This window comes from Maylandia zebra, linkage group LG2 (assembly GCF_041146795.1).
Source record: "Maylandia zebra isolate NMK-2024a linkage group LG2, Mzebra_GT3a, whole genome shotgun sequence".
Taxonomy (NCBI): domain Eukaryota; kingdom Metazoa; phylum Chordata; class Actinopteri; order Cichliformes; family Cichlidae; genus Maylandia; species Maylandia zebra.
The window spans coordinates 35,313,907-35,458,085 of record NC_135168.1 but is presented as its reverse complement, the minus strand read 5'-3'; the positions used below and the strand labels follow the sequence as shown (position 1 = coordinate 35,458,085).

At 39.6% G+C, this 144,179-nt stretch overlaps 2 protein-coding genes across 2 annotated transcripts; one reads left to right on the top strand and one right to left on the bottom strand.

The window, feature by feature from the left end:
• Positions 1-34,052: 34,052 nt before the first annotated feature.
• ctnna1 (catenin (cadherin-associated protein), alpha 1) lies at positions 34,053-112,435 on the top strand. Its single transcript, XM_004541077.5, has 18 exons — positions 34,053-34,396; positions 35,893-36,010; positions 36,250-36,445; positions 47,950-48,116; positions 48,479-48,598; positions 50,696-50,965; positions 56,932-57,135; positions 74,426-74,506; positions 74,796-74,948; positions 80,661-80,753; positions 81,257-81,413; positions 82,282-82,482; positions 85,690-85,841; positions 89,122-89,232; positions 93,081-93,262; positions 98,212-98,317; positions 109,426-109,560; positions 110,622-112,435. Exons 2-18 carry the CDS (start codon positions 35,906-35,908, stop codon positions 110,910-110,912), a joined length of 2,724 nt encoding a protein of 907 aa, XP_004541134.1. The 5' UTR covers positions 34,053-34,396; positions 35,893-35,905; the 3' UTR covers positions 110,913-112,435.
• On the bottom strand, positions 66,807-71,109 carry lrrtm2 (leucine rich repeat transmembrane neuronal 2). The gene is made up of 2 exons (XM_004541076.6): positions 70,430-71,109; positions 66,807-69,726 (listed from the first exon to the last, which is right to left on the bottom strand). The coding sequence occupies exons 1-2, from the start codon at positions 70,431-70,433 to the stop codon at positions 68,090-68,092; spliced, it is 1,641 nt and encodes a 546-aa protein (XP_004541133.1). The 5' UTR covers positions 70,434-71,109; the 3' UTR covers positions 66,807-68,089.
• Positions 112,436-144,179: the final 31,744 nt, after the last annotated feature.

The following is a 144,179-nucleotide window of genomic DNA, read 5'->3' as shown; positions in this document are numbered from 1 at the left end:
ACCCTCTTGAGAAACTTTGCATCAAGGCATTCATGCAGAACACCCACATGAACATTGTCTTAGATCAAGAATCCCACCAATATATCCAAACTTGCCACATCCCAATCCATGCAAGCCTCTGGTCTTGCATGGATTGTCAGTTCATTTATAGGATGAACTGACACAAACTGTTGAATGTTTTTTTTTTTTTTTGGTGACAGCATGAATTGGAAACTCACTCACATGTATCATGCCTGCCCCACAGACTAACAGTGAGCAAAAAAAGAAGTGAACAAAACAAAAATATTGTCTTTAGTGTGACTCAGTCTGTAGTATATTAGGTAATGATCATGTGACCTATGCCACCAGTGTCCTCAAAGGCTTCATTATGGTCTCATGTTGTTGTCTACTTCTCCAGCCTGGATTACGGGAATTGAGCCAATGTGAATGCTTTGGAGGTTCACTCGGGTGCAGTCTTTGAGCACGCAAACAGCAGGTCTCCTCTGGCCAGTGACACTTTGCACACTTTGCAGACAATGCCCAGACGCCATAGGTCAGGTAGGCTGCCTTGAAGTGGAAATAGAACAGCAACAGCAGAGTCTAGTGACAACAGGAGGGAAAACAAACAAAGAATCAAGAACAAAGAGTCAGAGATGAGAAGCGGCTTCAGCGGACAGCTTTAATCATTTTTATGTTGGGTTTCATTCCTTTACAAAGAAGTTCTTTGTACACGGCTTCTGTCGGGGACAAACAGAAGCAACACATTCAGAAACAGAACGTTCTGATATTGATCTACACACGGACATTATTTTTTAACCTGATAAAAGCAAATTACCATTTGCCTGTCAATCGCAATTTCCCTTTTTGCTCTTCAATGAATTAGTAAAATAAAGTAATCCAAATGCCATCCATGTGACAAACACCATTTACAGCATTCAGTGAAATTACCCATGCTTCTTAGAAAGTTCCTCAATGCAAACACAGAAGTGGTTTCAAGTCTTCTCCAGACAGTTTAAAGACATTACATATTAGATGCTACCCTGTCCTATTTTTTGACATTTCATGCCCTCCAGAATTTTCTCACATCAGTACAGATGAGCACTCATTATGGTGAAGTGTATAATTGCTGTGACATTGAATCGTTTCAAAAGAGCATCGGGGAGCTGGCACTGAGCTGCGCACAGCAGGTTTTTACCTGTGTTTTCATGGTATCGCAGTCAGTATCAAATGCGCATGTAAAACACATGCAGGTTGATTTATATCCATGCAGATAGGCACTAGATTATCGCCTGACATCATAAGTGTGTCAAAAGTGTGGCCGCAACCGCACTGCAGCAAAATACACAGATTGAGCATAAATCTGTATTAGTAGAGTGCATCTACAGAGATTTATACTAAGAAACATTTCGACAAGCATGCACTGTAAACCTGTTTTGACATCCCATTCCTCCTTTCACTTGGATTATTTTACAAAATCCAAAAACAGACAGTAAAACCAATCAATACCTTTCCACAGCAAACCATGCTCCATCACATCAAAGGACACAAACCTGAGTACATCCTGTGCTCTGTGCCCGTGGTACACTCTGTGGACATGGAACTGAAAGCAGTGAGTGGCAAGTGTAGCAAAACATAATGTAGTGTCTGAGTAACTTATCTAGGAACATCTTTTATGCAATATAGTGCTATGCCTTAGGCCGATAATTAAATTCTGAAAATGTGAAACGCCACAGAGAAACTGCCACTGTATCTATACGTCAAGCTGAATGCATAGTATAGAAGGAGACTTCAAATTAAATTAATTTCGAAGGATCATGTTTCATTTCCTGCACATTCTGAGCAGGCTGCAATTTACTGAGCAGATACAGTAACGTATGGGCTGTACGTATAATGTGCTCAACGCTAAACTAAACCAGGGTAGAAGTGTCTGTTTGCAATTCAATTGCAAAACATGAACCAAAGAAAATGAAACTCCAGCCTGTCCACTGTGCAGTTAACAGTATCACATGCCTGAGAGGTCGCATGATACTCTGCAATGAAAAGATGCATAAATGCATATATATATATACTATCATGATCATCATGATCATCATCATTATTATCAGCAGTAGTAGCATAAGTAAAAGTAATTACTTAAGAATAAAGACAAGACAGAACATGGTTGACTTGGCAAGGTTAAGGCAAAAGGGCAAAATGTGCATTGATTATTTAAAGTTGCCAACAAAGTTGAAGCTGGAGTGGGTGTGCTGGGTTTATTTATTGGTGTGTAAATGTAGAGAAGCAGCCAAGAGTGTGTTTAGGAAAAAAATACATCAAATGGTTTTAAAAGTACAGGCACAGATTTGTTGGTACCCGAAGCAGCTTACATTGTGAGGTTTTTTTAATATGATTTTAAATATGATTTTTAGTCTTATCCTGTATTTTTGAATTGCAGCTAGTTTACCGCAAAGCCATGATGCAATCTTTTACTTTAACGTATTACAGTGGAGTTATCTGTTTATTTGTTTGCCTTAACAGAGTTTGCATGTTTTCCCTGTGCCTATGTGGTTTTCCTGCGGGCAAAACACCAGAATGGTGTTTTGTAGTATAAAATGATCATTAGCAAATATATGACGATCAGTCCTACAGTGGTTTTTCTCCGAGTGTGGTTGCCATGCCGCGGCAGAGCTGTAAGACTGTTGGATGCAATCAAATGTCAGATACTGTACTGTCTGTCCTTTTCATTACTTTCAAATGCAGTAAAAGTCCCTGGAAACTAAATTTAGTCCCCTCTACAGTTCAAACCCTCACTTTCTACAGCCATGGCTGGCTTTCATTCTACTTCCAAAACATATAGAATTGAAATACATCCAACTACTGGTTCTACTGAATTTTCATTGGCCGCAAGTAATAAAAAGAAACTTGTGAGCTGTGAAAAAAACCCAAAAAAAACCCCCAAACGCTGACAGGCAGAGCTAAGAGGTAAGTACTCCACATTGCTACCACCATAATTAAATGTGGCAGTAGGGTATGACTGAAGCTTATAATGATTTTATTGCCCCTTGTGACATTTCTGATAACAGATCTTTGCCAGCTTTCGAAGGCAAAACTTCAGCTTAGTACAAATTTCCCTCTGATAGTCCTTCCTTAATAGTGGATGTTTACTCAGAGTTCTCACAGATGGATGCTATATCTTACTAAAGGCAAAATCCCCTCATTATGGAAGACTACCCAGCTTCACAAAGGTTGTGACTTTTGTGACAGAAGAAACTGTGGATCTACAGTTTCTCAAAGCTGCCCAGTCTGTTTTTGACTTCCTCGATGATCAAAGCTTCCTTCAGTGACAGCATTCATACTTTAGACCTTAAACCAGCAAGAACTCAGCTCATAAAAAGTAATACTGTGCTGCAATCCTTGTAGATTTGTCCAAAGTTACAATATCATTACGTTTTGTTAAATAATCTGCTTTCAGCGGGCATTGAAGCCGCTCGTTATTCCAGATTAGATATACGAAACACACAAGATAAAGTAACATTCAAACATCCCTCAGATGAAAATGAGCCCCTTGTTATACTGTGGTCACTGGGTTAAAAGGCATCCACCACAGCCCCCTGACCTTATTTATAGAGCTGCCTCTCCTATTGATCAAATGCTATGAAAATTCCTAGAATTGGACCTTTAGTAACAATTTGCCCTCACAGTTGAGACTAGATGCTGGAACAGATAAAAGCTATTCACAAACCATCTTTTCCATTAAGAGCTGATAAAGGGAAGGAGTGTAAGGAGCGGTGTAGGGAAGAGGATTTATAAGAGATTATTCAGTCCTCTAGTGCAGCACTGTGGCCATGCATCACAGTCTGATCAGGATGACAGCAATATTTCAAATAGTGATGGAAAAAGGACTCGGTCTGCATTTGATTATGGCATTAGTGTGTAAATAGATGCAAGAGGACTACCAGCCAAAGGTAGTTTCAGGTCACAGTTTGAACAGTCCCTAAGAGTTTTTGTTGTGGTTCACGGGGAGCTGGAACAAACACATGGGAAACACTTGACCCGCTTGGCCACATTCAGACTCATTAAGCTTAATAAGAGAAGTATTTATCTCATTAAGCTTGAATTTGGAGGCGGCTAGTTTGTACATTCTTGACTGCGGTGTGTAAAAGCTAACCTCATTTTAGACCCGTGTGTGATTTCCTCTGAGCCACAAATCCCATGATTCAAGGAAATGTGCCTTTTATATTTTCAGCTTCTTTGTTTTATGTTTATTAAATGAAATTGTAGTTTGCGGTGTAGCTACCCTGCCATGGATTACCACAGACTCATGGAATTTTGATACCATTTTGTGACTGATAACAATCAGTTAATACCTACCTACCTAAAAGCTACATTTCTAGGTCTAGGATTTCTGCATTGTTACATATTTGGTTGTCTTTGTGGGAAACCAGATTTAAATTGAGATGATTAATAATTCAATCTTTCATATGGAAGTGGTTCAGGGTCAACACTGGATGAAAGTGCGCTGCATGGCAGGCAGACTATGCTGGATTTGGATGAGAGAGTGAAGTACTGAGGTATCAGCTAATGCTTGCAGCCTCTGGCTCACATCTGCCAATTAGTAATTAGTAATATTAAAAAAGCCACTTTTGCAAAACAAAATCTGAGAATTCTGTTAGTAAAATTAACAGTAGAGGATAGTAAAATAAAATAAAAAACTTATAATTTTATTAAAACACCAAGACCATCTTGCATCTGAACCTAATCATTGTAGCCTTACAGCATGTGACAGATTTGCTAAAGTATTTGGAAATTCAATGCAAATCTACAGGTGCTACAAGGTTTTGTTTACTGAGGCTGTCAATATCTATTCAGCTGGACTTTAGATCCACCGGCGTGGCTCACATCAAGAAATCTATGGTTTCAGGGTTTTTAAAAAAAACTTTATTACATGCCTGTCCACGTCTGTATGTTTTTTATGGGACAGTGATGGCCGAGTTTGCACAGGTTTCTACGGAGACAAGCACCCATGAGTCTTAAAACTGGTCGTAAAAAAGTAAAATCCTTTTATGGTACATATAGATTATTCTTTTTTCAGTGAGGACAGTGTTTAATGTCTGCAATGGTTATCTATATATTGTAAATCTCAGCAACTTGAGAATTTTCTTGCTACTTTGACTTTCCGTTAAATATATTTAAATCATCATGGCTGTTTTCATGCTTCGGGGAAAGCAGGATGTGCAGGAAATGTTGTAGAAATGTAAAAGTACACTTTCGCTGCTCTCTGAAACATAAATTAAGGCTTAATCATTCATGTATTAATGTCAGGTTGGCTATTTATACATTCTAAATACATCTGTAGTTCGAAACTTGGCACAGAGATTTATTATGAGGGAGTTCTTGGCCGTCTAATGTGAGGGCATGAAATATGAACAGTATGCACGGTTTGAGGTTGACTAAGGAACCGTGAACACATTTATAATGTGTTGGATATGAAAGCAATGTTTATCAAAGCTGTTCTGTCTAAATGGAGAAATACTGCGTGACTGTATAACGAGAGTGCACAAAACTTTTTTTCAGTGTTTTTTTTTATTTTAGCACAAAAAATGAAGAAATTATACATAAAAGCAAGAGGTCAATCTGACCTTGGTAGGATTCATATCATGCATCCCCACATGTTTTTATCTCTTATTATTTTGGGGGATTCCCAGTGGTGCACCACCTCACATACATGTCTCCTCTGGCTATTCAGTATGAATTTGTGTTTCTTCCTTATGTGCTGTTTTCAGCTGTGTAACACTGCTGGCCACAAGGAAGCTTTTTGTTCGGCTTCTTCTTCTCCAACTAAGCCTGATGAAATATTCATGGAAATTTCACCCAGAACAAAGAAAAGATCTGAATGTAAATTACATGTTATTCCGCGACTATTACAAAGCATGAATCCAGAACAATACTGTGGCTTTAGGGTTTTTTCTCTTTACATATAGCAACGACGCTCCCTGTATGTTTCGTCCCACGCGAGTTGTCATTTTAATGTGCCATTCATTCGGATTAGTCAATGACTCACTCCAGGCAAGAAGAACGAACGATAGGTCAGCGCATGTCAGCACAAACTTATCAGTCTGTGTCTGTGTTTGGATCACAGAATGAATGACGCGCATGTCTTTTAAGAAACTCCGATTGTACGACTTGTCCTTCCATGCTTGTTTTGTTCTTCTCTGGTTGTTGGATGACACAGATCTTGTGAAGGTTCTTTAGACCATCATATGATCTCCTCCAGGGGAATGAGCAAGATGAATTCACATACTGTATGCAGGGAAAGCATCCACTTATAAAATACCCACACATCTATTCTGGTGTTACAAATAACTCACTTTACTAGCATCTCATTTTCCAAGAATTAACAATCAAAACATTGTATTTTCCTACGAACTCGGGACAAAGTTTAGATTTGTGGACATTTTAAATAGGCTGCCATTTAAGTTATATATGCTGGTAATTCGGGTAATAACGACCAGAAGAAAAGTGGCATGAAAATTTTATTTTCTTAAGATACAGCAAGTGAAGTGAAAACATGCAGACAGGTGCTGAGCTCCAGGAAAATGTCACCACTTTCCAAGAACAGTTTTAATGCACATTGGCATTTACTGTGGAAGTGTGCTAATAAATAAAAAAAACCAGCAGTTTTTTCAGTATGCCTGACTGGAGCAAAACCAATTGCTCCCGGAAGTTAGCGACATACGGTTGCTGAGTACTATAGAAAGCAGCACTGATGTTTGAGGTCATTTTTAAAAGGTAAGATGTTTTTTTGTTTGTTGAATGAGCAAGCCTGCATGTTATCAGCACATAAATCAAATTAATCTGTGTATTGAAACACAAAACTGTGGCTTACCTAGCAACAAATTACTACACTGTGGACATATTAGGCTAGCAAACTCGTAAAAGCAATGAGGAACGACACATTCATTTATCAATTAACCAAATATTTTATCCTAATGTTATTTCATTCATTGACATCATGACATGTTTAAAAAAAGACTTTGAGTTTTTGCTGGGTTGCTGGATTGAAATATTAGCTAAATATAACATTAATAAAACATTATGTCCTACGGCTGTCTGCTCTGTTTATCCTCAAATAATGTTTTCAATGTTTTCAAGCTTTGTCGTCCTGTTTACCGTTACTGTCTGTATTACAGCTGAGCTGACTGCTGAAGGAGAGCCAGTGAGACTGAAAACACAAGGTAAGTTTATAATATGCTACCAGGTCTGAAACAAATACTCAAGACTAAATAGATGAATTAGACTAAATACGTAAAACTTATATAACTCTAATCCTGTATTACAGTATTAGTATTTATTGAATATGTATTGAATTACACAAATTCATAATAAGTGAATTTGTGTAATTCAATACACAACTCGTCACAAAGTTCTATCATTAGAGTTTTCCAATGAAAACCATACTCACCTCCTGATGCATTTACCTGTCCAGGTAACGTGTTTATGTGATGCCATCACCGACAGTCTCTTTCTGTCCCACCTGCAAGTCTTGGAGATTACTTTCACTCTGAGATGTGAATCATGAAGATTACTGAAAACACAATGAAGAAAAAGTGGTAGGTAGACAATAATTCATTGTGAAATATTAATTTTATTGCATAAAAATATAACAATTAGTTATATCACAGTTAATTGTTATTGATTAGCAATATATTAACAATAAAAATGACCACCAGCAGCGTGCTGCAACATATGCTTCACTGTGAGGTAACAATTATTATAGATTGATTAATTTATTGACTATTAATTGCCATTACTATTACGCTCTTCCACAGTGTCTTGTCTGTCTGCCTTCTGCCTGTGCCTGGTTCTTCCTGTTAAATGGGAGTTTTAGTTTCCCGCTGTTGCCAAGTGCTTGCTCACTTGATTGTTGGGGGTTTCTCTGCCTTATAATATAAAGCTTGAGTCAACTGCTGTTGTGATTTGAGGGTCTATAAATATAATTGAATCTTATAAATTGAATATTCCAGCTGCCTGTTAAGCACTTCCAGGAACTATCTGAATCACACGATGACCCCACATTCACCATTCGAGGGCTCTGACTGAAGCCAAACCATGTCTGCAAATTTCCTCTTGCAGCATAACAGTGCCACTAGATCTTGGGATCAAGAGTTTTTGACACATGTTGGAGGAGGACTTATCTGGTTTTATCACTTTCTCCCATCTCTGCAGACCAGTGCTATGGTTTCTCTCAAATGTGTATTCATCCGGGATATGCTCTGCTCTGCCACCAGTGTCATCCAGAGCTTCCTACCTTATTTACTTATTTATTTATAACGTTTTAGTCACCCTACTCATCTCGGCGACCGATGCTCCATCCACGACAGCAGTGACCCTCCCCCACCCCCAAATCACAATACTGAATCAGACTCCGCTGGGCCTCCTCAGCGCTTTCATACACCACAGAGCACAGCTGGATGTTAACTGCTTAATTGTACCACGCAGTGCAGCTGTGTGGTACCGTTTGCGTTCGTAGCGTTTCTCCCTTCATTTAATTTGCCATTTTTCCTTTAATTTGTCACCCATCTGCAGTTATGTCGTGCGCCTCTGTTTACCCTCAAACTGCGGGGTTTTGACAGCAGTCTGATGCGGTTCCTGTTTGATTCGTAATGCCTTTCAAAACAGTGGTTTAGAAAGCACAGAGTTCTCTTTCTGCAGCTTATCTGATTATAGATTTGATGTAAAACAAGAATCAGCCACACTTGCCAAGTTATGATTTCTTTTAAAAAAAGCTCCTTCCTTTCCTTCCTCCGTTCCTTACTTCCTCCTGGCAGTTCTCAGGAGTCTCTCAGCAGCATCTTTCCTTTTCTTTCTTTGTTTGTTTGGAAATACAAATATTTTCATATTCCTGATGTCTTCTTATGGCAGCGGGGTGTAGGTTGAAGAAATTACAAAGAAAAATAAAGGACAATAACCCAGCTTGATAACATTTAGCATCAGCTTAAGGAACTGTTTATATAATCACATCTACTGTTGAATGCCAGTATTTAATGGAAGTGTTTTCCATGAACCTTGATGTGACATGTAACTCATCACAGCTCCCCGATGCCACCCTGATGCTTTATTTGATTTCATATTCTAAGATAAAAGAAGACGAAGGAGAGGTAATAGTTCTTTGTTCATAATGAAGGCTTCAAGCAATCCTGAGAATGTTTAATTACTAATAGCAGACATTAATCCCGCATCACAAATGCAGTGCCAAAAAACAGACTACAAAATGCCGATAAAACGTTTCTAAAATGATAACTAAATAAAACGCAGCATAAGTGGTTTTAGTTTCAGTGACGGAGGCTGAGGACGCCGGCAGCTGCAGGCATGCCTTTCATTTAAAGTGGTAACTTTAAGCCATAACAAAGCCCTGATGGGTTAGTTATAAAGGCTTCTTTTTTTAAAAATTTGATTAAAAACAAACAACCAGGCTGTAAACATGTTATTTTCATGGTTGAATTTGGGCATTTTAAAACGAGTCTATGGGGACTGACTCGCTTCGAGTGGCCTCGAGGGAAACAACAATTTTTCCTGCTTTTTTTTTTTAACCCTAAAACAGCTCTGAGTGAAGCACCAGAAGCCGGCATGATCTTTTCACAATACACCGTTTTCGTGAAGACATTTTACCAAACCACATACTCTGGGAAGAGCACAGAGGTCATTCTTTAGATCCTCACTTAGCTCTGTGTGTTACCTCCAAACTTCCGTTCTCAGCCAGCGTTTTAAAGAAACTAGCGTGCATGCAACTGTTAACTATTAGGAAATATTGCAGATTGTAATTTGTTTTTCCACAGATTGCACTCCACAGGGGCAGCTCTCCCTTGTTGTCACTAATTGCATTACTGGATGGCTCGAGCTGTAACTGGAGTGGGTTTTTTTATGTCTCGTTTTGTCTCTGAATATTCTGCATTTGCACAAATGATTTTTTTTTTTTTTTGTTATTTGTGTGCTCATTATACAACGAACCGCAAGAGCCGATTCTCGGTTCATACTGAGAGCAGGCTCAGTGACTCTAACCCTTGCTCATAGGAGGTCGCTCTATTAGTGTGGGGTCTTTACCTAGCATTGTTAAGTGTCTGTCCCATTTAAATCAGATAAAATGAACGAATTTGCTCCTCTGTTCATTGTGTTTACTGCTTATCCGGTTTAAGGTCACAGGGGAGCCTCCACCAGCAGACACCAGTTACAAGGCAGGGTACGCTCTGGTCAACACAAACCATAACCCCTCCCCTTGTGCTGCCCCCTGCAGGCAAAATGTTTAATTAAATTATATTTAACTAGATATTTTAAAAAAAAGGGAGCTTGGTACTTTCCCATTCTTCTGCATGTCTTCTCTATCAACCCATATGGAAAAGAAATAGTAAAAACTTGCATAAGATGTGGCCTACTTCATATAGTGAATCATATAAGGCTTATATGATTTACTCATGAAAGCGGCCACTTTCTCATTACTTTCATATATTGTTTTAGTTAGTATCCAAAACATCCAAGTTTCATTTATATAATTTTTCAAGGGATCTTATATCTGTTTTCACTCTTGTATGCTTTTCATACAAGTTTCGCACAAGACAGATGCAAACTTTATAAGATTTATATATATCTTTTCCATATGGGAATACTTGAGCTTTAATCCAGTTTAGATTGTCTTCACGGGTAAAGCTATTGGTTTAAAAGGGGTCAAATGTGATCGAAATACATCACCAGCACCGTCAGCAAACACGTGTTAGACATTTCTAAGTTGACGGAGACTTGCGGCAGTCTCCGAGCAAACACGAAGGGATTACACCTCTGTGCGATTCAAGAACGGCTGTGGGATGCGACTGGACAGTGGGGACAAAAAGAAAGCATTCACACGCACATATGAAGTGGCACATTTCCATGATGGCAGTATTTGATTTACCCAAAATTGTGTATTGATTTATTTGATTACTTGCCTCACAGACTCACAGAAAACCATGGCAAATAGTGAGTCATACCCGACCAATTTCATGTGCAGACAAGCATAATGTTTTGTGTGGTCTTATGGTGGGTGCTCAAGATTTAATCAAGGATCCACACTGGATCTTGCTTGCATAATCACAGCTTTGATATCGTGAGTCACTCAAAAATAGGAACTGCAGAGGAGAAGAAAATCCTCCATTGTCACATGGCTGCATGGGGAGGATGGATGCCTGACCACATTGTGGTAGCATAGGAGAGCAGTGACACCCAATGAAGGCTTTATTCAGTCATGGGCACAATTCTTCCCTCGCTTTCTTTAAACCAAGACAATAAAGGTACCCTAGCTGTAATTTTAAAGTTTAATTTAAAAAATGAACTGAGGTATTTCTGTGCCTGAAACTTGACAAGTCTAAACTGTAGCATTTCTGTTTCATAAAACAGATGAAGCTTTAATATTTTGGGAGAAAGCAGGGATTGTGTGCTGCAACAGTGTCCTCTTAGATTTATTTGCACTGTTATCAACACCACAAGAGGGCAAGATGTTATTTTGGGATATTGACGTTGCTTTTGTGCGGATTTGAAATGCAAATAAGAGTTTAGCGTGTAGTATCACAGCTCTTTTTAAGCATTAGAAAAATTATTTCGCCACTATTCTCACCTCAAAGTGCAGCAGCACAATAAAAACATAGTGCATCTTGCAAACTATACTTGCCAGATGCCACTAGACTAACAATGACACTGCAGTCATTTCAGGTCTTCTCCTCCTACTTCAGTGCACAGAGAGAGGAAAAAAGGAAAACAATAGCTCACTGTGAAAACATCATTTTTATTTATTTATTTTTTGCTTCATGCGCAATCATCAAATCTCTGGAATAGTTTTTGCCCATTTATGACCTGTCACAGCCACAACAAACATTGCCTCTCATAATTGGATTTTAAATAAGAGGATGAAAACTGAGCCACAAAGATGCCTTGTTTTGTGAGGGGACATCTGTATGCCAGTCTGTGTCAGAGCTCCCTCTGGAAATGGAGTCATTCCAGTAAAAGGGACGAATTAAGTAAGGTTCGGATTAGAGATTTGACGTTTTTTAGGAGCAAAGCCAGAACGAAAATGTTTGCTAAAGAAAAGTTATTGTATCAAACAACGTCTCAAAGGACCATTTTTCATGACAACTGTGTCAACAAGGCCACTGGTGGAGAACTTGAGATTGCTTTTTCCTCAATGACCGGTTCCCCTGTTCCCATCCTGGTTCCTGAACACCCACTGATAGCACAGAGAGTGAGCGATATAAAAAAAAAACAAACAGATTTCTACTAAAAATGTCTGCCAAAATTTGTTGGATGTGGATAATCGGTTATGCTGCAGAGTACACGTGCGCAACACTTGGTTACACATTTTTCTTGCAAACTGCAATCAAAGTATGAAACTGCAGTTTGTCTTCCTGCCATCCCCTTTCCCGCTTCCCCATGCTGAGCGCCAAACTGCGCCGCTGGAGTTAAGAACTTCCTTTTTGATGTGATTTTAAGTTTCTAATGGCATAATTAGTCTTTTCTCCAGGCTTAAGGGAGGGCATTTATGTTGTGTTTTCTTTCTTTTTCTCGACAGTCATGAAAGTGGCTTTATTCGAGGGTGTAAAATGCCTGTGCGCAGTTGCTCGTTTGATGACTGTTTGAAAAGAGAAGAGGCGCGTCACTCGGCTTTACGCAAACAAAAAAAAGTCTAAAAGGCTCAAAATAGTTTCGGGGGTGGCGGGAGAGAACAAAAACAATAAAAAGAGACAAACACCGTATTGATCCTTCATCGCCCTCGGGGGCTTTTTGAATTAGAGCTCGCCATCTCCGCAAAGAGTTGTCTCACCTCTCTGTAGCATCTTAGCATTCACACGGTGTCTGTGGGGTTCCAGCACTATCAGTATGCGGCACACATCGCCTGCAGGTCTGCAAATAACTCTGTGGCATGCCCCCCACCTACCCACCCCGCCCCTTTGTTGATCTATACTTTATTGCTATATTTATGAGTAATACACAGGCACCAACGCAGTTGTTCCAATCAACTGGGGGCTGCACAGATTTTTTTTTCCCTTCTAGCTGTAAAACTTAATGAATAATTTGAATAGGTGCTGACGCAGATAGAGAGCATTGTCAAGTTTATTTCGTTAGATTTTACATATACCGCTCTAAAGTTACACGCTAGCCCTCAAATCCTGCGAACGTCCTCTAGAAAAGCATTGATCCGAACATTCCCGTTCCTGCGTGTCAGCCCGTGGATCAAAGATGAACATATCAAACACAGTGTCATTCCAGATAACATCTCATCCCTACCTGTCTTTATAGAAGCAGAGACTGCCTTAGTGCACACGGGACTTGCAGTCACCGCTTTATACATAATCCTCTGTGGAGTTCAGTGATTTCACTGTGGAGATACGGACAAGCGCTAAGCCTGCAAAGAAGAAGGAATCAATAAAAAAAAAATTTTTTTTAACACCAGAGAGACCGGGTTTATACCCGACACGTAACTGTCTTTGTCGCCAGCCCATGATAGCAAAGCTGGCATCATTTTCACCCTGTGACTCTGTAAGGCAGGACCTGCCAACCAAAAAGGTTTTTTTTTCTTGAAGCTCATTGGCAGTTGTTTATATTCCTGCCTGTGGACAGCTTTAGATGATGTAATAATGTCAAGATACAGACGCTAAAGTTTACAGGTGTGTAAAGATCGAAGTGAAGGCCAAGTTCAAAGATGGATGAGGTCATGGGTGGCCTATGAGTGCTCAGTGAAAGATTTTGTGTGTATTTTTAACTCCCATTTAGAGTTTATGAATACGGACTATTTTCCAGGATGGGTAACTCATTGGCATTACTGCTGAAGGATGGGATCACACATGGTCCATCCATTCATGCCTTCAACCAATGATCCATTTTCTTGTCCCCTTATCCAACAAAGATCGCGGTGGAGCTGGATTCCATCCTAGTTGGCACCGGGTTCAGCTAGCGTTCAGCCGCCATAAAATACGACTCAGGACAGATTTCCTCTTCTCTGACACCCATTTTACCAGCTTAAAGATGTACACACAGGGTTCCGTGGAAGAGCATTATCCACCAGAGGAAGATGGCACTGCAGCAAAACCTCTTGGCACTCACTCAGTCACTTAATATGCATGCATTTCCACCTACTGGTCAAGGGATAACACTGCACATCATGATCTCCCCGCCACCCCCATTTTTTTTCTTCTTATTTGTCAGTCTGTGATACAAATCTAAATTACTGCTGCAAAATAGAGATTCGGGCAGATAGTAGACATGCATGTAAAATTTGAGCATATTTATGTAATAGATTGCAGCCAGTGGAGCATATCACAGGCTGCCTCAGGGGTTTATAGAGGTTGTAAAAGCGGGCTGGTTCAGGCCTGAGTTGATTTGTGTCTCTGCTCTCAGGTGTTCCTGCATGTAATTTGTCCAGAACACCCCCACACCCCCTTTTTTTTTGATATCCAAGCTGCAAATTTTCTCTCAAACAGGATGACACAGTGCGTGAGCCATTATTGCAGTGCATTTTAAATTAAGCTTGTCACCCAGACCTGCTCTGACTGTTCGGCTATTGGGAATAAAAACAGGTGGTGCCTCCCCCTCTTGTGGTTTGATGCATTATTACATTGGTTTGTGCAGTTACTGCTTTAAGCTGTGCCCAGTCATTAGCGCTTTTTTCTTTTTTCTTTTTGATAACCGCACCGAGGCTGCGTCTGAGCCGGGGCAGTGCGTAAGAATCTGCATTTCATGAGATAAATGTGCGTGCAAGGGTGGCACCGATGTTTGATCTCAGCAAAACATCCCAGACGCTCTCCTTTATGAGCGTAATGTGGAGTTATGCGACTGGCTGTGATCATGAAGACAATGTTTGAGAGAGAAGAGAAAGAAATCCATGTCAGAATTGAAGTAGATCTCTTATTTCCTTTGGAGTGCAGTGTATTGCTGATTGAGCGTTCAGACCTATTCAAAACCAAGATTGCCTCTCCTCTTTATAGACAGCTTCAGCTTGGATTGACTCTCAGTCTCATGATGCTGGTAAAAATAGCCCTGTTCTCAACAGGCTAGATTTAATTTAGCAGTCTCTACATCGGCAGTCGATGAGAAAAAGTCGGAGTAGAACCAGGTTTAGAAAACTGAGTTCTGTGTGACTTTCATGAAAAAAAACAACAACAATAACAACAGTGACAACCAGAGTGATTACTGTGGAGCTTTGCATTGTTTGCATTTGTGTACCTATGATCACTTTCCTCTACCTTCACATCTGTCTGCGTGCATGTGGGGTTTTATTTTTTTTGTGACAGCGAAGACAAGTGTTCAGCATGGCAAATGTTTCCCCATGCGTTCAGAATTTTCTTCTTTAATCTCCTCCGAGAAAGCTTCGGGGCTTGGCTGCAAAGCATGGGTGCCTGGATGAGTTATGGCATGCCAGCGCCTCAGAAGGGTTTAGAAGAACGGGTGAAAGAGGAGGTTTCACCCAAGAACATGCTAATAGTGAAAACTTACCACATAACCGTGCAGAGATCACAGATCCCTATCAGTTATTAAAAAGCTATAATATGAGACAGACGGTATTGTGTCCTGGAGAACAGGGTTCCTGCAGGTGAGGGTGAAATGCCGCACACGAAGTGGTGATGAAACTGCAAGTATAGATTCTTGGATTCATTCTGAAAGCATCAAATTTAAGTGTTTCTTTTTCTCTTTTGTGCACACATGATTGTGCATACAATACTCGTGTGTGTTTGTGCACAGGAGGCTGTTGGTGCATCAGGGGGTTCAAGTTATGTGGATTGAAATTCATCAAAATCAGCAGAGCGTTATGATGAAGGTTTTGTGAGGGAAATTCAGCCACGACTATAGCCAGGCTCCATGCAAAGTTGTTCGTTTTCTGTTGCCTTTTTAATGAAAATTCTCCCCAGCTATATTGGTCCTCAGTATAGCTTTAACCTCTGCTGTTTTTACTATCCGCTGAATTGGCTGGTGCCATCCACTGGGCGGGCTGTGTGAATTAAAATCATCCAGGAGTTGTTTAGCGCGCTGAGAGTCTGGCCACGCGTCTATCTATCGCCTGAGTCCCTGGAGACAGATTCCCCATATTAAATTTGTGTTTGTTCCATCCAGTTTCCATTTGGAAACTGATTGACTCAGTGCATCCCCATCCGCCATAATCACCAAATAATTTACCTTGTTGTTATCAAGAGGCAGATAATGGGAAAGAAAATAAATCTCCAATCTCAGCTTTGTTAGGCCAGAACATTACAATAAAATGCTCGAGTTGTTTGTGAGGCACCAAGAAATGAAAACGGAAGAAAAGCCTCCTAATGTTTTACTTGTTTGCATGATTGCTTTAGCGGTTCCTCACCTGTGTTGTGTCTTCTTAAGATCAAATGGGTTCACGTATCTATGGCCAGTCGTTCACTTCCTATAACCCAGCACATTAGTGTGAATGGCACGACTGAAGCTGCCATCATGTCCTCAACTACTTACAGGATGATCACAGCCCATTGCATATGCATTTACAACCTCCAAGTAGGAGGCATGAAGTACAGTTGACATTAGCTCGCTCTCAGTGCACCATCATAAACAAATTCAGTGGCCTTGTACAATAACCTTGCCCAAATCATGATGGATGATTCGCCATCAAGATGATTTTTGGTGAGATCTTCGCTCTAGCAGTTTTTATGATGCAGTGTTTGGAGGTAAATAAAAAAAATATGCAACAGTATTGCACCATGACCTGTTGTGCATTAGCTGGCAAAACTTCCATCTATCATTGGCAGTCAGAGGTAGGAAATATTTAAGTAAGTACAAATACTAGAATTTTCAGGTATCTGTACTTTTTGAGTATTTTTTGTCAACTTTTTACTTTTATTCCCTACATTTTTAAGCAAATATCTGTACTTCTACTAAAGTAGAGTAGAGATGAATTTGAAGCTAAGCTGATGATGATTGTGTAGTGTATAATATAAAGACGGGATAGGCATTGAACTGTCAGTGTAGAGGATGGAATTCAGCCAGGACAACTGATAAAAACATCTGCTTACACTTCGTTGAATTAAAAAAAGTCTACTGATGCTTTCAATAGACAAACATTGTGAGTTGTGATTCCTTTATTAGAATTAAAAATTAGACTGAAATTAAGTTTATAGTCCTATCTACTAATAATATTTTATTATTACATTAATATAGCCCAAGGTTCGGTTAGCGTTGCATAAAATTAGGTTGTTGAAATGTTCTTCAAGGAACTACATTTACTTGTGCTGACAGTGCAGCATTGGGATGCTGTTTACAATGTAAATACGATTAGGATGCAATGATGTGAAAATCACAAAAAACCACAAAATCTTCGCAATAGAACATCAAAACCATCTCAAATGTTTAAAGTCAGAAAATCATTTTGGTAGAAAAATAATATCATGTCAAATATAATGGCAGCAACATGGGCAACAAAAGGCTGGGAAAGTAAGTGGTACTAAAAATAAAAAGCTAAAGGAACATTGTGCAACTGGTTATGTTATTTGGCATAATTGGGCATAAAAAGAGCAACTTAGAGAGGCACAGAGAGTTACTCAGAAGTAAAGATGAGCAGAGGTTCACCGATCTGCAAAACATTGTGTCTACAATTTGTGAAGTAATTTCAAAATAAAATAATTCAACATAATTATCATCTACAGTACACAATATCTTTAAATGATTACAAAAATCTGGAGAAATCTATGTGCACATGGTAGAAGTTTAAAAGTCAATGATGATCATGATCTTTGGGTCCTTGCTGCAATAAAAACAGTAAGGATTCTTTCATGGAAACCACTGTATGGGCGAGGACACAAAGCCATTGACAAATGTAGGTTAATTTTTTTTTCGGGGGGGGGGGTGTCATTGATGCAGATATACGAAGAGTATCTGCCTTGTTATCAGCATTCAATGATATATGGAGGTGCATTTGTGCCTATAGAATTGTCTGCGTGCACATATGGAAAGTGAATTAATACTTTTGGCTATATAGTGTACTGTATGTATATATGCTTTAGAGTAACATTTGCTTCAATCCAAACAACATCTTTCTCAGGGAAAGCCGTGGATATTTCATTAAGAAACTGCTAACCCGCACACTGTGATTTGCAGTAGAAGCGAGGTTGATTGACAATGATTGGGAATTTTTAGCTGAGAAAAGTTTTAATATAACTTTAAATTACTCTCAGAATCAGGAGTCACAATAGCAGACGTGGTATTACTTGGTGTCCAACTACGTGTGAGACAGGAAAGCTTCTTCTGTTACTCTCCACACGTACAGCAACACACACAGGAGGAGAGAGTAAAGGGAAAAAGTAGCAGTTTCTTTTCACATTCATTGCTTTCATATAGCACATTCATGCCGGGCTCCTGACAGATTTCACAACAGACCATGTTGTGTTGATTGAAAATCCACTGATATATTATCACCTTTACATAAGCCGTGTGGTTTTCACTGTAAAAAAAAAAAGTATTTTCTTTGTTGACAATAGAAAATCCACACCTCTCATACCAATCACCTAATACTTTAATCACACTCGTTTGTCCCACACTTGTGAATGTAACTGATTAGCTGAATCCACCGGCAGATCAACACGTTGTTTCAACACTGTTAGCACAAGTGCTGACAATGATATTGCTTTCTCCCACTGATACCTCTGGCTATCATATCTGCATTTGAACTCTTGGTCTTCTGCTGCTCAACATTCCTATCCACTCTGCCTTTAACAAATTTGCATCTTAGTGCAGTGCAGAGAGGAAGGTCAGAGGAAGAACACTGTGTAAGCCTATCAATGAGCAAACCTGTGTCAACGATTTGGCCCAGTCTTGTTTTCAAAATTAGTGTTGAGCATCTAAAAATATAATCTGAAATGAGAGAATGTAAAATAGATTGGTGTGTATGTAAAAAAATAAAATGTTTTTAGAAGGAAGGGGTTTTGTACTGTGAAAGTACATACATAAGGCTTAAAGGTTTATTAAAAGCCCAAAACCTCAGTTTACTCAATGGCTACTCATTTATTATTAAGTCAGAATTGTTTATCCATGGTTAATAGCACTGCACCATAATTAATACATGAATGGTTTGTGGGCAGCCACACATAGAGAAGGTGCATTTAGCTTCATTTGCACAGACATGATTAAATTGAAGTCCAGAGAAACACAACCAGAAAAGGGAAAATCAATTCCAATCAGCAAGAGCCTGACCTAATGTTAACTATGAGGCCCTGAGACACTTGTGCTAACTGCGTACTCTGACCACACTACAGTGAAAGTAAACAGCATTTCCAGCCTGGGTGTAAAGTCGATCTCAACGGAAAGAGAATGAGAATGAACATCATGAGGATCCCGGCAGCGCTGATTGATAGCAATCGCCTTCCCGTATCAGAATAGAGCTCAGCGGACTCTAATTATGAGATGATGTTAAAGTAACATGTCACATCTGCACCTTGGAATCACTCCCCAGCATGAATTCAACATGACAGGTCTGTGTGCTGTGAGAGGAAATCAAATTATATTGTGACAAACCGCTCCAACGATGATACAAACTGCACAGAAAGAATTAAGCCTGGAAACCTGTCTGACAACTTTATTCTCAAAGCTGGGGAGCGGACCATTTATGAACATCAAGCATCAGATTCAGGAGCAGCAAAGAGGCCACCGAGTGTCATAAGTGTAAAATAGTTAGTTAGCGCATTTGGTTTCTGAAAGCATCAGGCAGAGAGGTTAATTGTACTTTAAGGTCATACTCAAGAACTCCAGTGCGCGCCTGCCCAGCGTTCCTCTAACTGTTCAACTCTGTGATGCTGCAAGTAGATTATTATGTCTCTTATGTTCAATGGCCCCTTGACCCTCCCACTTCAGCTTCCCTTTACTCCATACTTATAGATTACACCCTACCATCTTCATTTTGGTCTGAACTGCATTGCTGTAACATTTCTTGTCTGCATCCTGCGTGATTGCAATGCTCATGTCCTACAGTATGTTTCTCCAGAAGTGTGTTTTGCCACGATGACGCACACTGACAGACTCACAGGGTGGAAACAATACTAATGATGCTATACGTGCTGGTCATAAAACTTGGATTTGCAGCAGCTGAGGCTGATCTTGAATCACCACCCACTGATAATGTCTCTCCCTGAGAAGATAAAACTGATGTCATACTTTGAGTTTTCGAAACTATCCCAATATTTTGTTAAGTTTGAAAGTTTATACAGCATGAAAGGACAAATTTGCTGAAATAATTAAATTACTTAAGAAACTGTAGTCATTAAGGTATTAAGAAATGGCTCATTTATCTATACAGAACGACATCTGCTGACGAGCAAAGGACATTTATTATTGAAAATGCAATGAGTCAGACTATCAGCCTTCACAGCACTCCGTGCAAACTTGCACAAACATATATTAAAGGTGCTACCATCAGAGCCGTTAAAAGTAATTGATACAATGGCAGTGTGCTTTACAAATATGAATGAATGTTAATGGAATGCAAAACACAAATTAGGCTGAAAGGACATCAAAGCCATCAATCAATTTAACAAGCATACATGATGATTTTCAGGCAGGCAGCAGAAGCATAAAAACAAGATGCTGTTTTTCTCAGTTTCTCAGTCTTTGAAAGTGGACGCGAAACACTACATGTATTAGGGCTAATTTACATCATGGAGCCGTCATAGATTTAACACTTTCTATGAAGCTGGATTTAAGCATGTGTGTAGCTTTGTCGACAGTACAAACCGGACACCTTGGATTACTAATCCAAGCGTCCTTTTCCATCTTCCACATCATTCTGTGTGTTTTGTCTTTTCATCGCCATGCCGCAACATATCCCTGCTCGTCTTCTGCTGACATGCTGACCCTGTGAAATGTTTATTTTCTCCATGTTCACAAATAGTTGCAACTTCCTTTCGCTCGAGTTCTTTACAGACAGTTTACAGCGCTCATACTTGTGACTTAGGTTGGAAAGTGAAGTGTTGCAGAAGAGTTGTAGAGCTGAGGTCTTTAAATCGTTATGGGGATGGGGGGGCGACTCCTCCTCCTCCTCCTCCTCCTCCTCCAAAATGACTTCTGGTTGTATAGAGGTTTATGTGGGGAAAACACCCTAGGCCCTTTTGTTGTGTGATGGCGTAATTGGGTTCAGTCTCTCATTGAAAGAGAACATTACGTCCATTTTGCAATTTATGGTCATTCTAAGAGTCAGAAAGGAGGATTACCAAGCTCACTGGCTAATGATTTGTCAGTCACAAGTTGTTCACCAATGAGTCAGTCACATCCACCTATCACTGCTCAAATCAAGTTCAAATCACCAAACTGGCAGAGGTGAAAACACTCATGCTGAGGCTGATCCTTGATTAGATGAACTATTCTGCATGTTTTGACTCACGACACAGTGAAACTATTTAAACAGGACTAAAACTATTCAGCTGACTTAAATAGATACACAACCAATATTTGTTTAATTTGTAGATACTTGGTAGTGTGGAGGTTAGTGCCATCGCCACACAGCAAGCAGGCTCTGGGTTCTAATCCATCAGCTGGATGGGACCTTTCTGTGGTAGCAATGTGATATTTTGGTGATCTGTCTGGACTGTACCCCGCCTCTGCCCTATCACAGCTACGATAGGCTCCAGCCAAGCTATGACCCTGAAGTAGATGAGCAGAAGAAGATGGATGGATGGACTTTAGATAATTGTACTCAATCCTATTTGCCTCCATTTCCTAAAACATGTATAACACAAAGCGCTCAGAGAAAGCAAACCTTCACGAAGCCTGGTCACTCTCTCAGCAATATTTACTTTAGAGAGAACAGTCTTGTATTTCTTTTGCATAGATTCATTTTGTTTTCTTTGTTCGTTGTAAACAGTGCAGTAAAAAATAACACACTCTGAGATCAACATAGAAGAAAAACTGTAGACAAGCATCACTTCTCTGAAAAATAAAATGCATTTAATGAAAGTTTGACCTTATTTGATTTTAAAAAAAGAGGTCAGAGGTCTAAATTAGCATTATTTATGTAATCCCCAATATCATTCCCTATATGCCTATATGTCATCAATACAAACAATGGAAGTAAGAAACATAGTTTTAAATAGATCAATATAGCATTTTTATTACTTTAACCTTGAGATCATTCTATTGACCTTGAAGGAGAGGTCGGAGGTCAGGTGTGATATTTAAAATCTTTATGTGTGGTACTTTCTATATGTTAACAAAACACACCACACTTGTAGGATTCATAATTTTTAAGTTATAAGGCTTTTGGTCCATTGCTGACCAATAAAAACTAAGCTGACTATGAAGACCTTGGTCATGTTAACATGACCCCACTCTATACACCTACAAAATTTAATCAAAACACATTCAAGGCTTTTTGAGCTGTCGTGTTTGCAGACAGAATGACATGCATGCAAAAACCATAACCATAACCTTCTAGGTGCCACTTTAGCTCAGTGGGTGAGCAGGCGATCACATGTTAGATGGCTGGGGGGCAGTGAGCTGGGTTTGAGTCTGACCTGCAGCCCCTTGTTGTGTGTCTAGTTTCCTATTTTCACTGCTAAACAGTGAAAGGCAAAAATGCTACAAAAAAGGATCTTTTAAAAAAAACACAACCTCCTTGGTGGAGGTTATGTTTTTTTTAAAATAATGAGCAACGAGAAATGCTTTTTCTGACGCGCACCATTACGAACAGCTTTGAAAAAGTCAACTGTCATCACCCGACAATTGAACCAAATCAACCGAGAAAAACAGACATGCAAGAAGGTACAAACCGAGGAGGCACGGTTAAGTAGTGGTCTTGATTTGGTGCAACAAATATTCCTCTTAGTTTAGTTCTGTTTATAAGCTTCATCAAGCCCTGAGAAAAATATCTGTTTCTAACTGCCCGCTGCTCAATTTTCCTCACAAGCAGAACATTTTCTTCATTCCAAACGCTATTTAAAATTGCATGTATGCATAATTCCACTCCAGTGAATGTTTTGCATACACACTGCAACACAATAAAGGGACTCAATTATATTGATGTTAATGGCTCGTTCCCAGCCGTAATTTAGTTTTTTGTCAGAGTCAGCGTATTGTTCCAATACGACCAGGTGCAAGGCAGCTTTTGATGCACTTGAGCACAGATAGCTTTACACTCAATTCTGTTGCCTGGTGAATTACATAGCAGGGGGAAGCCAGAAGTGCACATCTGTCGGGATAAATTTTTTATAAGGAAGTCCTACTTGTGGCCATATTCCCTTCAATAATGTGTGAAACATTTACCACAATCTGTGAAAATAAGTCGAGAAATCACCGAGAAATTGGTTGAAGGTGCTAACTGTAGCAGGACGCAGCTCTCTGACATACATGCAATGTGGTTTCCTGATCCTGCAACACCGACACTGGACGAGGACTTCTTCCATATTCCTGTGCTTTGATCATTGCTTCTTCTTAACCAGGTCCATTCCCCTCCTTTCTATTTACCTTTTATTCTGCTCCTCCAAACCCATTCCTCACTCTCGGATTCTTTATAAAACACAGCTGGGTCATTCTTCCCGTTGCACTTGTTATTCTCATCTCTTCATGCTTCATGCCTAATGGTTTCATTATACTTAAGAGATGACACATTTTTTGGATAGGCTGCATTATATTTGTCACAGGCTTGTTGTATTTTTTTTTCAGGCTTGTCTGCTGTCACTAGATAACCTTGGTATGTTAAATGGAGCAGCTACAGTTCTTCCCCAGATGAAACTGCAATGTGACGCCTTTCATTATCGCTTTGTCTTGTCTTTGTCTTTCTTCAAAGACGCGTCAGTGCAATAGTCAACAGTGGTTTAACCCTCGGATTAGTTTTCTCCGCCATGGGCTTTATCTCGCTGTTGATGTGCCGCTACAGAGTGCATTTCAGCTGTGTCACTCAAACTGACAGGGTGGGATCCTTTTCTGGACATAAGTCATTCTCTTTCTCTTAGGTTCTTACATGTACATATTAAAGTGTAATTAGAAGAATTTTCAATGAAAGCTCCATTACTGAAACATCAAGAAAAATAATAACTGTGTTAGGAATGGTGTTTAAAGTTGAACACGTAGCATAGATTTGAAATACCACAGATGCTAGCACACGAATTAAGCTGTTCAATCTGATTGTTTCCGATCCAGTCAGAAGGCAAGGACATAGCAATAATGCTTTTGAATGTATTTGTGCTATTTTCATAGCAATGTGATCCATGGGTCCCAGTGCAACAGAGAAGTGAAGCCACTGCAAGCAAAGCACAGTTTGTGCTAATTTTTTCTTTGTGGCTTTATGTGACATTGGACAACAATACATTTTGAAAAAAGGAGAATTTTTCTTCTAACTTGTTTTCACAGCCAAGTAAACAGATATTTAAACATAAGCTAAAGGCGCACACATTAGTTCTCAAGGCTTTGGGGGTGGGGGAGTGACACTGTCTGCCATGGCATTCCAGATACACCAAGTTCTGCCAAATATCTGCTAATATCGCCAAGAAGTGGACAAACTGACCCAAAAAATAACCCAGTAAAGAAATAACCCAGAGTAAATATGTTAATTTCAAGCTGACACAATCACACACTGAGCTGCTTAAAATAATTATTAAATAATTAGATGAAGACTCATCCTATCCACAAGACATTTTCGTAATGCACTCTTGAAGGAAGTGTGTTTTGTGTAATGTATGTATATTCTTTTATCAGAATAATAATGAAAGTGTTTATTTCCCTTAGATTTGAGTTACTAAAATATGGATGGGACTATTATGTCACCGCATTAAAGAAATATTGAATCACATTATACTGCAATGTGCACTTTTGTATCACAAAATCAATCAGATCACTTGAACACATTCATCCAGTCACACAGCGCTTTTATCTGTGACTAAGTGCTTTTTAGCATTCTGGGGGAGTCAGGGATCGAGCCACCAACCTTCTGATTGGTGGATGACTTGCTTTACCTCTTGAGCCCAGATAGATAGATAGATAGATAGATAGATAGATAGATAGATAGATAGATAGATAGATAGATAGATAGATAGATAGATAGATAGATAGATAGATAGATAGATAGATAGATAGATAGATAGATAGATAGCGAACACTTAAACTGTAGCACCAGCAAACTAATGAGATGCTGAGGTGAGTGCTGGGCCATAAAGTTAATTGTGGGTGTGGACAAGCGAGACAGCAATTACTGATGGCCCTGTGATAATGATGTCACTTTTCAGACAGCCAATTAGGGGTTCAACCCCCTGTCTGCATAAACCGTCTCTTATTAGCTACTGAAATAGCACAGACCCAAACTGAAAGTATCTGATTTAAGCACACAGCTCTGTAAAGTAATCTAATATAAGACAGCGCGTTGATTAATCCTAAGAGGGTGTAACACATCAGCCTTTTTTATTTTCAGTGCAGACATTATAATGTATACAGTGCATGCCCAAGACGTTGGACCAGGACATACTGCACCTCTCGCTATATGAGAGCTGGGACAGTCCAGCCACCCTCCTGTGACATTACGTTTGATAAGAAGTTGTGGAAATGGATGGATAGGTGGATGTGTACTCTCTTGGCTCCTCTGATTAAAAAAAAAAAAGAAAGAAATCTCTAAATGTCATGTCTATAGATAACCAATGTAAAATTTTTATTCTTTGACTGCTTAAAAAAAAAAACACGGTACAAATAAGCACAAAATAAAACAGATCCTCAACAATTTTAAGATCACATAAAATATAGGAATGCCTCACCAAGTGTCTGACTACCTCAGTTGCTGTTTGTAGTCTTCTTAATTGGACACACCAGGGCTTCTGCATATTTCTTAAATATTTTATTTATACTACTTTTCATCTTTATCAAGCGAATGTTAATAATTTAGATCTGCAACTCTTCTTTGTGCTTGTTTTGAGGTTATCAAGCAGTTGCTTTTCACTAGTTGTTTTTTTTCTTTCATGGATCAGTATGATTTCTGAACTTCTCCTGACTCCAGCATCTGACACAAACTGCTACAGTATGCACCCTCTATAAGGAATAAAAAGTAACAAACGTTTCTTTTGCTTATGTGATGCACAGTCCATGTTCCAAATCAGTCAATTAATACGTTCCTTCTAAGAAATTTGCACTCTGATTTCTGCTACTCCAGAATTTATTTCCTCATATATTACAGAATTTTGATAATGGACGTGCGGGATTCCCGCTTGGCAACACTGACGCGTCAAAATAGAAATCCATAAACCTCTCTTGACAGCGCATTAAATTGGACACATCCTGGTGATTGATTAGACATCCAGCTGACAGATACCCGGCGATTGTTTACTGTGGTGGACCCTGGATACGACTGGGTGTTTATTGCTGTCTGGTCCTGCAGTATTTCAACATTGTATCTCACTATTTAGAGCTATCAGCAAGCAGCTACACAGCAACCACACGCTTCCAAGTACCAGTTTGTTTCCAAACCGCAGCACATCCCTGCCGTGTTTACCTGTGCTATCACCTCTTCACACTGATGTTTTCACCTGCAGGTATTGCTTTTACAGACCGGGTAAAAAAAACTGTCATTTTGGATAATTTATGGGTAATTATCCATACGCGTTCTGACATTCAACACGTCTGCTGAATTCCCTTCAGGTTTGTAAGTACTCTTGGAGGAATGAAAACTGCTGTTTGCCATGTTAGTTTTGGCAAAACGGCAGAAATGTCAACACTAAATGCATAACCATTTCCGTTGCAGTTGTAGTTTGTGTGCTTTTTCTCTTCGTAAAAGGTTTTTGCATATCAGTAGATCAGCTCTTCAATCTTCTATTCATTATTCAAAAAACAAACAAACAAACAAACACTATCAGGTGCTTCTGAAAACTTTATCCATCATCCATTCAAACAGCATAGTGCCATATCAAGTGAAAGTGACTGACTACACATAAACGACGATTCTGGTGACAACCTCCTCCACCAGAAGTCCTCACATCGGAAAGAATCAACGTCAGAACGGCGGCGGTTCGCTTTCCTTCGCTGCTCTTTCTGCAATGTGCGAGAATTTTATGCTTTCAGTGACCCGTGCTTTGCAGCACAGCAAAAACAAGTCATGGCCGACTACACAGAAAGAGCATTACTTCCCCTCTTTTCCATTGTTTCACTGCCTTAGGAAGACTTCTGTAAATCTGTGACGGTTATTACATTCCGTTATATGTGGAAGTAATTTGATTTTACAATACACTGTGTGAGGCACCTTTTAAACAGGCCATGAGCAAACAAATGTTTGAGCTTCAGTTCTGCCCGAGCTACAGCCAGAAAAAAATGACATCATCTGACTTATTATCAGCTGTGTGGAAAATGGTAGGTAGTGCCGGCTGAATTGCCACATTTCTGCTGCTGCACTGAGTGACGCTTCGAGCAGTTGGTTTGATAAATTTTTATTATAATAAATATGGCATGAGTGGAGCCGGGGAGAGCTGATATTCTCTACAGGCCTGTCTACACATCACATGGACCCAATCAGGTCCTGATGATGTCATAGCTCTCTGCATCATTAATATTGAAAGGTCATTTCCCCAGCTTGGAAGTTGTCTCTATCACAGGCCGGATTCAATTTCCAATTTGCCACACAACTCTCGAGGTCTTTCTTACTGTATATCTGAGAGAACGCCACCTCACAGTGTTGTAAAATTCTATTTCCTCTATTCTGCTTATAGAGCCATTGACTCAGAGTGGCATTTTATTATTTTCTATGAAATGAATATTTAGTGAGTAGTCATACTCATAACTATACACACACCAAATCCACATTGGATTTCAGGCTTTAATAATATGACTAAGTATCCATTTTTATTTTATTCACAAACATCTATTTATTGCTTGTTTTATTGTTTTATTTCCTACATAGACTGCTTCAGCTCTTTCAGCGCATTAGAAGTCGCAAGCAAAAACATATTCTTTCTTTTTTCTTTTGGCTGTTTTAATAAGGCCCTTAGGTTACTGTGGTACTTTTATGATTAGTTTCTGAACTTCAAAGAAGTCTTATTTTCCATCAGCCCAAATCCTTTTGTGGATTCTCTTTTTACCCATTTCTCTTCAAGTTCCACCTAAAATCACGCCTGGTTATGTGACACATGTGACTTGAAATACATTTCTACCTATAAACACATATGTATAAATATATACACGCTTTGTGTATAAAATGTTCTATCAGAAGTCACAGATTATAATATAAACAGCCTGTGGCGCAGACATTTCCCGAGCGTCCCTTATTAAAAAAACAAAAAAACATCTCTTCTGTAAGGTAGAGTCTGACATTATATAAGCTGTCTTCAGTCATTTCACTGCTGGTAATGCTATGAGTGTGTATGTGTGTACACGATTAGTGCTTCAATGCAAAACAAAGCTTGCATCCTACTGTATTTTTGAAGCTCGCGAATGTGCTTAGTTCAAACACTTTGGCAGCTGCTTAAACCTGTGACTCATTATCGCTTTGAAATTCATTATGTTTCATTCTGTGGCTTCCATCACACACTTCACCTTCCTTTTAGTCTGAATCCCACTTGGAAAATGAGAAATTAGGGCAGCGGGTCTCAAGAGACTTTTGGAATAAAACAAGGTTTCTAGAATAGTTCTTTGTACTGTGAATGACAAGTGATTTCGTGGTTGGTGGCCTGGTGGTAATTGCATACCAGTCAGTAATCACTGTTTATGTGAAAGTGATTATAAACACACGATTGTCTTCTAATCAGCGAAACCCATCTGGCAATAGAGGTAACATGATGAATACAAGTAAGAGGGAGAGAGAAAAAAATAGAGATGCTTGTATAGTATAGTCTGCATCACTGTTTTCCTATTAACATCACCTATCATCAACATCACCTAATATTAACACCACCTTCGCAAGTAGAACCTCTGCAAAAAACATTTGTTTGAAATGCACTGCTTGAAAAAATTAGAGGAACACTTTGAAAACACATCAGATCTCAATGGAGGGGAGGGGGGGGTGAATCATGCTGGATATCTACACTCGTTTGGACTGGGAAATATGTTAGACATGAAAGGATGCCAAATCATTTGTTGAAAATGAAAATGATCAATCTCCAGAAAACTGAATGCAACGAAACCCTGAAAATGCTGAAAGTGCTTACTGTGAGTGTTACTCAGTAGTATTTATGCCCCCCACATGCTTGTATACATGCCTGACAATATGCTCCTAGTGTGATAATGGATGGTGTCCTGGGGGGTCTCCTTCCTAACCCCTAACCCTGGACCAAGGTATTGCTAGGCTCTGGAACAGTCTGAGGTGCAACCTGACAGCATTGCATGGGCTGAAACATAATGTTCTAGAGGTCTTCTGTTGGTTATAGCTCAGGTGAGCACTGGGATCCAGTCAGTGGTTCCTTTATCCTCCAGGAACTGCCTGCATTTCTCATCACATGAGGCTGGGCACTGTTGTCCATCAGAAGGAATCCAAGGCCTGCTGCATCAGTGTCTGACAGTGGAGCCAAGGATTTCATCCTAAGATACCTAATAGCAGGCTTGTGTGTCCCTCCATGGATATGTCTCCCCAGACCATCACTGACACACCACCAAACTGGTCATACTAAACGATGTTACAGCAAAATGTTCTCCACAGTTTCTCCAGACCATTTCAGTCTGTCACATGTGCTCAGAGTGAGTCTGCTCTCAGCGAGCCTGTTCTCAGCTCCTTGTAATCTCCTTCATGCTCTTTAGACTGCACTGGGGGACACAGCCAGCCTTCTGGCAATGGCAAGTATTGATGTGACATCCTGGAGGAGTTGGACTACCTGTGCAACCCTTGCTCGTGTTACCAGTAGTGACACTGACCCTAGCCAAATGCCAGACTACTGAATAAACAGTAAGAAACGTGTGAAGAGTGAAAAGGAGGCACGTTCAGATCAGTTCATAGCTATACTTGTTATACTTGACCCAGAAACAGAAAAAGGGTTATTTCGTTAGTTCCTTGCTTTTTTTGTAAGTCAAGGAGAGGTTCTGTCAAAGCAGCTCCACTGGGACAGCAGGGAAGAGTGTGATCAAAAAGCCTAAACCAGCAGGTGGAGCTCAGCAGACTGCAAAGAACAGTTTAGTAGTGTTTGAGTCATGGTCACTGTGACCTTCCGATATGTCCAATCAGACAAGCAAGGCAGACCTCTGATATTATGACATCACCGTCCTAACACCTACCTGTAGGCATGTCTGATATGTCATAAGGGCTTATTGTTTGTCCACTGGAATAATGTACGTTTCTGTTCCGCTTTGCTGGACTGTCTCGATGAATGACTGATTATCATTAGCGTCACTAGTCGGCTGACTTCTCTCTGATGCCATGCATCACCACACACTCATTTCTAATCAAGGTACAGGGTTTTGCTTAGGAAAGGGAAAGCCTGCAGATGACATCATGCAGCTCCATGGACAGCTGTCAGAATGAGTCAGGTGGTCCTAGGCAGACTGATAGTCGCTGTGTTCCTTATGTCAGGGAACAAAATTCCTCCAGCAACGAGGCAGCTTCCAGTTCAGTCACCGTCAAAGCATGAGTAACTACTTTGACAGGAAGCTGTAACATACAGTAGCATCCATGACTGAAAAAAACAATAGATAATAACACAATTGTGAAAGATGCTTACCTTTAGTAGTCACCGTGAGCATTTCTTTTATCGGCGTGGAGCAGTGCCAAGGACTGTGATTCAATAAGATGCTGTGTCCCCTGAATAGAAATGTAGAGCTAATCTATAGAATCCATGAAAGCTAAGAGGAAAGATAGCATAAATACCATTTTTGTATTTTGATTTTTGTAATATTCACCTGACGTAGCACAAAATAATATTGCCGCATTTTCTATTTTTCTAGTGCCACACTCTGAAGATTTGCATGCACTCAATTATACATTCAGTATGTGACAAACATGTGCACTTCCACATAATGAGAAGGAATTATTTATAGCATGCTGCGCTCTTATCATTTGTCGGGCCCAACAGGTACAAAAAGATGAAGTTCAAGGACACCCAAACTTGTCCTCCCAGCAAGCTGTTACTTAGACAAACATTCATCATTCAAGAACACAATTACACCACATCTAAACCGTCTTCTCTACGGAGTATTAATTGGATAAACAGATCTCTGTTACACTATGTACATGCCGGTTTTCTCTGTTCTACACTGAAATTAATAATGTACACAAGATAGTTCACTGCTGTATCTCCATCCCAAAGAATTTAATATGGAAATTGAATCCATTACTCCTTAAGTTTTAACATGGTCAAAACTCTATGGCGAAAACAATTACTTCACAAATTATTATTGCACAAAAACCCCAAAAAACATTAAGGAGTGTCTTTCTGAAAGATAATTATATTCCGAGGCCTTCATTAAGAGCTTGATAAGTACATTTGTAAGCTCATTCTCTCCAAGACCGTAATTCATGCTGCACTGGTGGAGCTTCTTAATTAACACCTACTCAAGCCAACAAATAGAAGTGTGTTAGTTGTGCTTGGCTGCAGGACAAGACAGCATTGTTGATTGTAGTGTTCTGTGTGTCCACTGCTTTGAATTACTGATGACTGTCCTCTCTTTTTGGAACCATGAAGTGAAGCACTGTAGAAAAGTCTTATCTCACCCATCAGTTCTTCATATTTTGCTTGGACAATACAGATCCATTGTGCAGAGATCTATTGAAACATGCAAACATGTATAGTTTGTGCGATTCTAACAGTTTTGAAGCTTCATTGAACCACACTGCTTCAATAATGTTGAGGTCCAGGCTCTGTGGGTGCCAGTCAACGACTGATAGTGTTCCATTGTGCCTCCACTGTATTTTCCACATGGCTGTGGACACTCACTGTTGTTCCTCTCTTCTGAGCTACTCCATACATTCTCATAAAAATTAAAACCCACAATGTCAAACTTGGATTAATCGCTCCAAAAGACCTGCTGCGACTCCTTTTTAGGTCTGAACTGACACCCCAGTGTTGGTTTTGTGTGTACAACATCATCATAACAATGTTGGCTCAACATTGCAACTGACCAGTCACGCTGTCTGAGCAAACCAACACAAGTAATCTAAATTTGGCTAAAAGAAATGCTAACTTGATCATATGTTTGTTAAATAAAATAACTTTTGAAAAATGAACCACTTACCATTTGTTCCATAAGAGTTTAATATAAACAAAGTAATTTGTTTTCTTTTTTCTCAATATTCCAAAGCTATCACGTCACAACAATATGACTGGTCAGTAGCAATGCTGACCAACATTAACAACACCAGCACAGAGATAAGAGATTATTTAGTCCAGCTCTTATCTAATATGGCATACTTCAGTCTTTTTATTCCTCTGTTTGCCTTTAGTGGCTTTCCTGAACAGTAGGCCAGTTGTACCTCTCAGGTCAGGTCTTTGCTGGATTCCCCCCCTTTCTCAAGCACATGATTTTCACAGGTCCATGTTAAGTAGCTTAACAAACACAAAAACACATTCCTCTGAAAGTGGTCAGGTACAAGGACTGGACTAAAAATGGCTAAAAAGCAAACAATGGCAGAAGAAAAGCCTGGAGGACTTTTACTTACAAACACTTTGCAATATTGCAAGAAAGTCTGGCTCCTTGGAAGCAAAATGTTACAAAATGAGGGGTAACTCAAGACTTTTTCACAGTACTGTATTTCTTTAAGAGGTGTCTTGTGCCATAAACACACATAACATTAGGAGGATACAGATTGAACTTAATTAATAAACTATTAATTGCCAGCTCTGCAGCTAGTTCTATACAACCAAGAACCAAGCACTGAAGCTACCACTGCTATACGTGTGTGCGTGTATGTGTGAATTAGAAAAGTGAGGCTAGAGGGGTGGCACCTGGCCTCTTTAGATAATCTATTTATGTCTTTCACACTTCATCAAGCCTGAACCAAAATACCCAGCACTTGAATATGTTTATCAAATGTCTCAGTCCACGACATATGTGAGATATATTTGCTCTTGACCTTGTAAGAGTTGAATTTGCACATGTTTGCGTATCCACAAAGCATTTCTAGATATAGATATGCTGGTTAATTTACTTGTCTTGAATGCCTGCAGTGTTTCCATATGATGTTTATTTATTAATAATAAATGAATAAATGGCGCTTCAATGTGCCCATTGTGTCTGTGCACCTGATGCCACATCAGCTAACATGTAAAACCCATTAGTATTAACAAAAGATAAACATAATTTTAGTTTAAAACAAATCGAGCTGCTCTAAATTGAGTTAAAATTAAAAATTAAATCAACTGAAAGGAAGATAATCAGCAAGTTAACAGAAGGTACAAAATGTGCAAAAGTTTTGATTCACCCCTCTAGTTTTGCATATTTATGTTTTATGAAATATGTGCTAAGATAAATAGAAGTACAGTAAATAAGGAAAAAACAGAGTTTGCAGAATTCTAATGACTTTTGCACAGCACTATATAACGCAAATAGCTATTTGTGAGTCTTCGTGATACTTCACAAAAAGAAGGTTTCAGTTTGAAAAGGCTCTGTTTTACATTCTGCTAGCGACGCACACACAGAGAGACAGTAAGAAAATAAGCAACAGACAAAAGAGCCACTGCCTGTGGTAATAACCTTAAACCTTGGAGTTTGTTATCGACACCGCCTCATTGCTGTCACTGAGTGGTGCAGTGCAGAGAGGAAAGTAAAGACAGGAGACAAAGGTCCAATACACGAGTTAGCAATAATACGAGATAATGAACTGATTTGCTCACGGAGAATTTCACTGTTTTTAATGATTATTTTTTCTGTTGTGACAGACTTAAGAAGAGTAAATCTTTTTATGGCTTTCTAGTTACGATTGAATGTCGAAGAAATCCTGGCAGAAAAAACAAAACAAAAACTATTACAACAAAATGTCACGTCTGAAAATCCCCTCAAATGTCATATTTAAAAATCAGATTTCTTCATAATAACTACTTGCAGTTTATTTTCCATCCTCTGTCAGAAGTCTGTTTTTTCGCCCAACAGTTTAAATAGCTCTTCCCTACTCCTGCCTTTATGGAAGCAGTAATTAATCCATATATGGACATACACAGCGAGCGCCACGCCTAAAACACCTCCTGGTTTTACGGACTTGCTGTGGCCCGTGTCCTCCCTTCCCCGCTGCCTGGAAGTTCAGGAACTTGGTCACCGCCCAGCGCCCCCTCCTCCTTTTACCTCATCTATTGTTGGGCAATACGTTACGCCATCGAAATTCTCTTAACCGAAACTTTTCAGCTGACTTGCTGGAGCTCTTGTGATACTTTTCTGTATAGCCGTCGAGCGGAGGGAGTGTTTATCGTGAGTGAGCGGCGCAGTTAAACTAAGTCCGTGGGGCGAGGAAACGGGAGGAGAACTTTTGACGCAAGGAATTCCGTAATTCCCATTCCTCCATTTTGAACTTTTAAACTTCACTTTGTCTAGCGGACTGTTGTCGGTGAGTATATAACGAGTCTTTCTTACTTTACATACAATGAATACTTAAACAAAATGAGTGGACTAGTTGTTTGGGCCGTCGGTAAAGTTTCTCGCAGAAAGCAGGCTAACAGTTGTTTGTCGCTTAGCATTAGCTTTAGCTCATCGCTGTGTTTGGAGAGCTCCGTGTTACAGCAGGCAACCTGCATTACGCTAAGCTAAGCTGGTTACCTGTTACCTGCTGTTAATAAAGTATTGAAAATGACTTGAGGTGGACAGTTATTGGCTGTTAAATGTGTACACGAGTATCTTCTGCTTTGTATATTCTCGCTTAACGCTTTTTGACGGGGTAAAACCGACGTTTGTTTAGGTAGTTTTTGCAACAGGTGGAAGTTGAGCTAATGTTAGCACACCAGGTGATTGACCCACCCTAGTGCTTCTCAGCAAGTGTTAACATGTTTCTGTTTTGTTACGTAATTTTTCCTGTTTGGATACATTATATACACTTCTTGGTACCTACACATGGCTTAGTTTGACAGTTTTAAACCGTTAATATTATTATTTTTTGCCTAAGTCGCGTACATAAACCCCCCCCAAACCTGCTAGACGGTTTCGATTTAATTTGCAGAGATTTGTAGATATCACTTTGCGACATGTACCACGCCCATACAGAGCAGTCGAACGCAGTTTCTCCCACGCTGGCCCAGATTAACCTTCGTCTCATGACTAGCATTTTAATGTTGCTTTCAGTGGAAATGCGTCATGTTGTCTGGACAAACAGACGTCTTCCTCAAACAACCTTTACAGAATTTTTTTTTTTTTTTTTTTTTTTTTCCCCCAATACACTTTTTCTTTCAATACAACATTATCAGTTTCACTGCGTGTTAACTCATGGGTAGAAACTCTGTGTATATTAGAAAGAAGAAAAGTGGTTAATAATACAGTAGAACTGAAAATAGCTCTAATATATAACGATTCACTATAAAATTAGAAAGCCATGGTTGCCATGTTCCCCTCTTAATATTTTTGTACTTTTGTTGGTAATGTAGGCTAATAGCTAGTGTTGTAATTCCTCACATAATACAGCTGACCAACTTTTCAGTTGAAGCCTCTCAGCCCTCGGGCCATCCTGATTATCCCTGCCCCTCCATGTTTGATAGCTAATCAATGGAGTCACAGCCACTGCCTGAAAAGAGAAATTGAAATTGGGCCACTGTGTTGCTGTGCTCTGCCGTTGGCATTCATTCTGAAAGCAATGGAGCACTGCTGGCTCTAACAAGGACTTTAATAATTTCTTTAATGCACCGAGTTCTAGACACTAGTCTGATAATCTGACAGAAATCTTGATTTGTGAAGAGAAATTATAACTTTTAAGTCATTCAGGGAAGCAAATATTGAGTAATCAAAGGACAGAGATGTCCATTTTTTTCTGTAGTCTACATTTTCTGCTTCAGAAGAATTAATTTGTCATTTGTTTTTGTTTTTTGTTTTATTTTATTTATTTTTTTTGAAACCCAGTAAACTAGACATCATGACTAGCAACACCGCACCAAACATCAACTTTAAATGGGACCCGAAGAGCCTGGAGATCCGTACTCTGGCAGTAGAAAGGCTACTGGAGCCTCTGGTCACACAGGTAATACAACAAGTATTAGTATTATTAAAATGAGGCACCTTACACATCTTATTTCACAAAACAGCAAAGTGAAAAAATGTGGTATTTTTTCCCCCCTGTGGTTCATTCTTGCATTTCACCATTTTAGAACTGTTATTTTGCCTTACTATGTCATATGTTGTTTGTTTTGTTTTTTTTAGACTTATCACAATTTATTAACTGTAGGCAGGTATATAATATCCTAATAATCTCTGCCATAGGTCACCACTTTGGTAAACACCAGCAATAAAGGCCCATCTAACAAGAGGAAGGGACGCTCTAAGAAGGCCCATGTTTTGGCTGCATCAGTGGAGACTGCTACCGAGAACTTCCTTGAAAAAGGCGAAAAGATTGCAAAGGAAAGTCAGTTCCTCAAGGATGAGCTGACTGCTGCTGTGGAAGATGTCCGCAAGCAAGGTATATTGAAAATACGAATTGCAGCAGTGTGGCTTCATGCTTGTACAGAGTGCCTCTTAAGATAGGACGGATGAAAAATAAACCATAAGCTATGTATACATCATCTACTCCAGCAAAAATCCTTGAAATAAGAATATGGTTTGAGTCTGATAGATTTCTTTTAGAAATGGGTTTTTCAATGAGGCCATTAATAGACTTTCAGTTTAAGCATGCACATGGTTCAGATTCATTTCATGCTAGATGGTGTCATTCCCGTACCTTCTGTGGGGATCAAATTTAACCACTTTTCCCAGAGAAGCCTGCGTGTTCTCTTAGCGCAGTGTTAGGATACTCCCCAGTTATCTGAACTTGAGAATCAACCTCACCATATTCAGTGTTGTATTTTCTGTGCTTCCTCCCGTTTCTTGTCCTTTGTTTTTGTTATAGAAGGATACCAAGATGTGGTTATATTATAGAGGTTTGCATAACATCAAATCAGTATTATTTTACTTGTTTCTTAATGTTCAGAACTTATTTTTGGGTAGTGTGTGGGGTATTCTTGGCTTTTAAAAATCCTTACTGAGCAGTCTACTATAAACTATGTAGTACTCACACGAAGAACTAAATTCCAATTTAAATCTTGTGTTTGCCAGAAATCATAAAATGTATACAAATTAGGGTGTAACATGTAATTGCACGTTCTGTACTGATTGCCAAATATCAACAGTTGTGAAAAAAAAAGAGGTTTTGTATGATAGAAAATTTAGAAGATTTATGTTATGGTTAGCATCAAAAAGATTGATGCCGATTTACAGTTTTATTATATTTCTTCTAACATTGGAGTGATATCACACACACTATCTGGGCCCTACATTATTGTGCTCATCTCTGCGGAACTGGGGTTTTATGATTAGCACAGTGGGTTGAGGAAGGTTTCTGTACCCGTTAACAGCCCACTGTTAGAACCGAGACAGGGCACAAGTTTGCACCTACACCTGGATCTGCGTACAAGTCTGTAAGGTTTATTTGTACCCAAAGTTGGTGGTATTCAAGATTTTTCCTGGCTCAGAATAGGTCTTTGGATTTGACTCTGTATACAAGTCTGATTGATTCACATAGCCAAAGAGTGTGTTAGCAGCCTTAACAGAGGTCAATACACTTCCTGTGGTTTGGACTGTTTTGATAAACAAAATGCATTTTAGCTTGGAAAAACTTCAAAATCACAGCCCTGATCATTTTCCTTTTATCTAAGGCCAAAACGTTTCTTTTTTTTTTTTTTTTTTTTAAACAGAATAAACCCTGATATTGCAGATAACGTCAAAAGTGATCCGTGGAGGCTTGTGTTGGTGGAGAGGTCTGTTATTCTGTGTAATTAGTCATCTTACTGGGGTGATTAGTGGTATACAAACTCATATGGCAGAAGTGACACATGAGCTGTGCACTGTTGTTCCCGCTTTTTAATCAGAATGCTTCCCTTCTTAGTTGTTGCCACGGAGACCAGAGAAGGAAAAAAAGTTTGCAGATGTCACCAGTGATGTCAAATTTATTTAAATGGCTATATCCACCTGCCTGGTGGGAGGCCTCCCACGCACAGTCCATTTCAAATTCAATTTCATGACTTCCTCAAGTCTCAAGACAGGAATCCACCATAAAAATCACCAGCCAATGCAATTACAATTTGTCTTGCGATAGCAGGTTCCATCATCTTAACAACCACACAGCAAGTCTCATTGACTCTCTCTTTTTCCGTATATCATATCCGTCTTTTGACACGCTAGGAGACCATTGAGACCAAGGAGCTATGACTGGAGGGTGGCTGTTATCACCTTCTGAAGTGACATCTTTGTAGCTCTGTCCTTTTTTCTTTTTTTTTTTTCTTCTTTTTTTTTCCTCTGCCCCCCTTCCCCTTGATGCCCAGTGAGTTAGATGTCCCCTGCTCAAGCTCAGCTCTGAGTATTTGGGAGGTAGAAGACATGTTGCTAGATAGCCTGTGCTGTGCTCAGTGCCCAGGAATGTTACTGTAGTTATGGTAAGCTGTCACTGGGCTGGAATTCAGTGACTGTTAGCTGGTGCCTAGGCCTGGCTGTCAGCTATGCCATGCTGCTCAGTGGAGCGTGCCTAGACTGATAATATAGCCATTGAGTAGGGTAAAACCACCCTGGATTCAGAAAGCATTTTCTACCCAGCTGTGGATTACCAGCTGTTTAAAAGGAAACACAAAGAAATCACTGACATAATAATAAATAAAAACTCTGTATATATTGCATGTTCAAGTGGTTGTTGCAGCAATTATGCCCTCTTTTCCCTTTTAAAGACTTTTTGTTTACTCAGTCCTTTCTGTCTGCTCTTGTCCTTGTTCCATCTCTGTTGCCCTTCCCTCTGTGTCTTTGTTGTCCTGCTGTTTTGGAGCCTTACTGTGTGATATACATTTTAATCATTTCATCATGCACTTGGTGGGCCGCAGGTGAGCATTAAACAGATGGAAGTTTATTAAAGGAGCACTGATCACTATCTGTCCCCTGAAAATGGCCTTATTGATTTTGTTCAGGGGGGAGTAACATCCTAAGGGTGTAGCAGACTGTGTTTGAGGTTTGTGTTGTCGATCATTTGCACAAACTGCTTTCGCTCTGTCAGACTAAAATGGGCAGAATCTGCGCGAGTGGTGTGTTATGCCTTTAGTGGTGCAACTTTTAGTTAAGTAAACAATGCTTCACTGAAGTAGGAAGAAAAACTCCAAATGTGCATTTTAAAAATACCTTCATTACTGTAAAGTTACAAGAGAAATGGTTGATTTTGTTAAATTTAATTAAAAAGTTATTATTGGTAACAAGTAGTGTCTCAGTAAATGTCCCAGGAAACATTAACATCTTTGTGTTAATCTGAGGTTTCAATAATTTCTTTATAACTAGGGATGGGTATCGTTTAGGTTTTATCCGATACTGGTGCCAAACTGGTACTTTTGAAACGGTGCCGGTGCTTAAACGGTGCTCAAACCGGTGCTTAAAGAATGGAGAACACAAAATTGATCCAAAAACCTCATGTTCAGCTGGGTTTGTGTGGTTTTATTTTTTATTTTTTTGTAAAAAGAAAAAAATGTTAACCTTTTCTGCAGCTATGGGGCATATATGATATCACTCTTGGCTGGAAGCAGTGCTTAATCAATGGGGAAAAAACACAAACTTTGTCCAAAAACCTCTCATGTTTAACTGTTTTCCACTTTTTCTTTGGTCATTTTAGCCTTTTTGGCCAGGGCGAAGGGAGCATCTGCCATCAAACAAGAAGACAGCTGCATGTAACTACAACGGTGTTTGCTAGTTCACCTTACATGCATTAATGTAATAACGTGGTTAGCCTACTCAACGTAAATTACACACGGACAGCCTTTCTACTCACACAGAGAAGAACGGCTGCTGCTGCCATCATCATCCGTCATCTTTTCTGCTACACTGGCAGGGCTAGGGGCCAGGACTCTCCTCTTCGTGTTTTTGGGGGATGTTGCTAACTCCGGGTTCGATAACAGGCAACCCACCCGCAGTAGATGCGCTCGGTGTGAGGTCTCGCAGCAAGCTATCAAATACGGCGCATTTTTCGGCTTTTAAAAAAAACGCTATGCGTCGCCAGGTGTTTCATCGGATTTGAGGTTTTACCTCCTTTGCACAGTATCACTTTAAAGCACTTGTTGCAGGCTGCTGAGTTTGCAAATTTTGCTGTGAAGTACAGCCAGACTTTTGACTGCTTGGCCTTGGGCATTTTTAATCTGTAGCTCTGCTCTAAAAGAACGTATGTACCTGGACCTGCCTACTATCCTCGGAAACGTAAAATGATTGGCTAGAATCCAAAGTGTATGACATCTCAGGGAGGAAAAAAAAAAAAGCACCGAAATAAAGCACCGAAATGTGCGCTGCTTTTCAGTCTGGTTACTACCGTTTATGTCAGAACCGGATACCGGTACCCATCCCTATTTATGACTCACTTTTCTTAGGTATTTGTAGTATTGCTCTATTTTAGATCTGCAGGGATTATTTAATGAATCTTTTGGACTGTTGGTGGTATATTGGAGACTGAGTTATTGTAACTGTAGATTTGTTTTGAAGCCAGTTGATGATATGACAGTTGCTGCTGATGTGGTGCTGCTAAAGCCACAGCCACTTCTGGCTCACAGATGGTCACAGCAGTGTTGTCCGTTGAGATACACGCGCCTTTGAATGACTGAAGCTTTCTACATTTGCCACATACAGTAAAAAATGTATCATTTCTGGGAGGAAGTCTATTTGCTTGTCTGTTTGACGTTGTAGTGTTTATATAAACTTTTTAAAACTGGTTCTCTGAACAAACCACAAAGCAGTATTTTGGCAGCGTGGATCTAGTGTGAACACAGCAGCCAAGCTGCTTTGCTTCCAACGTTCTATCTTCCTTTACAAGCTAGAAGGGACACGTTGGATCCCAAAGTGTTAAATCTGTCCATTTCTGCTTATTTGTTTGTTAATTTCTTTGAACAGTGAAATTTTAGAAGACGGTGAGTAAAATTAGTCATTTTAACTGCCTTTATGTTTCTGTCAAAATGGAAATTTAACATGAAATTTTGACAGTTTGGGGGAAGACGCCTTTTAAAAAAAAATTTTTCTTGGTTTATTCATTAGGTTTAATTCAAGCAGGATTTTGTCCTAGAATTGTTTTTTTTGTTAAACAATCACTTGTATAGTAAAATGTGTGACAGTGTAATAATGGCCTTTATTTACATTTTGTGTAAATAATTTGAAAGCTTCCATGCAATAACGTACACCACAGTATAGATACTGTTCAGAACTAGTCAGTTAGTTCCAGAATGCATCAGGCAAGCTAGGAAAATGGCTTCTGTGTTAGCACTTCTATATTTCACTGCCCCCCCCCAAAAAAAAATAAAAATAAAAAATAGATCTGCTATCTAAATAATCAGGTTGAGATATGTGAAGTGTTTGGCAAGATCCTAATAACTGAAGGTAAACATTAACAGCTAAATTAATTTTCATTCATCTTTATTCCACATCACACTGGCCAAAGAAAATTATTCATTCTGCTTGTCATATCTCCTCTCCAGTTTCTATAAAGCTGCACCACATGCTAGAAAGGTAGACACAACAGGTTTTCTTTTTTTTTTTTTTTTTTTTTTCTTCTCTCTTTTCTTTTTGTGGCTGCGCATTTCTGGGGCAACGATGGTGGTTTTACGATCTTTTTCAGAGTTTGAGGTTAAATGTGTCTCCACTGAAGTAAACTACTGATTTCCTGCTTTGTTCATGACTACAGAATTTATTTATGTGCCCAGTCAACTGTGCAGACCCATCCAATGTAGAACAAAGCATGGTGCTGGACAGAGCAGACACCGAGCCTTTTGTTGTGGTTTTGACCTCCCTTTTTTTTTGTGTGCGTGTGTGTGTGTGTGTGTGTGTGTGTGTGTGTGTGTGTATCCATGTATAACCAGAAACGCTGACAAATGCCTATATCTCAGATGAAGATTTCAAAAACAAAATGTGTTCAGTCATTGGTCACTCCCTGTAGGCAACTACTACTATTAATGATTGTTTTTTACTCTTCTTTTTTTGTCTTTTAATGAACCACAAAAAAGTGATTCATTGCACTGAAAAGCATTTTTTTAAAAAAAATATTTTTATTGAAAAAAGAAAACAGTACTTGCAGTTACCGAAATACAATCAACCTAAGTAAATAAACGTAATATATATGAAAAAAAACAACGCCCCCCCCCCCCCCAGTCCCACACAGATCAACACAAATGGCCTGTATTTATATAGCGCTTTTCTAGTCCCTAAGGACCCCAAAGCGCTTTACATATCCAGTCATCCACCCATTCACACACACATTCACACACTGGTGATGGTAAGCTACATTGTAGCCACAGCCACCCTGGGGCGCACTGACAGAGGCGAGGCTGCCGGACACTGGCGCCACCAGGCCCTCTGACCACCACCAGTAGGCAACAGGTGAAGTGTCTTGCCCAAGGACACAACGACCGAGACTGTCCAAGCTGGGGCTCGAACCGGCAACCTTCCGATTACAAGGCGAACTCCCAACTCTTGAGCCACGATCGCCCCTTAAATACAACCATCAAACATATTAGAGGAATATAACAGTAACAGAAGTAGATTTAAACAGGCAACACCTCTAGACTAGCAAAATAAGAGCATAATGGGTTGCCACTTGTGAAAAAATTTGGCTGTGCAACCTCTCAACGTATATTTAATTTTTTCAAGTTTAAAAAACAAAACATCTTTAAGCCACCGGGAAATGGTAAGCAACCGGGAAATAGTAGGATACTTAACAGACTTCCAATGCAACAATATTAGACGTCTCGCTAATAGGCATGTGAAGGCTATAATATCCTCTTGTGTGGAATCAAGTGTAAGTGAGCGAACAGGAATCCCAAATACAGCAATCGGAGGACAAGGATGAAGAGTTACCCCAAGAACAGTTGACATAATAGCAAAATACCCTGTCCAGAAACCTTGTAGCTCAGGACACAGAAAAAACATGTGGCTAAGGTGACAAGGAGAACCATGGCATTTATCACATTTATTTTCCACTTCTGGATACAATTCAGAAAGTCTAGACTTAAATGCACCCTGTGTATGACCTTAAATTGAATGAGTCCAAGACAAGCACAGGAGGTGGAAGATCGTACCCTCGCTATAGCCTGTTCCCAAGACTCCTCATGTATTCGAATTCCTAGTTCTCCTTCCCATGTACACTTAAGCTTAACATTAGAGTGGTTGCTAAAAGACAGAATAGCATCATAGTTTCGAAATGGTTCCTCTGTGATGAGGAATAAATGATAACGTAGTTTCCCACTGCTGTTCTGGAGGTAAAGACGGGAAATTTGGGAAACACTTGGCAACAAAATTTCGAATTTGAAAATAGCGAAACAAATGGGTAATAGGGAGATTATAACGAGAAGACAAGTTGGGAAAACTATCGAAAACACCATCCACATATAAATGTTTGAACTGTTTTATACCCTTGTCACACCACACTGAGAATGTCGAGTCCAAAAGTGAAGGGGGAAACAAATGGTTGTCGCTTAGAGGACCCGAGGAAGACGGCATTACAAAATTAAAGTGATGTCTAAACTGAAACTAGATTTTGAGTGTGTTAAGAACCACCTGATTATCAGTGTACAGAGGGTTTTACGGGTAAAGAGGAATAGAGCAAAGCCGGTAAAGAAGAGCCCTTACGTGACGATAGCTCCAATTTACACCACGAGGAACCAGAAGATTTTAGCCAGTAGCAAAGTTTATGGATTTGAGCGGCCCAGTAGTAGGCTAAAAAATTAGGTAATGCAAGTCCTCCACTAAATCTGCATCGCTGCAGCAAAGTTTTAGAGACCCTCCCCAAATGAAAGAACAAATAATCTTGTCCAGTGAAACAAAAAAATGTTTTGGCAAAAATAAGGGAATTGACTGAAATAAAAAATTTTGGTAAGATGTTCATTTTAACAACATTAATCTTACCGATTAAAGAAAGGGGGAGATTACCTCATCTTTGAATATCAGATGTGATCCTTGATATAAGAGGAGACAAATTTGCTGATTTAGGGCCAGCTAAAGAGCGAGTCACGTTAATCCCTAAGTACTTAAACCCAGATGGACTGAGACGAAAGGTTAGATCGGACTGTTGAAGTTGACGTGCTGCCGTATTAACAGGAAAACACTCACTTTTCCCCAAATTTAATTTATAACCTGAAAACGAACGGAAGTTCTCCAGAATACTTAAAACAGCAGGGATGGAGCATGCAGGGTCAGTCATATATAATAATAACAAGTCATCCGCATACAATGATACTTTATGTGTAATTCCATTACGGATGATTCCCCTGAATACAGAAGAAGATCTCAGTGTAATAGACAGAGGCTCGATGGCAATGGCAAAAAGAGTAAGGGAGACAAGGGGCAACCAGGCGAGGAGGCCTGACGTCGTAACTGATGTGCCAACAAGCGACTAGCCTTGTAACCATATTCGTAATATGAGCCACGACTGCGTAGTAATAAGTGCTCAGCCTCTTTGGTTGACATAAGATCAAATTCTGCTTGCAAATCAAGGCGCTGCTTCAGTAATTCTGGAGAAGGGTTCAGTGTATAACTTTGATCAAGGTTACTAATTGCAGCTATAAGTTCTTTAAGCCTGGCATTAATCTTTTTATTAGCACGGACAGAGTAAGAAATAATTTGACCTCTCAGGTAGCATTTAAGAGTCTCCCATAGCAGAGAATATGAAACAGAATCATCCTGATTGAAGGACAAGAACTCCTCAATAGAGCTTGAAATTCACAAAATTCTTTATCCACCAGAAGGAGAGAGCTAAATCTCCAAAGTGGAGGACTACGTTTATGGGTAGAAAGCTGAACATCCAATAGCAGAGGAGAATGATCAGATATTACAATACCAGAATAGTCAGAAGAATTAACACATGAATTAAGAGTTCTGTCGATGGAAAAAAAAATCAATCCTGGAATAAGACTGGTGGACCTGAGAGAAAAACGTCTGTGAAGGTTCTCAGTCATCCAGGTCATCGTAGTCAAAGGAGCTTGCAAAGAAAAACGTCTGGACTTCTTTAAGTTGCTTGAAGACGTTTCACCTCTCATCCGAGAAGCTTCTTCAGTTCTAAGGTCAAATGGTGGAGAGTCCCAGATATAAACCTAGTGGGAGTATCCCCCCACAGAGGGACAAAAGGACCCCCTGATGATCCTCTAATCGCCTGAGCCAAGGTGTGAAACTGGGCGTGGGTCCAAATCAGCCAGAGTTTCGGGTGAGTTCATGGTGAAACCTGGCCCCACCTTATCATGCGAATTCCTGAGATCAGATGGCCCAGGATGTGAGTGGGCGTTAAGGCATCTGGGAAGGGATCTCAAAACTGGATTATAGATGGCAGAGAGTTGGTGTCGTAAACCACCGCCTCTGTTCAAAGATGGTCGCTCACAGTGGACATAGATGGCTTCTTTCACTCCTCTTTCAAACCATCTGTCCTCTCTGTCCAAAATGTGAACATTGGCATCCTCGAAAGAGTGTCCTTTGTCCTTAAGATGCAGATGGACTGCTGAGTCTTGTCCTGTGGAGGTGGCTCTTCTGTGTTGTGCCATGTGCTTGTGAAGTGGCTGTTTGGTCTCTCCAATGTAGAGGTCTGGGCATTCCTCGCTGCACTGTACAGCATACACCACATTGTTAAGTCTGTGTTTTGGCGTTTTGTCTTTCGAGTGAACCAGTTTTTGTCTGAGCGTGTTGCTGGGTCTGAAATACACTGGGATGTCGTGCTTGGAGAAAACTCTCCTGAGTTTTTCCTGATACACCGGCTACATAGGGGATGACAATGTTGTTGCGTCTGTCTTTCTTATCCTCCCTCGCTGGTGTCTGATCTTCTTTTCTGTGCCTCTTTGCTGACTTTTAGAACGCCCATTTAGGATAACCGCATGTTTTAAGTGCTTCCTTTACACGTGTGTGTGTGTGTGTGTGTTCCTTCTTTTTTTCCTTCAGGCTTAGAGGGAACATGTTCTGTCCGGTGGTGTAGGGTCCTAATTACTCCAAGTTTGTGTTCCAGAGGGTGATGGGAGTTGAACAGGAGGTACTGGTCCGTGTGTGACAGACCAGTACCTCCATTGGCAGCTTTATCGATCGCCAGCTGCGTCTTCACCGCCTGCAGGTCGAACTTAATGGTAGACAAAGCATCACCAAGAGTATCCTGAAGTTCCTTTTTAAAGATGTCGGCGATATCTTTCCTCAGTGAAGCCAGCAACTCGACCTTGAGAGCCTCAATATCAGGATTAGCTTGACATGTGGGGGGGGGCTTTGCAGGAGACGACCGCTCACTCGAGGGTGTGGTCGCGGTTTGCAAACTAGGCCTCAGTTGTGTTTGAATAGTACTGCGGGTTTTAACATTTTTTTTTTTTTGCTGCCATTTTACGCCGGCCCGAGTAAAACTTCTCAACAAGACAATCCACAAACCAAAACAGGACTGGAAATATGGCCAAAACGCGCGAATAAATAACAATTTAATCAAAATTGGCGCGAGCTCCCAGACTCGCTTCCTACTCCATCAAAGCTCAACTGGAAGTCCCACTGAAAAGCATTTTATGCAGATTTTGTGATACATGGCTTGCTGTGTACGAATGTGTGTCTCATATCTCTAAATCACTGCCTTCATGAGGCATGTGCCAGGTAGAGCTGGGCAAGTAATCAGATTTTCATCTTGGTTGTCATATGGGCTTCTGGCATTTTATGAAAACAAAATAATTGGTATACAGTGGTTATTCTTCTGTTTTCATTTTTGCTATGCTGTCTGTAACAGCGGATATGTAAAGCTAGCTCATATTCACGTAATATAACGTTTGTGCTTTTATTTTGGTAACGAATGGTTCTAGCTACAGTCGACAGGGGAACAAGGTTTGTAATGTATATGATTTAATTTGAGCAATCTGAAATGCATAATATGTATTATATAGTTTAATAAAAAACGTTAGACCAGCGTAATGAGCGATTAAGATGGTGTTACATGAATAATATGGTAATTGTTTGTCTAGCTCTTACATTGGTTCGTTGTCTGATACACGGCAAGGAATAATAAAGGTCATTCAACAACCACCAGTTCTGGCCTTCTCAGTTCGACTGGATGCTACACTGTCCTTGTTTTAAACACAGTGGTGCACTTTTTTTCCCCCCTTCCTAAAAGGTTCAGCTCATCTGCTGACTAAAGGAGAACCTTCGGTCAACAGTATCCATTTAGAGGAAGCAGAACTCGGGACATTTATGTAGTTCAATCCTTGGAAGGATTATCAGTTGTCTACAGCTGTCTTTTCTCTGGATTGCTCAGGGTCTCTCGCCTAGTCTGCTTGCAGTAGCAGATGACAGTTGGCTGTTGGCTTCGTCTCTCTGTCATTCACCGTATGGTTGTTGTGCAAGTCTCACGGGGCTCACTAGTCCGCTGCTTTCTGTGGCTCCCTTTGCACCCTTCTGCACCTGCAGACATTCTGCAGTAAATACAGGCCGGTAGAGACTTGGCAGTTGCCCATGCGAGACAGACTTTATAATTACTAGTCAGGGCCTTACTCCTCACTGGATGAGCTGCTGTTGTCCATTTCATTTTTAAAAAAATATTTTTTTTTAAAAACTTTACAATTCTCAATAGAATTATATTTAAAAGTATCTACATTTTAAGCACAAATATAAATAAATAAAATATTGTCCCAAATAATACTCACTATTTTTCCCATAATAAATGTGATATCAATGTTAACAGCTCAGTAGCATGTTTTCTTTTGTTTATTTTTCTTTTTGTTACTGTGAAAGATGTGAAAACTCTTTCCCAGTCACAGATGCCTGGGGGTTCAGAAAGAAAAGGTCATAATGGTTTAAAATGGTTGCTTTTGGACAAATGCTTGTAAAAATGTTTTGAACAGGTTTCTCATGTAAGGTTTCTGTTTAAATCTTGGATATGGAGCTGATTTTTTTTTTTTTTTTTTTTTTTGTGCTTTGTTTCTCTACCTGAAGGTGAGTCAATGCGTCAGGCCTCTGGAGAATTTGCAGAAGACCCCTGTTCATCTATGAAGAGAGGCAATATGGTTCGTGCAGCCAGGGCCCTCCTGTCAGCAGTTACGCACTTGTTGGTGCTGGCAGACATGTCTGATGTCTACAAACTTCTCGTGCAACTTAAACTGGTGAGATGTTGAATTCTCATGCATAACATACATTGATAATTCTAATTAAAGTGTCACTAACAATGAAGTGAATGCAGAGTTGGTAGAATCAGTTTGATTTAATATTTCTATTTGTCAGTAATTGCCTCAACCTCTTCATTCAAGTGCAAATTGAAATCTTGCATTCTCTCAAACTTTTGGGAACAGCTTGATGTCTTAATTGATCAATCCTAACTCATACTTGAATTTTAAAAGCAAGCATAGACATTACTAATCTAAGTTAACACTTAATGTTGTGCAAACTGCTAATTCAGTCAAGTACTGCTTGTGTTTCAATTACTGTCTTCAGTATTGCAGCAACTCTTTCTATCTGTGTGGCTCAGGTGGAGGACAGTCTGGCCAAAGTGCGCAACGCAGGTACAGAACAGGATTTGGGAATCCAATACAAGGCCTTGAAACCAGAAGTGGACAAGCTGAATGCCATGGCTGCCAAGAGACAGCAGGTAATTGAAAAAAGTGATAGACAGGAGCAGAGTTACAGAATCTGTATTATAGCTTGAACACGGTTGGAAATTTTTTGAGTGACTTCAGTACTTGTAACCAAAAACGTGCTCCAAACAGCACAGTGACAAGTGACTATAAAAGTCTTGAGTGAGAAAGAAACATGTCCCAAAATTTACATTAAATTCAGCCTTCTAATTAGTATACAAGTATCGGAGTGATTTGTGTTTTTAAAATGATTATAGCTGGGCTATATAGCTATATATGATTATAATGGGCTTTTTTTTTTTTTTTTTTTTTTTTTTTTTTTTTTTTTAATATATAAATCAGTTACTAGCTTGTCTCCAAAATCAAAACTTTAGATTTTAGCATCAATAAAATGATGCTAAAATCTACACAAATATTGTACACTCCCAAATCATTCATCCATCAATTTTATTCCACTAAAGCTGGGCAGACACTGATTTTTTATTTTATTTTTTTTTTCCCTTTTTTTTTTTTTCCAGTCGCGCGATTGAGCTCCTGCTCAAACTGTACGATTGACTCGCAGGGGTTAGAAGTTCATAGGTCACGATGCAGGGTCTCACACTATACGACCCGATGCTCTGATGCGACCCGAGTGCTCACACTGTGCCTCCATAAAATGAAGGTTATAACAGAAATTCTGTCGCTCGTTCTCCCTCTGTCTTTCACTCACACAGACACGCACACCACCATCATCAACTTTGTTAAATTGCTAATGAAAAACATTGATCAGGCAGCTGTGATTGAGCAGCAGTGTAGATCCAACTATTTTCACGGTTGTTGTGGTCGTGATAATTTTGTGAGGCCACATCGAAAAGGCTCGGATGAGCTTGCCATAGTTCTACAAGTTGTACCTCCATCGCTTGTTTCCAGATCACACGCTGCACTGCCGTGCTGCGCCGTCTTTTTCGCTGACATTTGTGTTTGCGCGTGCGCAGTGTGAGAAACTGCGGTGACACCCTCACGACCAAGCGATTGATGATCGGGAGCTGGTTGTGAGGTGTCAATCGCTTCTCGTTACCCCACGTATACTACACGATGCATGACGCACGATGAAGGCCAAAATCGGGCCGATCGCCAAAACGGTCGAACGACTCAAAAATCGGCTCAAAATGGGCCAAAAATCGCACAGTGTCTGCCCAGCATTACTCAGTTCAGAGTCACTAGAGTCTATTCCAGCTGTCATAGGGCTGTGAATATAATATAAAAGTGAAACCTTGTTTGCAATTGAAAATGAAGGTCAAACAGACCAAAATGTCAATTGCCCTCCGACATTTATTATCTTAAGCTACTTAGCACATCATACTATAACATTTTTTTATTTTTTTTTTATTTAATGGTGTAATGTGTTGAAACTTGCTTTTGGACATTTATGTGACTTTGCTGATGGAGATGGAGGAGAGGAAGTGGGTTGTGACCTTTTGCCAATGTCCCAGCGTGCTGGAATTTGAATAGTGGACTCACTGCTTTGGGAATTGGTGATCAGTAGTATGTTCTCCTTCTTGGCCATCGAGTCATCTAACTGATAATAGTTTTGAGAGAAAATTACTTTTTTAACTACAACATTTGGGTGTGGATGGAAATGTTTAACAAAAGTGAAATCAGGAAGTAATAGGGCTTAATTGCAAACGAGTAGTAGAAATAAAAGCCTTGGGAGTAGTCCAGTTGGAGCTGAAGTAGTTGGTGTATGTAAGCTAGTTGTTGTTTTTTTTTTTTTCGTTGTAAATGTATAATAAATCTACAATGGGGTAGTGATCGCTATCTCCTCTCCTCCTCCTGTGAATCTGTAACTAGAGTACAATGCTATGGTCTGAATAGTGATGTATTAAATCGCAAAGGCACTTTATATTGACCTGATTATGACTGTATTTTCTGCAAGGGACGGAAAAAAATCTGGGTCATCTACAATAAACTGCTACACTTGGTGTCTTTGTAAGGGCATGACAAGTCCATTTTGAATATAAAGTATATTACCACACTACCTCCCATAGCTGTTCCTCCTCAAAGTTGAACATTTTTATCATTTTTTTCTGATCTTTTTTTTTAAAAAATTTTTTAATTCTTCTTAATTCTAGGAACTAAAGGACGTTCAGCACAAGGACCAAATGGCTGCTGCCCGTGGGGTGCTACAGAGGAACATCCCATTGCTGTACACAGCATCCCGTGCCTGCCTGCAGCATCCTGACGTGGCAGCATACAAGGCCAACCGTGACCTGATCTACAAGCAGCTGCAGTCTGCAGTGTCCGGCATCTCCAATGCTGCCCAGGCCACTCCCACCGGAGATTCAGCACTCAGTCAGTCAGGAGGGGGTGGAGAGCTTGCCGATGCCCTCAACAATTTTGATGTAAGTCAAATGAGTGGCTTACAAGTCACAACCTGACTTGTCACACTTCCAGGTATCTGCTTAATCTAGAAAAGCATGACATTTAAAATGACATTTTTCCTAAGTCTAACAACAAAGGCCTGACTAGGACGAAACATTAGACTTGGGTCAGAATGCTAGTATATAGAGCTAACCAAACTGACTCATGAAATGACGAAAACCCCCCAAAGTTAGTGAGGTACATGGACAAACTTGGGACATGGCTTTAAGGCACATGCTTGACTCACTACTACTCCATTCTTTGAAGGACATAGATTAGTCCGTCTTTATGAACGCATCATAAGGAGGGGGGGCGGAGAGGGGGTGGAGATATAGCCTCAAAGCTGTATCACAACATTCAATGGAAATGTGCTACATTTCTGACGATATATGACATAAATAATAAAATAAATAAAATAAATCAGTTATTGCAGTTTGCAGGCATCAACATGTAGAGCAAAGAAAATAAAGGTCATCTTCTGTCCTTTTCCAATGAGCTACTGTCACTGATGACGCACTGCCTAATCTGAAGTGCGTATTTATTGAAACAAGTTGCCAACAGCAACATTACAGTGCAGAGGTAGTGACACAGCATCAGTCAAATTTAACCACGAAAGTAAAAGTATAACTGCCATATGCTTTTAAAAATGACTAAAGTAACATGAGTCTTAGAGCTTCACATTATTGTCGCATAAAATGGAAAAGTGTTTTTTTTTTTTTTTTTTTTTTTTAACCTGTGATGAGGATGTGTGATGGGTCAGGTTTTACAAAATGTATTGCTTAAGAAAAATGAACTCGAAAGGTATATAAAACGTGTGATAATGTACTCATAATATTTATAGGAAACAACATCAGGATAACAGCTGGAAAACACAAAGCTAATCAACTTAATGCAGCCTGGGGTGATAAATGCAGAGAAGATTAACCTGATTTCTCTTCCATTGCCACTTATTCTGTCACACTTGCAAAGTAACTTATTGTTTACAAGAGATTTTTCATGTTAAGATAAAGTCCAAAGACATTCAACAAATCCACGAGACAAATTAAGCTCCACAGAAGTACAGGTTTCTGTTGTGTCCTCTTTTGCTCAATGAATTATTCATCTTGTATTGGTTATTAAGTCATTTCGCAAGTAGCAGTGTCTTGATGTGTTGCTCATACTGAGACACTGTGTATTCGTGTGATTGATGCAATTCGCATGCTCATGTTTTATTAGCCAGTGGCTGTATGATGCATTGTTTAATTACTCATAGTTATTGCAGACCATGGTATTTCTGCTGGTTGACATGGGAGGTTTGGGAGTTGCTTGCACAGTTATTCCCGGCCTAGAATGTGACCCGTGGGAAGGGTGACTGCGCGTAAGCAAGATCTGCATGCAAAGGTAATGAGTCTGTGTTGCCATTAGTAAAAGAAAGCAGTGCTTTTTCCTCAGTAAATGAAACTCGAGTTAACTGAATTTGCTAAACAAAATTTGTTTTCTAAAAATTATTTGGTAATGGCCAAAGCACCTATTTATTTCATCTAGAGCTGGGAGATACTTATTTGTATCTCTCTGAAATTAGTAGTCAATTTGACAGTTAAAAGATTTGTACCAACAAAGATGGACATCTTTGGTTAAACAACCTTTTTTTGATTTATTTTACTTTTAATGTATAACACCAGTTAATTGTTGTTTCTGAGATCTTATGCCATGCACCAGGCTGCAGTGCCCCCCTTGTGCACTTTCTCTCAGGGGAGATGTAAACGAGAAACCTGAAAGACAGACATGTGAACCAGCATGTTTCAGAACTTTGATATAGAAAATGAATGGCTCTATGTAGGGTGTAATCTGGTGTGGTTGTTAGTGGAGAAATGTGAACCTACACTAACGTGTGGGGAAAAGAAGGCGCCTGCTAATGTCAACCACACTCTGCAGGCTAATAATCAGGTTTTTATTTATTTAGCTTTTTGTGCGTGTGTGCAATCTTATGTGTGATGTGATACATTTTGTATTTTAGTGAAGAATTGGTTTCGGAAGGCCCTTAAGTGGTTTTGTTACAGTTTTTAGTCTTTTTGCTGTTTATTTATCTTGTTTTGGGTCCTATAACTAGCGAATTGGTCACAGGCAGTTGCTAACGCTACTAGGTAACCCTCTAATGTATTTACTTCACCCTCATATGTCAGCACTACCCTTCACTCCTGTTGAAGGGTAGTTGTTTGAAATACTCACCTGAAAGTTGAGAGAAATAACTCAGGATCTACTCACTTGGTTGTTAATGCTTATTTCGCCTGCCATGACTGTAGGCCGCCAAAATTCAGCGGCATTCTATTCCCTGATTTCTATATTGCTGCTAGTGTCTTGATGTATTAGATGACCCCTGGACAAAACCATTAAAGGCTTTCAAATTTTGTCACGGTTAGGGTGCCTGAGAATTCCAATGTTTAAAGGATTTGTTGCTTTTCTTTTTTGGAGGTGGTGGACTCAATAAGCCAAAAGGCAAGATGCTCTCCGTTTGATTCAGTACCCGCTAGAATAGGAGAAAAAAACAAAACGCTTGACTAAAACTATACTTAAGGTAGTACATGTGTTATGTAAGACCGTCTTCTTTGAGTGTCCTTCATCAACTAAGCATTACTTCTCAAAGTAGTCCCACTTGGGAATATAACACAATGCTGTTTGTGCATTGAACAAATGTGTATTTTTAGGGCAAGGGTAGGCTGATGGCTGAAAGAAAAGAGTTTGATGATATCATAGTTGGCTTGCGTCAAGCCCTTTTTTTTGTGTTTAAAATATTTTTTTTCACTCTAGAATAAAAAGATCATTAGTATGAAAGCTTTTCTGCCTAACGGCATCATTTCTGAGTGATTAATCAATATTGATCAGGTGACAAAAAAAAGCCCTTGTATCTGTTGCATCAGTGATTATTTTACAGGTAATTACACACACTCTAAATAAACTGGAATGCAGGCCTTTTCCAGAATACCTAGTTGTGGTGCCCACTTTCAAGTGCAAGGCAAAATTAGCAAATGAGTCAACCCCCGCCATCTCTCTCCCTCTCTTTTTTTTCCTCCTCCATGTCTCTCTCGTGTGCCTGTTGCCATGGTGATATGACACGCAAGCAGAGGAGGTCAGATGAGACATAACGGAGGGGGGCTGGAGGTGGCAGTGATAGAGGGCGGGCTGCCTAATAAACCACGATTGTAACAGCTGAATTGTTGAATATTTTTCAGCAATAGGGCATCTGCAGCAGTATTGCAGAGTTCATTTCTCCCCGAGTAAGTTGGCTGTCTTAGACTGTCACAAACGTTGTATTGATACCTTAACCCTCCGCAGTCACCACCAGCAGCCTTTCTCAGCAGATTTACCCGTGTGAAGTGAAACGTTTAAGTTGGCTCCCTTGTCCTACAGATATATGGAAAAAAGTGTGGGTTGCTGGAGCACCTCTTAGACTGAGATGAGCGATAAATACTACCCAACTAATACTTGAAAGAAAAGAAAGTTGTACAGTTGCATGGAAAAGTATGGAGACCCCTGAAGAATATCTGATTTAATTAAAAAAAAATATATATATATTTTTTGTTTGTCTTTTTTGCGCTGGAAGTATCGATGGTGTCCTGTTTTTGGTTACTTCTTGAGTTCAGTCCTTCATCAATATTTACAGTGTTAATATTGTAAACCTTCTTGACTTTGGTTGAGAGGCAAGTGACATTGTTGAGGGCAGCAGTGTTTCAAAAATTGAACTATTTATAACAAAGAACGCTGTGAGCACAGTGAGGAGGGGAAAAAGAAATCCCTATGCTGACGGCCTTTTTGCACTAAGGACTTTGTAAGTGCTGACGTTCATTGGACTTGTATAGAAAATATATACTGAGACGGCAAAAAAATACAGCCTGTGGAAATTGGTCTATAGGCACATATCACAGCAGTTTTTGTTTTCCTTCTTCTTTGTCAAGGAACTTTCTTTGCCACACCCTTTTCTGAGATATTTTTGGGCAAGCAGGGCACATGCCTAAAACAGCTGGAAACTGTTTTTCAACTGCTGTTTGATTTAAAAAAAAAAAAAAAAAAAAAACCAAAACTTGAAACCTTACTTGAACATAATCAAGCTTAAATTAAGAAAAACGAGCAGTGCCTAAACAAAATTAACTGGAGGAGCATTTAAACTATGATGAAAGTGATTTCTTCCAGGATGACTATGCTCCCTTCAGTAATGCACAAATGGTTGCTGCATGGTTTGAACTTGAAAGGAGAGAAAATACTCAAAACAAGGCACCTTGCAGCAGTTCTCAAGCTTACTAAGGTTTAAGTCGTCACCATGTGTTCAGGTTCATCTGCTACTGTATTCAATTCTTTAGCTAATAAATTAATGGGGTTCTCAATCACAAACTCTACTGTTACTGTTTTTATTACACTAGAAACAACATTTGGGTTACATTTTGTAACTTGGTTTTCCCATGAAGAACCTGCAAAAGGTATATCCGCCCCAGGGTCAAACTGTACAGTGGAGGCTCAGCCTGTTTTAAATGCCTTAAATTACACCATTTAAACCATTTTCCTTGCCAGGGCCTTATTTTCTTAAATTCTTTATCCCTAAATTAATTTTGTGTTTATTTTTTTATATATAAGCCATTTTATTTTTCTGTGTGGGAGCCTAATGGCTTTTTAGCAGAGTGTGTTAACTATGTGAAGTGTGGCCTTTTCTGAGAATTTATTTTCTTCACCATTTGTGGTAGGACCATTTTAAACCAGGACATGTTGCTTTGGGGAGAGAGAAAGAGAATGTATATTAGACTTTATCATTATTACCTGCTTAACTTGAAGCAGTGTATTTAAATTGACAGCAAAAGTTACTTTCACTTTGTCCCGGATAATCAATTAACCCTGAAGATTTGTTTTACAATTTCTGAAGTTTAATACAGGGTTTTGCCTTTAGTGGCTTTAACGTTACCTTTGATACTGCTGCCCTTCCACCACAACAAAAATAAACCATCTTTGAGTTTGAGAGACAATGCAGGAGGGTGGACTGTCAGTGAAGAAAAAAACCCCCAAAAACTTAGCCATGCTTTCATGGACTACAGACCATTTTACAAATAACTGCCCGTTGCCAAAAATCTTAGAATTGCCAGTCTCATTACAATTTCTGGATACACTCAGATAACAACAGTTCCAGGCAAGCTCTATAAAAAGCCTCAGTCACACCAGGCCTCTTATTGTATTACTGCTGGAAACTACGGTTTTCAGTTTACATTAATTTATTTCAGCGTCTTATAGAGTGGGTCGTGATGAAGAGATTTGAATTTTGCTCAGCGAGTATATGCAGCTTTGTATATACTCGCTGGTTTGTATTTGTTCAATTGGAGACTGCATCCTTCTTTACCCCAAGGTTTAGTACTTTAAATGTTTGACCAGTTTCCTTTTTTTGAACTGTAAACACCTTAACAGGGACCACTAAGGTGAACTTGTGTCAGGTGTAAATCAAAAATCACTCAACAGGCTTCAGCCAGATATAAGAGCTTAACATAAAAATATTATTGGCTCATAATGTTCTGCAAAAACACTTTTGTGGCCGTTATTCAAGCCATAAAGTCGGGATAGAATTTGGCGTTGTGGGGAATACTGGCGTAAATTGGTGTAGATAGAGGGATTTAATCACTACACACATTCCATGAGCTTTACTGGTTGGACACATCTGTTTTATTCTTTGCCATGTGGAAAGCACTTTGTAACACTGCCTTTGAAAGGCGCTAAAAAAGGAAGTTGTTGTTGTTCAGGGTGTACAGAGACGAAAAAAAAAAAGACAACATGGCACTTTCCTCCCTTCTGGTTTTCCACCTCACCTCAGAGTCAGTCAGTTCAGTCATTTCCTTTCTTGTTACTCTGGGCTTTGTGAAGGAGAGATCAGTGTACCATGATTGTGCATTTTTTTTTTGCTCCCTGTGTAATTTTCCCTCTGACCCTTTCTTTACAGAAACAAATCATTGTGGACCCCCTGGCGTTCAGCGAGGAGCGCTTCCGCCCTTCCCTGGAGGAGCGCCTTGAGAGCATCATCAGTGGTGCTGCCCTCATGGCTGACTCTTCATGCACACGTGATGACCGCAGGGAGCGCATTGTGGCCGAATGCAATTCTGTGCGCCAGGCTCTCCAGGACCTTCTGTCTGAGTATATGGGCAATGTAAGTCTCTTTTCAGTTTTGTTTTCTTGTCATGTTATCTCGTCCCATCTTCTTTATTGTAGGCAGAACAATTTTCTAAGGTCAAAGGTTGTGCAACGGACTACAAACACAATTCATTCTGGCATGGATTGAGTTAAACTCTTAACATTTGACTTTATGTGAGTGTAATATGCGAGTCTTTACATAATCTGTTCCACTTGCAGGCACACCAATACCAACACATAACTGTCAGTGACAATTAATTCGATTATGTAAGTGATTACATAGCAAATCCTTGACCTTGCTTAATGTCATAAAGTATAGTACTCAATATCAACAGTGCTAACCACCATGCCACCGTGCTGCCCATAGTACTCAATATATAAACTAAATTGCGAAATGTGGTCTTACTCAATATTTCTTGTTGTGAACAACTTTTTAAACTGAAGTACTAGTTTGTTTCTGAAATTCAGCGGAAAGAAAAGACTTAGGAAAGTCTATACACATATAGAAAAGATGAGAAAAATTACAATACTAAATATTGCAGAGCATAATGACCAAGCTAGAGACAATTAAGCCCAGTCCACACAGGAAACTATTTGTTTGATGGTCATTTCTTGGTCACTGATGGTTGGTCATTAGTGGACATTCCAAGCTCCAAGTTGCCTTGGTGACCCCCTAATATATTTACTACCTTGTCATGTCAATCTACTGTATCCTGTGCTCTCATTGGTAGCTGCTTTAGTTGCTTGCCTCAAAATTGAGAAGTTGATTTTTCAGCCATTACCAGCAGTTACTTCACCCACCATTGCTGGATGTCAGAACTGAGCCTGCTGATTTATTAAATGCTAAAATTACTATTCTGTCTGTAACAAAAAGTAATATATTTATTCCTGGCCTTGGCCCTGCATGCCATGCCTGTGAAATCTGTTTAGAATTTTAAGGATTCAGTGGACATATAAAGACCAAGAGCACAACCTTTTTTAGAGTTCACTTGCCTTTGGGGAAGTATCTAATATTAAAAAAAAAAAAAAAAAAAAGATGACTTAATGGCAAAAACTGTTGATTTTTATCCTTCAAAAGGAAAATTTTTCCACAAGTGCTGATGTCTTATCACTGGATTAATGTGACATGTTTTGTATGTAGATGCAAATCTGCTCCCATTTGTTGGATTTTGTTTTGTCCCAAAAACAAAACAAAAAAACAACAAACAAATATAGATAGAGAGAGAGATATCTCTGAGCTGCTGCACTGGCATATCATTAAAGTGGCGGTAAAAACCGACACGAGGGTACACTGTTCGACCCAGCTGTGGTGGCCACGGCGCAAAGTAGGGCTGCACGATTTTGCATAAAATGAGAATCACGATTTTTTTTTTTTTTTTTTTTTTTTTTTTTTTTTTTTTTTTTTTTTTTGGCTTGGAATTGAGATCACGATTCTCTCACGATTTTCTTTTCCAGTATAAATATTTATTGCACTTATTAACTGCACATCAACTTCGTAACAGTTGAGACTGAACATAAAAACAATAAATAAACATAAAAACAACAAATGTCTCACGTTTTGTTGTTGCCGCAAAATGTTGTACTGCTTGAAATTCTGTCTCCACCTTTGCTCAACACTGCGTGTATAGAGCAGGTAATGCTACAATAGAAAAATAGCCTCCGTAATTTCTTTGTGCCTGCGGGAGTTCGACGTGTATAGGGAAGCGCTGTATAAGGTTCCCGTTATTGATGTTTGGGTGGTTGACCGGAACGGATTTTCTCCTGTCACTTTCTCGTCATCCCTGACATGTTCTCAGTTGTTTTTTCCCTGCTAATTTTAGCATCACACGGCACAGCTTCTGTATCACGTGGTATAAGGCTCCGCCTTTGTCATTTGTTGAGCAGGAAGAGTGAGCGCTTGTTTTCATGCAGAGTACGTCCCGGATCAAAATGCGGTACAGTCGTCTTTTTTTTTTTTTTTCTTTCTTTCTTTCTTTTTTCGTCGTTGTCTTTTGGAAATGAGATCGCACATAAGTATGAATCGAGATCGCGATTTTTCTAACGATTAATCGTGCAGCCCTAGCGCAAAGCATCAGATTACAAAACTGCATGACCGGCTAGGGTGTCACAAATGTTATGGCGTGCCCCCAGATGATGTGATGTCCAACTCGGCACGGGGCGCTCAGAGCATAAAAGCACCATACCAGTGAATGCTTATAAAATTATTTGATTGCAGATCAGGTTTGCCTCAAAATTTGTTTTCATTGGACATTGACAAAATTAGCAGTTGTGGGTCAACTAAGTTTGAATGTCATTTTCTCTTATTCTAGCCTCAAGAATTGCAGTCATGGTTTGCACTCGTTGTCCATCCACAACATGTTCAGTTTATTTTAAGGTTCAAGACACTCATGAAGCATCTCTGATTTGCTTCAAAATGACTTTTCCACTTCACTGGACTCATCCATGCCAGCCATGTTACCCTGTATGACTTGAGATGTTAGATTTACAGCGAAATACCACTCTGATGATAAGTGGACATGATAGGTGTATGACCACTCATTTGGCCAAATGAAAACAACAGATGAGAAGCATAATGTGTCATTGTCCACAGTGTGCTTTAATGGCGTAGTTTAGCCTCTAAGAATGGTGCCTTTAAAGCTGTGGTAGATGTTTGTTATGAATCTTAAGCATCTAAACAAACCACACTTGTTTGAGGATGTGTCAAATTATTCCAAGACAGAGAGATAATAATATATGTGATGTCTTTCAGGGAGGCAGTCTTTTTCTTGCCTAAACCAGTGTAGGCCTATGCTTGGCACAACCTTGCTACATGATGTCCTTGATTTTTAACTGTAGATCATTTTGAATGCAGATGAAGCAGTGAAAGTCAATAAACGGTATGTAGCCATTACAGCATATGGGTTTACACTCACAGCTCATGGTGTTGGAAAGACTCCTAACTCATTCATTCCCATCCCTTATGTTTCTTCATACCCTCTAGCTACAACTTGTTTACCCCCCTTCTCCATTTTTCCTGCACTCCTCCTGACTCAAAGATTTCCTAGTATCGTATAGTAAAACTCAAGCATTGAATCTTAGGTTTTGTTGAAAGGATTTAACTTGGAGTATAATTAATTGTTCAGTGTAGGGTTGTTGTACTATACTTTATGTTGTACGACTTGAGTTGCTTTGAGCTTAAAATGTGCTAACAGCAGTGGCCAAGAATCAAATTCTGGAGCTTGCATTTATGTGCTAGTGTGTTCCTCATCCCTTAGGCCATGAAACAAAAATGCTTTTGTTAATCTTTTTCATTAAGTTTTGTGTAGGTTTGTTTAATTAGGCATATTACAAGTTGTACAACCCCCAGTAGTAATATACAAATGATCTGGCTGCGGCATGCTGCAACAATATATTAAAGCGATAATTAAAAAAAAAAAAAAAAGTCCTTTGAATACCCTCTTAAAAATCTCTTGATCATTTTTATATGGAAAAGGGCTGGATAGATAATGACAATTGGTATGTTGTCTAGAAATCAGGTTTTTGTTTTTTTTTGTGTTACATTTTGTTTCAAAGCCAGCTTGGTTTATATTAAAGTTGTTTTGATAAGCATTTTTTTTTTTTTTTTTAATGTTCTGTTTAGGTCTGTTTTTGAGCTTTTCAAACTGCCTTTTTATACACATTCACAGCAGGTGATTTATTGCTTGTTTCATTTGTTTGTTCAACCATGAGAGTTATTCGAGGAGCAGTTGAAATTATGAGCTGATTTGAACACCATTTAATATTTGTTTATCTTGTATACAGCAGACACTTTATACAAGTTGTATTGACTTTTATAAATTTGAGCTTTGAGATAGATAGATATTCATTCATTCATTCATTCATTCATTCATTCATTCAATGGAACTAAGTGAATAGAAAAGTTGGGATGCACTAGCTACAGATGTCTAAATGTATCAAGCACATTATGCGGATGAATCACTTGGATATGTCCAAGTGTCTTTCTTTTTTCGTGTTCCCAGAGTAGAAAATGTAAGGGCAATGCTAATGATGATCATTTAATAAGACTAGAGCTTGTCTATTCAGCCAGTGAAGTGGAAAGGTGGGTGGGGGGAATGTCGCCCCAGCACTGCCACATAGTGTGACCTCAATTATTCCATATTGTCATGACAGTTTGGCATGGCACGTGTCGAGTGCAACTGTTTCTGCCACTTTTTATTAATAATGCATCCCTTGTTCTCGGCATCTGTCAGGGTTTCATTTCACATTGGAGAGTGACACTTGCTTGTTTTGACATACACAGCTACTGACATTTAAATTTCTTCAACCGGATAGGATATATTATCATTTTCACCTTAGGCAAAAAAGACATACCTGGCCAATGTAGTGGAACCCAACTTGTCCTCCTTGCTTGTGGTTTTTGGTGTAGTTCTCTTCCCACACTCTGCCTTCTCCTTGCTGAGTTCTGTTTCACTTTCTTTTGCGGTTTCAGTCTTCCTGCTTGTGCCCTCTTTTCTTAGTGCCTCACTCTTTTCTTAAGTCTTGCTGTTTTCTTGCCTTGGGCATCTAAAATGAATTTTATTCTTACACTGTGCGTGCCTCTCATTTTAAATACTTTTTAGGTTTGTATCTTGTGCCATGTACCCGCCTTACCTGGTACCCTTATTGTGTGTGTGTGTGTGTGTGTGTGTGTGTGTGTGTGTGTGTGTTAATAACAAGTTCACAACGCTAATGAGGATATTGATTGACATTTTACATGAGGATTTTGTTTGGACATATTTAAAGCACAAACAAAGATTGTGTTTGATATTGTACCCAGAGGTTGTGATTATTATAAACTGTTTTTACCAAAAATATTGGGGTGGGAGAGTGACAGGGTTTTTGATTTTATTTATTTTATTTTAAATTTGTCTATTTGTAATCTCAATGGATAATTAAAACAAATTGCACTCCACACAATGTAACGGGGAAAGCTTTAGAGTCCCAAAGGTTTTTCTGTATTTACAGCCTCCATAAAACACTGGTCTGTCAGTAAAAGCCCTTCAGGCTACATTTCATTGATGGGGTGATCTTTTGCTGGTGAATTCCAAGCTTTTTGATTATCTTTGCTGTCAGGTAAATGAGGTACACCCTTTCTTTAACAGGGTGTGTTGTGAACTGCATTAGACGGCTTGTTTTAAATAATTTGCTGGCAGCTGTGGCAAGCTTTGTCTGTATATTAATATATTTGTATTAATTCAGATTACAAATTTCTGTGTCAACTTTTGACCTTTTGCCATGTCCCTTTCTTGGTCACTTGAGAGCTGAGGAAACAATTTATAAGTGTAATATACTGAAAAATACCGATGCAACAGCTTAAGCATGCAGATGGTCCTTCTGATGGTAGTTGTCCTTAAGGTAGACTCATATTTAGCACCATAACATTTTCATTGAATGTACATCAGTTTAAATGTTTTCTTTCAATACTGCATTTTCTTTTCTTTCTTTTCTTTTTTTTTTTTTTTACAGTTACAACACTGTGAATACACTGTTAAGTGACAAGATCAAACTAAGAAGCCTTCATTTCTTTCCTTGTTCTAAGTTTCAAACACTTTCAAATATAACACTAATATTCCTTTACTGTTGAGATTGAGAAGGACTGGTGTCCGTCTACGTAGAGAGGTGGCTGCCTCAGAGCCAAAGTGGCACATCTTAAAATGGATTCAACTGAGAATGTGGAATCCAGTTATTAGCCAGGTAAGGCCATTGTCTTTGAGTTCCTGTATCTTGGAACTATAGTTGAATCTAAAACCTAAACAGACTGCGAAGAACATGTATATTGCATACAGAAAAAGTTATAGCTTTAAAACTAAGGGCTTAGGTACCTTTCAGAAAACAAAGCTTATCCCTCAGTTAAGTACCAGATGGTTTAAGTGGTGTAAGCAACGTTGGTGTTTGTTTTGTAGAAAACATGGTTTGATTAGGCTCGAGTTGGAATTTTTGCTGTTTACTTAAAGCAGGCCTGATGTTGGACCATTTCTCTCTGGTTATGAGACAGCAGTGGCAGACTTGCTGGGTCTGGAATATTTTGTAATATGGTAACATGACGGCCATAGGTTTTTGTGAATAAAAGTGCTGTTCTAAGTTTGAATTAGATTTTAATTTATTAGGCTAAATATTCAAGCATGTCTATTGGTTTGTAATTCTCAATTGTTTGTGCTAGGACTCACCAGTGATATCCTTGGAGAATGGCTTTAAATTTAAGCAATAGATACATTAGGGGTTATATGCTGATGAGAGTCCTGATCAATGTGTCTCTCCTAGTAAGCATTTTCTAGATTTATTGGAGGTCTTATAATGAGTACCTGAAACATACATGGGTTCTGAGTCCTTGAACCACACTGCCGAAGCCGTGCTGTCAGACTCGTCAGTTTTGTGCCTTGCTCACTTGGGTACACCCTCCAGGTTAATTACGGAAGCTTGCTTTTTGTAGACCTCATCAGAAAAGAGCAGGTAAAATTGAAGTGGCTCTTGTAGTTATTTATTATCTGAACCTTCTGACAAATGTAAGATCATAGGTTAGAGGGGTGTGGTGTTTTTTTTTTTTTTTTTTTGTTTCAATCCTCAGATGAAATAGTTACATGAAGAAAATGGCTTAACAAGTTTCTGTGCCTTTATAATTTCTACTTAATATAACACAAGTGCGCACTAAAAATATGATTAGAAATATGTAAATTATGGAAAGTTTCTTGAACAAATACCTGTCAGGTGTTTATTTTGATATTATTTTGTTTTCAGTTAGCTGTTTTAGAGCAGTCAGTGAGTGAGAACAAACATGGTAGAGTTAAGTTTGTACTCTGTTTAATCATCCAAAAATGTGGAAGTTGTCTGGATTCAAGTACTCAGTCTGTCTAAAATCAAAACAATATTGGATTTGTTGTTTGCAGTGGCAGTAATACTTGCACTAAGCAGAGATTTAGAGAGTGGCTCGAAAATCCAGAGGTTAGATAGCCAATAACTGTATTTACTGGAGTGTTATACAACTGTAGAAAAAAAAAATATGGACACTGAAATGATAAAACGAAGTCTTTTCTGTTGTTTTAGTTTTTATGTAAATTGCTTTACTGTCTTGTGTGAATGTTTCACTTTGATAGTTTTTTTTCTTTTATATTTTGCACATAGAAGCTTAAGACTTTTTTTTTTTTTTGCGTTGATGAATTATATCTACTACTTTTTTTTTTTTTTTTTTTTTTTTTTCATCTGAAAGTTGAATCTGAAACTAGACTCAAAGACAGTACTGTTTATAAATGTCACTTGTAAAAACTAAGAAAAAGGAAACACCCATGCCATTAATGTTGCCTACAATCTATTAGCCCACACGAAATGTGAAGTCTTAATTTGTGGTTTTGGTTTTGATTTTCTCCATGTAAGTAAATATCACATTGTCACAGAGTTTCTAATTCCAAAGTTTAATCTCTAGTTTTTTGCTCTGACATCCAAGAAAAATGGACAATGCTGGATGTTACTGGTGTTATCTGATGATCATTATCTGTAACTGCAGTGCTTGTATATCGGTCATTTAATTTTGGGCATTTAATCACATAGGACCAGTGTCGATGCAAAATCACGAATTTGGTGCAGTTAATATTCTCAACAATTCAGTCTTACATAAGACTGGAAATGCTTTAATAGCTTAATTACTGGTTATTCATTGCAGTGTTAGTTTGTAGATTTTTCACTATTTGCTCTTCTATTAAACAACAACCTATAGCTTGTGGTAAAGTAAAAGTTAATTAACTTTTGAATGTACCCATAAACATGAATCCTCATAGCAAAAAAATTGAATTTTTAAAATCATAAATATTTAAACTATCCTTCTTGAATGTCAACAAGTGTTGAATTTCACTTTGTTGATGTTCAGAGTTTTGCAGTATCATGATTTATACACTGTACTAAAGTGCAATTACAGACCAAACCAAGTTGTGAGCATCCATCAGTTGGCAAACACCTTGTAAATTATAATCATTTTATTTAAAAAATATATGTTTTGAGGGGACAATGTTTTTTTTTTCTTCTTCAGTTTGGCACAGCTTATCCACTATACAGATATGAAATTGTACATATTACAATACAAAAGGAAAATGGGAAGAGAAAAGCATTCATTTTGCACAAAGAGGTTGGGTTAGAGAGGGGATTGGTGCTGCTTTTTTTTTTTTTTTTTTTTTCTTTTTTTTTCTCCCTATTTTCCATTTTTTTTTTTTTTTTATTATTTTTTTTTTTAGGCAGGGTGGGAACAAGGGCTAGAGGATGACAAGAGGAAACAAAAACAGATTACAAAGAGCCAAAGTGCAAAGGGATGCATATTTCTACAAATTTGTGGATTTTCAGTCACTTGGTACAACTGTAGTATTAAACAGTGAAATGTCTAATGATGGACAGAACTTTATAGGAATTCCATATACATCCCCATACTTGGTGTTATCAAAAACAAAGTCTCCCCATAAAGTTTGCTGAATGAGATTAGGAAATATTCAACTGAATTTTGACTCTTGAACATGCAAGACAGATTAGAAGGGCAATAGTTAAAGCAGTGCTAAGCTGGAAACAACTTAAATTAGAAAATGGAGGTGCTTGACTGATCAGTGTATGCAATGCTTTCATTCAATTCAGACATGAAGTGTAACAATTTTTGGTTTACAAAAGCACTTTCTTGTTTTAGGCATCCTATGAGCATGTGCTGAGACATGTTGACACGCAAGCATTCATTTGAGTGTGAAGCCAAATTTTGACAAGCTCAATATAAAGACAAAGCCACAAATGGTACCTCCTCCTTACCTATAGGGGGCATCAGCCAATGAACTTCACCCTAATTGTTGAAAACCAGGCATCTCACTTAAAAGTGCTGCATCTTGTCATCACTAATTGCAGACTTTAGTAAACACGAGTTAAAATACTAGTCCTAGGAATTGATAAGAATATCGTAAAATCGCTGAGTACTTGAATTTTACAGTGTTCAAACATTGGACTGCTCAACACTTGATTAGCTGTGAAGTTGCTGCTACTCTGGTCAGTGTACATTTCATGCCTAAGGTGCTGTCATTCTGTCATTCCATTCTCTACTACTTTTACTTGCCCAAAAGGATGCTCGGAATTGTTAAGAAAAAGACATAACCCCATTGTTAAACTCTGTCTTCATCGTCCTATCTATTCCTCTCAGCCCCACTCTTTCACCCTACCCCCACTACTAAATTGAACACAAAGAAGTGCGAAGCTACTGCAGCAGCTTTAGTCTGATGCTAATGCACATCCTCCCCCTGCTGCATACAAATGTGTCCTGACCCAGGCTTGCTGTTTGCTTATCACTGGATCTCCATTTGCTCTCAGGGTATTGACCGCAGTTTAACTTGACACGTTCGAGTGCTAACCTAGGACCTGAAATTCATTTTTCGCTAACAAGAACAAAACCTTAAAAATATATTCGCACATGATTTTTGGTCACAAGGATTAATATACTGTATTATTTTTCAGTGGTAGCATGACTAAATGTTTCTAGATCACTGGTGTGGGTGATAGAATATTAAGTTCATTTTGCCTTGCTTTAATTGGTTCAATCTTGAGCCTGTCAGGACTTATTAGTGTGTAAGCAGTAAAGAGCACAGGCTACTGGGGTTTTGTATTCAGAATAAAATGCGCTCCTGTCTGGCATTTGAGCTGTTTGTTACAGTTTGTCACTTGCTACCCTCACTCTAGCTTGTCTGTATATTGATCCTGGTATAATATAGCTCATCAGTTAATTGTAATCAACACCTAAAGCTGTTGGAAATATTATGGTCACAGTTTGTATGGCAGTTGAAAATGGAGAATCCATGTACAGATCATTGTAGATCATTTTCCATGTCTAGGGTGAGGCTGACATCCATGAGTTTTTTTTTTTTTTTTTCCTTCTAAGCAGTGTAGTGTGTTGGAAGTTAATCACAGTTGTTCAGTCTGTCCCACAGATTGAGAATTTATTTGTGGTGTTGAGCCCTCGTGGGTGGGAGCTAAAACATCCATTAACTTGAGTCAGCTGCAAAACAGCTTTTCATTTACGGGGGTAACGTCTGATTAAAGAGGTAATTTTTCCAATTTATATAATTGAACATAAATTCTCCATTCTCAGTCCACACTTTCAGTTGCATTTCCACACAGAAATGTTTCTTTGGAGGAAATCCAAATTTATTTATTTTTTTAGAAATAAAACAATCTCATTCTTACTAAATACAGCCTCTCTTCTTCTTCTTTTTGTTTTCTGTTATTTGAATTTGGCAACCCAAATGTATTCTTGGTGGGAAACCGTGGAACCATGTCAGATTTGCTAAACGTAATGTCATAAGTGATTACTCAATAGAATTTCAGGATTCTTCTATCCGTAACAGATGATTTCTTTATTCATAACATAACAATAATGACATTTACTTTACAGTTATAATTCATAATTTGAGTTTGGTCTTAGTGCCCTTTAATGTATTATAGTTCTCTCAAAACAAAGCTACAAAACAAAATGTTCTGATAATTGGTTCTGTTCATTTGCCCCAGTGATTGAATGTTTGGCTTGGACTGCCTATGGTGTAGTTAGAAACAGCATTTCAAATATTTACTTTTTAAAAGAAAATACATAAATCACATCTTCCCTTAATGTATTCTGTTAGCAGAGGGCCACTTGGCAAAGTAGTTTCTCTGTGCTGCAGAATATAGAGACAGTGGTGGAGACAGATCTCACAGTTTACAATTTTCTTCTTTAAAATGATTGCCCCTGCCTGATATGAACAACCTTGCATTCATATAAAAATAAATTTGTGACTATCTCTACAACGTCCTGTAACTGCCCAACCTCTGCCATTGTAGCATTCTCACATATTCTCAAATCTCACTTGTAGAAATTATGCTTTTTACATAAACTGGGAAAAAAAAATCAAACCCTGTATCATCTGAAATGGTCAAATGACAAACCATATGCTCTAGGAATAAATAAGAGTTCATACTTCACACTCTTTGTAAGGCAGCTGCTGACACTTGCACTGCCCGTAGCCGTTGATGATTACGAGTGCCCCTTCTTCATGGCTGGGCTCATACTCATTATAGGGTACCTGCGTAGCTAGGTCTGCCATAGGCTGTCGTTGCTGGGTCCTCATCTGTCTGCGGTTCTGAATAGCCGAACAGTGGCGTATCCGGCGCAGGGTAGGAGGGCAGCACTTCCGTGAGATATAGACAACAAAAATGATGAAAAAGAATGAAAAAAGAAGGGCCATAGTTCCCATGATAACCCTTTGAGTCATAACAGTGTTGTCTGCAGTTGCGAAGTCATCTGTTACAGCTGCCTCTTCCAATGGAGCAGTAGTAGCTTGAGCAGTGCGTGATGTTTGTGTTATGATTGTTGTGGTAGTGACTGTGGTAAAGCTCCCAAAATCCTCTGCATAGTCCGGTGTGGGGGTCGGCTGCATAATTCCAAACAAGGAGCTTGTGATCTCTGCAGCTGTAGTAGCGTCTGTTGTTGTACTAATGGTCTGAACGACTGGTACTGAAAAATTCTGACAAAGTTGGAATCCATAAACGGCATCTAGTATCTCCTCACCTTGGGCATATTCAGGACTGTGGCAGAGGATAGAATGCTCCCACCTTCCCTTAAAGGTGCTTAGCCAAGTGGCAAGAGAGCAAATCCTTTTGGTACATTCCCAAAGGTTGCTGGACAGCCCAATCATACCCAAAGACTGCCACATATCCAAGACTTGGGGATCCAGGCTGCTCAGTTTGTTGTTATCCAGCAGCAAAACTTTTAAATTTGGCAGCGTTTGAAATACATCAGGGGTCAGGACACGAATTTCATTTCCTGTGAGGTCCAGCTTCTCCAGCGTGGTCCAGATCCATTCCATGCCACATGTTACGTTGCTGATCTTATTCCATTGCAGGTATAGAAATTGAAGGGCAACAAGGCGAGGGAAATGGGCCAAGTTTATCTTGGTCAGTTGATTGTGCTCCAAGTGGAGCTCTTTAAGCTTGATGAGCCCAGCAAATCCATTTCGTGCCAGGCTTCGGAGACGGTTGCTGCTTAGGCCCAGATATTCCAGGCTACGGCAGTCCCAAAATGCCCGAACAGGTGTGGTGCGAAGTAAATTAGAGCGGAGGTGGAGTATCTGGAGCTTCCTCAGTCCGTGAAACAGTTCTGGCTCCAAAGCAGTCATCTGATTGAAGGACAGGTCCAGTATCTGAAGATTGATGAGGTGGATGAAGGTTGTGTTGGGCAACTTGGTGATACGATTGGAGCTCAAATTGAGGTCCTTCAGTTTATAGAGCCCTTGAAAGGCATCCTCTTGTACTGTGGTAATCTGGTTGTGGTCTAGATGTAGCCAAGTGAGCTGGCTGAAACCATAGAATTGATCAGGACTGAGCTCAGTGATACTATTGTGTCGTAATGACAGCCCCAGGGCTCCCTTGTCCACACCATCTGGGGGTGCCTTAAGCCCCTGGGTGTCGCAGTAAAACTGCAGGTCCTCACAGCGGCATTTTTGAGGGCAGGTTGTGCACAACGCAGGAGACAGCAGGCACGCTAGGAGCATGCTGATCACAGACAGAGCCGCTGGTGCAGGTCCCACCAATGGCCACCTTGAATGGAAACCTGGGTGGGTTCAAAGACAAGAAAATGAACTGTGGGGCGGGAAAGCTAATCTCTGCAGAGTACTTATTACTAATTCATGCTGGCAGTTATGCTTTTTTGTGTACGCTCTGTCTTGTCCTTACATATAGCTGCTAAGGTATTTTACATTGGCAACTTTAACAGTGTATGTAAACATGATACCCTTGAGATTCGGTTTAATGGAGATGTCATTTTCTCAGCAAGGCTTCTAATGATCAGCTGCATACATAAGGCAGACCTTTTTTTTTTTTTTTTTTTTTTTTTTTTCTCCTCTCCCTTACCATTTATATTAAGCCTGTTTTGGTCCACATTTTGTGCTATTCATTCGAGCATAATTTTCTTAATATCGTCATTCTTTTTTTTTTAATTTTTTTTTATTTTTTATTAAGTGCTCTATGCTTCTTTTTTTTTTTCCCTAGGGGAGGAAAAAAACATAGATCTGTTATCTGTTCAGGAAAAAATAATAATTAAAAAAAAAATCTTTTTTTCATCACTTATGAGATCTTCTAGAAGATTCAAATGTTAAAAATGTATGTCTTCCCAACTCTTCTGTCTGAAGGAGGAAACATGAAGGACCATTGCAGTAAATAGACTAGGCAGAAGAGCTTTTAGTCTTCAGCCTCCCTCACTCTTACTTGTATTCCCTATTCATGTCCAGACCTGTCATATAAAGGGGCTAACTTACCCATTCTTTTGTGCACATCGGAGGCTGCATTCAACTGTCCTTTTCCGCAGACTCTTGGAGCAACCAGATGGAAGAAAAATCCAAAGGGAAAAAGCCCTTTTGATTAAGCACAAAAGGAATCAGCCTCTTGGGAAATAAAGCAATTCTGAACCCACCCAATTCAAACAAAATATGAAATTCCATGTCCCGACTAGATGTTTATTCCTTTTATTTTGTTAGTCCTTTAAAATCCAGGCTCATAGAAGAGTGAGTCTTTTTCTTCAAGCCCACGAATCCTTGAAGAAATTATTTTTTTTTTTTTAAGTTGATCAGTTGCATCCAGAGCGACTCCAGTGATCAGACCCCCCCCTCTCCCTTTTTCTTCTTTTTCTTTTTTTTACCCTTTTGTTTCCTTTCCTCCGCAATGGTGTCAGCTCAGACCGTTAATTGAAGATCAAGCGCTTCTCTTTCATTGCCGTGGTCCTCCAACCCTAACTTGTTGATGGCAGCCAGAGATCTTGCTTCTGACGCCGGCTCAGTCTCAGCATAGCCTCTGCAGAGCTGTGAGCGGAGCCCTCGTCTGCTAGCTGAGACGCAGGGAGAGAGAGAAAAAAGCAGAGCAGGGAGTCAGGGATGTTATTCTGTGCTTTTTTGTTGCAGCCACTCACTGCTACAGAGTGGTGGCAGCCTGGCGTCGATCATCACTACTGTTTCTCTCTCTCTTTTTCTCTCCCACACACACACACAAACACCCTCTCACTCTCCTGCTCAGTCACTTGCTCTCTGCCTCATACACAGTGCTTGTGCACCTTAGTCTTCCTCCACCTCCCTCTTGCATTTCCCTTCCCTCCCACTGGCTCGTCACCTTCAGAATATTGATATCTTGAACGTGTTGCAGCAGCATGCTGTTGAAATTAACCACAGCTGTAAATCTCAGTCTCGCATTGCTGCTGTTCTGCAGACTGTATGTATAAATGTATACACAGGACATAAACCTTAAAAAAAATAAAAAGAGAGAACGCAGCAAAACAGATTTTACTACATCAGTGCTAACATAGGGTGTCAAATTTACATATCCTGGTTGCAGTTCTTTAACTTTTGAGGACAGGCATGTGATCAATTGCCAGCTCCTTTGAAGTTAAGTTAGGCTAGCTTTTAAAATGTAAAGGTCAAGGAAAAATACTGGGTTATTCATGTGATGCATTAAAAGGATTTGAAATTTACTAATGCTAACATGTATCTACTTGACCTTAAGCTATTTTGTGATTATTTTTTTATTTTTTTTATTTTCTGTTGGAAAAATGTTTGCATTTCAGAGGTTTTTTTTTTTAATAAATTTTTTTTTTTGAATCCCCCTTTTTAAAAAAAAAAATAAAAAATAAAAAAAATTATTATTATTTGTTTATTGTTGTTTTGCTGTTCATCCCTTTTGGTAGAAAAACTGAGGTAGCTGAAAAGTCGAGGTGTGAAATGAACCGTGGTGATGAGAAATTCCTTAATCCCTTGTCCCTATAGTTCTTCATTATTTAATGTTTGGTTGAGGTGCGTTTTGGGGTATATGCATCAAATTAAATTGCAATCAGGCAGACTACTTAGCAGAAATGGTATGAAGAACAGATGGTATCCTGCTCAAAGTTGGTTCTTCGGCCCCAGTCTCCTTAAATTTATCTGATCTGGATTTTAAACATTGTTATTTAATGAAAGCACGTAACAATGCACACTGATCACTGATTGGTGATGGTGAATTCCATATTTTCTGTTTTTTCACAATTTAAGTTGGAATACAGAAAAAGTAAGCCCCGTCATTATCTGGCGGTGAATTTGCAGGTCATTTGTCCTGCATGTTGCTGTATTTTTCCACATCTATTTTAGCCTGCATCCTCAAAATGGGAGAAAACATGTAAAAATACTAAGACCTTACAGGAATGTTCCATCTGTCTGTGTGTCGTCTGCTTAGTGGCAATTTGGCGTGTTGCAAACGTAAATTTTAAAAGGGGGAATACATTAAATTATACTTAATTTGTACTTAAAGTTCAATAAATGTATAACTTATAACTAATCCAACTAAGATGAACTTTGAAAAGCAATAATGTTGAATTGTTGAAAAGCAATAATATTGACTGCATATTATTTGACTCTTAGAGCAGACTCTTGCTTACATTGAAACACTAGTGGGTTTTTGTTGAACGGGATGTTCCTAAATCTGTCCTAAAGGAGATGGATATACTCACCTGGCTATCATAAAAGATTCTACAGAGAAACTGCTTCCATAATGAGCACCTGAAGAAGTGCTTTAGAACCCCTTGGCGTGGAAATGAAATATAGGCTAGGCATGAATGAAATAGGATTGAAAGTGTTGGGGCAAAGCAGGCTAAAGCACTACCACAGCACTGTATCCAGCCAGCACAAAATCACAGGGGATTAGTGCTGTGGAGCTCCATGGCCCCTAACTGTGTGCACAAGCCCCCAACGGGCATAAGGCAGTGGGGGATGGGGTAGGTCAATGCTACCGCCATCCATGGTGTTACGTTGCAGTTGATTTAAGCATTATAAAGGAAAAGAAGAGCCCAGAGTCCAACTGGTCCTTTGCCTTTACTCAGACCTTTCCTGTCCATCTAATTTTGCTCTAATTTTATGGCTCTCCACTATCTGGGAATTTTCACTCTTTCTCACTTTATCTTCTCAAGCGTTTCTAAAAGTTTTCAGTGTTTTTCTTTTGTACTTTGCAGAATGTGATCAAACATCTCTCTACTAAAACTACTCAGTAGTTACGAATGTGTTCACTGCAAGGCAGCCCCTGAGTACTTGTGTGGATACAACTAAGAACTTATTTAAATGAGAAATGGATGCATAGGTTTAAATGTATAAGACTGATATGATTTTGGGCCTTTATGACTTTCCCAAAGTTGGTCAGTGCTTGTGTAGCAACAAGTCACCTCTACTTACGTCACCTTATGATAGCCAATCCAGTCCTTACTTTGTTCTCAATAGTTTCCACAGTTGGGAGCTAATGTTGGCCTTTAAAGCTTGAAGATAAATGGCTTATTCTAATACAAAATGACCAAAGGACTTGGGCAGCATTGTAATAAAAATTAGTGAGGGGGAATAATGAAACAAAATGAGCACTTGTAATATTATTAACCCTGAATCAAATTAGAATCACAAATGTGACAAATATAAAATGATTTACAACAGTTTCAAGTTTGACAGCCCATTGGATTTAGAAACGTTGGCTGTTACCAGACTACTTTTAATGTTGTGCGTAGGTCTTTATAGCATATCCATGAAGAGCGCTGTGGTGGTAGAGAGGCTTTGAAAGGATTTGGGTAGCTTCCCCCCCCCCCCCCCCCCCCCTTCAATAAAATTTTGGATTTTAAAAGCAGTTTGCAACCAACAGAAACACGTAAGAGGATGCATTGCACATTAAATATGACACTGATATAATGCAAAGAATCTTTTTTTTTTTTTTTTTTTTTTTTTTTTAATAAAAGCCAATGTGGTGGCTGTTGCCCTGTTTACTTTCAGTGTGTATACATTATTAATTTAAATTGTTAGCTGGTATTCTGTCGGTGCATTACTTGCTGTGAGTCGGTGGAGGATGTCATTGTTTATTGGAGAACAAAATGAACAATAACTGGAGGCTTCAGAAATGAACTGGACTTGGTATCTCCAAACATTAGCTCCACGAAGCAGAATAGCTCAAGCTTGTTGAAAATTACATTTCATTTCAGAGTAACACCTACAGGGTGACCCAAGTCTGCTCTAGAAGAGTTTGGGTGACGTTAAAGTATAAATTGTATAACTACCCTGTTGGTTTAAAAATGAAAAGATGCAAGGGATGATTTACAGATATGAATATTTTTGTCATTTTGCCTTTTTATTTACTCAAGACTGTTTAATATTTTAGGTTTGATATTGATTTAATTTGATCTGATCCCAAGACTTTTCAGGATTTTTGACACATGAGCTGGTCACCGTTATTCTACTCACTAATTACTACTTTTTTCCATGTTTCAGGCGGGAAGAAAGGACAGAAGCGATGCTCTGAACACTGCCATTGATAGAATGACAAAGAAGACTAGAGACCTTCGCAGACAGGTACTTTTTTTTTTGTGAACTTCCTTTTCCCTCTTTCCACTAGGTCTTCAACTTTAAACTGTAGTGTTTGCGCTCAGTGAACTTTTATTGGAAAAAAACAAATCAAATATTTTTTTTCTTTACTTCAGCCTTTTGAAGTTTACCAGCAAACCTCAGGAGACTCTTGTCTCTCATAATGTCAGGATGTAATCTGTAGTTCAAAAAAGCTGTGGTAGACATCAGTCTGTATGTAAAGGATATGCACCAAGGGCATTCTAACGCTTTTTCAAAAAATCATCTTATTTCACAGCTGCGCAAAGCTGTGATGGACCATGTCTCCGACTCTTTCCTGGAGACTAATGTTCCCCTCCTGGTCCTCATTGAAGCTGCTAAGAATGGCAATGAGAAAGAAGTTAAGGAATATGCTCAGGTGTTCCGTGAGCATGCCAACAAACTGATTGAGGTATTGTATGTTTTTCTTTTTGTTTGTGTGTTTTGTTTTTGTTTTTTTTTTTTGTTTTCCCTTCCCCTTCCTCTCTCTCTCCAGTGCATTTGCAGTCAGAACCTGACCCACCCCCAGATCATAACACTCAAATGCTTCAACTCTATCCCATTAGTATTGCATATTTAATTTTTATTGTTTCTGTTCTCTGAGATAAAACTTGTGATAAGACTATAGCATTATTGTCCCTTTAAAAGGCTTCTTTAAAGGTCTTTGGTCAATTCAGTCTGATGTTGGTCACACTCTCGCACACAAACATTAAATAAAGAAATGATAATTATTAAACTTAATATTTAAGGAGCTCTATTGCAGATCCTGGATCCTTTTCCCCCTAAAATGAAAAATAATAAAAAATTGCTATGTGGCCAAAGACATCAAAATTGCTCTTTCTTTATTATATAATAATGGATTGGATTTATATAGCGCTTTTCAATGCACCCAAAGCGCTTTACAATGCCACTATTCATTCACTCTCGCATTCACACACTAGTGGAGTATGAGAAACAAAAAATATATTTAGATCATTATGAAACTGTTTCAGGCTGTCATAGTAGTCACGTGAGTAATCTTTAAAATCTAGTTTTGAGTCCATAACCTTCCACTAACAGACGAGAATGCAATACATGGTTAAAAAAAAAAAATTCAAGATGCAAGGAGAAAAGCAAAGTAATGGACTCGATAGGCAAGAAACTAACAGAACATTCAGCCAGGCTCATTAGTGGTCTTTCCTTCCGTTCCTCTAATGCCTGTGTAGAGCATCATATGACATTTGAAAGTGACTTCTGTCTATGGGCATATTGCCATGAGTATAGCTGGATATGTTAGACTAGCCAGGACAAGCAGCATGCATATTCACCAGGGAAACCATTGAAGCATCAGAAGGAAAGGGGGAGTGGGCAACAACACTGGGGAGTAACCCCTTAAGTAGCACCCGAAGGCCTGAGTGTCATATGTGGCATTAGAGCACTAGACCTTGCTAATGCATGGTTACTATTTGTGCTTGTAACACTTAGAAACACAAGGGGGGAGTGTGTAATTTAAAAAAAAAAAAAAAAAAAAAAAAAAAAAAAATTACATTTAAACCAAAGTAGTTTTGGTTTAAATTTGTTATGAACTTTATGGAGAAATTTCTTTTAGTAATTTTTGCTTACAGTTTTCATTTTCATTTGAATATACATGTTGTATGATATCAATCTAAGAATAGAAGGTGCATCTGTAAAAACCGCTTATCAGCAGCACAAAAGAAAAACTGTACAAATGATGTTTAAAGAATGTAAACTCCAAATGCTGTCTATTTTAAAGCTGGGGTTCGTTGTGGTAATTGTTGCTATCATGACTTTAACTAGAATATTTTACTTCCAAAGTCTCCATATCTGCAGTTGAACTGAGCTCCTACATCAGTCTAGTTGTACTAAAATATTTATCAGCAAAATATGTTTTTGTCATACATAAATTAGGAATGCTAGTAGTGTAGTAAAGCCACTGAACAGCATCTTGGCACTGAGTTGATGGGCATCATTATGGTAGAGTTTTAAGCACTGGGCAAAGTAACTTTCTTGCTCATTACGCATTTTCTAAAAGGGAGCCAGTTGCCATAAATTCCCATTTCAAAATCTACATTAGGAGATATTCAGTGTAATCTAGCAGTTTATCCTCCACATACTTTCTTTAGTGTGTTCCTTCCAAAAAACGACAAACATCAACTGCTGCAACACAAGCGTTCACAACCTAAGTTGATGTATGCCTTCAAACCTAGAGAGAGCCCAGCTCTAACTAGGACCTGGGAATTATAAATCATGTTTTGCAACAGCCTCGACAGAAGTTGCATACGTTACTCTTCATTTTGGCTAAAGATTTCTGCCTTTGTAGAAGCTGCCAACATTGCATTTTGTCATTTTTACATTAACCTTTTTAATTATTTTTTTATGTATCCCATCCCTGGTTAATATGATTGGCAAAAGCACACAGTCAAGTATTATCTCACTTCTCAGGAAAATTATTCCTGTAAGCCAACATCAATACAATCGGCTGAACAGTAAGCAGTTCACAGTAGACCTCTTGGCTTTCACCTTTAAATAAAAATGGTTGACATTTACCTTCAAATGCATGGTAGGAAGTAGGTATTGAACTGTGCTGTGGGCCGCTCTAGATTAGAGCCTTTGCCAAACAATATATATGCAAATCAATAGAGCTGGAAAGACTAGAGAGAGAAGTTGAAACATGTTTGTTTCTTTATAACATATGGAACAAAAATGCTTTAAATGTAGAATGTCCTCTGTTCAGTAGCAGGAATAGCAAAGAGCAACCAGTCTCTGGCTGTGTTTTGTATGACATCGCAGGTTGCGCAATTGTAGTCTGCCGTAAGGCAAATGGCCTATTACATTACACACATTTTTATGAAAGCTACATTATGACTGACCCATATTTAGAGAATGAGGGGGATACAAAAAACTGCATTCAATTTGGCATGCACCAAGCTGTGTAAGGCTCTCATCCAGGCAAAGGGATGGTTGTTTGTTTTTGAGTGCACACTCAGTTCTGAAATATAAGCTTTGGAGTGTGAAGCCACTATAAGTCATAAAGATGTGCTACATAGCAGGTTGAGATGCAGAGATGTGCATTACTGATGGTATAATCAGCAGTGGAAAGTGAATTTACTGGTAAACCCCACCTAAGGATTTCTTTTGTTTAAGAAAAAAAATTAAGCATTGCCCTAAAGCTTGCTTTTTTTAATGTTTAAAAAAAAAACAACAACAAACTTGCACCCATTATCCATAACTCTAAAACCGGTCACTAAATATTGTGTTCCCTCATGTCAGTAAAACAACTCTTGGTAATCAGCTTTTCCATGAGTGCATGGAGTTAATCAGTGTATTTAATCTTACCTGTCAGTGGTATTATGTCATTGACATGTGAATGACCAGTTGTACACCCTTTTATTTTAAAAAGATTTGGTGTCTGAATACCTTATCCATTAGACCTGAACATCAATAACTTTTTTTTAAGCTTGATGTATGGACGGTCACACTGCAGTTGTATACTTGGCTCAATAGCACTGATACTAAACCACTGCAGTGATTAAGATATTTTATGCTAAATATATTATCCATGATATTAGCATAAGTTTGTAGTTTGTTGGATTATCTGTCCTTAGTGCAACTGCTTGATTGGGATAACTGTTACAGGGCCATAGTTATTTCAAATAAATGCAACCCCAGTGTCTCAGCTTTAACATATGTTTGGTATGTTCACTGTGAGAAATATGGGTTTGAGATTTGTAAATCATTGCTTTTTTTTTTTTTCTTCACTTTTACATTTTACACAATGTCTCAGCTTTCTTGGAGTTGGGTTTGTACGTATTGTTGATGACAGAGTACTTCTTTAACAAGGGGTTGTGTATTAAGGAATAGCTCTGTAGGACAGGAAGGTAAGAAAACGGGTGCACTTTTGTAATTGTTTGCATAGACTGTAAAGTCGGGCTCCCCTGATACTTTAAATGGTATGGTACAGTGTTGCAAGTGGAATGGCATCTCTCTATGCAGAAACATCTCCTTTCCCAGTGGTTCACAGGGGGCGTCATCAAAAGCTTTTGTGAAAGATCGTGCAAGTAAAAACACAGGTCTTTCCAGTTTTTCTTCATGTAACCACTCTTCATTCGTCCTCATGGATTACTAAATGTTCTCCCTCTGGTTCCAGTATGTTTGAATAGCGATGTAGAATATGTTTATATCAATGTTTCAGTGCTTTAGCTACACAGTGAAGAAAGTGCTTCTCATCGGCAAATTACTCAGACATTTTAAGGTTTGAAAGGGGCTCCTCAATGCAATACTTTGGCAGCCAGTGATGCACCAGCCCATCAAATAAGATGTTTTTTGTTTTTTCTAATAAGTATTATTTTCTAATAAGTATTATTTCCCTGTCTGTTAATGGTACCAGAGGAAGAATATCATCACAGAAACCTGTTTTTGAATAGAAGTTGATTAAAGGAAAAAGATAAATTGAATGCCTAAGCTGAGCTTTGTTCATTCCTTTTCCAACCTCGTGTTTTTGCTCCAATCAGACATATTATTAATGTACGTTTTAAAATTCAGTGTGTCACCTTGGCTGACAGTTTTGTTGTGCTTTTTGACCCAGACGTCAGTAAAGTAGTAAATTAGTGACCAAACTTTAACAGATTTATGTGTGGGAATACAAAAATAAGAGCAAAGCTGTTGGACTCCTAGTGCTTTTGCTGTCATGAGTTGGTTTAGTCCTTTGTAATTGATTATGTTTCAGCACATTTTCTATCTGTTGAATAATCCCATTTTTGGCGCAGTTCCTCACATCCCAGGCATTCTGTTACAGCATTGCTGCCAGTATATGCCAACCAAAATGGGAATCTTCAAAGCCTTTGACCTAAATTTATGTCGCTATAAGTAGATGTCTAATGTAAAACTTGAGTATGAAAGACTATTTAGAGATAATTGTAGGAGAGCTTTATTTTAGTCAAGACAGAAAAAAATTACTGATGTTAGCAGCTGCAGGCAAGATTTGCTTAGTTTAGCACTCCCGTTCTCACTCTACTGCTCACTTTTTGAAAGTGTCATTAATATTTGCCTCTCCAGGAGCGTAATGGCAATCTGGCAGTCTTGTGATTCAGTCACTGAGAATAACGATATCCTTGAGTTAACCAGCTACAACTTAGATTTCCATTTGGTGAAATTTACTTTTATTCTGGGAATTGAATACAGAACTTTCCCAACAGCTCGGCTTTTGTTTTTCTTCCTACTTTTTTGGTTTCTCCCTCTGTGTCATCATATTGTATCCTTTTTAGCAGCTTTATAAATTAATCCACAGCAGTGGGTTTGTATTCCACAGGGATTAGTTGTATTGCAGAGCTGCTCCATTTCTGACGGAAGAATCCCTAAACCAGGCTACCATAATGAACTTATCCAAGTTTAATTATGTATCTACAGTATGTATGGCGTTTGTTTTTTCTCAAAATTAGTGCAGTGCCCCGTTCAAAGTGCTGCCTTTATTCAGAACAGGCTCGCAGCATCTGAGATTTGTGGCGAGAGGAATGGTAACAAAATGGATAAATGATTTGGGTTGCTAACACCCACTCTGCTTGAGCCAACACTGCACTTATTGGTTCCTGTGAGTTAGAGGGACCATTTCAAGCAATGGAAAGACAGACACTAGCAATTAAGTGTTTAAATTTTCATATTGTGATTATTTTCTTATCACAAATATCAATATTTATCACAGCTATCGGTTTTGTTACTTGCTGTGAAAATGTGCTTGAAAGTATATTAAAACAAACTGAAATTGTCTTAACAAATGTTATATTGATTGAGGGTTATAAACAAAAAAAGACCACCACTGAATATGAACAATTTAGTTTTGACTGTGGTTTTCTTCCTTTTTATTTGAATAATTTATAGCTCCACGCCTCAGCCAAGCGTGATACAAAGCTTTGTACTGAAAACAAACATCTATACTAGTTTGCATATGAGTAGTTTTAGCGACTTCACACACCTTAAATAATTATCAAGAATCAATGGACACAACACTGGAAGGTTTTTCTTGTTTTTGTTTTTTGAAGCAGGGTAATCACACATGTTGTTTTTTGTTTTTGTTTTTTTGTGAGATTTCTTGCCTTTGGTTAACAATTTTGTTTTTTGTTCATTGTAGGTGGCAAATCTGGCATGCTCCATTTCCAACAATGAGGAAGGGGTAAAACTGGTCCGTATGGCTGCATCTCAACTAGAAAGTCTTTGCCCCCAGGTATGTTTGCCCCCAGCTGTCACCCAGCTCAGGTCTTGGAGCACATCCAAAAGTCAATAAATTTAATTGCAAGCACATACTGTCTTCAGCAAACAGTTGAAATCTGTTTACGTCTCTAACCTCCCTTTTGTTTGTGTGTGTGTGTGTGTGTGTGTGTGTGTGTGCGCGCGCAAATAACAAGTTTGTTTTGCTTGTCAATCTTTTGACCATTGAGTCCATTTTTTCCACACACCTGCTGCTAACGCTCTTTTTAAGCTCATCTAATGAGTCCCATTCATCCTGAGCTATGATATCCACAGATGTTTCTTAGTCCAAAACAAACAATCTATTATTTTTGCCCTAGTCAGTATCTAAAAACACTCCCTGTAATCACCTCTAGAAATTAATTTTCTTCCTAACATTGAGCTAGGGAATGGGGTCTTCGTGCAATCAACCTATGCTAATGTTGTGGCTCAAGGCTATGTTGTAATTGAGCTTTAATGGTTGTAATTGGGTGATTACAGGTGATTAATGCAGCGTTAGCCCTCGCTGCCAAGCCCAACAGTAAGGTGGCCCAGGACAATATGGATTTGTTCAAGGAGCAGTGGGAGAAGCAGGTTCGTGTCCTCACTGATGCTGTCGATGACATAACCTCCATTGATGACTTCCTTTGTGTGTCTGGTAAGTCTTGTTCATTTGCATGTCATAGCCATGAGGAAACAAAATAAGTTTTTCCAAATAGTTGTAATGGTCTGGATTTTATTATTCGTGACGCTTATAGACTAAACGCAGTGCATAACGGAGGAAAAACCTTTTTATATACGGTCTGTGGTAGTAGTGTTTCCTCGTGAGTCGCAGTCACGCTGTACACTTCTCAGATATATATATATCTGACGTGGCCTTAGCAAAATGTTTAAACGTAGAAGACCATATTTGTCACCATTATCCACACAACAGAGTGATTGAGATTGTAGTGCAGTACTAACCACTGTTATTTGATTTAAAATATAACGTATGTATGTAAGATGCATAAGCCATCTTAATTCTCCCTTTGTCCAACAACAAGCATCGGTTCACTCTCCAAGGTATCATTATGCGCTATAGAGAAAAACCCAGAAGCATGAACAGAACTACATCTATATTTGACATCCTGTCATGTATGTTGAAGCACACAAATGGTTTAGAGTCCTCATTAAGCATTAAGCAGAGTGGCTTCTCTGACCTCCAGCCAAGGACAGACTGTAATTTACACAGTGGACATTTGCATTTTATAGGCGGCTCATTAATAAGTATTCTAAGAATTGGTTTTCAAACCCATACCTTCCAACAAACGCATATTATGTATTTGAGTTTTTCAGTGGCTTTTAATTTCAGGACTAACTCAGGAATGAGAACTTCCTAATAATTTTTTTTTAGACTGTCACATTATGTGTCATATTATACTGTAGTCGTTTTGATTAAAATAAAAAAAAGTGTGGGTGTGTGTGGAGAGGTCTGACTGTCCGTCCGGGCTGTACACTAATAATTTCACACTGCTTTATGTCCCCAGAGAACCACATCCTGGAGGATGTGAATAAGTGTGTCATTGCTCTGCAAGAGAAAGATGTTGATGGTTTGGACCGTACCGCCGGGGCTATTCGAGGCCGTGCTGCCAGAGTTGTCCATGTGGTTACTTCAGAGATGGACAATTATGAACCTGGAGTCTACACAGAGAAGGTTTTGGAGGCAACAAAGCTCCTTACTGATACAGGTACCACAGAAACAAATAAGTTTACTACTAAATAAATTTAGACAAATACTGAGAGGGTAGACACGGTAACACTTGCTAATGTAGGTTACTCCAAGTTAAATGAGAAGGCAGTGGGTCCATGGGCATGGATGGCGTCATGGTTGCTGTGTCCATATTTTATATACATTGTGTGGTTAACACTTATACCGTATTTTCCGCACTATAAGGTGCACTTAAAATCCTTTAATGTTCTCAACTCGGCAGTGTGCCTTATCTGGTGCAGCTTATCTATGAATTCTGGCTGTTTACTGACTTCGAGCCGGTTTTATGTGGTACACGCCGCTCAAAAATCTGTCGAAATGTTTTAGTAGGACTTTGCTGAGCTACGAAGCCGCACCGCTTGATGGATTGTCTGAGCGTTATGGCTACCGTATTCCGCGTCAGGCCCCAAAGTCAAACGAACACTGTAAATTCTTTCATCTTTAATAAAATGATCAGTGTTGCTGCTTTACCAGGTGTAACAATTAAGTTTAACATCCAGGCATCCATGAAAACAGAATATATTAAATTTAACGGAGTTAGAAGTTAGCAGAAAGTTAGCTCGCTAGTTTTGCTAGTTAACTAAACACGATATATCATGTTCTGACTGAGAGATTTCTAGCGACACATTTATGTTAGCATACCAAAGCATAACACAGTGAACCTGGAGAATGAACACTAACTTTTTTCCACTTGATAAAAGTTCCCAATGTGGTTTTTTTGACAAATGCAATTGCATGGAAAATTACTGTAAACGGACCAAACTTCAGTAGGGGAGAACAACTGAGATAATCCAGCCACAATATGAGGTTAGTCATTAATATAAGAACCTCTATTAGTCCCACACGTGGGGAATTTGTTTTGTTACAGCAGAAAGTGGACAGTGCAAAGTTACATAGCAAAAGTTAGAAAAACACTGGAACAACATACTGTTGTTCCAGTGTTTATAGAGCAGCTACCAGCGAATTCAACATTAATGAATCAATTGTAAGGAAGTGGAGGAAGCAAGAGGAATGAGTTGAGTAAAGTTTGACTTATCTGACTGTTTTGTTTCGATTAATGCGCCTTATAATCCAGTGCGCCTTATGTATGAAAACAGACCCATTTGTCGACAGTGGGCCTTATAATCCTGTGCACCTTATGGTCCGAAAAATATGGTATTTATGATCTACTTACATGGACTGACACACTAGGGGCCATAATGGCATGAGCGTGATAGTCTTTCTTTGATGTCTGTCTTGTTTTTGTGTAAAAACGGTTGACAAGAGTATAAAAAGATTAACTACTAAAGGGCTTTAAGATAATAGGGTCCCCCAGTTAAGCTCTTGCAGACTAGGAGAATCTGTAGATCACAAGTTTGTTTGTTTGTTCTTTCCTAAGATTTTATTTTTATTTTGAGAATAGCTTTAGTTGCTTTCAAGAATGAGCTTATTTTGGTTATGCTTATATATTTATTATAGGTGGTGGTAGTACTAGTACAATACAAACGCAGCACTTTTTACAAACAGAACCAGAGGTATGCATGTTTAGACAGGTTGTCTGTAATGTGGTGCACTGTACTGTTGGAGTATTTGTGTACAAATTAGTAGTCATACACATGTATAAAGAATTTCCTTTAATTTAATTTGATCAAAAAGCCTCTAAAATCTTTACTTTTTATTTTTAAAAAGGTGGAGAGACCCTGCTCCATCCACTTTATCTTTGGTACATTGCCTGGTGCTAAAACCACACTAGTATCTGCCTGCAAAGTTGTTTCTCAGAAGTCTGCCCTTTATTTGATTTGTCTTTGCTTTGGATGTTTTTGAGCATTTGAGTGCTGGTGGCATTTTAAAAGGCAACTTGTATGAATCTAGAATTGGCTTGTGAAATGCAATTTTCTGTTGAATGAGCCTGAGACATTTTGAGCTCTTCCACAATTCATTATGGTGCATTGTGTGATATGGTCTCTCACACAGCTTGCATTACTAGTCAGTATGACATGACGGTCACTGTTAACCCTTCAGTAGTATTCTGTTTTAATCCAAATTATGACGTAATCAATCTGTCATAGGTTCAAAGACTGAGTCATATTACAGTTCCTTCCACCTGTGCTATTATATTGCAGTTTAATGTGTGGAGGTTTTTTGTCCTTCAAAGGACAAATTCCAAAAAATATTTTGCAATGCAATAGAGAGAGGGGGGACAATATTCACCAGGGCAAAAAAAAATCTTTATTAGCCTCTATTTTCAGTTTGTCTGAATGTTGAGGTGCATTTATACAATGTTTTCCACCAGTTAGTAAGAATGTTTAAAGTTCATTATCTATGGATTCACTAACAATACAGTTATTTATTAACACTTTTTTTTTTTTTTTAAATGGGAACTTACTTGAAAGAGTCAGTTGTGATAGTTTAAGGAGAGTAATCACTGTGACTGAAAAAGCCTGGAGGTTGTAAACACAAAACCAAATCTGCTTTTTAATCCTGCTGCTCCCTCCCTCAACATTTGCATCTTGACACCCATGATGTTCTCATGAAGTTGCAGCAAAATACAACTCTCTTAATGCAGTGCTTTAAGTGGTGTCTATGCATATGTCCTGGTGAGTCCTCCAGAGCATTCTGTGCATTCATTTAAGGCATTGAGTAGACACCAGTGCAAATTTCATTAGGTTTAATATAACACTTTGTAATTATGAATTCTGACACCACTAGCTTCGTTTGCATTTAATTTTAATTCAACATCAGACCAGAACTATTGTTCAATATTATCACTGGGGCGATTGATACTGATAAGTCGATTAATGTAATTTCCTTACTAGACTAACAGTATGTGTCAAGTAGCTTTATAACCCAAGTTACACTGAGAGAAATGTGATGGATGTAAAATGAAAAATAGGCCCAAGGTAAATTACTCTGATATAAGGATAAATATTTACAGAAGTGTATCTAACAACATTGTCAGTTCTGCTTATGGAACGCTATCTGATCAGTTTTTACTGTAGGAAAAAAAGACCTACAGAGGTTTTCAGCATCAATACAGCTGCTTTATTATTTGTTTCTGACAGTACAGAAACGGTAGAAATGAGGCTTACATGTTAGTGAGTTGTGTACGGTTTACACTGCCGACACAATTCATTCAACATACAGCTGTCAGGAAAAGCCACATCAGATTGATAAAGGAACTGATCAACTTCATCTCTGCTTCCTGTAGTCATGCCACGGTTTACAGAGCAAGTGGAGTCTGCAGTGGAAGCCTTGAGTGCAAACCCCTCACAGCCTGTGGATGAGAACGAATTCATTGATGCATCGCGCCTGGTGTATGATGGCATTCGTGACATCCGTAAGGCTGTCCTCATGATCAGAGTGAGTTGCACAGTTTTGTTTTTGTTTGCATGTTTTTTTTTTTTCTTTTTTTTAAATCGAATTTATTATTTCTAATGCAAAGTAAGGCTTCATATTGTCATCTATTTTTCTCTTTCAAATTGTGACAGTGAGAGTTCTGACGGAGGATTTTTGATGTGGTTTTTAACAGCTTTTGAACAGAAGTCATATGCTTGGAGTTGCTCTATTGTTGCCATATGAGTAGTAATATCCAGATTAGCTTTTTATCTATAATTGTGAGAACCTGTACACATGCAGTCTTGGGAACCTATGATTAACTTGTCTCAGGCAGTGGCCAACCTAATTGACCAGACTTGCAATTTCGGATAACAATGGGTTTAGTTGTCTGTGGCATAATGCCTTTTAGTTGTGTCCCATGGATGAAGAAAACATTTCCATCAGGGTAAAACGTTTCATCATAGGATCACTAAGAACAGTTTGGGCATTCAATCACAAATGGACTCAATCCATATTTCCTCTAAAATGAAGAAAAGTGAAGGGGGGAAACCCACACAGCCTGTAGGAAATAAGATTCTGGGGGAAAGTTTTTTTTTTTTGTTTTTTTTTTTTTTTGTTTTTTTTTTTTGTCTTTCAACATATTACCCCCTGTAGCTAAAGTACCTGAAACTGCCAAATTTGATTTCTCAGTAGGGAGCAAATTTCTTTAAACCACTTGTCATGTTTAACAGTACCAAATTATGTATTTATCACACTAAGATACAAAGTGCTGGTTGCTGTCTTCTATTATTTTCAACACTTTTTTAAAATTGAAAACACTAGCCTTGAGAGCACATTTTGTTTTGACAGTGGTCCTTAACTCTTATTAATAATCCTGCTCAACCACAAACAAAAAAGCAATAACAAATGAAAAGAGGAACATTATCCTGCTTTTGCATTTTAATAAGTGAATGATTTAAGATGGAGGGTTTAATTGGCTTTCCTTAATTGAATTGCAGGCCAAAGAACTATATTTTAAGACTAATTTCCATCTGCCCTAGCTCCACTCTTCTTACCCTTTTTGTTTCAGACCCAGCGGTGAACATTGGGCTTATGGTTTGGGCTGAACACTACCTGGTAGATTTGTGGGCAGGTGTAATTTGGCGTGTGTGACTGTTAACGGGACTTATTAAGCAGCTTTGCTCATAATGTATCTGTTAGCTTTATTCTGCCTTTAAGTGCCAGCTGGAGAGACTGATGAGATTGAACCTTCACCCACCACTTTCTAGAGAAGGCAAAGGAAAAAAATGGATTAGTGTTATCTCTGCATTTATGTTATTTCAAGCAGCATCTACACAGCACACTCTTTAATCTTAGTCTTAATTACTGTTTGTTATAATAAGATTAAAGGCGTATCAAAAGCATTGATCTAGACTGATTCAATTGCAGGCTAAACTGTCATTCAAGGGTTTTTCTGTGGGCACGTTCAATTCTGAGTCCAAAGAAATATGAAATCCTCCTAACAGCTGCGCTGAGATGGCCACGAGACAGCTTCTCTTCAGGGCATGTCCACTCACATGTACAAACCCACCCTCTTGCTGTCTTTCTAAAAATCCCCACATGCAAGGCCCTAGTCTTAAATCAAAACAGACAAGAGTGTGGTTGGGGCTGCTTAAGATAGACTCATCTTTAACCTCTATAAGTAGTGCACAGACAGTCTGTTAGATGTCCCTTGAATATTTGACAGGCAGACAGACCCCTCTCCCAACCTCCAGTGACATCAGAGAATATGCCTCCTAGACATGAAACGGTCTCGAAGTCAGCGAGCCACTGACAGTTAGATACAGAGGGCAGCTGTTACCGTATGATTTGTGCGGTGCATCACAGCCCAAGGTGATTTTGCTGCCTCTGTCCTAAAAGAAGGAAAAAATTGTCTCGACCCACAGAGGCTATGAGCAGAATGTCACAAAAAGAATAAAACTGGGGTTATTTCAGTGTTGAACTGTCTCATTCATATTTACAACAGGAGGGAAAAAAATTCTGGTTAAGGCTATGTCTGTTTTCCAGCTCTGTCATAATGCTATAATTTCACCTCTTGCCCTGTACACTTGTAATTATTGCATTTCAGATATCATCTGTACATGTATGCGTCATGAAGGCGTTACAGGTGACATGGATAATTGCAGCTTTCAGACACGGTAGAAATACAGAGAATTATCACCTAAAAACCTGATTAACATATTTTCCCACAATGTGGAAAAAGTGGGTTTTAACTTCATTTACCTTGACAGCAGGTTTTCAATGTGTTGTCTTTTTTTAGACTGCAGGCTATTGTTGTCACTTCTCACAGTAGTTTCCCACTGGGTGCCCACCATGAGTTATGATTTCTGAGCCTCCCACGTTCACAGGTTATCTGTTGCACAGGCCGCAGCAGGTGATATCTCTGCCCCACTGAACAGCATTGTCTGAGTTGAAAGCGATGCCGATGAGTCACTACAGCTTTTGTATCTGAAACCATACCCATATTCCCTTGAGTACAAGAACATCTCTACATTCCCTAAAGCAGAGTAAGATTGTTCAGAGACTTTCAACTATTTTTTCATTACAGAAAGGAGGTAGTGAGAAAGCCGGATAAGCACAAGCCAGGGCGTCTGCATCCTAATGTCCCTTTATCTGTCCACATCATCTCCCCTGTTCCTACATATCAACTAACTTTTGCCTATCACTTAATATTGTATCTTGCCTGAAGAATAACCGGCAAAGATAAAGTTCATTTTATATATTAATAATATGGCAAATTGTTCCCTGTGGCTTGTTTTGCATTCAGGGCAAGAGGTAAAGGATCTGAGATGAAGTGGCAAAATTCTGGAAAAACACAATTCATGCCTCACTCGCCTTTCTGCAGATAGCGACAGATGGGCCTCTAAAGTGTTTTGCTCCCAATATGTTTCGTACCAGCTCATACCTTCATTTTCCCTCTCAAGATGCACAGGCAGCACATTACACTTGATTTACAAATTCATTTGGAGTTTACAGTTTCTCTACCAAGCTGTGAAGAGGGTAGACATTTATCTCATGCTGCCCTGTCTGGCAGCACTAAGGCATTTCTCATAGATGGTAAGCAGTTTTGCTATTTAATAGTGTTCACAATGCTGTAGTATGCCAATATTATTTTATGTTCCCCACTTATGTACAAACAGCTTTTTCTTACCTTATTCCACTTCATCTCCCATTTTTCTTTTCTCCCCTCCTCCTGGACTTTTTTTTTTTTGGGGATGTTTGTCTTTCTTTTGACATCTTCTCATGCTCTGTTGTCCTGTTACAGACTCCAGAGGAATTGGATGACTCTGACTTTGAGACTGAAGACTTTGATGTTCGCAGCAGGACCAGTGTGCAGACAGAGGATGACCAGCTTATTGCTGGCCAAAGTGCACGGGTATGTTGTTCAGAGGTTCTGATTCTGTATTTACTCCTCTTCCTCTAAAATATAAAATTTTATTTTTTGGGTGCAACGATACACAAAATTCACGGTTCGGTTCGATACTTTGGTGTCACGGTTCGATATTTTTTCGATACAAAAAAAATGTTCATGCCTTTTTAATTTGTCATTTATTAAAATTATAAATATATATTTTAACTCAAAAGTACAGTTTTTAAATTTAACCCTAACCCTTGTGCGCGTTTTTTATTTTGACAGCGAATGCGCACCTGCGGACCACTTATGTGCAGCCCTGGTTATTTAGCTCGTCATATTGCAGCCACAGAAATTCTTTTGTCCATGAAACCATGAAGCTGCACTTTCTTTTTGCCTTATAGTCTGATTTGTCATAACTTCTCCGTTTTGTGGTAAGCTTTTCTTTGGCTGTCACTTCTTCACCCTGACCTGTCTTATTTGGCTCAGAAGAAATGAAATGTATATCCTCCTGCTTTTACACACGCACTCACATAAGCTCAGCGATTCTCTGCGCGATCAACCTCTCACATGTTTAAGCTTGCTGCGGGAGATTTCACTTGTCATGTTTGCATAGTGAGCTAACGATTAATAAGACGATGTCAGAGGAATTGGTGCACAAATTATCATCACTCACAGATCAGTGCTGTCGCTCTCTATACACAGTTCGCGCGATTGCAAAGTGAAAGCAAAAAAACAAGCGCAAATTCAAACGCGATTTCAATATGTCACATATTGACAGTGGCTCACCGATGCCAATGACATAATTACCCAGCTACATTTCTGAAAGAATGCAAAAGCATTGACATATATTTTTCTTCCTACAATAGCCCGACGGGCAGGGAAGAGAGAGATTTTGGTAGCCCGACTGAAAAAAATCGCTAGCCCCAGGACGTCGGGCTAGCGATATTGCAAGCCCTGTATCTGATTGAGGAATCACTCATCTTTGGAAAAGAGAGTTTATTACAGAGAAATGTCTCTTTCCAAAATAAAAGCTATACTATCCGCTTCTTCTGGGCTATATTCTCAGCAGCATAAGGAGAATCATGTGCTAACAGCTGTCTAAATGACTCGGCTAAAGTTAGTAGCATGCTTGTTGTTTTTGTCTTTGCACTAGGATGATGTCGGCGTAAATGTGCAGTCATATTCGTTGTGTTCCCACTAGTGCTTTCAGGTTAATCTCGTTGAAATGACCTTAACGCCACAACACGGCAAATCTCCGTTAACGAGCTACCGCCGATCGCCCCGTGCATGGGGCTAGACGGCCAACACGTTAACGAGCTAACTGCGCTAACACACTAGCTCCCACCCATGTAATTGAGCATTGCATGGCACATCCAACATACTGTTTTACTTTAGTCCATGACTCGCTTACCTTCAGGGTCATACGTCACATGAAAACCAAAATAATTCCAAACGCCAGATCTGGAGAGCTTAACTTCTGTCTTGCTAGCTTGCCCTGCGCTCTTCCTTCTGACGATGCTGTCTGTGTTGAGCACTCAGTGGATCTGCGCTCGACAGTGCAGCCTAGGCGGAGTAGTCGAACGCAGATTCACTGAGCGCTCAACACAGACAGCATCGTCAGAAGGAAAGTTGATAAAATAAATTACAAATGTTGTATTGTTCGATACATATGCGTACCGAAGCGAAAGCACTGTATCGAACGGTTCAATATCGATACGAATATCGTTGCACCCCTAATATATATGTGTGTGTGTATGTGTGTATATGTGTGGTAGGTTTAAAAATATACTTGATGAGACAAATATCACTTGACTGGTGCAATAACATCAATTGGAATAGTTTATTTGAAGAGCAATTTTATATCTCTAATGAAATTTGAAGATGAGAAAAGTAGAACCAATACATTAGTCTTTCTATATTTGCAGGAAATATTTAGTCTTTTTTAACAGTATTCTAATATTAATGCTGTCCCAGCCATTGTTTATTTTTCAAACACTTCACCCACGTACTTGGTGATGATGGCTTGTCTTCTCAATAGCTCAAGTTATGGGGGGAAAAAGGTTTAACCATATAGAGCTCTTATATTCAACTTAAAATGGACCTGTTATGCTTTTACTTACTTTTTCTGTTTCTCAAAGAATGCATGGCTATAGATGAGTAGGACTCTTTTTGGCTAATGCTAAAAGATGAGCTGTTCTATTGATACAGAGCAATGATGGAGGATCAAAACTTTACATGAGTTTTAAGGAAACTGGCATCTTTAAGATATTTTTCTTAATATTTGGCCCCATTAATCTATCATTAAAATGTTATTGAAGAAAAGTGTCATAGTAGCCAAGCAGCTTTTTTTTTTAAAAATTTTTTCATTCTGAGTCATGCAAGCTCTTGTGCACACGTAAACCTGTTTATAAGCTATATTAATTACCCGAAGACAGTTGGTGACTCCAGAATCTTTTGCTCACTCATTTTAGCTGTTTTAAAAATAGAGGTTTTTCACTGCAAATGACCTTTTTAACAGTATTCATGGCAACAGAGACATTCTTCACTTACCTTTAAGCATAGATTGGAAATGTAATAAAAGCAGACAAATATAAAGCTCAGCAACAACACATGTATGCAGATGAGTTGGAATAAATTTTAAATTTTTAAGAAATGATGATAATAAGTCAACTTTGAAGTCAGTACTTTAAAGTTGACTTATTGTGTGAATTATGTCCTCCAGTTTGCTTTCCTTCAGTCATCCATGCCATCTGGCTCTTAGATACCATGTCACAGACGGAACCAGTGACTGTTTGTTGACTGAGCAGTCTGCACTCTGTGAACTACCCAAAAAAGACTGAGCAGCTAGTTATTTTGTTTTCCCTGCGTGGTGTAACACACTGCGAATCCAATCTTTTGTGCCTCTGGACACCAGCTTTGTGTGTTCTTTTGTCATGAGATTACTTCAATACAACATTCACTTGGATAGGACAGAACTGCAGTTCTACAGTATTTGTACTACGCACCAAATTTGTTAAATTTAAGGTTAAACTTACTTGTAACTTTATATTTTAAGAATATAGAGAGATTGTACATGTCTTGATCTCAAGAATCCCTCATGGCTCCATTGGTACATTTCAAGTGTTTTTGTTGTTGTTGTTTTTAAATCGCCAAAGATGATCTATTTTGTTAGGTACAGTCTTTCCATCTGTGCACTGCATAAACAGCTCTTTTGAAGCTTATGTGCCTCTAGAGAGAGGGTCCCATTTATCAGCAATAGAATGAACACTTGTGTGATGATATTGGATTTCCTGCTCTTAAGTGTCTGCCTACTTTGGCCTGACAGGCTCATTCACTGAATGGCTGATGTCTGATTGCCTTTTTTGGAAGCTGCCCTCTTACTCTCCAGTCCAAAAGGATGGATAAATATGGTGATAAATACATCTTAACGTGAATAAAGTAGTTGTAACTAACTCCCCTTATACTGGTCTTCAGTGGCCAGAGGTGGTGAGTTCATATTTTTCCAAGATATGTTACATATGACTCACTTGCTCTGAACATAATTTTGAACCCAGCTTTGAATTTTGGGGATGAGAGAACAATATTATTTACTTATTTATTCAGAGGATACTTCAGGCAACCGTTATTCAGGCACATTGCTGAAAAGCAAGTTACACACCAAATAGTGAACAATTATGCATGTGTTTAAATTCTAAACAAAGGGTCACACAGTTGTGTAGGATATCTTGCTGCCTTGATATTCTCAGGCGTGGTTTCGAACAAGACTCACTCATTGATTATGGCCGCCAAACTTATGTTCATGGTATCAGCAACAGTATGTTTGGGTCTAGTTTGCTAACCATCCATGCTTTTCATAAATCCTCCTTCAGGCTATCATGGCTCAGTTGCCCCAGGAGCAGAAGGCAAAGATTGCTGAGCAGGTGGCCAGCTTCCAGGAAGAGAAGAGCAAGCTGGATGCAGAGGTATCCAAGTGGGACGACAGTGGCAATGACATCATTGTGTTGGCCAAGCAGATGTGCATGATCATGATGGAGATGACAGACTTCACCAGGTTAGTGTTAGTGGACTGCTTTAAAGAATACCTTTGATTGGTAATTACTTTCATGTACTTGCACGGGGACAAAATACGTGCTGCATGTCAACTTCCCTCTTGCTCGCATTAATATTCTGTTGTTGTGCACTTCAGGCAAAATGCCTTCCAAGTCAGATTGCATATTTAACTTAAGCCTGTGTCAAATACAATCAGCCAGTAAGCCTACATTTGTTTTCCCAACATTTGCCCATATCTGCACAATGCTGTGCACCTAGTTTAGCAGTACCATTCATGCATCAGTGCCCTTTTCCTTGAGCAGCACTGTTGGTAGGATTTTGTGCTTGATTATTTTTCAGTCCTCCTTTAATCTTAATATGCACAGCCATAAGCAGTGTGTCAGATCTCCCTCTCTCCTGGTACATGAATAAAGCTCTGGAAATGGGGATTCTCCATCCACAGAGCTGCTCTAAAGTGGCTGTATTCACTCTTGGTAAATGGTTCAAGAGGTGAAGAGCTCAGCAGGGACAGGTGAGACATTTTACACCAAAAAAGAGAGACTACATTTGAGCTATGGGTCTAAGGAAAGTCAAATAAAGACCTGTTAAATGTCATGATTTAATGTTATAAGCTGGTCAGCCACGTGTAATTACTGTCTAAATCAGCATTTTTTGTCAATATGCAAACTACTTGGAAGTGGAAGTGAGCTTGAAGTAAGTAGTAGATTCCCAGTGGTTTTTTTGTTTTGTTTTTTTTACCTGTACACGGTCTTTTTTGTGCACATTTGGGACATGCGTTTTTATGCTATAGATGGTGAATAGTGCCTAAATTTGCTAAACTTCTATGTGCAAACTCTGTATCAGCAGCAAAATGAGAAAAGATTGACCTTAGTGTGTTGAGCCCAGATAGTCTTGTGGACAGATGGTAGCAAATGTAGTTAAACATGGCCTTATCCTGAAATTTTCATCAAGTCTGTTTTAGTGAACCTGTTGACATAAGAGATCTCGCCACTCTTGGCTCTGACTCTGCAGCAACATACACACCTTTGTACAGAAGTAGCAGCCAGTACCCTCCAAAGGCCTCATTAGAAATTTGGCTCTTTTTCAGTTCATCCTGGTCTTTGCCATTTGCTAACAGATTTGTTGGCTTTCACTTCACATCAAAACGCATCAAACCATAAACAACAAATTCAGTGATGAAGTTCTCAGTGCTGCATGTGACGGCTTTCTTTATTGTTGTTTCATTGTTGGATATACAAGTAAGTTCAGGACCTTGAAAATTCACAAAGGATGTGATACTGGCTTTTTCTCTCACCCGCTGATGATAGAAAAGTGTAAATCGTGACCCTTGCCAAGTACACAGTGGGGGCTTGTCCAAAGGGATTACTGATTATGGTTCACCAACATCACCATCTCTACATTACCTTCTAGCTTACAGTGTGAGTGCATTTGTATGTTGGCATGCACAAGTGGACATTTTGACTGGCTGCCTGTATTTGCGTCTGACTATATTTGTATGGCTGTGCCTTTTTAAATTTTCAAGTGAATTACTCAGAGGACGTTGTGTGTCTAACTCTGAGTCACCTCCGTAATGATGATGAAATGCTGCCTCTCTATCTTAATCTTCTGAATGGGTCAAAGATCCCGTCTCCTTGGCCAAAAAAAGTGAATGCTGGAAAGCTGTAGAGGATTTGAAATACTGACATAACCAGCAATCTGACCAGGGTTAAATAGGAACCAGTCATGTTTGCTTGCAGTACTTCTTATTCATGCAGAGGATTAAGAGAAAATTTTTTACATGACATGCAGATGATACTGCTCATCCTGGACTAAAATCAGTGCTTTTTAGTGAACTCGGACAGCCACATGCCTACTTCAGCTTTCATTATTTATCTAACAAATGCATTTTATCATTCGAAAATATTTTAGTTATAAGTTTTCAGCCAAAGATTGACAAAGCTATAATAAAAATAAGCATGACTAATAAATCTTTGAGAATTTGCAGTATGAATGTGAGTGAACATTTGATGAGTTGCTTTGTTTGTAGCCTTTCACCTCTCTTACAGTTTGCAAAATGAAATCACAAAGTCAATTTATTAACCCAGTTAAACTTCAGTGAATGGTAACTCATGGACTATTTTTATGTGAGTAATAAAAGAGAAATGCTGTGTTCTATTAGATAGAAAATGAGGCACCTTCATCAATGTGATGAGCTGCTGACCTTATATGCAATTTCTTTATTTATCCTTTGAATAGTTGAATTGAATTTATACATATAAGTCATACTACTTCCAATTAGCACATTATATCCTCTCTGCTATGTTACTGCCATTTGAAATAAATTGAAAATGATGCTTTACAAATAGTTTTAACAGTCCACATAGTAACTGTGTGGAAGTTGTTCATTTAATCCCATAACTTAGCATTGTGGCTTTTCTTATTTGGCACTGTCAGGGAGTTTGGAATTGACTCTGTGTACGCTTGTCTCACATGCGTCCGTGTATGTGTGCGCGCGGGTTGGTCGACTGAGGGAACACGCATGGTCATTTGTCAGGCAGAATAAATATCTTCACATTATGCCTTCACTCTCACATGCAGTGGTAGCACATGGAAGGTCAGTAGTTGGCTAATTCAGCCCGCGTCCAAATTATTGCCCCCACAACCTTGAGCTGGCACAAAGCACTGCCAAGGTTAATGCTGTATGAGGTAATTGATCCAGACCTCCCTCCTGACAAATCTGCAGAGAGTGACTGAGATCCTTGTTGACTCTGCATCGCTTATGGCTGTATGGCAGCTCTCATGAATAAGGCATATGTGTATAGCTTGAGAACATGCAACATATTTGAAAGCCACCTGTCACAGTCTTTTGATGTAGAATGCTTCACATTGACACACGGACAGCTGTGTGGACAGATATGGAAAATGATGCTTTAATTCTTTTGCTTTAAACAATTTTTTTTAAGGAGGACATCATAGGTATATATTCGCAGTATAAAAATGATTACCATGTTTATGTATTCTAATGTGTTTTTTGGGGGCAAACTTCTGTATTATATTACCAACCTACAAATCTTTTTCTAAATATCGTCACAGCACCGTTAGCTCTCTCCAGGGGTTGACTTGTCCCCAGGGAGCTTCCAGTATGTGCACTGACGCGTGGCCTTTTCCACTAGGACTCTGGCTTGCTTTACATCAGAGCAGCAGAGGGAGAGCATGAGAAGGGAAGGGTTGGAGATGAGATGAGAGGAGAGGGAAGAGGAAGCAAGAGAACAGAACACAAAATTCCATCTGTTCTGGGTTGGATGGCTCATTTTTTTAGCCTGAAGAGAGAAGCTTTGAATCCAATTTGTGCCTCTTGCCAACTGTGTCCCAGAGTCCCTTGGGGGGGCAGAAAAGTGGCAAATGGCTGATAAGCTTTACAGTGGGTCAGGTCAGGGCTGGATTGACCTGTGCTGGGATGGGCTTTGTTTGGCTCAGGATGGGTCAGAAATGGATGTGTAATACTGTGGCAATGACCAAAGGCCTTAAATTGAATTGGATTCCAATTTTGCTGCTTTCAATTCTCTTGCCTTCTCTTCCTGCCTTCTTTGTCTCCAACTTGGATGGGGAAAAAAGAGAGAGAAGTTGGTGTGTGAAAGAAAAACTTGGATACTAATTGATCGCGCAAAAACAAATAAATTGGATTTAAGACTAATTCAGTAGTATGTTGACAACTTTACATGGCAGTGCTGCATGCAGGCGGGCAGACAAACCCTGGAAGAAGTCAGTAAAGTTTCCATTTGAGCAATATTAAAAAGTTATCAACCTGGCTTAAGAATTACCCAATATAAACAAACCCAACCTCAGGGGCTCACAGGCTAGTGTCCTTTTAGTGCTAGTGCCAGGCTCGGATAAATGGGAGGGTTGCATCAGGAATGGTATCCGGTGTGAAGTCTGCCAAATCAAGTATGCTTGTCCATCCAGTGTGACATTCCCTTGGGAAATAAGGAAGTAGTCTAAAGTACTTTGTCCGATAGCCACATTAGCTGTCTTCAAGTTATCATTACGTTAAGGCTTGCAATGGCAAATAATAAAACAACAATGTGGGAGTGTTGCAGCAAATGTAATCAGTTGCGTCCATGTGTAATATAAATGGAGATTGTTAATTTAACAGGGTAACACAATTATTTGTTTATTAAAAACTGTTACACTTCTCTAGAAGTGAAGATGAGAAAGTCTTCCAGCAACTAGAGACGAACAGTGGCAGCTTACCGTACCAAGTATGGAGCCAAGTGACCAGAAGCACAGAACTACCTCGGCAACCTAAAAATATTTAACTTATTGCACTATTGCGCAATCTTTATCCAAAAAGTCTCTTGCCCCTGTGTTATCAACCTTTGTCCTGTGTCTTAGCACTGTGATAAACACTTCAAAGTTGCTTAAAAGTTTCTAAGTAGATTTTTCTTATATTTTCTGTTGTGATAGAAGGCATGTGGTGCTATATAATCGCCTCTAGACAGTTTATTTCCAAGCAGTTTGTGGAGAAACAAAGTGTTGTCAGTTCATCAGTAAATTTTATGCATATTTTTTCAAGCTAATATGCGTTTTATTAGACTGAACACAAAGGAAAAATGAGTTGAAAACTTGATCTTATAAGAAGTCATGTAGGTGCTACAAGAGTTTGATGGTGCAGTGTTATAGTCCAGTTCTTTGAGAATAAACTTAAAATCTAACCTCTGACTTTAAAGGACTATAACACATTCTCATCCCTGACAGAACAGCATGATGCCAGAGTGTTTTATGTGTATGGACATGTGTGTACCAGCGTGCACTTTGAATTTGGTGCAGTTTCCCTGAGGTGTTCCCGGTTCACGATACATTCTTGCTTCTGACCGAAAAAGAGGTCTCTAAAACAAACAGCTGCTCCTGCATATTGAATGAGCTTGCAATATATCAAAAACAGTCACTGATCTTTCCACGTCTTCTCCTCAGGGGAAAAGGGCCGCTGAAGAATACGTCTGATGTCATTAGCGCTGCCAAGAAAATTGCTGAGGCAGGATCAAGAATGGACAAGCTGGGCCGCACCATCGCTGACCATGTAAGTTAATATTAATCTGTAGACTACAGCTTCATTCTTAACATCAGAGTATGTTTAGCTTCGTAAGGTAGTAACAAAAGATTTTGTTCTGTTTCAGAACATTTTAACTCATACATAATGTAAAATGGGACCAATCTCAGATCAGTGGCACATGTTTCAGACTACATGGAAAATTATTAACATTTTGATTAGTTTGTCTAATGCTACAAATTAGATTAGATGTTCATCATTTAAAGACAAACACACACAATTTTAATTGAAAATGGTAAAGGTCTGCCTGCTGGCATTGGAATACTCTTGTTTAGTTTCTCTAAAGTCCTATTCATTCATATCACCACATCTTTCCGTGCATTACAACATTTGGCAATTCAAACCCCTCCCCGAAGAGTTCCTTTGGCACCCTGTGATCAGGTCTTCTAAAGTTATTCTTTTTGTTTTGTTCAAAAAAATAAATAACAGTAGTACATAACAATTCGTGTTTCAAGTTACATGGTGGTGTACTGTCAAGGTTTTCATTACCTGAATTTGCAAAGCTTTTCTTTTTTTTTTTTTTCCTTTGACAAAACTTTAACAGACAAAAACAGAAAACATCCACTACATGAATTACTCTCCCCCCCCCCCCCCCCCCCCAATACTTTCTTTTATTTGTTCTTTTGTCTATTTAGAAGCAAATCAAAGAATGTGGGGTCCTTTCAGACATTAACTGCAAAGTGTTGTGTGACTGTGATGCAATCCTTACCAGTATTTACCATTTCTTTCAGTGTTAAACCCTCATTCTTCCATCTCCCCCCTCCCACTTCCATCACTTGTTCACATCTATTCCCTGCCCCAGTGACTATGGTCCTTGACATCAGGAAACACACATTCAATTATCCATGGCCTCATATTTCACTTAAATACTTGCACTGTAGCGCTCCACAGGGAGACATGTTACATGATTTATCCCCCAACTTATTCATGTGCCGTCTCTAACGCTGGGGCTTACCTTTTTCTCTCCAACATGTATACATTTTGGTGTGAAATCATGGAAGAGTTTAGTTATGTTTTTAACAAGACACAGTTGTCAGTTTGAGGCTTTCTCCCTTAAATACATCACTTGCTCTTTGTGGTTTGACTATAATAGCTGTGGGTTTTGTCAACTTGTATTCAAGAACACAGTCACTCAGAAAGGCACTCACTCATTTTAGATGTCGAAGCCAACGAGTTTTATCAAAACTTTAACAGTTCTTTTACAGCTGATAATATAGGTGAAATGCTGCAAAAGGTAGAAGCCTGTTTGTTTCTTTTAGAGTTTAAATTAAATACTTCAGGGCAATAAGTTTACAAGCTGATTTGGGATTTATCCGTTTCTAATTACTTACTATACATGTACTTTAAGTTCCCCTCTGATTCAAATGGGAAGAGGTTTTTCAAGTATCCTTTCCATATTTCCTGCACAGGGAGAGGTCGTGGTTATTCCTTCTTGTAGCAGAAACATCTGCATTCAGCTTTAAGCAGATTCCACCCCCCTATGGTCTGACATAATGAGCTGCTGGCCTCCTAATACCCTGCATATCTGATGTTTTATTTAAGATGGCCTCAGATCCTTAATATTACAACCCCACGTCTATCAAAAAGTAACAGTGCTACCTGTACTGACCTAATTGCATTTGAATCATCTGAATAGGGAATAAGCTCTGGAAAGTGACTTTTATATGCCTCAGTGCTGCTTTTAAAGATGCTTATTCACTTTAAGGAAAACAGCGCTATCCCCCAAAGAAAACAGATGGGTAACTGTGCAGGTGTGAGTGTGCATATCTGTGTGTGCATGCCTGCATGCAATCATGTCTGTTGACTGACATGCTTCTCCATTTGGCAGTCTGTGTGTGTGGATGTAATAGATTCAGGTACCTATTTTGCATTTATGTACTAAACTCATTGTAGGTACTTGTTTCTTTCTTTTCTGTGTATGTGTGTTTTGGTTATGTGTACGCACTATGAGAGGATTTTGGGGTTGGAGGCACTCAAAGTATGAATAAATGAAGAGCTTTGGCTGTTGAAACAGAAGTCTTTGCCAAGAGTGAGGACCCCTTCAGCCTCTGAACCCATCCAGCTGTCCCTCTTAGCCTTTCTCTCTCAGCAGAGACCAAAACACTCGCAGATCAGGCGACACTCTCCCATAACACATCAGCCAAGGCTCCCAGGGATGGACATGGGGTAGAGACGAGGGGAATGATGGAGATGGGGGAGAGAGAGAAAGGGGGCATTGCATTTGCGTTGAGAGAGGTATGTCTCTCCTGAGAGATGAATCTATTAAGAGTGCTTCGCCTTTTAATTAGCAGCATAATTGCCAGGTGGCCATTTTTAAAAATTTATTTACGCAGGCTGTTTATTTTTAGGGCCATATCTTTAACAAAGCAGGAGATGCCACAGGCCCACTTGCAGCAAAGGCAGTGCGCTATAGGATGGTGTGCATACTCCATCAGCAGTGGTTAAATGAATCACTACCAGGATGCACATAGACTGACAGAGTCTGAGAAGCAAAGGCAAAGCTGGGACTGCTCATTAACCTAGGCATATTAATCACTTGCGCTCTGTGCCTCTGGCCTGCAGGGCCTGTGAGGGTTTGCTCCTCATATAAAACACATTGGCAGATGGTCCCAGACTGATAGCACAGTATCTCACCCCACATTTCTTCTTTGTACAACTGTGTCATGATATGCTTGGTACACGAGTGCTGTGTTCAAAAGAACTGTGCAGGTGGACATGGTCTAGGTTGGGGTTTTTGAGAAACTGTTAAATATGTGTAATGGAGCCTTATTAAAATTTAAAGAAATGAGTGTAGTGCAGAGATGAGCTGCAGGATTTAGGTCATTGCTGTACAAAGGTCTGCACTGCAGTTTATTAAGAATTTATGACCCTCCTCTGCAGGGCACCTTATGAGAATTACATCTGAGGGGCCAGTAAGCAAATAATGCTATGTAATTGAGATTTATAATGCAAATGTGTTAGCCGCTATGTAGCCTATAAATTGCAGCTGCTTGCCTTCTTACCAACACTTGCATGTACACATGCAAACACGAGCACATAAAATAAGGCTTACATATTTGGAGAATAGGCATGCACATGCTGTATGCATTTGTTGCGCAAGCTTTATTCTCCTGATGTTTACTGACATACATAATGTACTTTTCCAATTTGCATTCAATCAGTAAAGATTTATGGTGATCCACTGGCTCTGTCGCTGGTCACAGTCTGATCCAGGCTCCGGTCCTAGACACTGTACTCAGGCAGGGTTATAAATTACCTACTGCAGAGAAGAAGGATAGTCGCCCAGAGAGCCCACAAATTCTCAACTCAACCACCAAATGAAGATTTCTTTTTTGGATTTCTTTTTTTCTAACCAAGCACCATCAGCTCCCATTCAGTTGCATTTTATTATTTTCATCCATCCATATGTTGCACTTGTCCATTTCAGAGTTCCCAGGGTTGCTCCCCAGCTACCATAGGGCAAGAGGTGGGGTACATCGAGGACAGGTTGCATGGCCGACACAGGAAAAAACGGTCAACCATTCACACTTGAATTCACACCTATTGTGAATTCAGAGCCAGAAACTATTTGCTTTAGAGCGTCAACGTTAAATGTAAGTGTTTTAACATGACTCTCTCTGGCCGTGCTAAGTTATCAGTTTTGCTTACAAGTCCGACAGTAAAATGCCTGACTGACAAGGTGAAGTGTGAACATTAAAAATTGATGAGGACCTTTTAATTGGTCCCTGTGGTTACCTCGACAGGTTTTGTTTTTTTTGGTTTTTTTTGTTTGTTTGTTTGTTTTTCCTCTTCCTGGTGTGCTCTCAGCTTGATGTTCTCCTGTCTGCTTCAATGTCACATTAACATTCCCAAGTGCCAGTGTGATTGAATCAGCCCAAACCAAATACGGAGCTTCTTTTTAGCAGCTGCAGTTAAGAAATGTAGCTATCATCACATAGTTTAAAATGAACTGTTGGTTGCCCATGGAAGATTTATTCTTGACCCTCATTAGTAATAGAATCAGCACTAGCTTGGTAAAGTAAAAAAGAATGGGCATTACAATTAACCTTTACTGGAAAGATTTCTGTAAACAGAAAGCAAAGGAATATCCACTTGATCAGAGGTCTTGCAAAGAAGATGCAGGGCTGCAGGATAATACACCACCAGTATACTGATGGAGTCCAGTGTTTTAATTTGTTTTTCATGGTGTTCGTTTATCTTGATACGTGCTCAATAGGGATGGGTATCGAAAACAGTTTCTTGTTGAGAACCACTGTTTCAATTCCTTGGAATTGTTTGCCATTTTTTGCAAACGATTCCCTTATCGATTCCAGTCGCCCCGAATGACGTCACCACGTTGCGGAGCGTCATTTACCTGGCAGTAAACATGGCAGCTCAAACGCTCAAAAGTTTGATTATACTTTACGAGAACGGATGACAGCAGGGCAACTTGCAATACTTGCAAAGTAGATATTTCATTTAAGGGAGGAAACACTACGAATATGCAAAAGCATTTGCTCACAAAACACACGATAACCTTAAATGAATGTCGTGTTTTTAATTCTGCTCCGGACTCGTGAATCTCAACCCAGCAGCAGCGGTAACGTTTGCACGTCCTCTCCCGTTAATGCAATCTGCCTTATTACAAAACCTGCCATGACTGTGCGCTGCATTTAGGTGACCATGATGAGAGAGACAGAGTCTGGCTGGCTCAGATGCTGGTAGTTCTCGCTGCAGTCTACCGGTAGCGTCTCCTTTCAGGCCAGGATAGACGAATGTCACCGAGCAGTGACTAAGTTTGTGGTAAAAGGCTTGCACCCATTTGCCACAGCAGATGCCCCCAATTTTTGGTAAGTGAATATGTTTAATTGTAGGCAGGGACATTACTGGATATTCTTGTGTAATTGCTACAGAATAATTTATGTTATACTTTGTTATTGCTACAGAAGAATATTTCTTTTATTATTTTACACTTACAATTTTTTTTCCTGGGGACCCTGTGACACCCCATTGAAGAGCCATAGGCTGGATCTCTTAAGATCTCACTGTTGGGTTTGTAAGGCCATGTTACTCCCAAATTTCTATCTTGTTCAAAGAGAAGATATAAAACAAAGTTCTAAGCTATTCGACCATAGTGTTCTCCTTTTTAAAAAAAGAATCGGTAAGAGAATCGATAAAGAATCGAATCGTTAAACAGAATCGAAAATGGAATCGGAATCATGAAAAACTTATCAATGCCCATCCCTAGTGCTCAATCATCCAGGTAATTAAATCCCAAAAAGTTGATTCTGTTCATCTGGACGTAGCGTTTTCAGTGGGAGAAACGTTTCATCACTCATCCAAGTGACTTCTTCAGTCAGCTGACTGCATGTTTCCCAGCCTTATAAACATAATGACTGAAACTAGCACCACTGACAAATGGACTTTGATCAGTGGTTGTTGATCAATGGTCATGACAATTGGATAGTAATGATCATGAAACTGATCTCACAGCCCATTGTTTGTCATTGGTGCAATGTTATGCAAATGTGTTGTTTATAAGGTTGGTGAAACCTCTGTAGTGTATTATGTCACAACAAGTCAGGCATACCAATGGGAAAATGCATATCTCATCTTTGTCTTACATGGCACGTTTATGGTTGTATGGTTGCGAGACCTAAATGGTTACACTTTAGAGTCCTGGGAAGTTTTAATCCATCTAGTTTTTATCCACAAGTAAAGCTGCTTTGAATTTCTTACTGCTGAGGTTTTTCAGTTTGTATGCTTTTGAAGCCATCCCATTTTTTTCACTATTGTACATTTTGCTGCTGTTTTGTTAAGTTTTAAACCCCATATCATATACTAAGCATTGTTTATGTTGTTGCGTTATCTTGAGATGTCTACACAGACTATAGCTGGAAATTGATCACTTCCCGTCAGTGCTTAGCCATATCTCGTACTTTAGTTCTCCCCTAAAGAAAACAGAATGGTCTTTTCAGCGCTTTGTTTCCTGTATCTCCAGAAGAGTTTGCCATGAATCTTTTTTTCCCCCCTTTTTTTGTTGTTTTCCCGTGGCTAGAAGCACATTCTATCTCTTTCATCTCTTCTTGCAACCCCTGTGGCAGTTTTGAGGTAATCGCAGATAAAGGTGCCCAGCGGCTGGTTGTCCTGAAGGTCCTTTGTTATGTTAGGCATAGTTAATTATCCAGAAGCTTCTACCAGACAGACTTGGTCTTTTTTTTTTTTTTTTCTCCTCCACCCAGGAGTAGTTGCTCGCCTCTGTCAGTGCGCCCCAGGGTGGCTGTGGCTACAATGTAGCTTGCCATCACCTGTGTGTGTGTGTCTGGATGTGTAAAGCGCTTTGGGGTCCTTATGGACTAGTAAAGCGCTATACAAATACAGGCCATTTACCATTTTTACACTTGTATGCAAAAGTTTGCTAATTGTATATGAAATTTAAAGTATACACTGGTAGTGCATAAACATTTTTGCAGCAAAGCTTGTTATTTTGACTTAAAAAGCTAACTGAATTTAGCCTGGACAGACTTAACCTTTGTCTCCAGTATATCTGAGCAGTAATTCTTTATAGACAAGCATACCAACAGGCAAGGTTCTGTATTGTATTATTTATTTTTTCCCCATTGAAGCTATTAAAATGCATCCACAACACCAGACTGTCAAACTCACTTGAATAAATGTTTGAGTGTTTAAGCCTGCCTTTCAACTGTTGGAGAACAAATTACCTATTGGTGTTTTATTGTATTTATTTATTTTTTGTTATTTTTTGTTATTTTTTTTTTTTTTATAGGGTTGAAAGATGCTTTATCAGTACAGTTTTTTTTTTCTTGTTTAACTTTCTAATTGCACCTACAACTAAGTCATCTGATCTAAATGAATGTATAAATGGGTCTTTTTGAGTAAACAAGATAACTAGAAGGAAGACTTCAGGAAGCAGTCCAAATTTAGAGACTAGAGCAACAGGTCCCTCCAATAAATACAGTAAGAGAAAACACTCAATTGCCTGAGGACAGTGGAGACTAGATTTTCTCATGACTGAAAAGCAAACATAACAGAAAACGCTTCTTGGGTCCCATTGTTGCATGGCTCGCCCCAACAGGTTGCTGGCAGACACATTAGAATGCCGCACCGTGAGTAAATATTGGAAATTGGCATTTCCTCTGGGTGATGCGTCCGGAAAGGTCAGCGCTGGGCGGTGGCAGCTCTGCGGCTCTGCCTCTGCTCTGTATAATAGAACTGAATAGCACTCGCCAATGATGGGACCTCACCATCCGATCATTATTTAAATCATAGATTGTGTGCTTTGTGTTGAGTAACAGAGAGAGCTTTGTTCAGCATCCTGCACTGTCATTCTTATTGCCACATTTCCTGTTTTTTGTGTGCAGTGGATTGGAAAGAAATACATTTTGCTTTTGATTGGATTGTGATGTGAGCTTCTCTAGAGCTACAGCTTTGATGCAAAGGAAAGAAAGAGCTACCCACTCTTTTCAGACCCACATAAATGTGTAGTACACTAAAAGTCTTGTAAGGCATTGTTACTGAAGAGATTCAATTAGCAAACTAGAATACTGATCTGGTACCCATTGTCCCCATGTCATCCATTGTTTCACCTTTCTTTTTCTTTAAAAGGTACTTCAAGAAGTGAAGGGGAGGCAAAACTACACTAGAATCTTTGACATTTCTGCCTGTACTGCTGGCTGCTTTTGAAAAGATTTGTCTGGCTGCTTTTGAAAAGATTTGTCCTTCTCTAGTGCACCTATTCTTGATTTGCCATCTCTCCACAGTAGCTGGCAAGGCAAAGTTGACTGTCCTATTAAACAACTGTTTTTAATTTCAGTTTATTCACTAATAAATTAAAATACAAATTCCAATATGATCATGTACAAGATGGCTTTTGCGCAGCTCAATTTGACAAATGACTACCCACAGCTTATAAGTTTGTTCCCAAACACCAGATAATATACACTCATTCCCAACATTACATTGTCTTACTAACCCGAATCACTAAATCTCCTAAGAATAACATTAATCCACTACATCCAGTGAGTGGTACATAAAAATCCTTAAGTTTTTTTTATAATTCTAAAGTTTTGCAAGATCCTTGCCATAAAGTTTACATAAAAAGGCTTGTATGCAATTTTAGAGCAGCACACAGACGAGACAAAAATAGGCAGTGGTGTGTTCTAATAGTTAAAAACTCACGCAAGAGCAGATTTTGAGTGAACCGTTTCAATAACAGGCTAGATTATTAACTTGACTACTGAGGGAAAGTGCTTGCACAGCCTGCAGATGCAATAACATTTAGGTTGTAAAACTACACCTGAAGTATTAATTATTTATAGCATAAAGTCTAAAAGCAGAGATGTTGCCCTTTGAGCCACCTGGTTTTAGGGAAGCGTTGACGTAACAGTGCGGGTAGTTATTGAGCTACCTTAGTTTTGCCACCTGCATTTATTGCACTTCTATTTCCATTTGCAGCACCTAAACAATTCAAGGTGCTCTTGTCTCTTCTTTTTGCAACTTATTTATTCACATGTCACAGTCAGAGCAGCGTTGCAGAGTTTCCTGAGTGCTAAGTGAAGCCAGCAGCTGAGCTGAGTATGAGCACAAGTGATGCTTTCACAGTGCCCTGCTTCCAGCCATCTGAATACTTCCCCAAGCCTTCATTAGCATGGCTGCTGCATTCAGCCTCATCCCAGGTCTTTGCGTTTGCATCTCTCTCTCTCTGTTTCTCTCTGACTTAAATGCCCCTCCCAACTACAGTTGAATCCTTTCGTCTACCTTCCTTTTCCCCAGTTGGATTTCTACTTCTTATTTACTCCTCCACTCTGTTCCCCCTCTGGCTCACTCTTCATCCCTGTCTTTTCTCCTACTTTTCTTTTTTTCCCCTTTGCTTCTTCTTTTTTTAAACCTTCCTCTTTCTACCATTTTCTGTGGTCTCACAGCCTTGTATTAGTCCTCTGCTGTACAATGATCATCATCTCTTTTTCCATACAGTTTTTAATAGAATGTCAACACTTAATTTGTCCTCTCTGCTTAGCCTGTCCTATTAGTCAGCAGTAGATGGTGATAATACAGGAAATGGGAATGTTGTTATTAAAATGTACATGGAATATCTAAAGAACTGTCAATAAATTGTAATTGTAGATGCTTTAGGATGTTTGTGTCCTATATGTAGATGAGGTCTATTTGAGTAGTTAAAGGATGCGTTGGTTGTATGTTCTATTCTGCTGTGGTGACCCATCACGTATGAATGAGTACAGTTGTACTGGGTGGGATGGTGTTTAAATTCATGCATGCATGGCTGTATGGCTGGGAGTGAGTGCACTATACTCAGCCGTGCACTCTGTTCTCCCACTAGGGATACTGATGCGCTCAGCAGGATTAGACGCATCATAAGTCCTAGTCTGTATGAAGTGTCCAAAAATCAGGATCCTACTTATGTTTCCTCTTCCTCCCTCCTTTGATACAGAAACGAAAACGGGGTTTTGTTGCCTTTGGTTAGGTTGACGCACTTGAAGAGGAGTAAAAGCCATTATAGCCAAGTGGGAGATACCCCTATGCCCCGCTGTGTCATTTACATGCTTATATACAGTGTTTCTTGTTTATCCCAAGACAAGCAAGCACTCGTTTACACTCGTGTTCTTTAGCACTGACCTCACAAGCTCTGTCCCAGAGAGCTTTTATCAATTAAAAGATTGGCCCTAATTATCTCCATTTCACCTTTTCTGTGCACTCAAAATTAACAGGACCAAAGGACTCCTCCCTCTGACATTTTCCACAAACATGGTCATCCCAAATATTTTCATAGATATTTTGTGTTTGCTAGGTGATGTTGACAATTGCCAGCCTTTGATCGTATAGCATAGCCAGTCTGATTGTCGCTGACATGCTAGATGTGACTCAAGTCACTGTAATGATCTGATGTAAAGCATCGGAGCCCCATCAGACTGCTTAGATCCTTCACTTGATGAGCAGCTAAGAGTACTGTGGCCTAATTACTCTGGTAGCAGGGGGCTTGTTTAGCAAACCAGGTAGAGCGCAAGTGTAATTACGATGCTATAATTCAAAAAGGTTGCCAGTGCTAAACAATACAGTTTTTGAAGCTCTTCACTTCGAAATAGCGTTTATAACTTTAATGCTTCAGTGTATTCTTTTTTTTTTTTTTTTGTGTGTGTGTGTGTGTGTGTGTGCTTTTGGTTGGCTTTTGATAGGCCTTGGGAACAAAAGTAAGACTTTTTTTTTTTTTTTTTTTTTTAACCTACATGAACCTATGGTCTTCAAATTGCTTAACTGTGCATTTTAAGGTTTCTCTGCACTATTACATGCTCACTCACATATTAGACTGTATTTACCGAAGCCTGTTTGAGTGCTTTTCCAGCCCTGAGAAGTTTATTTGCACTTTCACGCCCAAGGTCACTGCTTAAGTTGTTGGCATGAAGGTCTTTTCAAACTCTTTTCTTCTAAGAATTCAAATTACTGAAGGCATTTTGAAAACAATCAATGAACTGTGCTTGGGTTTACACTTTCAGTAAAAAAAAAAAAGACTTCACACAACATTCATATCAACACTAATTGACTGACAGCAATGTTTGCCTCCTACTAGAATTTGCATTCTGTGTGACTTGATCATATTTAACCTTGTGAAAATGAGTTATCTACCAGGTTGTGGGCGTGTGTTTTTCATTTTTGCTCAGAGCACTTTGATTTTGTGCGTGTCTACCTTACCTGTCACACTGCTACTACGTTATTCTAAGGAGCTTGGAAAGAAAAACGTCTGGACTCGAATGAGAGGTGAAACGTCTTCAAGCAACTCAAAGAAGTCCAGACGCTTTTCTTTCCAAGCTCCTTAGAGTATGATGACCTGGATGACTGAGAACCTTCACAGACATGCTACTATCTCATCCTGATAAAGCTGAACATAATTGCATTCATAGTAAATTTAACAGTGCCAGCAAGTGACTTAACTGATTAGCAGCTACATGCAAACAGGTAATATTATTGATAGAAAGCTGTGCATAACAAGGGTGTGTGTGTGTGTGTGTGTGTGTGTGTGTGTGTGTGTGTGTGTGTGTGTGTGTGTGTGTGTCTTTCTCTCATAGTGTCCTGACTCCAGCTGTAAGCAGGACCTGCACGCCTACCTGCAGCGTATTGCCTTGTATTGCCACCAGCTTAACATCTGCAGTAAAGTCAAGGCCGAAGTTCAGAACCTGGGAGGAGAGCTGGTTGTCTCTGGGGTAAGTTTAGCCTTTTCATTTTATCCTCAAGCACTTTAAGTTGTATATTCCAGTTTTCATTATCTTTCAACCTCACATCGGATCAGGCTGAAACGAGTGTTGAACTGAGTTTGAGTTTGAGATCGGATTTTTGTTTTGAAGATTGCAGGCTGGTAAAACTTGGTGACAGTGATGCAGCTTCAAATGTGGGCAAAGTGGCAGTAATTGAGAAGAATGAAGAGACTGAGTAGTGGTGCAAACTGTGCAGGTTTCAGGAAACTTGAGCTGCTTTGTTGTCTGCTTCATGGGATAATCAATGTAAACAGAACTGCACTTGTGTATAGTGAAATCTCAGAGGAATGCCTTTAATTTCTACAACAGTTCTTAAATCAATAGAATCCCACAGCTACTTTTAAAAGTTTTATCTGTTGTTGCCCAAATAAATTAAAAATACAGAGGCTTAATGACACCGGCTGCTGGTTGTGATTACTTAATGATTTATTCTCTGAACTATAAGTTGCAGCTTAAATTTTAAATTTTAATTGAATAAACGCATAACAGCATTTAGTGGCTTTCTCTGTGCTGGAAAGGACTAATGTTGCCCTGATGTTTCCTAACCTTTTTACTACCTCAGATAGCACTTTGCAATAAAAAAAAAAATTACAAGTCCTTTAAGCACTAATTAACCACTTACTTGCCAGTTAAATTCATTTAAATATCTGTGCAGGGAATAATGAATTACTTCCTCCTTTCTGTTGGGCAGAAATGAGAATATCCTTCTACTACTTTGAGTCAAGTGTGAGTGGCGTCTCTGGGGCTGTTAAGTGTGGGGATTAAATTGGTGTGACCTTTTTACATATTCAAAATTTTGTCACACGTGTTTGTATTTCAGACAAGGGACTGGTTGTTAATGCTTTAGTCTGAACTCTTCCCCACAAAGCTGTAAAGATGGATTTAGTTCATTTTTAACTTGATATGAGCTTAAAGACGATTTAATCAGCCTTTGCTTTTATCATTTTACAAAGCTGACCCTGTTCTCCCCCCCCCCCCCCCCCCCCCCAACATCTCCTCCACTGTATCAGTTGGACAGCGCCATGTCACTCATTCAAGCAGCAAAGAACCTGATGAATGCCGTGGTGTCCACTGTCAAGGCGTCGTATGTGGCGTCTACCAAGTACCAGAAGAACAAGGGCATGGAGGCACTCAATATGCCCGCTGTTTCCTGGAAGATGAAAGCTCCTGAGAAGAAGCCTCTGGTGAAAAGAGAGAAGCAGGATGATGGCCAGACCAACAGAGTCAAGAGATCTTCTCAAAGGAAGCACGTGAACCCTGTGCAGGCTTTGAGTGAATTCAAAGCTATGGATAGCATCTAGACCCCTGACCTCCAACCCCACACATTTATTGTTTAAAAATAACAAAGGATTTTGACCAATGAGTTTTTCTATAGATTGAGCATGTCACTCTATCAAAGAGAGAAGCTTTTAGCATATTTCTTCTATCTTTCCATAGACCGCTTGTCTGTTTGACCCAATATATTCCTCCACTGCCTCATTTTTATTCCACCAGCTCAAATGTACTCTTGTCTAGTATCAAGTGTCTATTCTTCAGAAAGGGAAATCAACTGGACAAAGTTATTCAGTAGGTGAATTTAATGGATATGGGCTTGTGGTTATTTTGTATCCTAACCAGTTTCAGAATAAAACTGTGGGGTCTCCAGGGTGTAAGGCTTGATTACGGCAAAATGCGTTCTGTACTGCAGATATCAGCTATGCAAAATTTCAACTGCCTTATTTTTACCTTTAGGCATAACTGCAGTTAATTTGGATGTGGGAGTCTAACTGGTAGGATTTAAACATGTTTTGGTTCAGCCAAGTCGAGATATTTCCATGTGTGCCTGCGTTTTTCTTTATGCCATTATGTATTTTGTTATGACACTATAAAAAAAAAAAAATCAGACCAACTTTAAACTTTATTGTCAGCACCGTACAATTTGATCCATTTGTACCCCTTGATTGTCAAAGGATATTTTCCTTTTAATTTAACCATCTCAAATTGTATTTGAATGAGTTTTATTGTTGTTACTGTTATTGTATTGTCTTCAGAAACCAAAGGTGACGGTTTATTCTTACCCTTCTCTTTTGCTACATAACTGATCTACTTGTGTGAACCTACACTTTAAGGCACAGGTCTCCAGCAGTTGAGTCAAACTTTGTTAATTAGCAATAACTCCTCTGTGTTTAAGAGAAGCCAGTGGGCTAAAGAATGAATACACAGTTGTTGGTACTGTCCAAAGCCCACAAGCTTTCATTAGCTGTCAATGAGACCAAACACCACTACATTCTCAACATGTCCAAACTGAGGGATCAATGTTTTTCTCTTCACATCTTAGAAGTTGGCAAGGTATGGAAATGATTATCTGCCTCTTAACTCTTATTGTGTTGCTTGTCCTTTATATATAAAATCTTAATTAGTTTAATGCACAGTCTTTAAGAAAACACGCAAACTGCTTGTTAGACTTTACAGAGTTCAAATAAAAGCAGAAGTTGTTAGCAGCGTGGTTTGCAGACATGTATGGTGGTGCATTGGTTTGCAGCAAGGCTTTTAAATCTTGCTGTTTTGATCTTGGAACTGAATTTGTTTTGCTCATTTGACATCTGTAAACCATAGCAGGATGGGCATGCATGTTTTTTAGGGAACTGAGCATTTTGAACGTTTTTGTTATTTAGGGGTTTTTTTTCCCTCCCTACTGTTAACCTTTTGCTGTATTTGAGTCTTGAGTTGATATCAAACTACATTGCTGTGGATTGTTTTGTTATTGAGAGCTGACATATTAGTGGACACTTGATAAATTTAATGTGTCTGCTTTATATCTTAATAAACTTTAAAGTGAATCTAATCTGTTATTTTGTAATTTGTCTTTGTACCACTGCCGACTAAAGTAATGTGCACTGCTCAAAACAATTAAATAAACACTTTGAAAACAAATCATCATTTGATGGAAATTAAAATTACCAACCTGCAGATGGCTGAACTCAAAGACACCCCAAAAATCAAAGTGGAAGAATATGAAGCCAGTCCATTTTGCTGAAATTACTATTGCAGAATTACAAATTGGTAGAGTCATTTGCAGGATCCCCACATGCTTGAATGCACACTCTTTATCAAACTGTGTCCTGGTCTCCCACATCTGGGCCAGAGCCCCTGGATACTCTAAGTTGCCAGTTGATAGCATTGATGGACCGAAACATATCCCAGAGGTGTTCTACTGAATTAGTCAGGTGAGGACGGGGTCCTTTATCCTCCAGGAGGTGCCCACTGACTCAACATGTGAGGCTTGGTTTTGTTGTGCACTAGGAGGAACCCAGGAACCACTGCGCCAGCATAGGGTCTGACAATTTCATCCTCGATAACTAATGGAAGTCAGGGTGTTGTTGCCTAGGCTGTACATGCTTCAAATGGATTAGCCTCATCAGACCATTACTGTCCCTCTGATTGTTTGGTCAGAGACTTTCACACCAGTGTTTTGTTGGAGGTCATTTTGTAGCTCAAAGTACTCATCTTGTTCCTACTTGCACAAAAGACCAGATATCAGTCCTGCCAATGAGTTATGGACCTATGTTCCTGTCCAGCTCTGCTTGATTAACGATCTGTCTACTGGAATCTCTTCCATGTTTGAGGCTTTGCTGGGAGACACAGTGAACCTTCTGGTACATATAGATGTCCCATCCTGGACTACCTGTGCAACCTCTGTAGGGACAAAGGTCCAGGTTTCGCATCATGCCACCAATAATGATACTGACCCTAACCAAAACTAGTGGGGAAAAATGTGAGGGGCCTCCACCTGTGAAACCATTCCTTTTTGGGGGTTGTCATTGTTGCTCCTCTAGTGTACCTGTTGTTAATTTCATTAACAACAAAGCAGCTGAAACTGATTACGCCCTCTGATATTTAACTGACCTATCAATTACAAAGTTTAACTGACATGATGCTACACTCTGATTAACACGTTCCTTTAATTTATTTTTATTTCTCCCCTCACTTGAACCATGCTTACATACTTTCCCCCCCTGTTGTACCACTTTTAATTTGTTTTGTAGTAACACATTATAGTATGTGGGGGGGAAAAGCCCAGAAGAGTAATGTTTGCTCTCAAAACAAGCTTTAGCATGCCGCCTAATGTGCTGCTCTGTATAATTATGTTGTACGCCTCCCATATAGACTTCATTATTTTGCAACATACATTGGGTCCTGCTGCTGTTGTTTATTAAAAGTGCAGCTTTTAACATCAAACACTATATTTAGCCTGGTGCTGGTGCTTATTAAACAATAGCCAGTGAAGTTGGACTGCAATATGTGAAGCAGCCAAGAATTTATATTGCTGCAGTAATCGCACATCAGAGTATATTTGGGTCATTGTAAGGACACTGAGAAGACAAAACCACCTTTTTTTTTTTTTTTAAATTTTTAAATATGAAAGTCAGTTTAAGTATGGTGATTTGCAAGATTGTGTGTGTCCGTCAGTTTTTTTGTTTTTTTACTGTACCTCATTTAAATCGACTTAATAAAATATATAGTTTCCCAGAATCGCTTAGAAAAACCCCACACAAAAATGGATGCAGTAAAAGATTTCCATATCACTGATGGCTGTAATTATACTGTTTTTGAAAGCTGCATTAGGAAAGAATACATATTTTCCAGCTCCTTGTATAAGATTTGATGTGAATACATTTACTTAAAAAAAAAAAACATTGGCAAACATGGAACATTAAATAGAAAGACTAAAAAGGTTGATGCATGGTGATAGCTGGAAAATAAATTTTAAAAAAATCATTTGGCGCACCTGTTCAAAACAACAATCAACCAATCTATGCCATTAAAATTAAGGCAGTTCTGAGAGAAAACGGGGGTCCAATATGAAACTAGCAATGGATAACTGATGAAGTGGGCAGTGAGTGTACATCTCAGTTAAAAAGTTATAAATGTAACTACATAAAAAGTGTCTAAGTCAGCATAAAGCCAGAGTAAGACTTAAAGTGGGGCCGCTGCTGTGTATCTACTGACACACATTTTTCCGCATGGGTTGGAATTAAAGGTCTTTTGGGAAAAAAGACCCCCTGGGCAAGATTATAGGTCATATAATCCCTCGTGACCGTGTGACGTGTTAAATTTACAATTACGGTATTTCATCTCACTGCAGACAACAACATGATATACATACAGCTGCAGGAAAAAAAGCGCAAGAGGATAGTGAATTGAAAGGGTGCAGGAGGACCCAGCAAATTGGGTCAGTGCTTCACACATTTGTACCTGGAACTTTCTGAAAGGTACAACAAAGAACAGCAGATATGGAATAAGGATATAATGAGCTTTTGTCACAGCAGACATATTCGCTTCAGATCGGGGAGAAGCATAGGTGGAATTAATGAGAGTAATGACAGCCCAGTTCCATTAAGCGTCCCAGCAAAGCTATTCCAACTGAAGATAGCCATCGTTCATTTTTGGTAGCTGTGATATATCTCCCACTTGGTGAAAAGAAGACTACAAACTGTCACAATAATGGCTGCGAATACCCCACTGTGGGCAGCTGCGTCAAAGTGAAATACAGTCCCCTCCATAAGTTGAACAATGACACGATGCTCCCAACTTGTGAAAGTCAGCAGTGGTTTAAGGAAAAAATAGTGAATTAACCATTTTGCAAATGCAGGATTTTTACACAGTCTCCTTCAGAGGACAGGAACTGAAGAGCGCTGATTCGTTTCCAGCTTCAAGCGTGCGCAAAGGGTAACCTCTGCATGCTGTTGTTGCTTCAGCAGAGTCATAGTGGACAAAGACAGTGGCCAACAGTATAGTCAACCCAGACCAGGTGTATAATTGCCATCCGATAACTGCTTTGAGCCTAGTTTTAAATGTACTGGCCGAACATCCTGCAAGTGCAGCCCCCTTATGAAGCAAAAAAGATAGCATTTAATGTAGTGCTGCCATGTTCACAGGCCCAAATATAATTGGACTAAGTTTCACAATTATAAACACAAGAATTGATTTTAATACTTGGGTGTAAATGCTTTGCCTACAATCTGGGAATCATGGATGTCACCAACTGCTACATTTCCTCCCTTGATAGTTTGCCTGGCTTTTACTGCAGCCGCAGACTTAATCGAATTTCGTGTTAGCGATTGCTTTTCATGCAATAACCCAAACGATGAACCCAATAACACCAGCTGACTTTGCCAGCTGACTCTGGTCGGGTGCAGCATGTTAGCCACCATCTTCTCTCTTCTCCTGCTCATTTCTGCTGTTCTGTGGCAGTCAGGGAGGGAGGACTATCAAACCAATGTGTGGCAACACCTAGTGAGATTCACAATGGTAAATGGCACTCAAGTGTTAGCGGCAAGTCATGCTTTACACACTGAAAGACCAGTTAGAAGCCTCGCTGGGAGTCCATCTGACCTTTGAGAGAAGCATTACCTGCCAAGTGCACTAATGACTGGAGGGATATTATCCAGAGACGGTTCAACACTTTCAACTTTATCTAATGGTGAGTGAAACTTATTTATTCTTACCCCGCGGTTTTATTCTGCTTCTGTTCAGTTCCGCTATTATCCTGCTCACTGTGCACGTGCTACTTTCTGCCTTTCTTCATACAGTTATGTTTTTGTACTTTTGGCCTTGAAACCATCAAGGTTGAACCTTTCTGTCCATCCAAATGGGCCACAATGGGAGCCATGACGACGTGAGTCATGACGACATGAGCCATGTCACCTGAATGAGAGCTGGGTCGTATTATTATTTTATTATTATTATTATTATTATTTTTTGTAAGGCTTAAATCCTTTTTGGTAGTCAAAGGGTAGCTTTGGGTAGAATTTTGACTTGCAAGACTTTCAGTGCAGAACTTTATCACGCTTTTGTGTTGCTACTTTCACTAAAGTATCTGAAAATAAATGAATAAATTTGAATCTATCCGACTCACTGGCATCTTCAGGGGAACTTCCATGTCATAAAGTATGCCGTCCCTTGCACATAATAATGAGTAGGAGGAAAACTGTCTTGGCAGCCTTGGTTTTCACAGAGGGTTACATTTCTCATTGGAGTTTGGGCCTGCACCCTAAGTTCATTGTAAGAAGTACTTAAAGTATAAATCTTCCTCTTTATATTAAAATAAACCCGCACTATTATGAGGAGCTATGAGGAATAAATCTGCTCCCTTAATGTTAAAAGATCCAGGGCAGCCTGAATTAGCCAGGCTGTAGGAAGAAGCAGTAAATTTTGAAACCGTAAACATCAGTTATTGGTAATAATAAACCTCACATCAGTCCTGTGCTGATGTTGCCTTATGCATCACACTGCATTAGGGTGGTATTTCCACCTGTGTTTCTCCACAAAGCAGGATGCAGGACCTTAAACTGATACAGGTGTTCTCATGTCTTCACTGAAAACCTGAATGTTCAAAGTAATTAAATACATTAAGTGGAGGAAAATTCATCATCTTCAGGAGGTTAAACATGACTTTCTGTATGCATTTTTCCACACACACATATATATAAGTGCTTTACCATAAAATACAGTAGTGCTTTGAGGTCTATAGTGGCCTTCAGCTCGTCTGCAGTTTTGGGTCGAGCGTTTCACTGAACTTGTCTACGATGTTCCGTTCAAGCAAGTTTGCCGGCCAATCAAGTTCAATAATAATATGGTTATCAAGCCATTTAATTGTATTTTTGGCCGTGTGAGCAGGTTCTGAGTCCAGGAAAGCAAATCAGCATCTCCACAAAGCCAGTCAGCTGATGGAAGCATGACGGTCTAAAATCTCCTGGTAGATGCTGCTTTGACTCTTGACTTGATAAAACACAGTGGACCAAACACCACCGGCTGAGCAAACTGAGCACAAAGTCTCCTTCCTTCCATCCTACCTAGGATGCTTCTGATGTTGATGAGTGGGTTGATATTAGGGGTGGGGGAAAAATCGATACTGTGTAGTATCGTGATATTTTGTTTGCTAATAATGTATCGATACAGGGACAGCAGAAATCGATATTTTGTTACAAAAAAAGGTTTTGTGCTCTGACTTCAGAGCATGTTGATCCTTTTTCTGAGCAAGAATCCTGACATTCCTTCACTGCCCAAATGTGTTTAACTTTTTTTTTGGCAGCAATAAACATGACAGCTTACTTATTTTAATTTAAGACATGTTTTATTTTAATTAAGTTTAAAACTTTTTTTATTTAATGTAAAATTATATTTTGTTTTAATTTACTTTCAAATTCTTCAGTTGCTGAAGGGGCTGCGTAGTTTTCATAAATTGCATAGTTCAGAATAGCTATAATTGTACCAGATGGTTGCATTCAGTTAAGTTGGACTAGACTGTAATACAAACCGTTCAGTTTGTCAACATTAAAACTGACTGAAATGAGAGAAAGACTGAGTGTGAGACTTTGATATTAGATAAAATGAATATTGATAAAGTTTACCTTTATGTACAGAATCTGAATATCGCAGATATTTTAAAAAATTGCAATAATATCGTATCGTGCGTTAAGTATTGCGATAATATCGTATCGTGGGATGTATGGTGATTCCCACCTCTAGTTGATATTAGGAATGCGACATTCATAGCTCCCTTCCTGAAGAAGCCCGTGTGTGCTGACTCTTGATGCACACGAGCCTCAGTCCACTCCTCGAATTGACTTTTCTTGGCAATCCTCTCCTAACCCTAACGCTAACATCATCCCTTTTGCTTCCCTACCATCAACTTTCTATTAACACACTTTGAATACAGCAGTGTGCATGTGAACAGCCAGCTTTTTCAGCAGGGAACGTCTGGATAACTGTGACATCAGCAGTCTTCAGTGTTTTTGTGCATAGAACCAGACCAAAGGATACACAGTGTTCATCCTTACTCACTCTAAATAAAAGATACTGGATCATCAGCCGTACAGCGGGTAAGCTGACGGAGAGCCAGTGTGACACTGATACAGGTGTGGAGGTCCGAGAGAACAGTGAAACAAACAGGTGGAAAGATGGAAAAACTCAATGCACTAGGAGGTCGAGGCTGTCTCCATCTAGACTCAAAATTAATACCTTTTAAAACTATTCTCACACAGTTTCAAACCTTAGATCAGTGATTTCCAAAGTGTGTGCCGGAGCTTCTTGATGGGCCACTAAGTTACTGCAGGCAGGTCGTAGTAATAACGAAAATTCAGTTTGAAATGAATCAGAATCAGAGTCAGAATAATTTATTAATTCCAGAGGAAATAATGTAGTCAGAGTTAATGAGAATATTAAATAATACAATATATTGCAAAATATTACAGAAAATTAAATATGAAATAAAGTTGAAGTTGAGGTGCCCCTCTCATCATATATTATACATTATATGACTGACAGTTATTTTCTTTGTGGAGGATGTGCTGATATTAAAGGTGTGCAAGGTCTGTATTACAAGTATGTGCAGTTACATATTTATTTATATTATGATTTCCTGGTTTCCAGGTGAGCTGCAGCAGTCTCCTTAACATGTTCTACTAAATTCTACTAAATATGATCGGTCAGAACCATGGGCGTAACGTTGTGCTTAACACTGGGGTGGGTCAAGATCTCTGTCTAAGTAAATAAATAAATCAGATGATTAAACATGCAACTGTTTTGCTGGTAATAACTGAAATGAGTAAAAAAAATTAACAGCCTATCTATGCAAGATAATTTATAATTTTATTGTGAGGGTTATATTGGCTGGGTCTGATTATTGGGGGGGGTCATAGCCCCCCTAACACCCCTGGAAATTACGCCCCTGGTCAGAACAAAGTATGATTATCTTTAATGTAATTTAGACTGAATCTTAAGCATTTTGGTTTGAGGTTAAGCTCAGCCAGTCATCCATCTAAGCCTTGTCTAGGGTTTCATTGCTGTTAACCCAGGCAAATATATTTCTGTAAATATGGCCGCCCATTTTCCAGAGACTGAGCGTTGACAGTTAATAGGAGAACGGATTCTCCTCTGACGTGAAGGAGGACACCTAAATCTGCCGAGGCCTTGTAAAGTGAAACAGTGCAGGATGTTTCTTTTTCATGAGGCATTTGAATGCAGATATGATGCAAAGGTGACACCGCTGAGCAGCTCGTCATGTCAAAACCCCCTGCTGCTAGTTTCCCCCCCATTTGCTGTATCATTCAGGCTGCTGTCATTGCATGACATGTGTGAATGAACTTTTATCAATCACGGCGGTCAGGTATGACAGTTTAATCAATAGGGTACGTTTTCCGAGAGATTCGCATTATTTTAAAACCAGAGGAAAGGCGCTGTGGGGGTGTGGAGAGGCAGAGTGAAGGAGGAGGGGGGTAGCAGATTGTTGGGGAATGGTTGAGTTGAACTTATTGCTGTCGAGCGATGCAGTACATAAACAAAGGAACAGAGGGACTTCTGAAGTATTAGCCCTGAACCAAGTGGGAGAGAACTGGCAATAAACACAGGATGCTGGGCTGTCAGTCTGTCAGTGGATGTCTCAGATTTGGCTCTGTTATCTGGAGTATAAATGTTAAATGTATGACTGGCTGAAAGGGCCTGTGAACCCCATCATCCAGATGCCAGTGTACAATCATGTCAAATAAGGTAGTCTCGGCTAACCCGGCTAAATGTCAATAGCCTTACACAGAATTCAGTAGCCCACTGAGTCCAGCAGGGACACCTGGGGAGACGGTCATTCACTCTGAACTTGTGAATGCTCTCCAATGCCAGCAAACACACCGAGAGGCTCTTTTATTTGGTGCCAGGCTACTTTGTAGTGGGATAATTTGACAGGTGAAGGTTTCAGTTGTACACTCTAAAACCACGAGGGATCACAGTCTGTTTATTCAAACACGCCTCTCAACAGTTAGAGCAGTGACAGATCTCCTCTCTGTTAAGCTGTGGGGGTAACCGAGCAAAGTCAAAACTCTGGAAACAAACGGGATGTGTTTAATCTAGTTTCAAGGTCTTCCATCAGTGATCCTGACCTCACGAGCTCAACCTTCTAAGAGCATCATTAATACTGACGCTCTCGCATTAATAAGATGACACAAAAAAGGGCACCGCAAGTTCACCTAAACCACACGTACAGGCTGGGAAAGAGGGGAATCTGAAAGAATATTAATCACCCAAGGGCCAGCAGGAGAAACTGTAGCTATTGTAAGTTACCGCATTGTATTTTGGCCTTCTGTGTCAGGTTTATAGTAGCACAGTAACCCACTTGTCATGTTTAATATAAGTATTGTCCTACAGGGGATTTCATTTTTCTTTTCCTCGTGGAAGTGTAATTAGTGATGGCGCATGGGGCTTTCAGTCTCCTCAGCATTCATCTACTGGCTGGTCAGAGGTTTTATTGTGATTGCTGAGCTGAGTCTTTTATTTTTTTACAGTCTGCAGCTGTTTTAGCCAAAAACAAGAAGGGGTTCACCATCACCATGCCAGGCATCACTACATCTCAGCCCCTCAGGATTGCTTAAAATGGTAAAGACTGGGCTACAATGTGAAATATTGCAGGCTTTGGGAAGTGCCTTTAAGCACTGATATTCGTAGTGATTTATTAAATGGACTGGTACTTACATAGCGCTTTCCTACTCTGACTAAGCACTCAAAGCCCTTTTTACCGCCAGCCTCATTCTCCCAATCATACACGTATTGATACAAGTGCTTTTTTTCCATACCTAAGCACCCTGTCTAACATTCACACTCCAGTGGATGCATTTGGGGTAGCTCGGGGTTCAGTCGCTTACGAAGGATTTGAGATGCAGACTGAAGGAGCTGGGGAGCAAACCACTGGATTGATATGATAGATTATTTACTCTACCTTGTAATTCTTAAATTTTAAGTAAATACAGCCGGTATTGTATCCAGAGCTCGCAAATTAAGCCATAGGTACAAGGTCCACAATGGGGAACTATAACCAGGACTTGTCAAGTCAAATCAAGTGGCTTTATTGTCATTTCAACTATGTGCAATGGTACAGTGAAGCAAGGCAACAATGGTGCTTCATATAACAGACAATCAACATAGGACTATATAAAGTGCAAGTGTGCAAAAATTACAAAAGAAACAGCCACAAGACAGTGCAGACGCAACAGTGCAATAGAAAAGTGCAACAATGATGGTGAGTTGTGCAAAAAGTACCTTGATGTATGAAGGTGTGTGTGTCAGTGCATCTCTATTATCAGTCTTGCACAGCGCTCCCCAACCTTTTTTGCGCCACGGACCGGTTTATGCCCGACAATATTTTCATGGTCCGGCCTTTAAGGTGTCGCGGATAAATACAACAAAATAAAACCAGTACCAGTACCGAAAAAAAGAAGATTTATTCATAACACACGTGAAAAGACCCAGGAAAACCGAGTTAACGATAAAAACGATAACAAAATAACGCTGAAAACCGATAAAAACCCTGAAAACCATACATTTCACACCCAAGCCTCAACTCTCGCGGCCCGGGGGTTGGGGACCGCTGGACTTGCAGATGTCTGTGGTTGGCTGAAATTGGTCCATCTTCGGTTTTAGATGGATTAGCATTTGTTGGAAAAATTTTGATGCGCTTACTGTAGACTAACGAGCTATTCTCTCTTCTGTCTGTCTTCTAATTTGCTTTGTGCTGTGCTTTGTGCCACACACACACACACACACACACACACACACACACACACACACACACACACACACACACACACACACACACACACACACAGTGACAGCAGTGGAAGGAAACTAGCACAGGCATAAATGCTTGCAGAATGCACTAGAGACTCGCACACGGCACTGAAATGAATCGACTGCACAAAATTTGAGTAAAAGAGGAAATTCTTTCTTCATTTGTTTGTTTTTCCTCTTTGGGATATTGGTAGTAATAGTGAGGGGGTGGGGTTACTTCACACAAACCAATGCTATTACTTTTTTGGCTGTTAAAAAGGTTAGTTTTTATTATAACTCTGTGGTGTTGGATACAAACCAAGTGGAAATAGCTCTGGGTCCAGTGGAATTTCTACTGAATAGATTTTCTTCACAAGTCACTCAAACCTATTCGCAAAACGTTTTCAGTCTTTCTGCCAAACACAGAGAAGCAGCGTTCCTTCACTCTGTGCGTTATGGACCTCTGCTTGGTATATTTTCATGTAATGATTGAAATCCGCAGGAGTTACACTCACTGCATAAAAATATCACCTCAAGAAAAAACCCCAACTTTCTGCTTGGATTTCCAAACATTCTTTCCATGCATTATAATATGGGCTCTGTAATGATTCTGAAAATGTGTCATTTGTCAACAATTCTTCAGCAAGTGTCTTGAGGAGTATAGAATGTCTAGCCTGAAATAGATTTCAACAGCAGATATTTAAAAATTAAGTTAAAGATTAAATCTGTGCCTCAGTTCTTCAAAAGACATGAAGATCAGAGTTCGGATGATACAGATCCTACATCTTTTCAAGCCCTTTAGAAGCCACATGTTTAAATGAGGAGATAAACATGTTTACAGCCAGGAATGCCTAAAACTGTAGAAGATCAACAGGACCCTAACAGCCTTCATCAGGATGTGGAGAACAACACTAGAGGCCAACCTCAAGCCAGCTGCACAAGTCACCATCAAATGTGGGATTTGCCAATGAGATGCTGCTCTTCTGCAGTGGCCCAAAGCTAGATCATTAACAAGACTGTCTACACATACAGTCTACAGAATGAAGCCCAGGAGTGAAGGAGAGATCGACTCAAGGATCCAAAGCACTAGGTTTTAAACCCAGAAGGAAACATTGCAGACATTAAGGTGTCACGTACAAGCTACACGAATCCCACAGGCAAATGGCAGTCACAAAGAGGCCGTAAGGAAAGCTGCAACCACCAAATACTTGTAGAGAGTCAGGCAAGTCCCGAGGAGTCAGCTGAATGGGAAGAACAAGATCCAGGCAGTTAACACCTACGCCCTTCCCATGATCAGATACCTGGCTGGGATAATAAGCTGGCCAAAGGAGAAGATGGAAAACTGACATCAAGACAAGGAACATCCTTAGCATGCATGGAGGGTTTCTCCCCAAGTCCAGCACCCTGAGACTGTAAGCTAAGCAGAAGGAAAGATGGCGAGGACTAATGAGTGTCAACACCACAGTCCAGGATGAGACATCAAAGATCTGCAAATACATCAGGAAGATGGCCACTGATGGCTCAGTGAATATCTCAGGCAGCAGAACCAGAGAAAGAAGAGAAGCAAGAGGAGGAACCATAATGGAAGGACGGGCCCCTGCACGGCATGTACCACCGGCAGATAGAAGAAGTGGCTGATACTGGGAAATCCTACCAGTGGACAAAACTGACTGAAAGAAAGCAAAGAGGCACTAAATATGGCAGCAGAGGAACAAGCTCTTGGCTTTAAAGATGTTCATGATCATAGCGATAAGATCAGAGTTCAAAAACAGGACTTTACAAAGCCTACAAAACCCATTGCTGTTACCCTTTTAAAATAATCATCCTAATTTGAAGTAATATCACTAAACACATCTTTTCACGTCATAGCTTCTGAGATCTTTTTTTAATGTGAGTGCAGTTCCAGGGTATTTATTTCTGTGATGTGAATCTGTGTCTAAAGTTATTGTAGAATATGGTGCTATGCAATTCAGTGAAATAGTGCTTTTTTAAATGCTGGCACTATCTTTTCATTTAAAGTCATTTCTATAATCAGCTCCCAAGGAATCACGAGAAAAAAAAGGCAGTAAAAAGTAATAGAATCAGCAGTGGCACAGACATAGGTAATTATGCTAAAAACTCCTTTCACGACAAACGCTTTAGGAGGGGGGAAAAAAGCTTAATACTGTAAGCCGTACAGCGAGTGCTGCCATCAGTGTATTGCAAATAAATGACTGGTGGTGAACATGTGTGTGCTGTCTGGGACGATTTGTGCGATGTAATTAGATGTAAAATGCTTTTTAGCTGCCTCTTTAATTGACTTTGGGCTCCAGTGATTTGTGGCACTCAGGTTTTCCCTCATGGCGCGATGCTGTCTCCAGTCAAGGCCAGTGGATTATTTGCAAATACCTAAATCCAGTGTCTGGTGCCGGACTTATTCGATCAGCTCTTCAGCTCTCGAGTTCTATAAACTTGTAGAATGGCTAATTTAAATGTATATAGATATATATATTCCTTACTCTGGGTGTTAAGATTTCCTCAGTGATACTTGAAATACATCCTGACAGCTATTTAAACACAGCCACATATTAAACATTCAAGTGAACACCTTTGCATAAGGTAATCCAGTGGTGTCACACAGCATTGCTGACTACCAATCATCTCATATATATTCTGGGTACCCACTTTAGCCAGCACTGTATTTTAATGGCTGACATCTCAGGGCTGCAATTCAAGTGTGATTTATATCTTCTCAAGTCATCAGTTACAATCAGATCCAAGGATCTGACTTTGTGCTTGCTGGACAAGCATTGCAAATATAAGGGAGGGGGGTGCTGTGTCACTTCCCCAGTTTTTAGTGAAAATCTGAATCAGAGGTGCTGCAGTAGAACTGGAGAGAGTTAGATTGAGAGAGTAAGAGGAGGGTGACAGGCTCCGCATTGGTACGCAAGCCTGTGTCTCATCCTTAAACCAATTTCCTTCCTCAGTACTCTGGGGAGTGGTCTGATTTGCACCGTTTCCTTTCTCTGAGTAAGTGTTTATCCTGCTTTTACAATTAGATCTCGCTCTCAGCTGCAGCATTAATCAAATCGCCAGACATATTCTCTGCATTTGGAGATTGAGGGAATGTGTCCTTACATGTCTGCCTTGATGCTAACGGGCTGCGAAGCAACACCGTTATTTGTTTAGTAAGTGTCTCACACAAACTGTACACAGATTTAAGAGGTCAAGAGGATTTTGGAGAGCTCTGAAAGGAAGGTGTGAAGAAGGCTATTTAGGCATATCTTGCTGGGAGGCATGCTCGTGACCTATTGATTTTACTAATAGTGTTTATCCTGGTTTGTATTTTTCAATGTGACAGGGGTGAGAAGGTGTCCTGAAATTGTTCAAAGACCCATCTTATGAAATGTTATTTCTTTGAAATGTTATTTTGCCGTGAAAAGCAGAGTTTGGAATGATGGTATGATTTTATTTTATTTTTTTGGCCTATGAAATGTTTAAATGGATGATGGAAAAGCAAACAAATTTACAGGTTTTTTTTGTTTTTCGTTTTTTTTAAGAGTAGAGCAAGCCACAATAAAGCATGGACATAGTTCAATGTTGTTGCATCGTGTGGGTGTGCTTCCTTTCTCTCTCTCCTCATAGCATTATGTCAATAGAAATCCACTACAATCACTTAATGTACTCCACTTCCCCACTCTACATATGGGCTTTAAATGCTTTAATCGAAGACCTGCTCATTTTTATTGGTGTTCTTTATAGGTGAGGTTGGTGATGATTTTCAAATGCACTCAGTGATTTGTGGCTAATTAGGTCGAGAGTTAGTTCAACCACATAAATGTATGTTTGCTCGGGGTCCAGCGAGTTGGCTGGTGGTGAAACAAAGGCCACGGTTACGCAGCACAACCACGTCTTCTTTGTGGATCGGGGCGAGGGCTTCCTAATATGGTACCAGTGCAGATGAAAAGACCAGCGTGCAGTGTCGTTATTACCATACATAATGGAGAGAGTGGCATTGTGATCTCTTTTCTCTAAAAAAGAGATGGGTTACCAATCAGGCAGTTGCCTCTGTCACCATGGTTACCTGTGAAAGTTGTGACATTCAGTCTGGGATATACATGACGTCCAATTTAGTAGTCTGGTATTAGTTCAATGGAGCCAGAATCAGGAGTGATAGAGCGGTATGTATCAAGATTACAAATCACTAATTGGTCTGTTTCCTTCCCCCGCGATGCTCCGTGTTGCTGGTGTCGCATGTTAATTGTGAGACCTGCAACGACAACAACTAGCAACAAAGCACGCAGCTTATTTTCTCTTATTAAACCCCATCAATTCCCAGCTTTGTCTGCCGTGAAAAACATGTCGCTTTACACTGGAGGAATTGTTTATTCTGTACTTTACCACTAACAGGGCTTTCTCTGCCAGCTATATAAGAAGCTATTTTGCTGTGTTGGCCAAAATCATCTGCATCCAAATGCAAGTGGCTAATGCAGCCCTCAGGTGGAGAGGTAATACATTATGTTTATTTCAATATTTAATGAACTAAATGCCAATGCTTCCAAAACGGGGTCTCATAAAACTCTGCGAAACGGGCACAATATCTGGACAGGAATTATGTGACAATGAGGCCGGTACTGCAGCAATGGCAGAAATTGGATGAGCGCTGTGCCATTAAGCTTGCATACAATTAAATCTATTTTTAACATTGTTCATCATTTTATTTTAAAGTTGATGATATTCAATAATCAATCAAATCTGTAAAAATGGCAAGATTAAAACTCCTCCCTAAATTTGACTGTTACATTAACGAAACTTGCAGATGCATAGAGCGCAACATTAACAAAACAGCTAAATTAAGACCTAAAGATGTTCAGATTTTTTGTCTGTGGTTACAAATTTGCAACAGCCTGACTATAATGAAGGAAAATATCAGCCTTGAGCATGATACAGGTTGTGAAAGATGAAGATAAATCCCTACAAACATGGATTAGTCTCTCTGACTATCCTTGTTTCACTCACCTTTTCTTAAACTCATATTAAAATGTCTTGTATTGCACTAATGCTTTGATTTTGTTCATTTTGTTTTACTCTAGTGTAATTTTATTCCTGTGTTCAGCACTTTGGTCAGTGGTTGCTGCTTTTTAAGTGCTTTATAAATTAAGTTGGCCAGCCACTCTTTTTGTTCAGTTTGATGCCAAGTGGCAACTGTTGATGCTGAAAAAGGCGCCACAGAGAAAGAGCCAAAAGCTGCTGTTTCTTAAATGGCCACTTGAGGTTTATCTAAGATTCACCTGTTCAAGTGCCCATGTGTGCTAAATAAATAAATCAAGGCATTTAGGCATGTAAAAAAACATAGTCAAGATAACTTGCTGAATTTTAAACCGAGCATAACAATGGGGAAGGAAGGTGATATAAATGACTGTATGAATGTATTCTGATTATTTTCCTAGAAACAAGAAAGGTCTAACAAAGAAAATCCAGTGAGAGGCAGTTCTCTGGGCAAAAGATGTCTTGGTGAAGCCAGATGTCAGAGGAGAATCACCAGACTGCTTCAACAGCAGAAAACCACATGGGTGCCACTCCTGTTATCTAAGAACAGGAAATCAAGGCTACAATTTGCTCAGACTCACAAAAATTGGGCAAATGTCACCTGGTTTGATGAGTCTGCAACATTTGGATGGTAGGTTGCGTAGAGTTTGTGTAAACAACATGAAAGGATCGATCCATCCTGTCACATATCAAGGGTTCAGGCTGGTGGTGGTGTGGGGGGAATTCCCTTGACACACTCCAGGACATTTATTGTCAACTGAGAATCATTTAAATGTCATTTAAGATCTTAGAACTAGCTAAAAAATGGCAGTCACATGAAAAATAAAGTAAACAAACAAAAAAAGCAAAGCCATAATAGCCTCTTAAAACCCATAAAACACTCTTTATAGCTGAGCGGCAGAAACAAACTTAGTCATTTTCTCTGTTTGTTGTGGGCGAGCGGCAACAGCTTGTCTCTGTGCTTTGCTTCCGAACTCCTGGAGAGCGTTAGGTCAGTTGGGGGTTTACAAATTCCCAAACAGGCCTGTTCGATCTCTGGCCTCCAACCTCGGTCACAGGAATCCCCTTGCCGTAAGCTAGCACTGCCAATGTCCTTGTGTTGTACGTTAGATATGAACCCATGTTGAGACCACTGCTGCCGTCCGTGACATCTACTGTCCGCTCCGACTGTTTGTCCCTGCTGGTCGCCCAACAAGGGAGAATAGCAACTCCTAATGATGCCCCCCCCCCTCGCCCCCCCATGGCTTTCTAGTCAAAGTCTTTAATGGCTAGATTGGTCTTATCTCTTCTCTACAAATTATGTGTAATTTACAAAAAACAAATGAAAAAAAGAAGATAAAAAGAGAACAGCTGTAGGAGTTTGATCCTGTTTGACATCATTGTTACTCACACACTTGCTCGCTCATTGCTTGGTTTTCTATTCATATGCTGTGTGGGATCATTAGTATTTGTTCAGATTATTTTAGATGCACCGTTAGTTTTAGTAGCTTTTTTACTTTTGGTTCCAGTCATTCTTGGGTTAGATTTAGGGGAAAAAACATTTATCTTACAATAGACCCTTTCACCACATTCCACGTTCTTACAAGCCTCATTTTTCTACTTTACTTGGTAGCCAGGATGAGGAGTCCCACCTCTATGATATGCCCTCAAAAACATTTAGCTAAACTGCTCACCAAGCTGGTGCATGAAGAATGAATTAATTCAATGAAGGGAAAGTTTAACCTTCAGAAAAGTACTGCATGAGCAAGCTGCCTATACAGCCTTTAACTTGCTATCTCTTAAGGGGTCATTTAGACTAATGCATTGCAAAGACCAGTGCTATTCTTATTCTGCTGTCAGTTCCCATATTACTGCTGTCATGTCTGTTGTACTGTTGGTAGGCCCACAGTGACACCGCTGCGTGTGTGGGTGAGCTTGAACGGATGGAGGCACAGGCATCAGCGCCACTGAACCGAACTGGGCTCCAAATACACTGAGTTAGTCAACCTTCCATTGTAATGAGCTGCTGTGTTAGCTGACTTAATTAAAAGTGATGTTAAATAATTTCTCTGTGGTGACGGCGCCATGAACTCAGTTCAGCCTCAGAGCGCAACCTGGTGCTCTTCTCCACGCCTGATTTCAGTCATCATGCACACTCGAGGAGATGTATTTATCAGAAAGGCAGTATTTGTCTTGCCTAAGAAAACCGCCCCCGACGTTACAATTGGATTTGAAAATTCTACCCCTTCGGTAGCAGTGACCCTTTGCAGGGTGAGCGAATCAGGGCGAATGTCTGTATGTATATCCGGAGAAGTGGGGCGCAGAACAATGGAGAAATTAGACTCTGCTTTGGAAAAGTGCCTCAGGAGTGTCTGCGTTCTTGCCTTGATTGCGCTGTCTTTCTTCGGTTCTGAATGATATAAAACCAGAGAGAGGGAGAGCTGTGAAATTTGTCTTGGGGTTGAGTGAACTTGTCAGGGAATCAGACAGACAGTCCAATCCTGTTTTTCTTGGAGATTGACTCCATCCTCCTGAAATAAGCTCAGAGTGAAGTCGTACTTTACGACATGATCCAGTCTCATTAGAATGCCTTCACGCATGTTTATGGTCAATGCTGCAGACACTGGATTTAAAAGCAGTCAGTTGATATGCCACTGAAGGCCATAGCCAGGGGCATATTGTTTTCAGGCTTCCTGTCTATACATATCCCCTTGTCCTATCCTTGTGAAAGGAATATCTCAGGAACACCTTGGGGGAATTTCGTTATATCTGGGAAGATACCAACTTGGACTCAAGGATGAACTGAGTAGATTCTGGTGGTCAAAGGTCACTGCGACCTCACAAAACATGCTTTTGGCACTAACTCTGGAATTTATAATTTCACAAATTGTGTGCAGCTGTAATAGAAATAGATGATGACTTGATGGCATTTTTGATCCAAAAGGTCAATATTCAGCTTTACTGCAACATCATAATGTTCTGCAAAAACACTTACCTGTCTCAGGGAGAGAAGGTTGGGTTGTGACTGTATTTCCTCTTCATTTCGCATCTCTGCATTTCTCCTATTTTTCTTAATTATTTCAGAGCTGTTTGAATCAAACAGTCATTATGTGGCTGAAGTGCAGATTTAGATTTAAATTAAAGGGTTTAACAATAGTATGGTGTAGTGGTTTACACATTTATCTAACAAACAAAAGATCCCCTGCTTTGATCCTGGAGGAGACACGAATCCCTTTGAGATTGCGTCATGAAGAGCATCTGGTGTAAAAATCTGCCAAATCCCATGTGAATAAGGGAGCAGCTGAAAGTAGTTTCTTATTGTAGTAAGTGCTTAGGAATTGTAACATTTTTATCCATAGTCCCCCATTTTCAGAGCCTGAAAATTAAATGGAAAAACTAGCATAATTTTAAGTATAAGGAATGTTTGGAAGAAAAATCGTTTGCAGTTAATGACTACCTGATCGCCAGAACCTGTGGATGTCACAGAATGCTTTGTGTCCTCCACTGAGATGCTCTGTTAGGCCTTTACTGCAGCTACTTTCACTTGTTTGTGGGCCACTGTAATTAGTTTTACCTTCAGTCTCTGACATGACTCTTTATTGGGCTGGGATAAGGTGACTGACTTGGCTATCAAAGAATATTTCATTTCTTTGACTTGAGAAACTCTTCGCTTACTTTTCAGTCATAATTCATTTGTACTGTGAAGTGCTGTTCATGTAGCTTTGCAGCATTTGGCTGATTCTGAGCAGAGAGTATAACTCTGTACACCTAACAGTTCACCTTGCTTCTATCAGCAGTCACATCGTCAGTAAACACCAGTGACTCAGTTTCACTGCTGCCTCCGCCATATTTTACAAATGATGTGATATTATTCAGATCATGAGCTGTTTTTATTCTTCTTCATACTTTTCTCTTCCATCATTCTGCTACAAGTTCATCTAGTTTTCATTTGACCATTTCCAGAACTCGGCCTGTTTCCTGGCAAAGTCTAATCTGGCTTTTCCGTTCTTGAGTGTAACCAGAGGTTTGCACCAGGTTGTAAACTCTGTGTATTTCCATTCATGAATGTGAATCTTGATTGGAGACTCTGACAAAGATAGAGACTGTTCTTTGCTTAGCTAGATATTTGACCAAAGAAGTAGTCTTTCAAGACTTTTGTTGTTTGCTGTGTACAAGATTGTTGATTTTGTTTGATTTTTCTTTCCTTCTGATATGTTTATTTGTATTTTTCACCCCCAATGTTTATTTATCTTAGTTTATTTCACCATTATTCATACAGGTAAATCTCATTGAGACACGATGTCCCATTTTCAAGCGTGGCCTGTTTTAAATAAATATCCATAACATCCATTCTAATGATGAACTTTGTCCCTTGCATTTCATTGGACCTCACATTGAGAATTCCAGGGGAACGCTACCTAATGTAAGTTCAACACTTTTATCCGCCTAATTTGTCACAGAATGACAAGGGAACAGGCCTCACTTGGCTTTTTGTCAGTTGGTTGTCCAATTATTTTTGAGCCTCTGGAGGACCATGTGTAAAAATGCCTGTAGCTCCTAAAAAGTGAATTCAATACTTGGTATTAAACCCCTTGAATTAAAAGTGTAAGGCTGCACTTCAGTCACATCTTGACTATTTGATTTGCATTCCATTGGGGGTGATGTACTGCACAGAAGCAAAGCTGCAAAAATTATGTCACATCCCAAAAACTTTTAGGCCTAACTGTATTTCACAGGTCTGAATGACTGTCCAGGTTGCCTGTTGTTCGGCACTTTGGTTCATCTGTTGTAACTTTAGTACTAATAAAAAATGGCTGCCTTAACTTGACTTGACACTAGTTTGATGGCACTGATCTTGGGTGGCCAAATGTGCTGACTCTCTTTGCATCTGAAGCACGGTTTACCGACTTGCCTGCAGTGTTGTGTTCTATCAGAATTAGCTTCGTCTGCCAAGTGTGTGAACACACAGAAGAAATATGACTTGTCTTCTGGTGCTCTTGGCAAATTTACGCATTAATATTGTAGAACAAGGAAAAGTAATTTTAACACAGTCCAGTCAAATCAAATTTTTATTAATGCTACGGCACCACAAATCAAAAGCAGACCTCAGCGGGCTTCAGTAGTATAGCTGACAACTTACTGTATCCTCAGACTCCTGACTCAGATGACGAACACAAACAGGAAAAATGTAATCATGGGTGCAAAGTACAACTTGACTGGGTGGTGGAGTCATACAACCGTGAGGGGATAATTACAGTTAAGCATATGGTATATGATAATACCAAACATCTGCCTGTAATGCAAAGGGATTAGTAAACAGGGCTTCTATTTAAGCCACTTAGTCTCATTACAAATATGGCTTATAAAAAAACCCAAAACAGTATATATATATATATACACTATATTTAGATCTGTTGTAATTACAATGTCAAATAGGAGAGACTCCATTAAAGATAGCCATTAAAAATGAACCAATTTCCTTAATACACAGATGCTCGATTTTAAATGTAATTATTGTTTGGAGTGAGTAACACAATATCCCTTATCTTGTCATATCCTCGTTGAGCTTGTTCTGAATCGACCCCCAGCCTCCCATCAGCTCCTTGAACACCAAAATGCTGACAATGCAGCCGCCGTCACACCGCTTTTATAATAGCATACATCAAGCCTTAAACGCTTCCGTGAAACACTCAAACATCTGCGTGCAGATAATTTTTGTTGCCCTATAGATTCTGCCCAGACAGACAGAGTGCAAAGTAATAGGTATACAGCAAAACGAAGAGGACAAACTGTTTTCAGCAGCAGCAGTGATTTTTTTTTTCTTGCTTTTTTTTGGACATTCAGTAATCAGTGAGTGTGTAGCATCTGCAGGGGCCTCTTGCTTCTGCTCTTGCCCCGGGCTGTGCAGCTAACTTGGAGTGCTCGAGAATGTAGAACGCTTTACAAAGGGCCTTAATGTAAATACTTCATAGCGGGCTGAGTGACTATGAATATGTGATAAGGATACAGGTACCAGTTTGATTTAAATGCTATGCAAAGCTTCCATCTGCATAAATGCATGCTTCGTTTTTTTGGACGGGCGGACAGTTCCGCCTTAATGATGGCAAGTGTGTAACCCGGAAACGGTTGGCTTCCTCTTTGAATACATTCACTTTTTTTTTTTACGCCATCTGGTTTTATGTTTTAAATTACCTTTTAGCGAGGGGCAGTAGTGTTTTTGCAAAGTGTTATGTTTTGTAGCACTCAGCCGTAGCATGCCAGTGGCCACCTGAACTGCACTGGTGCTTAATGTGACAGCTGCACTGGCAGCCGTCACTGCACATCATAACTGATGCTGTGCTGAACTCACTGCTCATGACTGCAAAAAACACTGTTTAATTGACCTGCAGTAACTCCGTCCAGCAGCCCATCTTTGCCACTCTGTGTGGTCGAACAAATATACCCAAGAAACTGATATTCTTTTTATTAACTTTTCTTTTTTTTCATCAAATGTGTTCTTTTTTCAGGCGAAAATACCTTAAAACGGGCTTCTCCCGGGGAACTGTAATGCAGTACATCCCCAAGGCTTATTAGTTTGTCCCTCAGTAAGTGTTGGTCTGAAAAAATGAAATGGATGAGTTCCTTTGATTTCTGCTGGTTGACATGACAACCGTGCCCTGAAATAAGAACGCAACATCTGTTCAGTCAATAATTGGACCTGAGCTCCTTGTTAAAATGTCTCACTATACTGAGAGTTGGTTGTTCCGTCACTGCGAGCATGTATCACCTGTACATTTGAAGAACCTGCTAATTCAAATTTCCCACTAGACTTGTGATTTTTTTGTGTTTGAATTTTTTTTGCTCTCTTATGTACCAACACCCAGCGTGAAGTGCTTTATTTAGGGGAGAGCGCTTTGGTTAGAGTCCTGCAGCAGCACATAACGCACTGAAATGAAATGAGGTCCATGATGAGTAAGTAGATAATTTCCATGGATGCTTTCATTTGAGTTGCTTGCCATTAAAGAGAGAACACATGCAACAAGCACCAGTTAATGAAGGAGTTAAATCATGGGCAGAGTAGACTTAAGACAACGCTGCTGGCCAATTAGCTTCTCCACTAGGGCGTGATCCAAGGCTTTGAAGCACATACTGCCTCTGGCGCTCGCGTCCTGCTTGGAGAGTTTTGAAGTCCGGTGCATAGCCCCATGTGACCCGGAACTGGCTCAGTCTCAGTCTTCTTTAGCCTTCTGGTAGCAAGACTGGCAGAATTAGGTAGATAAATACAAAGAGATCTGCAACACCCCAACATCCCTAGTTGAGTCCATGTCTCACTTATTGATTGGGTCACACACCACTAGATCTTCATTTGCTTCTGCTAAACGTGCGTGCTGCTTTTTGTGAGCATGACTCCAAGGATTTACAGACATGGAGTAAACTGCCTTGACCTTTAGAGCAGGTGTCGTTCACATGTCAGGCATAAAAAAAATGCAGCAAAAAATGTAAATCTCTGCAAATTCTCTCCTGAAACATTGTTTATGTGCTTATGCAGATTTATCCCTCTTGTGCTGAGCTCACACACAGAGTGCTTTGTAGCCAGGGAATCATGTGACAGTGTACAATGTCAAGTTGCTTTTATTGCGGCTCCGCTGCCAAAGCCCAGTAGTGTTTAAACTGGATCATAGCTGAGTGCGGTGGGGGGCGGGGCGTGATGGATGTTTGGAGCCGCTTTTTTTTTTCTTTCTTCACTGTGTGGTTATTACACAGCTCCAGTGTGGAAAAAATCCCCAGGGGCATAAATTCTCACATACTATTAAGTGGAATGTAATGTTATAGAGGATATTCATCCTTAAAATGAAAAGCGTAAATTAAAAAAAGGATGTAGCTTGGGAAATTAAAGTCAGGCTTCATATACACGACATGTATTGAGACTGTCACGCTTATTCTGCAGTGGGGAAGGTTTCGAGGGAGCCTTCCCATAGAAGTGCTGAATGAGTCATCTTTTAATGTTACCTGCTGCCGTGGAGGCTCCACTTGTCCCTTCTTTTCATTGAATTTCACACAGAACGTTACAAAATCACAAAACAGAAAGTGCGTCTTTCAGCCATTTGTGTTGCGGTTGCATCACATGGGTTTTAATCTCTGCTAAATATACCGCACTGTGAACAGATCAGTGCATTCTCACAGCTCAAAGCTCCAACCCTCCCCTTGCATCTTATCTGGCGGGTATACTCACTTTTTCTCACATTTAAGGACTCTGGACTCCTCATCTGCATTTATATAAGCAACCATAAAAGCTGGTTTCTGCTCTTTCTGCTTCCCTCTTCCTTGGACAGTCTTGAAGAACAGGAATAGAATTGAGATGCTGGCATAGGTTACTTACTCGTTGGAGGCAGCAGCTGCATAAACAATGCTTTATTTCACATCCTCTTAATGTTTATTCACTGGCTCCCATTCGTACACTGGTAGTGCTGAGTCACACCCTCATGCACACACTCTCTAATTATTCTGTACCATAGCAACCGTAACTTAGCAATTGCTAAACCTCTTCCGTTTGAGAGGTTTAGAAAAATGTCATTATTTCTCTCTGTTTATCCTTTTAACTCAGGAAAGTATGAAGCCAAACGAGCAGTTGCTTCATCTTATCTTGAACCAACTAAATCTCTTTTGTGATATGCAGATTTATGGTCTTCAGAGAAGAAGTTAAGTCATTAAGACAGACTTGGCTTACTTGTATGTTCATTTAAGATGCATAAAGTACATTTTTTTCATTCAAGCTATTAAATGCAGTAAGTGACTTATATCTGCTGTCCTCCCTGCACAACCATGCAGCACCGTCTGGAGGTGAGCCACTATGAATTCTGGGCTCTCTGACAACTAGTGACACTCTTTCTCAGCTGATGTGTCTCATAACGCTTAGACACACAAACTGGGAATTGAGACAATGAATTACACACATTCAGCGTGACCATTTATTCTCGAATTATGCTAATGGGTAAATTCTAGTGCTGTGATTGATACGTGATCCTGTTCTGTAATTATTCTTCTAAAACGGGTAGTTCTGGTCCTTGATTATGATTGGCTGCGCTACGTTCAAAGCTGTTGTGAAATAATCTTTAAGCACACACCGGCAGCCACACAAGATTAGAGTTAATGCAGCAGGCAAATTGTTTCAAAAATGTGAAATTTGTTGTTTTACTTGGTGGGCTAAGTGGTGAGTGGATCAGTGGTTGAAAGCGATGGACAGGATAGAGGAGAAAGATCAAATGAAAAAAGGAAATAACCAGTCATCTGACAAACTGAAGAGGTGGAAGTACTTGGATCGTTAAACAGACTACATCCTCTGTTTTTTTGACCTGTCTGTGTAATATCATCACCACAATGGAGCAGTTTTGTTGCATGTATTATCACGGTGAGCTGTGTGGCTGGCAGTGGCTGGACCCAAGTGCAGGACTCGGAGACAAAACATTTGCTGGCAACAAACTTGGCAATACAAAAAACAAAACTTAAACTAGGAGGGTTTAACTAGACTGGAAAAAAATGGCATGACATGTTCTGATGATACAAGACAATGGATACACACACGACTAATGTGGAGGATGCAACATCTTGCCAGGGAAAATACAGGGCTTAAATACAATAGGCCGTAACAAGGAAATGAGACGAACAAGGGGAGCACGTGGGAGTAATCAAACCTGACGAGACTGAGGGAAGCAAAACAGAATACATTAACCTGAGACACTGACCTTCAAAGTAAAACAGGAAATCCACAGACAGAACTTACAGACTCAGGCGAAACACAGAGACATGGGACTCGGGAGACATGAGACATGACTAACTGGGGAGCAAGAGAATAAGCGCAAAGGCAGAACCAAACCCCAAAACTAGAAATCACAATAGACAAAAGAGCACAAACAAGGACTCAGAACAAAAACCATAATATGAAATAATACAAAAACACATAAACTGAAAATGCTGTCAAAATGACCCAGAACGGCAACATGTATATTTAATGAATCTAAAACATAAGAAGTTGGTGGAGCTGTTTGAAATTATTTTAGATTTTCTCCTCTCCACACAGGATCAAAAATATATGGTATAATTATAATTCTGGCTGGATATTTGACCACTCTGTTTGAAAGAATTGATAGAGTAAATTTAAATCGGTTTCTTTCCTCACACTGACCCAGCTTTTAAACATAATCCACTCATTTCCAATAGGACTGAGGTTGGGGCTTCGGGAAGGCCATTCCAAAAGCTTAATGTTAGCCTACATTGTCCTGTTGGAAGACACAGTTGTGTTCAAGTTTCAACCATCCAGCTGCTGATATGAGGGCGAAATTGCAGAATTTGGAGGTAGTCCTCCTTCTTGATTATTCCATATATTTTGTACAATGTACCAATACCACTGGCAGCAAAACAAGCCCAGAGCATATTGCTACCACTACCATCCATGCATGCAAATTTCAGTTGAGCTTAACCTCCTTAGACCCGAAGTCTTTCATGACATGCATTTTTAATTTCTCTTTGATATTTGGGCTGATTGGGGCCCAATGAATGTAGAAACAAAGATTTACCAGAATTTTATTTTACCTTATTTTTGTTTTTAAGAAAAATAAGAGCCACATATAAGGATATTCATTTAAAATTTTGATAGAACAGTAGCAGTATAATGTCCTCGTAAGTGGATATCAGGCCCTTGTAGAGCAAAATTGAGTATTTTGGTCTAAATAACCCAAAATGTGATGTCCACATATGTGGATGCCAGGTCCTAGGAGGTTAAAGGTGCTGATTTTAAAGCTTTCTTAGATAGAAGCAGTTGTAGATGCACCCGTGAGAGGGTGCCATCTAAGAATCCTATTACGGTGCCACGCTGGAATGCACCAACCCAGTCTTTCACAAATGTTTGTAGAAGCAGTCTGCATGCCTTTATACACCTGTGGCTGTGGAACTGATTGGAACAAATAAATTGAACAATTTGGATGGGTGAGTGAATACTTTTCGCAATGTAGCGTCTGCATAGTCACATCTGGCTTTCTGCAGGGTTGTGTGGAAGTGCGCATGTGTTTATATGTGCTTTTGAACATGACTGCTGTGAAATAATCAGAAAACAAAGTTCTGACTCACTGCTTTGTTCTCACTTCGGCTTGTTTCTTTCTCTTGTTGCCATTGTTCTGCCTGACCATCACTGCCTCTCTCGTTCTCTTGCTTATTCACTTGTTGAATTTTGTATTTGCAACCCAGCAACTGCTACTTATTACCTGGCTGTAAGCATTATTTTTGATAGTTTTAGAGCAGCAGGTTGGTTCAGCCCACATTCTGCCTACTTATCAGATACACCACCAGTACACCACAGGTGAACCCTGTGCAGTTATTTACCGCACACAAAACAACAGCATGGTTGACACCTTTTAAAACAACCAGCTGACAAGAATAAACTCTTTAGAGTTCAAGCACAAAGCCACAAGGATGCTCAGTGTGAACACACTCTTATGCCTTATGGCTTAGAGTATCACCTTGTCTGTCTCGAGAGCTTCCTCTTGTTGAAGATCCCTGAAATTTTCCACTCTCTTCTTTCGCTGACTGTCTTATCTTGTTTGTTACTGCTCGGTCTCAGAGCTCTGCTGTGCAGGATACAGTCTACACACACACACACACACACACACACACACACACACACACACACACACACACACACACACACACACACACACCCATGCCTAAGGGTTTGGTTTGATTCATGCCCTTTGTCAGAGTTTGAGTGGGTCTCAAAGAAATAATGGTGCGACTTCTCTGGAAGTGTGGTGCCTTCTTTAATTGGTGTCTTTTCTCGCATGTACATCGCATTCGCCCTTGTTCACTAGAAATCACACATCAAAGGATCTGAAAAACTCCTCTCCTGCGGTGTCAACTTGAAGTTCATACTGCTGAGGTCCTGATAAGACTGCACATCAAAAATTTTGAGGGGGGTAGTGGGGGTTGGGGGCTGCATTCAGCATTATATTTACAGTTTACTGTACAGAGTATTAAATCAGCAGCACCCACTGCAATTACTGCAGGGAAATGGTAACATGAAAACATCGTTGCATGCCATTATTGAAGATGCTTTTTATAGGAGGAGAAATGCCACTTTTAAAAAGGAGCATGTTAAAGTGGTTCTCTGTAAACACACTGTGTAAAAAAGCGTCACTTATTATTCCAATGCGACTTGACACATGCCCTTTAATCTCGCAGAAACGAGATTTGCCTGCACCACTTAAGGCAAATGTTGTTGGTTCAGCAGTGCGCGCCTAAGTTACCCAGCATTGCCGTGGCCCCTGAAAAATCACCATTAGAGATAATTTAAAACCATTTTCCTACACTGTTATCAATATTAAAAAAAAGCAGCAAATACAAGTGCATTGTACAAGAGTGCGCGTCTTGTATGCGTCTGCAGGTGCATTTTAGCTCGTGAATGAATTTTACTTGTGAAGGCGGTTTTTTTTGTCCTTAACCAACCCACACTTCAGCCGTGGCTAAGTAGAGCTAGTCATACTGTGATAGATGCTTTAATGCTTATTAAAAGCATGCGATCGCCTTAAACTTAGACATCCAAACGCCAGAGAGTTTTTCAGGAAGACAAATAATCCGAGAAGCTAATTGAATAACTGAATAGATGACTGCAATGGAATAAATGTAATGCCTTCCCCTGCTGCTGCGAACACAGTTGAATGATGGGGAACATATGTCTCATACCTGATGGCTGAATTGGAGCCTTGAGGTTTTCCCCTGTCACCGGCAAAAAAAATGAATGGTCATGTTTTTATCCACTCAGGTGTGAAATTGCTGCTGTATTTGGCAGATCGGTGCGGGTTAATGTACTCTCCAAGGTCCCACTTCCTATCCCCTTGCACCTCCATGCCTAGCATAAGCAGTCCATATCACACCTGGTGTAATGCTTTCACAGTGGCCACTCTGGTGATAACAAAAGATTTGTGAGGGTGCTTGTGTGCAGGAATGCGTTTAGATGCAGAGGCATGGCCAGCAAAACTGCTCTGATGGATCTGTCCGAACGGTGGTAACTCCTCTGTGGTCCTGCCGGCTCATTTGCCGGTTCTCCCAAATGAGGACTAGGCCGGAGTTTTTTACCCCTCCGCAATCAGATTGGTAGAAGTAGCTGCTTGATGGCTGGTTTGTTTTAGAGCAAAGAGGGCACGGGGCCATGAAAATCAGCCCGTGCCCCTGCCTGTTTCGCACCGCTCACATCTCATTCTGCCGCGCTCTCAAATACCCAGGTTGGAGTCATTTGGTAGCTGGTTTCATCTGTGCATTGATCGCTCTGTTTTGGATCCTCTTTCATCTATAAATAATGTACTCATCTGCAGAGTGTACTCTCTCTGTAAGCTCCCTGTTACCCAGACCGGCCCTACAAGGCATGCCATTCCTGTCTGTGATAATTCTTTTATGGATGACAGTCTCTCTTTCTCCCTTTAACTCTCTCTGTGATGGACAGAGGATCTTTCTTCCAGCCCCGAAATCACAGTCACACCTACCATTGGTCATCATGATCTGAGATCATGAACACTGCATCAAAGTGACGAAGCAACAAAGGCAACTGCTGATAGTTAACTCTATTGGAGGGCTAAATAAAAACTAAGCGTTGACTCTCTTCCCTTGTATTTGCCGACAAACACTGCCCAAGTAACACTCTCCCTCACTTTCTCTCACCGTCTCCTCATTATCAATGCTTGGTTGCCTGTCTTACCCAGTGTACTGTAAATGCTTTCAATGGCAATCTGGGAGGGTGGAGAGTGTTGCGATTTCCATTCTGTTGCACATCTCTCCGCGCCGGTCTCCAGAGGCAGTCGGGGAGGGGGGTGGAGGGGGTGGGGGTGGTATTGCCGGGGCTCCCCTGGGGTTAAGCACCAAGCCCCAGGCAGCGTGAATGGATTAAGTCAAAGACGGAAATTCATATTTGTTCAGTTACTGTTTTCAGCTCTTTAAAAATCCACTCTGCGTATTTTGCGTTTGTAAACACTCGTGGAGGTAGAAACGCTGTCCGTCCCGACCCGTGTTCACATGCGGCGTGCTGTCAAGTTTTTCTCGAGAAATGAGGTGTTACATAATGTGACGTGGAGTTTCTTTTTTAACAGGCACCGCTGACACGGCAGCTCATGTTGCATCTTTCTGAAGCACCTGGCAAAACACTTGGTTTTATTTTCTGTTACTATATACTGTATTATTATTTCATGACAGGGCAGCTGCTTCTTTTTCCAGTTTAATCTGGTGCTTGGACTATATACGATCCAAATGACTGTGCGAATATTACCCCAAAAAAAGAGAGCAGGACTTATCCTTTCCTTGGGCCATTTCCCATTATGTAGCTTTGTTGTTTGGATTAGGGGCAGGGTCTTTTCTAATGAAATCTAATATCTTAAAAAAACCATTAATGAATGAAATCATGGAAAGAAATAGCTTGGAGTCATTTGTAGCAGAAAATATAGATAGATCTCGTTTCTTTTGAAGTCAAATGAATGTTTCTGGCCAAAAAAAAGAAGAAAAAAACTGGATGAGGATGAATTCCCACTGCCTTGTCGAGTAAGACCAGACTAGATATCTCTAATCTCATGACATTTCTCCATGCCAGTACTAGAGTTTTGCAGCGTATCTCTGTGAGAATAGGGCTGCATAAACTGATAGACTATTCTGTTGAGATTTTAAAGACACACTCGGCTTAATGGCTGCCAATAAACAAGACGCTGTGGAACCAAATCACCGCTGCAATCGTGCCGCTGCCGTCACAGTCCTTGAAGACAGGTACAGTATGAGCCAGCGTGGCGTGTGCATCCCCGCAGACCCGAGAAACAGTTAAGAACATGCAACCGCAAAATGCCACGGCTGCCTCCAAACATGCCAGGCTTAGAAGTGGCTTCATGTTGTTCTTTTTCATCAAAAACACGAGATGTGATGAATAATATATATCCTGGTTTGACATGCCCATGTACGCTGGCAACAGATAACGCTTTTTATTTTTTATTTTGATGCGGCTGTTACACATTTGTCTCTACTTTGATGGCTGCGGCATTGAACTTAAGACACCACTTTTGACTGCTGAAACACAGCGCTTACCATTTCAAATGAGCTCATTTGCAGTATTTTGTTTCTAAAATGGTTTAATCAAAGGGTCAGTTCACCCTCAGGTGCCATGTGTCCTTGCAGATAGTTTCGCTTTTATAGGCTTTAATGTTTGAAGTCCATTTTGATTCGAATTCTTCTTTATGTCCCATGAGCAGCAATCTGAAGCAAGCACGCTGGTAAACAACAACAAAAAAAGCTTTTCATTCACTTGCACAAAGGAAACAAATTGAAATATGATGTTATTAAAATTTGAAGTCATCTACAACATGTAAAGCTAGTAGTTCAATCATGTGGGAGAATGCTGGTATCTTTTATCTGTACTTTAGAAAGCTACAAAAAATTCTGGATCATAAATATTATGAAATGATCATACATTCTTCAGATTGCTGTATTTGAACCCCTTATCACCCCTTTATTTTTTCCCATCTCGATCCCTCTCAAGCCATGCCAAGGCAATGTGTTCCTGCACCACACATTTGACCTTTGTGCAGTGCGTGTCATGTGTTACGGTGCATTGCTCAGCCTGAGGAAGAATTATCACGGCCATGCAAATACACAACTCTGACCAACAAAAAACGTTTTTACTTGTGAGTGCAGCAGAAATGAGCCATGAAACTGTAAACCTCAGGTCTGTTAACGCAAGCATGAAATATTCAGAGATAGCATATGGCCAGATATGTAGTTATAGAGTTATATTACCAGAGAGTTTTGAAGCTTTTCATGTGTCCCAAAAAGCAGACTGCTTGTCATCTAACAATGGACGCAAAGAACATGATAGGATGTTCAGATTTGTGCTACTGGTGCTTACATCTGCGCTTTGAAAAATCCTAAAAGTTGTGCTAACTTGTGCAGTAAATAATGTGTGTGTGTGTGTATGTGTGTGTGTATATATATATATATATATATATATATATATATATATATATATATATATATATATATATAAAAAAAACACCCAGCACGCCCCTGCGGGCGGTTTATCCTTCAAGCTCGGGTCCTCTACCAGAGGCCTGGGAGCTTGAGGGTCCTGCGCAGTATCTTAGCTGTTCCCAGGACTGCGCTCTTCTGGACAGAGATCTCCGATGTTGTTCCCGGGATCTGCTGGAGCCACTCGCCTAGCTTGGGAGTCACCGCACCTAGTGCTCCGATTACCACGGGGACCACCGTTACCTTCACCCTCCACATCCTCTCGAGCTCTTCTCTGAGCCCTTGGTATTTCTCCAGCTTCTCGTGTTCCTTCTTCCTGATATTGCTGTCATTCGGAACCGCTACATCGATCACTACGGCCGTCTTCTTCTGTTTGTCTACCACCACTATGTCCGGTTGGTTAGCCACCACCATTTTGTCCGTCTGTATCTGGAAGTCCCACAGGATCTTAGCTCGGTCATTCACCACCCTTGGGGGCATCTCCCATTTTGACCTCGGGACTTCCAGGTTATACTCGGCACAGATGTTCCTGTACACTATGCCGGCCACTTGGTTATGGCGTTCCATGTATGCCTTGCCTGCTAGCATCTTGCACCCTGCTGTTATGTGTCACACAGCGGAAATTTGTGTTTTTTATGTTTTATCAATCTGTGTATTGGTACATAGTGTTGATTTTATTTGCATGATTTTATAGTGATATTTATATTGCATGTTTGTTTATTGATATTTATACTGCATGGTTTTATCCTCATATTTATATTGGTGTTAATGTTGTACCATGTTCCTTTAACCCACTGTGGACTAAACAGATAATTGTAGGCACCTGTGAGGTGGGGGCGTTCCCCAAGGTGGCCTATCAGCCGCCAGGTTGCCCTGTTAAAGGGGATGGTGAGCGCAGAGACAAAGGAGAGAGGAGTGACACACGAAGGGTGAGGAGGCGAAAAAGGAACGCGTGCAACCCCGCATGT

Coding starts and splice junctions, on each gene's coding strand:
- ctnna1 (XM_004541077.5), top strand. CDS start 35,906: ATGACTAGCAACACCGCACCAAACATCAACTTTAAATGGGACCCGAAG. Junction 36,011..36,249: donor TGGAGCCTCTGGTCACACAG/GTAATACAACAA, acceptor TCTCTGCCATAG/GTCACCACTTTGGTAAACAC. Junction 48,117..48,478: donor TTCTCGTGCAACTTAAACTG/GTGAGATGTTGA, acceptor TGTGTGGCTCAG/GTGGAGGACAGTCTGGCCAA.